Here is a 143,555-nt window from a genome sequence, read left to right as displayed (position 1 = left end):
TCTGCTCGTTCCGTTCGGTAAACACGCATACGTTATTTTTTTTTCCTTTCTTTAAATTGAAGTATTTCGAAAACAACGAATATGACAAGCCCGGAAGTAGCAATGCAGTGTGCCACGCGGGTTGCACGGTAATACTTACCGTGCAACCATAAAAGCATTCGCCAGGTTTCGCTGAAGAAAAATCAAGGAAAAGAGAAAGAAAAGTCCCCGACTGCTTCTTGTGACTCCCGGCAACTGCAGCTTATGTAACCGTAATGTTTACCGGAAAACGCTGGCGGCGAACGCTATACACAAAGGCGAACCCCCTGGTATAAACGCGGCCTTTTGCGAGAACCAACAACCGCGTCAAACACACACACACACACACACGCACATTTTTAGGTTTCTGTTTCGCACTTTTAAGTCTGAGAAGATGTAACATAACAGGCATGCGCTGTCGGTGTTTTGTTTCATGACATTTGTTTGTGGGCTGACATTCTCAAAATTTTGAAGAATAACTGCCAGGAATGTAACTTTAGTGATGAATGGTGTGTAAATATAACCCGCATATACCGCATGTTAGCATATAGATATACTGCCACGATCGTTCGAACATTACGCTCTGAAAAAGAGCGCCGAAGGGCAAGAATATTTAGAGTGGAGCTGTTTGAACCTCGCTGGATTTCTCATTGTGTCCGCAGCTTCGCGCCAAGCTGGGGGAAAGAGGGCTGAGACAGAGAGTGAAAGCAGAGTATAAAAATAGCATCGCTCAGCATAGCGACGCGGCGAGGGCGAGTGGAGCCTACCGGGAGAGAAGGAGCGGCGCGCGGAACGCTGGAACGCGGCCCGGAGCTTTGCCCGGATCCTTTCCTGTGGAAACAACCGCGGCGTCTAATACGGCTTTGGCCACGCGAATCGCGGACACCGTAGTAGACGCCCTTGGCGGACGCCACAGGGACGCGTTGCCGGCGCTCGTGTGTTTCGTGTGCGGTTTGGTTTGTTACTACGTTATTGGCCTTCCACCAGCTCCACTAGTCTGATTTTTGCGATAGCAGAGCCATGCATAATTTTTTGCATTGTGCATCTATAGTCACATATGTGCATTTTGCCTCTGTATCTACCTTTGCCCCTCCCCTCTGCAATGTACAATGAATGTGCCTAATGTGGCCCATCTGAAGAAGGCCAGAGTTGTTCTAATTGTTGTGCAGAAACATTTACAAACCTAGCACTTATCAATCATGTGAAAAATGTGCGAACGCAGTAGTAAGGACCCCAGCAAGCAAGCGGTGAGCTCCGCACGGACGTGCATGAGCTCCGCAACAACCATAACTGCTGATCCCCGAGGCCCTGTGTTGCACCTTTATGACTCCGCTTGCCAGCAATGACTCTGGGCCGCAGCCGGAGTCATTGATGGCTGCAGCCGGAGTCAGATGATCCTACAGCAGACCGGAGTCCGAAGGCTGACTCCGGAATTTGAACATTTGCAGCATGGCGAGAGCATGGCCTTCGAGATTACTTTTCGTTGCTCTGAAGGAGTGCGATGTGAAACTTAACACACAGGGTCTTTCTGGCCTATTGTCTTCGAAAAAGGATTTCGCGCTTACTGCTGCACTGTTCTTGCTGAAATTTTGCAGGAGAATTGCATTTTGTGTCCACAGTGTTCCGTGTAACTCTGGCCACAGTTAACTGCCTGGTTTTTAAGAAAAAAGTGCAAATTTGCCTTTGCTTACGAAAGTGAAAATCTGCTGCAGCAACGTTGCAAGCATGAACATGTTTCACCGCCTGCCGGCAGCTGCAGAAAGCAGCATTTCAAGGTGTTCTAGGAGCAGACAACACGCAGTTACCCTCCATGACAAGCTGCTTTCTGTTGCTGCCAGCAGGTTGCCACATAAGTTTATGCTTGCACCGTTGTGGCAGCAGTTCCCATTCCCATTAGTGAAGGCAAACTTGCACTTGCTTTATAAAAACCAGGCAATTACCTGTGGCAAGTTTTACCCTGAATGCCGTGGACTCCAAAATGCAATCCTTCTACAAAATTTCAGCAAGAACAGTGCAACGGTAAGTGCAAAATCTTTCTTTTTTGAACACGCTAAGCAACATATCTAGGAGCCTCTGTATGTATGTATGTATGCATGTGTGTGTGTCTATATATATATATATATATATATATATATATATATATATATATATATATATATATATATAGTAGGTAAAGAGGAATTCTTCAGGCTGCCTTTCAAACGTGAAGAACTTGAACAGTGTTACAAGGTAAACAGAACAAATATTTAATTTCAAGTTTTGACCCGTGGACCGATCTTCATCAGGGTTTTTAAAAAAATGTATATATATATATATATATATATTGACCCTTTTCACGGCGATCCCATGCTGCCATGCCATGTTCATTGCTTGCCTCGACTGCCTCCGTTGCCTCCAGGTTCACAATGGTGACAATGGATGCATACGACACTGGTGTGGCTTAGCAAACCTCTATTTCTGGAGATATTGTAGACGGTGACTGGGTGGACGACACGAAGCTTTGGCCACAGCTTCTGAGAACATGCAAAAGCAATTTGGAAGCTGATTAAGCCATGGCCAAACGGCTCAAGCAGCATATATAGTGCTTGTTTTAAAAGCTAGGCTAAATATGTATTCCAAGCTATCCAAACTTTCCGCTCATGAATTGAATCAGGATTAGTGTGTTTTGTTCTTCGTTATTTATTTGGCAAATATATTGAAGCAGCGGCTTATCACATTTCCGACTCAGTAAATTTGCTTGGTGTAGTCACTTCTTGATTATATCTATTTGGTTATTTCGATAGATTTGATCCTGCTGTGTGCATGGCTTGAAACAAGCCATTTTGTACATTGTAATACCTTGTAGCAAAGATGCATTATCACTTACAACTTGCTTACTCTTGTGGACCGTCACCAAAAACTCAACATAGACCCTTTATGCACTATCGGCATAGTCCGTCATTTATTGCGCATATATGGTGCGCATATAATCAAGTGTGCACCCATTCACTTATTAACACGTTGGTGATAGAGTGGGTGTAAGATTCTACACCGTTTGGGGTAGCTGTGTGTAGATACTGTGCACGAAACGTACTACGACATGAAGCAACACTACTCCCTTTTTCCATGTCCTCGAAGAAATCTGTACATCTTGAAGTGCCAATAACACGTACGGACAGTTGCAGCAATGGTCCGCGAACTTGGCTCTACAGATTCATCCCGTTCCTTAATATGCCAGTCACTATTTTTGCAGTCAACTACAGTACATGTCTTCAATACACATGATTAAATCAAGCATGATTGGAGCACAGTGCGTTAGCAAAAACTCAGTTCCATTTCCGACAGCTGATCACACAGAAGCAAGGTGGAAACAGTAATGATTTCGTATTTGTGCACTGTCGCTGAAGCGACATGCGCCATGCCACCAAAAGCGCCATCTTGTTTCTCTAGAACAAACTGTTCCGTAAAAAGGGTCAATATATCGCCTTCAACATTTGTTTCCATTACTCTTATGAAATTGTAGTGACAACTTATAATGGTAGAAAAATCAGTGCATCCTGAGGTGGTATTTTTGGTCACCTAGGGGATACAGTCACTTTCGCATTCTTCTCTATGGCTGCACCAATTGGTGTCCCGAAAACCCCCCGATTTACCGACAAAAATACTGCCATACCTACTGGTCAATAAAGCAACAGGTCAACAGGTTTTACTTCTTTAACTGCTCCCATGCCAGGACCACTGAGGTCAAACCATGCATTAGCCTTTTGCGTGATAACAAATTATACATTGTCCTTACTTACGCTATAAATAACAGAAATTATAGCCAAGTCTGGTAGACTTTCACAGAAGTATCAATGCTTTCCCATAATTTAATAAAAATATGACTTAGGTACAAGAGGAAAAGTATGCAAGAGGGTAATAATAATCAGTCTCTAGCAAACTTTCCAGTCTTCATGTTAGCCTTGAAAGATGTCACAAGAGTATATCCTCATCTCTTTCACCAGGCATTACACTTGCACAGCTGCATTTGCAGATATCCTCAACAGTAACAAAGAAACCCCATCAGCATGCCAATATGCATGGAATTCTTTGGATTATGCCAGAACATAGTTCTTACGAGTTGAAATGTGTGCCCGTATGAACATTTTTTGGTTAAACTTGAAAGCGACCACAGAGAGCTTGCTTTCGCATTTATACAACGGAGGCATGACAGCATGCAAGCTAATTCATTCCAGCAGTGTTCACCATCACTGGGCCAGTGTGCCTCAAATAATTCACTATAATTCATAAGATGGGTGAAGTACTGAGGGCTCCTCATCCAAGTACTTCCACACACAGCTGGTCACTCACAAGGCCAGCTTAAAAACAGAAGAAACAAAAGTACTGTTCTCTATTCCGGATTTCAAGTTTTGTCTTCATAGATGCAATCGTATGGATCAAGTGATATAAGGTGATGCTCTCCTGTCTCCACGGAGCCTTTAGAAGCATCTGCGTCTGCCAGACTTCTGTCTGGCGAACCTATATCAAAATTTTCTGAACTCATACCTAGCACTTCAGCGCTGGAATCCACATTTGGCAAACCAAGTAGGGACTCATCGGTGGCAACAGGCTCCTTCTGTGATATGGCACCACCTTTAAGGTCAAGGACTTCCTGAATTTTCTCGGGAATCGTCACGTAGAAGCTGCGGACTAGGTTTGGCATGGCCCTAATCTTGTTCCACTCTTTCTCAATGAGGGCCCACATGTTGTCGGGCGACGGGTCACGCAGGCGTCGGCGCCACAAACGTTCTTTCACAAGTCCCCAGGCACTCCTAATGGCATTGAGGTCTTCACACTTGGGATGCCAGTGAAGCTGCTGAATGTCGTGCGCTTCCAAGTGTTTAAGTACAGGTGACGAGGTGTACGTGGATGTCGCGTCTTGCTGGAGGATGAAGCTGCCATCGCGGAACGGCCCATCAAGTAGGAAAGGAACCATGACGTGATCCATCAGTTTTATGTACTCTTCAGGCGTGAGTGATCCATTTCGAACACGGATAATGGGGCCCAAGCCCTGGTACGTGACCATGGCCCAGACGTTGATAAACGGCCGATTGCTCACAGTCAACTGCCGGACAAAGATGGGGTCATTCCTAGAAAAAAAGAAGGTATGTGGACATAAGTCTGCAATGCACTGCTCACTTGGTCACCATATTCTGACAGGTTGCATGCTAAAATTGCTTTATATGTTTCTACAGTTATGAGATTCCAAAACTGCTCAGCAGAGACAAACCAAACAATGTTCAGAATGATTATGCACATTTCCTACAATGTAAAACTATTCCAATCTGGTGTTATTCCAGTTTGGCCATTTGCCCTCCCTGATGGGTCAGAGTGGCTTTGGTCCAGCACATATGGGCGGGTGCCACACCCATGTGGGCGGAGCCCGAACCATTCTGACCTATCACGGAGGGCTAATGGCCGATTTGGAATAAAAACAGATTGGAATAGATGTATGTTATACCGGCCTTGTCGGCTATTTTTTTACCATGGGTACATTTCAATTGTCATGGCGAGGTGCACTAGCATGGCTATTCAGGAAACTGACTGGTTAGTGCTGCTTTGAAGAGAGAGAAGTGGTTCTTGTGGGGAAGGAGGAAAGGCTAGCACTATTTTTTGCAACCCATGCGGGAGCATGGCTCAGCGCCAGCAGGGTGGCGAGATGGAATTAAAAAGAGAGAGAGGGTAGGAGGGAGAAAGGTAGAAGGTCGTCCTAGCAGCATCAGAGCAGCACGGCAGGGAGGGCCCAGTGGGTTCGCAGGGAGCTGATTAAACTCTTCAGCTCTCACAAGGTAACATCCAAAAACTGCTGGTATTCAGCAAGCCAGATTTTTCATTGCATTAGCTGACCATTCAGTACAAGAGCACAATCAATGGCTATTAATGCTGTTTAGTAACAAATTTCAGGATGAATAATAATGATGATGGTGAATTGAAGGTGACGTATAGAGTCGGAGTACGGAAGAAATGCCAGGAATATTGAATGTAATGCTGTTTAGAGTATTCCTATTAGCATACGGTATGCCTATTTTGCATATTCCTATTGTCATGCATAATTATTTTATAGCAAAGCTGTTAGCGTATGGTGGCCGGCATTATTCATGTCTGCCCGGGAACAAAAATTATCAGCAATGGCTCATACCCTCTAAGCAAGCAAAAATGCAATGGTTCCTCACCCTCGTAATGCAGAAGCTACAAGTACTCAGCAAAGTGAAGTGAACAGTGCATACATTCATTGGAATCAGGCATACAATGTACAGAACAGTGTACGTTTCAATAAAGAACAAGTGCAAAACAAGTATCCAAACCATCAGTAAAGCATTGCCTAGCCCCCTCAGCAGTTGTAGTGGTGGTTTCGCAAGAGCTTCGCTGGGCATCCACTTTTGCAGGGCCTAGATGTTAATATTTTTTTTATTCATTACATGTCTGGTTCTTTGTTTTTCTGGTTACAGTTGTAGTTCTTCATTTTTTTTTTCTTTTTCAGCTATACTCTGTTTGCATTCCTAAAAAAAAATTCCGGGGTTTTTATGTGCCAACCCCATGATTTGATTATGAGGCACTCCGCAGTGAAGGACTACGGATTAATTTTGATCACCTGAGGTTCTTTAATGTGCACCCATTGCACAGTAGAAGGGCATTTTCGCATTTCACCCCCATCGAAATGCAGCTACTGTAGCACTGTAGCCATGTTTCATAATGGTGCAATGCAAAATAAGCGAGAGTTTTTCTCAGCACAGTTGTAGTTTGTCACGTGGCTAACCTAGATACAACAAAAAGCCAAAGAAGGTTGAGAGCAGGATGAAATTCTACCACTCACAATTATTTTCAGTATGGGAGTTATCCTGTTAGGCATATACGAGGTATGTATGATACCAACATCACAAATACTACAAGATTTTTGTATATTTCGCTACCACTTAGATCAAGCTTCTGATAAACTGAACACTTCTTTATTTCCCTTCGACATGCTAGTTAAGCGGTGTCAACTGCATTTAGGACGTTCTCGAATGACAGTCACAAGTTCAAGGGAGGCTACTCCATAGCATTGGAAGCACAACATAAAATGCGTAAAAGCACTGATGATTACCAGTTCTGCAGAACTCTCCATGATTTCTTGCTTTTGTCCCACTTGCAACATATTGTCGATTCATTGGTGAACACAACTCTTTGCCACTGCTCTGCAGTCCAGCCTTTGTGTTCATTGGCGAACTTCAGTCGCATGGCCTTGAACTCTGGAGTGAGGGTCAACCTGGTGTTGCCATTCCAGCATGCCAATCCAGCTTCCTGCAGCCGGAGTCGGATTACATTTTCACTGGCCTTCAGTTTTAGTTCCCGCTTGATGTCAGCAGTGCTGAGGAAGGGCTCGTCCACCAGAGCAGCCACAATCATGAGATCCTCAAAATCTGTGGTCACCCGCTGCCGACCTGAACGGAATGCGTCACCAATGCGCCCTTCTTCGACATAAGCATGGACAATGCGGAGTGTCGAAGACCTAGTGCAACCAACAGTAGCGGCAATGGCACGGTGAGAATAGCCCTGCTCATGTAGGCTGATGATCTGACGTCTCCTTTCTTCACTAATGCGCGGCATGGCTTGTTTCACTCTTGTGCAGCTGTTTCAAAAGCCAAATCAAGGACTAGAGCACACATTCAGGAGTCGGGATATAAATATTCTGCACAGCCATTACACGCAAGTGACTCAAATGATGTCCACGTATTGCAGCTTGTCAGCGCACGGTCATTCCACCGATGCACCTGCATTCCCCACTACAGTTTCTTATTGCAGTCTTGCATGGAGGGCAGCTGTTCATTCATATGTCAAGTTTCCCAATGTGTCCTTCATGCAGGAGGACATTTTTGTGTGACTGGACCACTTATCAGCCAGGTCATGGAATTGAACACCTGCTGTGGAAAGCAAAAAAAGAAAAAGTGAGTACAGCACAATGCACAGAATCATTGTGTGTAGTGCATTCACCATGGTAGGATGTCCAAGAAAGCGGATTAACTTGCGGATAGTACGCGACCTTATGTTTCTATGCAGTCGAATACACGAATCAACCACTTCTGCATGCTCCTTACCTACCTGCATAAGCTATGCCTCCCAAACTAAGTCAAACGCCAGAACTAATCGGAACAGCCAGCACCTGCCAAGAAAAACGAAACCAACAACAGAAAGAGGGCCTCGCGGGTAACGCTATCACCGTAAGATAATCTAGCGACGAAGTATGGCTTGACACACTGTTGATTAATTACTGTTGCCGATTTATGACAGATTTTTGGATACCATGCATATAAGCAGTACGTGATTGTGCAAACACTTGATACCATGCATAAACAGTACGTGATTGTGCGTGTGCTTGATCGCGCGCGCCTTCCACAAAACTTACTTAAACCACAGTTGCAATTTAAGCTCGCTTCACCTCGCATTAACACCAAAAAACTAACGTTCTCCTCTGAGAGTAGCTGTTGACACTCAGGTTGACGCGATGCGTCTCGGCATCGCAGCATGATCGCAACATGAAGCTACGCCGGAACTCGATGTAGTTAAGTATGTATATATTTTTCTAAAGAGACAGGTATCTTACCGAACAGCCTTCCGAGTTGCCACCGATTGCAGGATTAAAAACACCAAACGAAACAAGCGATGCGATAAACAGAAAGCAAGGCACTTCCAAAAGTGTTTCGCTACAAGCGGGATCGAACCGAAGCACTAAAGTCGTGTTAAGTGCAGTCAGAGACACCAAACTTCCGGTCATGTGGACCCTCAATTCCGGCTTTCTTTCTTTTCTTCCTCGCGCGCTCGCGTTTTGCAAGAACTGCAAAAGCGCGGCCTTTTCAACTTTCTGTGCTTGTTATGGGACGTTATCTGCGATTCCAGTTCCGAATTACGCAAACGACTGCAATGCGCGGTATTACAGCTTCGGTAAGTTTCGAGATGCACTGCTGTCGTAGATTCAGACTCGGAACAAGTTTAATACACGTGAGCACTTCCAATCGCGATTGGCTCATTTGCGCAAGAGAAATTCGGTCATACCGGTTCACGACCTCCTCTTGGTTCAGTTCCGGCCGCGATCTAAAGTGACTCCAATGTGTCGTTCCGTTCAGTCACGACGGAGCACGATGTGAATCAACATTCTCGACCGCGATTGCATGGCACCCTCGTGCAGGTTGCGCAAAGGATCAAAAGTGAGCGGTGTGGCGCCCGCATTAATCCAGGCTCCAATACGTACACTTCAAGCGTCATGCTTAGAAATCGCCTACACAGCGATCACACGTCGCATATCTGTGCAATCAGATTACGCCTAACACGCATTCCGATCCTATTATTTCCTGTTCGCGTTTCGGTTTATGCTCGTGGTACGTGGAGCATTATGTCGTGCCATTCCAGAGGTGACCAGATGAAGTGGCAGTTGTACTTAATATACGTCAGCGTCGTTTTTGTGCTGCACCTGAATTCTTACAAGCACTGTACTCATGTTAGAAAGAGTCTGTTTTGTTTTATGGCAACCTTAGAGATATATGCACCCACATTCACCCAAGCACAGTGTTATCGCCTCTTGCAGTTTATACAAGCAAACCTGAATATTTTTTCATGCTTGAGCTGCCACGTGGCATAACTGCTTCTTGTATATTATTATGTTGCCATTGCCAGACTCCATTCAGGATACAACACTCTGAAAGTGTAATGCAATTCGTGAGTTTTCAGATAGCTGACTGGGTTTGCATCATATCCCAACTCAGAGCCTGTAAGGATTGCTGCACATGGAACTCATTTACTGTGACACACATAGGGAGTGCTGTTCACCTCACAGATCCCAACCACAGTATTGTTTCTGTCACCCTGCTTCCACTGAATTTGATGGACGATGACATGGATGTAAACTGCCAAAATGTCAGGCTACGCACATTAGAATCAAGTGGCACTGCTCTTTGCTTTCATATGTTTGAGTCAAAAGGTGAAGCGCAGTGGATGAAGACACTGAAACTGCTTAGAGCTAGAGCTACAACTGCCAAAGAATTACTGTTTCCATTGGCATTGCTTTCTTGTAGGCTCAAAGCAGTATTAGAGCAGTCCTCCTCATATTGCCGGGTTATTCGGATCACTGTGGGCCTTAAGCATCTCAGATACTCTGCAATGAGTTGGCATGAGTGGCCATCCTTGTGCATTTTTATGAACTTCTGCTTTGTTTCAAGTGAGAGGCATGCCTTTGCTCTGATCCATCACTGTTTTTTGGGCTGCGATTCCCGAGGCTCGGATTTAGCTTTCAGTGTGCAGCGGGTCATGGCGCCAGTTCTGTGCTTTTTCTTTGGCTTCAAACCATCAGGCTTCACATTCACTATTCATGCACCATCCTGAAAGAAAACATCATCACTATCATAGTGAGCTCATTTAATACCTGTGCACGTGAGCATAAAGAAGTTACAGTAACTACATATTGCCGCTTGCAGCATAGTGCATTCTCACAACTTGTTTGTCCATCAAATATGGATGCTCCCTTCGTATGTGTCGGGTTTTACAGCTGCCCATGAAAAATACATTTCTGTAGTGAACTCAAATAATTCTACATGAAGTGTGCCTTGTAACGTTTTGATGGAATTACTGCTTGCTGAATATCTATATACAGGGTGGTTTACATAACTTGAGCCAAACATTAAAAATATGCAAATGGCACATAGCTGGACAGAAGCAAGGTAATGTTGTTTGCCATCGCTTGGAGATACCTAGATTATTCTTTTAATTCTGCACAATTAGACTATTATTCTTCATTCATTAATCAAATTCTGAAATATTATAATTAGATGAAAAGTGTCAATGAGAAAATTGTAGAGCGACATGAAAAACTCCTGATACAGCATTCTGTTGCTCAATATGTGCTACATAAAAGTGTTTGAAGAAGCATGAAAGAAGCTTGCAAATGCACACAAAATTGCTGCTCAACTGGCTGCCTGAGGCACTTTGCCTCATTCATGCTTGGGCCTCATTCATGCTTGGGGGTTATGTTTTATTACAGCGTGTTTTATATTTGTGTTTTAGTTTGATGTGCTTCATCTTTTGCTGTTTAGTCATTGCACAGTGCATTTGCCCTCAGCGGACACAGAGTTCAGAGAATAATAATTTTTTAAAAAGTATGCAGATAAGGCACCCTCGAAGCTGCACACTATATGCGTTGAGAAATGTACTCACACTTACAGCAACTCGCTGACTTTCACTTTCACGTCTTCAAGAAAATGTAAAGATGTATATTTCATCTCAGCCAATACATACTGCTCACCTAGCTCATTCATGAATTCAGCCTCAAAGCAGCACAGAAAACGCATGGATGAGAAACAAAACAATGTCTGTCCTGTCTTTCTCATGCACATTCTTTTTTGGCTATTCGTAGGCTTAATTCATCTCAGCCCTTTCTCCAAGCCCTACAGCTGTACCTTGTAAAATGGTGATAAAACCAAAAAGTATACTAACATTTTCATTGCCCTGTGCAAAGATAGCAAATAGATACATCGACAGATGCGTGGATATGCAAATATAGGTGGAGCTTTTTATGAGATATATATTGCATATGGTTTTCCACAGGACACCCAAGATGAGCGGGAGTTGCACATTATTTGAAATGATGTTGCCTCTTTAGGTGAATTTAATTAAGCATTTGCCTACTGTTACAGTACCTATGATTGGAGATTTTGCTACCAGCCACTATGACACAAGAGTAAGTCAGAAAAGGTGACACACAGAGGAAAAGGAGTAAAACAATAGGGGGGGGAGGGATGAAGCACTGCTCCAAGTTTTGGCTCATGTCCAAGGTAACAAACAGAAAGAATGCCTTTCTTCCTTATTTCTTGTGTAACGTGAGATTCAATAACGAATCAGACAGATCATTTTAGGAAGCACCTTCTACTATTAGCAGTTAGTTGTTTTCTGAACAAAGTCACTTTGGCTGGAGCAAATAAGCATGTATTCTAGCATCAGCACAACCACCAGTTCCACGTGCTAAGCTGTATTCAGTGGCTCAACCCTACCCCAAAATGAGGACAAGCAATCTAAAATGAAGGTAATTCAGCTAGATAGATACATATGACATGATTTCCGGCATTTGTACAACTGACAGTTCCTCACATTAAGCCATTTCCAGTGACTTCTATCTGGGTCAACCAAACCTCAACATGAGGCAGTGAGCGAAAGCAAACAAAATTATCTCTTTTGGCTACTGTGTTATGCAAGTCCTGAACACACAATTTTGACTAAAGATATGCTCCACACATTTGTAGCGTGTATATCCAGGGAATGTTTTAAAACTATCATTCGGAACGTCACTGGGGATATTCAGAGCATTAGCTAGGTGTACACATTCATACCTTTAAACAAGAATGCTTGGTTTATTGACATTCTTTTGCACAGATTGCAGAACAAAAACAGAAGGAGTAACCTTTACAAAACAACACAAACTACCAATAAATGTTTATAGACAGTTTAGATTCGGGCTTGTTCAGTACCTCTGGAAGAAACTCACAGCCCAGCCTATCACTGCATCATTTGTCTTACAAACACAGTAAAGATGCTATGCACTTTCATGAGGCTGAAACCCATAACTTGGCCAAAAATGTAAGAAATAAATTGTCTTCATGATTTCAAAACCACATGAAAAAAAAAAAAGAAGCAATTTCGTTTCTTAATGCCTGCAACTTTTCTTCACGGGAACACTATGTCCACAAACAGCGGGCCTCTAGCATACAAATGGTCCTGCTTCATTTGCAGTAGCACCACATTCAACAATCGCACTGTCACTGTCATCACTCTCACCATATAACTCAACGTCCTTCAACAGAAGCCTTTTGTCCGCACTATCACAGTGATTTCGAAGTTCCTGTAGTTGGCCGCTGGCAACCGGCTCTTTCACTGTGATGAGCGCCCCTTTGCTGGTGACAACCTCTCGCATCTTTTCCGGAAGCGAAGCGTAAAACGCACACGCCAGGTTCGGCATGTCTCTCAACTTGTCCCACTCCTTTTTGATGAGAGCCCACAGGTTGTCGGGGGACGGGTCCGCCAGCCTTCGGCGGCAGAGGCGTTCCTTCAGGAGTGCCCAGGCATTTCGGATGGGGTTGAGGTCTTCGCACTTGGGTGGCCAGAGCAACTGGGTGATACCATGGGCCTCGAGATGCCCTCGGACACGGTCCGACAAATAGGTGGGTGTGGGGTCATGCTGCAGCAAAAAGCCGCCGTCGCGAAACGGCCCGTCAAGGAGGAACGGCAGGAGGACACTGTCCACAACATCAAGGTAGTCGTCGGGCGTTAATGAGCCTCTTTCAACCCTGTGGATGGGACCAAGACCCTCGTATGTGACGGCAGTCCAGACGTTGATGAACGGGTGGCTGCTGGCAGCAAGCTGACGCACAAATAATGGGTCATTCCTGTGCAGAGGTTTCAGGATAAGTAACTGGAATGTCTGCCATGTGTATACAATAAAATGATTGAGAAGGCCAAGCTTTCTAAGTTACAATAAAGGCCAGCTAAAAAACAAGTCAGTGAATGATTTTAATAAACATACCCATGCATAAAATATTGGCTTGTTTCCCATATATTCTATTATAAAACCCTTTAAATAGTTGAAAGTATCCTGAAGTATACTTGAGCTGAATGAAACTGAAAACTTTCTTGATTTGAGTGAATGCCACGTGTGAAGAAAACTGCACGATGCCAAATTTCTCTTCACAACACAGTTCTGCAAACGCACGCTACGCGTACTCTGTCAGTAGTAATTTGTTAGATTTCTCTGTTGTCATCATATGGCCAGTTACAGAACTTTGAAATGCATTATCCGATTGACGTTATGTACTGCTGTCAAAACTTCTGTACCACGATGAACCAGCAGTTCACGATGAACCCTTCCTAGCAGCAGTTCACGACGAACACTTCTGCGCTGGCCGATTTTGTGGAATTGCTTTATTAAGGAGAACCTGTAATTCTCTGATGCACTGTGCCTAGCTTAACAATGTAGTGGAAAGTTTCAGCATTCAAATTGTTTGTTCCCATGGAAGTCCTGTGTATGCTAACGTCAGATATAATGCTTAATTTTATAACAATGCTTATGCTTCATGAAATCCACCATGCAATTCTGCAATTTCTAAACTTTTCTGTTTAAGGTTCGCTACTCCATCAGCTTTATCAAACACCCAAAAATTAAGATGGTGCAAAGAGGCAAACGCACCAGACGCACTTTAAACATGTTCTGGACTTGGTGCTTAAAGCTTTTGTGGGAGAAGGTCTGATAGTGGCAGCTATATCGATCATTAAATTCCTGCACCTTATAACCCCACCCCTTTTCTAACCCATCAACCCCAGATGGCTAGAGCTTGGAAGGCGGTCACAATGTCTCACCAGCACCATGAAGGCTCACATCCACAAACAAAAGTAAATGTAGCATGCGTCACTGTAAGTGTGATAATGCTTATCATTGCAGGACCAAAAGGCACGATGAGCTTACTTACACAAGCCAAATGCTCTTCCATATGAGCATATAAGGCATGCAATTTGATTTTGAGAATGCGCCGGCTTAAAAGCACGACAAGGATAACAGAGACAGATGCTCAAGTTTACAGGAAAACATTAGTTATTCAACTTTTTAGCAGAGCACAGACCAGTGGAAGTAGAATACTTGAGTGTGCTCTGTTTGCCCCTGTCAATGAATGCGTAATATTAGAATCAAAAACAAAAGTTAGCTCTCACTTGTAACTGCACTGACATTCAGTGGACTAATTTCACCACATTCTGAGAGCACCAGGCCACATGGTGACAGTAGCCATCGCTCGCTGTACTTAGCTTTAAGGCAACGATGAGAGGAATGCCGAGGAGAATGTCATAGTGAATTTTTCCAGGGGATATTGGGGGGACGTACGTCTCATCAACCCCATTCCAACTATAAATTTTTCTTATTTTCACCCTTTTGTCTCTTGACGTAGAGGGCTCAGCAGGTTTCTTATGGCACATCAAGCTTCTTTTCCTAGTACCTCTTCAGTCCGATAAAAAGAATTCCTATTAACATGCTCTGCAGCAGTGGTAGTGTAGAAAACTCGTAATGAAGTCAGTTTATATAGTGGAAATCATAAGGTACACAGTGTTTTTGATGCAAGTGCAGGACAGACAAATGTATTTAAATAATTTGAGTTCACAAGTCGAAGAACCACACTTGAAAACCTTTCCCACAAACTTACTATATTTAAGCATTTAGAAAGCAAACAAGAAATTATTACCAATTTTGAAGAGGTCTCCAAGACCGTTTGCTCTTGTCCCACTTGCAACAGATTGTGGATTCGTTGGTGAACACCACAGACTGCCACTGGTCAGCAGTCCAGCTGCTGTACTCGCTGGCGAAATTTACCCGGGCATTTCTAAATTCAGGCTTCAGTGATCGCCTTGTGTTGCTGTTGATACAGCTCAGGCCTGCCTCATGTAACCTGCGACAAGAATGATATGCACACATAGGGCAGCGGTTGGTTATAAATGCCAAGTAGACCACTCGAATAATGATCATCATCAGCAACAGCAGCAGCAGCCTAATTTATGTCAACTGCAAGGACGAAGACCTCCTAGAGCGATCTGCGATTACCCCTGTCGTGCGACGGCGGACTCCATGATACGCCTGAACATTTCCTACTCTCATCACGCCACCGAATTTTCCATTGTCGTCGGTTGCACTTCCCTTCCCTCATTATGTCATTGCTCCACCCCATTATTTTATTGCTAATAGCCCACCACAGTGGCCATGTCATTGTGCCGCTGAGAACAAGGTCATGGGTTCGAATCCCGACTGCCGTGGTCACATTTCTGTGGCGACAATACGCAAAAACGCTTCTGCACTTTAACGTATGTGCACATTACAGAGCTGCAAGTAATGACAGTTATTCCAGAGCCCACCACTACGGGATCTCTCATTTCCCCGGTGTTGGACGCGTTAAACCCCATAGATCAATCAATCACTCCGGTAGACGAGCAGTTAACCACTGCTTAACAAGATAGAGCTCCAGCTATGTATACCATGACCAAACGTCTTTAGTGCGTAGAAACCAACTTCCAACTGAGAACATACGGGTCCTCGGGCCCGAAACTAAACCGAAGCGCCGCATACAAACACAATTCCGTCTTGCCTGTGGCGAATGGTCTGCTCGCTGACCGGAATGCCCAGCTCTTGCTTGATATCGCCGGCGCTGAGGAACGGCTCGTCGACTACGGCCGCTATGATCATCAAGTCTTGGAAGTCGTCGGTCACACGCGGTCGGCTCGAACGCGACGCGTCGGCGATGCGGCCTTCGTCGCGGTACGCGTGGACGACGCGAAGCACGGTGGTGACAGCGCAGCCGATTTCGGCGGCGATGGCGCGCACGGGCTTGCCCTGCTTGGACAGCTCGACGATGCGTAGTCTGTTTTCTCTGCTCACGCGCGGTGGCATTTTCGGCCCCCAGTCGACGTCTCGACTGGACGAACGTCGCCTGGCCGCATTGGGCGAGCGGCCGACAGCTGTTGGATCTACCACGCACGAAGCACACAGCGCCGTTGAAACCAGACAGCTGGTTTCGAGAAGTGCGATTGGCATCAAGATCATGTAAACAAAGCCAAGGCGTCTTGTCTTGCGCCGACTTGCGTTTGGCTAAATTATTTGGCATCCCAAAAAAAACTCTATGCCAAAAAGTTTATCACAACATGGCGACGATGACGTAATAGCGCCTAGAGTACTCAAAAGCATGGCCTTCAAGATCAGTTTGTGTTACCTTTGACGTGCAAACCAGCACAAAAAGTTTCTAAAACTTATAACCACCAACTTTATTAACTTAGGCATGCCTAAACTTATAAGTGGGATTATAAAGAGAGAATTCTGACTTCAAATTTTTAAATTAATAACGTGGTCACGTGGTTTTGTAGTAAGAGCGGGTGATTTAAATCCCACTGGCATAGTCTCTACATTGAGACAGAAAGATTTGACGAACACAACGAGGTGAACTGCCCATGAGTGAGTATAGCTCGACATATCACTCATTAGCAAGAATAAGGAGTACGGAGACCCGGGCAGCTCGATTTGTTTTCTGTTAGTTGCAACCATATGGAGCAGTCATAAAGTCATGCGGCTTCATGCGGTTGTATTCAGTCATTAGGTATTTCTTTCTTTCTTTTTTGAAGCAAAACTTCCTTTGCCTATACATGATAAAACGCCTTCGTCCACGTGACATCAATTCGTCGACGTCTCGCACTGCATCCGCTTTACTTAGTGGCTGCATTTCTGCATACCTTGTGGCATTTGGTCCCCTCATCAAAATTACCTAATAAATATGACGGAAATGATACAAAACAGAGCAGCCCGGTTCATATCCCGTAACTACAGTATGAACTCAAGCATTACACAAATTAAACTAGACCTACTGTTGCCGCCATTAGATATCCGACGCAGCATCGCTCTTCTGTGCTTATTCCACAAACATATTTACACTAATAAACGAACCCGGTTACAACTACAAATACCCCACTCTTTTTCACGCAGATTACATAATCAGTTCAGTTTCATGCGCATATACGGTAAAACAAATGCATTTAATTCATCTGCACTACCACGTGCCATTCGTCTCTGGAATGACCTCCCCGATAACATAGCCTCGATATCTAATCCCGACACGTTCCGGTCTCAGTTACTCATGCTTTTCCCATTTAATACCGTTCACGAGTGACCAATCTAGTGTATGTTATCGTGCATTTTTGTCATGTTGTATATCATTTTCATAAGCGGTATTCCTTTGCTCTGTTAACAGTAACAAGTGTTCGTGTGCCTTCAGATATTGCTTTGTATTCCTAGTGCCTTCAATATTGTGTAACAGGGTCATCTTTTTATGCACTGATCCTGTTGGAAATTTGTACTTTTTATACATTTACTGCTTATTATGCCCCCCTTACTTCATGCCCTGCCATAGGGCCTGTAAGGTTCTCTTGAATGAATAAATAAATAAATAAATAAATAAATAAATAAATAAATAAATAAATAAATAAATAAATAAAGGTGTAGTCCGTAAACACTTGCACGACATTACATGTTGCAGAGCACGAAACAATATACAATTATACGCAAGTCGCATTTAGTTGCACAACACTTAATTAAACGCTTCACTAAGGCTCCGCTTCACATAGATTTCAACGTGCGCGTTGCATCTGCGTAATTATCTTCTCGTTCCTAATCACTCTCAGTCCCTCGTCAGTCGCTTTTTTTTTCTTGTTTTCCGTTGTTTTTTATCACTAGAAGACCAATCTTGTGTTCTTACGGTGTGGTCGATGCCGCTCGTGTATGTGTGCCAAATAATCCAGGACGCAACAAGTAACAAAAAAAAAAATAAAGAGAGAGAGAGAGACCAAGGTTTGGGTACAACACAGAACGGAGATTACGATTGAAGTTCCTGTATATATGCTTTTTTTTATTATTATTATTATTTCTTTATTTTTTTTGCAAAACTAACTAGTAGGGGTGCGCGGTTATTCGAAACTTTCGAATAAGAAATCGAATAGTGTTCTATTCGACTCGGCCTCCGAAACGAATAGTCTATCACAGTTCGAAAATGCGAGTATTTTTCGAGTATTTCAAAAATGTCAACTAAGCCGAATTAAACACAAAATTGGAGCAAAAGTACGGTAAATGTTCACGCCCGCAGGCATAGTATAGACATAAAACATGCGAGCTTGAGTAGTGGGGCAGGCTACGCCCCTTAGGTAATGTACAGGCTATACAGTGATCATTCGAATTCTCTAAGGAGTCAGGCGCACGCAAAAAAACTACTTGCTTATTTTTCATGTTCCATTTGAGCTTTTAATAAACAACGCTTCATAACGTACTATGTAATGACAGAAAACTTGCCAACCTTAGGAATACTAGGATGTGAACATCGTTTTATATTAATTGTGATAACGGCTGTTCATTATTCGAAAACAATTAGATTTGATTCGCTTCTGGCACTATTCGATTCGTATTCGATTCGGTCTCAGAAAATCACCATTCGCGCGCCCCTACAAGTAGCGAGAACATTTTAACTGCCTGTCGACGCATCCAGTTCGTCAGCTCTAGAGGAGCTGTTTCCTTTTCTCCCTCCAGGAAATGAACTGTCAAATTAATGTAAACACACGTTTTCATAAGGGTCTGGTCGAAAACTCTTTCCGTCCGCTAAGTTGTTCCTAAAGTGGTCCAACGCTGTTGACACCGAAGTGAGCGGTCATGGCTATAGCAACGTGTTTCAGGTACAGGTCGCCGAAAATGATGCCGAGAGATATCGGACACGAACTGTGTAATTCGCTGACCACCGCTAGCACAAAAGGCAGTTCTCGGTTTTGGCAGCACAATGCTGCGCTTCTCCCGATGTGTTTCGTAGCTTTCTATTTTTCTTTTACAGCGAAGCTGCATATGGCTAGCCGATTCGTCCGTCCGTCTGTCGCCTGTACACGGATAACTCCTTCGAAGCAACCCCATGCGCATGCGCGAAAAAAAAAAGAGAGAGAGAGACGCGCGATTGGCTGCGCCAGTAATGACGTCGTTGCTCTCCGTCGCAGCCGAGCGCGCGCGCAGCAGTTTCTCTCCGGTTCCGAAATGGGCAGGTCACGCGTCATACGTACTCCTTAGGAGCAGGCAGCTGTCGATCAGCAACGCCTAGAGCAGAACTGGGAACGAGCTCCTCTATGTCGTACCGATGCCGTGGCCCGTGCACAAGGACAGGCTCGTGCAGCCGAGCGCAAGCAGCAACTGCGTACCGAGAATCTGGCAGCCTACCAAGCCGTCGTCTAATGAACCGTCGGGATTAACCCAGTAATAAAAACCGGGGCCGCACGTTTCAGCTCCACTGGTTAACCATCTGTATGGAGTGCTTGGGCGGCGATATTTCTTTATTATTATTCTTTTTTTTTGCTCCGCATTGTCTATTGTGATGTAGAAACGGCCGTCAACCACCCAAAGTTGTGTACTCCGCCGCTCTGCGCATGCCAATTAGGAAGAACATGTCGGACGACACTGGCTCCGAGGGGAGGACGAAGACGCCGCTACTCAGCAAAGAAAGGAAACCATATCCGGAGATTATTGTGATGCTCAAACATTTCATGCGCCAACAGCAAAATATGGCGGCCACGATGCGTTTACATCTCCTGCAGTCGCTTCCTGTGCATGCAACAAACGATTGTACAGCATCATGTACATGGGCGTGCTTGTTTGTGAGAAATAAGTGAAATCAAAGGCATAGCCTTCGGAATTCGCTCCTATTACTCAGAGTTAGCCATCGCTGGGGTGTACAGTACTGGAGCGTTGGTTTGAACACCACGTGGATAGGGGAGGAAATTTCGCATAGGGAAGAAGAAGAAGCAGACGTTGCGTTCTCGTAGGATGCGTTGACGGCCGGGAAGCCCCGTCTGGTCTCGGGAAGGGCGGTCTGATCTCGGACAGCGTTTAAAGGCAGCGTCGTCAAGCGTCTTCAGCAGGTGTCTGCAAAGAAAAAGGTTAGCAAGAACGCGAGACAGAAATGCGGGTGGCGACGCCCACTAACCCGATCACTCGCGCTTCTGGCCTTTGGCGTCGTGAACTTTTACGGTGCCTACTCTGCGTGGTCTACTTATTATTATTATTATTATTATTATTATTATTATTATTATTATTATTATTATTATTATTATTATTATAAAGAAACGAATAGAGTGCATTCTAAAGCTAGTCCTAAGCAAACAACTTTCGAGAGCTGCTCCTGCGCCCAAAGGTATCGCAAGTACAAGAAAAATATACTCTGCAATAACCTCGGCTCGAAATTCAAGAAAAGGATGTTTGGCCATTCGCTTTTCTCCAGTAGTAATCATTCCTGTTCCGTCAATTCACTAAAAAGAATGAAGGAATAAAGGGTTTGGAAGGAATATTCTTGACTGCTTTAGTGTTGCGCCTAGTGTCCTATACATATAATTCCACAACCGCCGTGGTGGCTGAGATGGCTGTGCCGTTCTTCTGCCAAGCCCGAGGCCGTGGGTTCGATCCCCTGCCGCGGCAGCCGCGTTTCAATAAAGGCAAAATGCAAAAAAAAAAATGCTCGTCGTGTACTTAGAGTTAGGTTCACGTGAAAAAAGTAGAAAAATAGAGTCAGTGAATAAAAATTCAATTGGTCAAAATAATTCTGGCGTCCTCCTCCACCGTGGTTGTTCCTCACAACCCATAGCGAGCAGTTTCAGGATACCACAGACCTCATAATTTAACTTAAATGACACGCCCTCGCGCTGTGTTCAGCGCTGAAAAAAAAATTGAAACGCGAACAGCAAGAAACGCATTTTACGCGAAATCACACGGAAGTGCGACGCGTAATCGCTCAGTCGCCGGTTTCTAAGCCGGGTTTCTAGGGTAGCCTCAAAGTGTGCGCTTTGGAGTCTGTATTAAGCCCCCGTTACGAACGCAGGTGAATCCGGAAACGGAACGAAGCATTGCAACACAGTTTCCGAGCGTTTGAATTTACGAGAACTGCACAATGCGTGAGCGTCGGGTGGGACTGAACTTTCTGTCGAGGTCAGACTCGTCGACGAAAGCCTTGACCGTCGTCTGTACGCAAACGTATACAGTATCCTGCCACTGATAACGTTGGCATCGCAGCTGTAATCATAATTTACGAACGCTATGCTATTCTCCCTGAACACAGTAGTAGTGTAGTAAAACACGGTGTTGGGCTAGTTGGTGCGTTGGTGCGAAAGAAACCAGCAAAAAAAAAAAAAAAATTCACGCAGGAAACATACACCAAGACAGGAAATAGGCTGGCTTCTTTCCTGCATGTATTCTTGTATGTTTCCTGCGTTCGTCGTTCTTTTTTCTTTTGCTGGATTTTTTTCTTCTTTATATCACAGTAGTGTGTTAGGCGCCCCAATTTTTGTACACTAGACACGCGGCGCGATTCTCGCAGGTATTACATGTCTCGGAAAGAAGAGCTCGCCGCCGACGACAGCGAGTACGAAGACCTCGGCTTGACGGTGGTCTACGTGTTCTGCGGCCTCCTCGTCGTCTGGGCTCTGCGAAAGCTGGTGCTGGCCGTCGTGTCCTACGCAGAGGCGTCCGTGATGTTGCTGGCCGAGTTCCTGCTGGAAGAGCAAGCCAAGAAGACGGCGATGAACCTCGGGCGCCGTCCCTCTCTCGCGTGTCACAAGACCGTCGTCTGCGATGCCGACGAGAAGGACGTCGACGAAATCGACGGTGGTCGCGGCAAGTATTGCGAAGGTATTGCGGTTAATTGCAGCCACGCCCCAGAGACGACTCCCACTGGGTGAAGACGAGCGGATCTCGAAGGCCGTACTTCTGCTGACTGCGCGCACCGAAAGTGATTGCGGAGCCGGAATGACGTCATAGATGCCATATTTTGAGCATTGTGGCGTCATTTTTGAGGCGCGAAGCACTGAAGTGCGGAAAGAAAAGAAAAAACAACGAAGGGTTAACGAGAAAAGGACAGACATCGCGAACCCTTCGTTCTTTTTCTTACCGCACTTAAAGGGTTCGTGCTACAAAGAATCACGCCGTGAACTTGGACCAATGCCGGCCCCCAAATCGCTATTCTTATCCACTACATTATATATCGCTTTCGACGCATGCGGTCGAAAAAAGTGTGGCCTTCGAGACTGAATTGTGTTGCCCAGAGAGAGTCGTTGCAGGCGCGTGTATTTGACCCTCCGCCTCTGACTACAGATCAGACTTGCGGTGCTGATGCGTGTGATGACGCTTGTGCGCTTGTGACTTATCTCAGTTTTGTCCTTCTGGCCTTTTTTCTTTTGCTAGCTGTTGCTTTCACGCTCCTAGCTTGATTACATGCTTTCTTGTTTATAGTTTGTTTTGTTATAGCTCTTTGTACAACTGCATCGGTTGTTGTAGCTTACGTCTCGTTTAAAGTGCACGTTTTCATTGTTCACTCGACTGTGCGCCTACATTTAGGTGCATTTTAAAGAACCCGGGGTGGTCAAAACTAATCCTGGGTCCCACACGTGCCTCACGGTCAGATCGTGGTTTGGGCACATTAAACTACAGAATTTAATTTTTTTTTATCATTATTGATTTATATTGACGTCTGCAATGTGCTAAAAATGGAGGGCGTTGGGAACGAATGAATGAATTATTGTACTGTTGCATCGGGAATTGTTTCTAAGGTGCCTTGAATGACCACGACGCTGGTTGTAGGTCCTATGAATTCCGGCGAGAGGCGACCCATGGCCGAGGAAACGTTCGGCAGGCCCGTGCAAAGTAACGACGATAGTAGCGACGACAACTTGGACGAAGACGCGCTAAGTGACCAGGAAGGATTCACGCTGGTAAGTCCAGCTCGGTTCCGATCAGCTTTCAGCGATTCCTTATGTGCCATATTCGACTGGTCGGCTTTCGAGCGCTCTCACGATGCGTTTTGCATTCGGCGATAGTCGAAATCAGTCGTTAGGAATACTATTCGCCTGGTTAGTTTAGGGCACTTCAGAGCGCGCCGCTCCAGCTGGGAGCTCTCGGAGGCAATCCCATTGCCTCCAACCTGTGAGAGTGTGGGAGACTGGAGAAATCCTACAGAAACTCGATCACGAGGCTTACCTGGTTGCTCTGGGAGCAGCCATAGCGCATTCGGATGGGGCAGGCGTTCTCTGGCTCCGATCTCGAGAGAGCATCGCATTAGGTCCGCATCGCTGCAGACTGGTTAGGAGCGCTGTAGCAATCAGTCGAATGTACCATTAGAGTGTCGCGCTTCTGTGTGTTTGTGATTGTGTACGCTTGTGTGCGCGTAGTTGGCGTTTGTATTATGGTTTTCATTTTCTTTTTTACCCATCTTTCCTGCCCCCGCCTGCATTTTTTCCAATAATAAACCCTTACCAATTGGGTCCTTGTTATGCTGGTGTCGTTCCGGACTCGCACATGTGCGCCAAATACTTTTCAGCGTTGAAGAAAAGTAACACGTAAAGCTGGCTCCTCCCCATAAAGACTAGCGTAGAGGAGAAGCCAGAGTTTAAGAGACGCGGGCGCGCGCTTTTAAAAGCGAGTAGCTTTGGCTCTTTCGCCCGTTTCGGTGGCGGTCGGCGGTGGTCCGGGCTTTCGCCGCCAGCACGAAGGCGCCGATGCAGAGGGCGCATGCGCAAATGACTCGCGAGGGTCATGGCGAGGGTGGTGTCCAAAACCGGACGTCTATGACGTGCAAAGGCGTAGCGTTTAAGATCGCCATTTCAAAATCCAGAGGGCGCCTGAAGACAACACGCATATGACGAGTCGGCCTATATGCATAGCAACCTATACTACAGCTACAGGTGGGCTGGTTAGCGGCTCTCTTTTCTCCCTGTGGAAATACGCGATGAAACAACTAACGATACCTAAAATAGTCTCACTGCGACAAATACTGGCTACGGCTACCTTTCTTTTAAACATCTATTCCCCGTTTGCCCCCCCCCCCCCCCCACCCATTTTTTCTTTCGTCCAAAGGACGGCTTATCCAACATCGTGAAGGTCGTGCTGGAATCGTTCGCCGAGAACCTGCAGGCGTCCCACCAGGCTCTGGACACGCGCCAAACCTCGCGGCTGTTCGGCGAACTGCTCGGAGCCTGCGGCCAGTCGTCGGCAACCACGTTCGCCGACGTCCTAGACCACACGTGAGTTCGTCGTACGTGGGCCACGTGAGTTTAGGTTGTTCGTGTTCTCTGTGTCCCGTAGACAAAGGCTGCAGAGCGTGACGACACGAGGATAGATGCGGCGGTACCTTCGTCACATATTCGGTGCAAAAGAGAAAAAAAGAAGAAAAGCTTCGACAAGCTTCATGCTGGCCTGAACTTTCTCTCTGAGTGCAACATAAGCGCACGATGTTTCAACTATATAAATCCAACTGTTATTAGGCGAATATTGTAGTTCAGCTGTGCAGCGAACACAACGTGATTACGGTCCTGGGGCGAAGATTATTGTTCAAAGCGGGGAACTTCACAGTGAGAACGATCCCGCACCTCGGTAGCTCTGGTATCAGCTAGAGAACCAGCGAATGATACAGTTGGCTGGCCTTAAATGTAAGAGATGCTTTAGTGGAGGACTCTGGATTAAGTTCGACCACTACGGTTTTCCTGCACCGTCCCTACAATCACTTCTTATGAGTTGTGAATGCGAAAGCATTAATGTCCAATTGAACGCCGCCGAGCGGTCCTTCGAGTCTTGCGCTGCGAGTAATGTTTTCGAATTTTGCTGCGGGGTATGTTATCGAATGTTGCGAATAGATTGGTACGGGTTGTTTATTTATTTATGTTTTTTGGTAAAAATTCTATGTTAGCGTGTTTGGACGATATTGCCGAGAAATCAAGGACGCCGCGTGCCACCGACGTCCTACGCGACGAGACCGAGGAAGCAGCAGCGGCCACCAACGGGGCACTGGTGACGTGGCGTCGAGGCGCGCTGATGACGTGGCGTCGCGGCGATGCTACGTCACCAGCGCGCTTCGACGCCACGTCACCATTGCCCCTCGATGGAGCACATACGGCGACGCGTGCCCTCTACCCTCACGCAGCACCTGGCGCGCTAGCGAAGCAGCGGGCTTTCCGCTTCGCCCGCTCTGCTCCGTTGAGGCCCGAGCCAGCGTCACGAGCACGAGCGCCCAGGCGCGCTCGTAACGTGACGTCGCGGCGAATGGGAATTTAGGTGCCGTTTCGCTGCTACAGACGCCGCCGGAGTTTCTCGCTCAATGAGTCATTTGACGCTTTTGCATGGAAAGTGCTATTTGTAACGTTTACATGCAAACATCAACATTTGTGGAGACTACAAGGTCCAGGTAGAGCGTGTACAGTTTATTGAGGGCTTCCGAGGCAGGGCATGGCGTCCGAGGAGTGAAAGAAGACGCTGCCTGTGTTGCGACCCCATCGTACCGGAGCTGGATTCGTTCTCTTTCCCCGTGTGCCTCGCTTTCTGCCTCAAGCTGGTGGCAGTGGGATTACCACGTACATAATTCCGCCGCCCAGCTCGAACGCATAGATGTATAGTAAAACCTGATTGTATGTATATAAAAAAACAAGGCTTAGTGACTATTTGTCGCCGCCCTGTTTCGAAGCTGATGCCAATAAAAATAATAATAATCAACATCATCTAAGGAGAGCTTCCGCACTACTACTTAGTTAATGTGGAGTCATCAAAAAGCACGGGGTTGTAAAAATAGAGATTGTAAATTGGACGCGAAGGTTGGAAAGCAAAAAGAAAAAAAAATTCGTAGAGCTTTACAAAGACGTCAACCAAGAAATCAGGAAATAAAATGTAAGGTCATTCACACTAATGACAGTGCCTTGCTTTTGAGTCCCGAGATGGCTGCTTGAGGAGAGGAACACACAGAAACACGTATTCGTAACAGGGTGAGCACGTGTCTGTTGCATGGAAGAACATTTCTGAGACCACTCCGCACATTGTAATGGAATGCAAAAATGTACACGCAGCACGAACCGTACACTGTAAAATAATTTACGCCCTTAAAAGTGAAAAAAGGTGTAAATGTGTCTATACAGGTAACTCACATCATTAGAGGGTCCGTTATTTGAACACCCTAAGGGTGTGAGTTACTGGCGCAATTACACCCTTTCTCAATTTAAGAGTGTAAATTATTTTACAGTGTAGGGATCGTGCACCTTCCAAGAAGCGCTGGTATTCAAAGTGGATGGGAGCATTAGCTGGCCAGAGGTCAAGATAAGCAGGATAAGTTTAGAGTGTTCTTGGAAGAAAGGCAGCGAAGAGATGGTGGTGGTATTGTTAGAGGCATAGGTATAACTTCACAAGATCAATGTAGAGGTAGTAAAAAAAATGCTAGGCTGAAATAGATATAGTAAAACCTTATTAGCTCAGGCGGGTTAAGTGGCTATTTGTAGTCACGCTGTTTCAAAGGGGGTTTGATTAGAAGTCATCGTGGTCGGAGCACAGCGTAGAGAACGTCCGCATACCAGAAGAGCTGGGCTTAGAAGGTGATGATGGCGTTAACTGGTCGACAATGCATGTCAGCAAGGGACGATTAGAGAGAAGAAGAAAAAACGCAGGGTATAGATGGGGATCTTCACAGGCCTGTGTTACGCAGGCCTGCGTATAGCATTACGAGGGAAGGGAGAGATAAGTAAAAAACTACATTACGACAGGGTGACGCGTAAGTGACTCACACAAGCTATGTGACTGTCGCCACCGCGGTGAAAAGGGGGATGCCATTAGCGAATATCATCATGATCATCATCATGATAATCATCGTCATCATCGTCGTGGAGTCGAGATAGCAGTTGAATTGAGGCTCGCTCGTGAACGCTTAGCTAAGGCTATACCACTGCGCGGCCGCAGGGGTGCGCGCAGCGTCTCCAAGGTGAGCGAGGGAAAACACTCGGACGTGTTTCGGGTCAGAACGCCGGGCGGAATCGCCGTGCTCAAGGTCCTGCACGTCGAGTACATTGACCGTTACGCGAAGCAGCTCTGCAACCACTTGCTGGTCGCCAGGTGAGCACGCAATAACGCACGCGCCCTCTGTGTGGCAAAGAAAAAAAAGCAAACCACATGTGCGCGTGCAGGCTTTGGTCATTGTATAATATACAATGTAGTTCATGTTTACCGTTAAAATAAAACTCGCGGTTTTCCCCGAAAGGCGAAGCATCCAATGCGATAGCAAATTAGTGGACAGCTATACGAAGTATGGATAGTTGTCATCGTATAAAATTGTAAACATAGGCATACTAACTAAATTAACAGGCATGGCGTCACGCGCGCACAAGCAAGCACGAGCACATCTCACTCGATGACCGCACAAACTCGCTGTCCAAACGCTGGAGCGAGTAAGTGCGGCAGCAGCAGCGAGCGAATTTACCTTCGTGCTGCCCGTCAAGGCGAACTAAGCCGCGGAAACACATTGAGCGTTAACGCGAAGTAGCTCTGCAACCACTTGCTGGTCGCCAGGTGAGCACGCAAAAACTCACACGCTCTGGGTCATCTCTGTTTAATTTGTCAGTGTATTGTTCGTTCGCAAGATAAATCAATTCGTTGTTCCGGCCTTTAACGAAACGACCTCGATCGGCTTGTGTGAAAACCCCTCTCTCCCCTCTTCCCTTCCCCCTAACCTGCTGATCCGGTTTCCCTCTCCGTCGTCACTGACATTCAGTAAAACGTGCGCAAACATCACTCGCCCTACAACTCTTGACATAATGACGAATGTCATAATTTTTTGACATAACGACACCACTTTCATTTTTTTTTAAGGGCTCTCGAACGCCTAACCGATGACAGAGGACACAATTTCACCACGGGATTCGTTCTTTTCACGAGGTAAGTGCGTGGCATCTGCTGTTGAATGTGAAGAAAGACTGCGCACGTTCCATCTTCACCGACAATTAGAATTGTTATCGCCAGATTGAACACTCATTTCGTAAGAAAGACACCACGTCGAACTTTGAACGTTAGCACAAAGCCGCGATGGGTAGACGGAGGTACAGGCATCACAGGAGATAGAATGGAATGCACTGTAAGGTGTTGGGTGGTGGTGTGAGGTGGAAGGATGGATGAGGGCAAATACACGCCAATCTCACGGCAGCTTCGGTGGGTGCTCCGTATCAAATCGTACGTGTGACCGCAACACTGTCGCAGAAGGCTCGTCGTATCAAAGCCTTCGAGAATTGTCTGCTGCTTAAAAAAATACTGTCATTTGATTGCAACGTAATAATTCCGTCGTCTCAAGGAGTTACGTCGCTGCACACGTTTGAACGAACTTCGCACGAAACCTTTTCATGCATAAAGAATAAGAACGTACACGTGGACATCGTATAACGCTCGCGCAATGGATGCTCATTTCCAACTCCCCGTTTTTTGGACAAATAGGGCTCTATGCGTTTGGGATGGCTACCCGCGGGAATTGAGCGATGCCTGCCTCAAGTTCGCCGCAGTCCGCCACGACGCCAGACCGAGGAGCGTCGACCACATAATCGGTGAGGGAATGAATTAGCCGAATATTAGGGATGAATATGATCACTACCTCCGAGAGTCCTCTTCCTGCGATCCCTTCGCTCCCGTCACTCCATCCCCAAGCACTTCCGGTCCCTTCCCACTTTTCGTTCATTCTTCCGTTATCATTTCTATCCCGAAATTCCTCCCTCCATTCGCTCTGTTAAGCCGCTCATCTCAAACGTGCAGAATAGACGGTGTGGCGCACTAAAGTATGCAAGCACTTTCTCGACTCTCTTTCTCTCTCTCTCTCTCTGCACTGTAATTGACTGTGCGTGAAACGCTGGAATGCAGGGCTAATTACCAATTGGTCCGTACCATAAATGTGGGAGTGATGAAACCGTCACCAAAGGTTGGGGGGGGGGGGGGTGTGATGACTCCTCGCGCCATTTTGTGAGGTCTAAATGCCTATATGGCAAAGGACCCACAATGGCAAGCGCCTTCCAAGCGGTCTGCGACCTGCGCGGAGAAGGTGCCACGGATTCCCCAAAGGGGAGCAGCCCAGTCGTCGAAAGCCCACAGAGGCCAGCTTGGTGACATCGTATAGAATTCGACAAAACACGCTCCTCTGACGGAGCGCTTGTAAATTGCCGATGCGCGTGTCACTTCTGGTATCCTACGAGAGCGGGCCTGCGGGCGAAATCCCGCCGGAACGTGACGACCGAAATTAGAAAGCCATGCAGCGAAGAATCACTAAGAGTGTGGGAATAGAAGAGAGCCATGATGGGAAAGAGTGCCGAATGCTTGCCAAAAGTCTAACAACTCTGCTAACGAGATTAGGCATAACCCCGTAGGTGGTGGCTTAAATTCAGTTGTAACCTCATTGGCTAGGGGAATGTCGAGGCGGGCCAGCGCTTGCCACCTCCCCTTTTAATTTCTTTACTGAAATGCAATTAAAGGCTGTATGACACCCATTCCTTTCAGCCTAGGCTGTAATCGCTAAACTGATAGATCAGTAAGACTCCGTACGTTGCAATGCTAGTCTGGGCTGTAACCACTTGGTGTTCGAACAGTGAGACTCAGTTGGTCGTGTGTAGGGACAGTTGTCCCACGCTCTAACTTAGGAAAGGCAGAAGAGTATCAGCGTTCATTTGCAAACTCTGTATTTGAATGCGTAAATATTTTCGCTGCAATATATCTCCAAGTTTACCTCCAACCTGCCTCCGGCTTCATCAACGCCGATTAGCACCATGAAGAGACTTGATCAACTTCAAGGAGAAAGAACAAACTTTACTCTCTTTCTCTCTTCTTCGCTTCCCTATTTTATCTTTCCATTATCATTTCTATCGCTAATTTCATACGTACATTCGCTCGAATTTACTCTTCGATAGTTATTCTCTTTCATCCCTAAATGCATTGATTCCCACAGTGCGTAGGATCTGCATATAATTTTCTTGCCTTTCCTATTGTTTCCTGCGACCTCCTTTCCCTGACTCTCTCCTACTGTCTTGCTTCCTCTCCCTTGCGTCCTTCCTAACTTCCCTCACGTGTAAAAGAAGGTACGTTCACATGTCTTAAAGAAACGCGAAATATGGGATGTTCACTGACGTTATCTCCGACGCGATTTCCAAATGATAATTTTTATTGGGAAGAAGGAGTTGGATTGTCACTTACCATTTTTCTCCGCTAATAACCATTTTCTGATTTTCCTTAAAGCAAACGTCAAGATGGTTCCAAAAAAGGCTAACCTAGCATTCCAGCCTCGTTATTTTAACGTTTGCCTTATAATGCACATTGGTTTGGCTGCTTTAATAAGGTATTCAATTGCTGTATACCTACATCTCCTTTCAGCCTATCGTCAAGTGCCTCAGCCTTACCTGGTGCTGCAGATGGACTACGCCGGAAATCCACTATCATCAATTCAGGTACATCGCGCTGACTGTTAAGACGCGCTCGTCACGTGACCCTCTCTGTTTAGCCGATAGGTCATGAAAGGTGCTGACAAGGAACAGTGCGTTCCTTAGCTGAAGCAGACAAAGAAACAAATTTGTTATTGAAACAGAAAATAAACAGCATACCTTCCTTACAGTCAAGTCACGACTACACCTAACGGCGCTCATTATACGTCGTATTTCGAAAATTTAGTAGCTCGAAAAGCAGATTGCTAAGGCAAAAAAATAATAATAATCACGCCTCCAAAGATAGCGAAAAAAATATTAATAACAGGCATTAACATAAATCAGTGTACTGTCACGTGCAATATGAGCTGGAACTAGGCGCACGTGTTCGGCCCAAGACTGCACGGCGATGCCGGCACACGAAAAATTGGTATAAGTACCGGTAATTGTAAAGCATGGCTTCCGAGACAGCGCGCGCTAGCGAATCTCGGAGGCCATGTGTTAAGGTGTTTAGTTCTTCAATTGTTCGTATGTTGGCACCGCCGTGCGGTATTGTTACAGTGAACTTGAGGCCCTTTTAATCACGTGCACCGTGCTGCAGCTCACATTGCACGCGACTGTTCACTGGTGGGCATCATGGCTTTTCTGCATATGTTGTAGTGTACGTTTCAATTGTATAACATTAAAAAAAGATGTTTTTTTTTTTGCTTTCGTATAAAGGCGCTCGTGCCTCCGTAAAAAATCTTTTAAACTTGCTAATTGTTCAGGCTTTGGTTATTGTATAATATACAATATAGTCCTTCTTTACCGTTAAAAGTCGCGGTTTCGCCCGAAAGGCGAAGCACCCATTGCGATAGCAAATTAGTGGACAGCTATACGAAATAAAAATAGTAATTTTCGTATAAACTTGCGAACGTAGGCATACTAACTAAATTAACAAGCATGGCGTCACGCGCACACAAGCAAACATGAACACGCCTCACTCGATGAGCGCGGAAACTCGCTGTCAGAACGCTGGAGCGAGGAAGCGCGGCAGCAGCAGCGAGCGAATTGACCTTCGTGCTGCGCATCAAGGCGAACTAAGTCGCGGAAGCACAGCGCGAAGCGGTCTGTGTCCCCGTCGAAGATGGCTATCGAAATACAACGGCCCATGGCCGCCCGAAGTAGAACGCCCCCTCCCCCCCCCGTACCCTCCCCCGGGAGCCTTGCGCCCGACGAAAGACGGCACGCTTCCTCCCTGCGCTCCTCGCTCGAGCACGCGAGATTGAACCGCGTTCGCCGGCTCACCTTGGCATGCTTTCACTCGCACATATAGCACACGGCGCGCGGCGATGATTTTATCGCACTTGGGCTTTATGCGGAACCTCACGGCGACGCCGACGGCAGAAATGCGCCTGGCGTGTCCATATAATTTTTATCGCAATAATAACTAATAGTTGAGTAGAACTTGTTGCTGGGCGAGTTGGTTGAGATCTAATGAGTACATTGTTGCGCTAACAGGAAAATAAGGACTTAGGAGGGCAAGTAAGAAACGATAGGTCGAGGGCTGACCTATTGTTTCTTACTTGCTCTCCTAAATCCTTATTTTCCTGTTAGCGCAACGATGTGTTCATTCGATAACCAATAGGCCGCAGCGGACGCCGTCAAAATCCGTGTCGACGTTACGGCGAGCTCGTGTGAGAACGTCGAGGCGGCGTCCCCACTACACTAAAATAATTTGCACCCTTAAAATGAAAAAAGGTGTAAATGTCTCTATAACTCACACCATTAGGGTGGGATTTATATAACTGACACTAGGGGTGCGAGTTATAGACACATTTACGCCCTTTTCACCTTTAAGGGTGTAAATTATTTTAGTGCAGTTATTCGCTTATGCGTCTTTTCTGGGCTTGCTAAGCATTTTCTCGCGTTTCTTTCTCTTTATTTTCGGGGCAGGCGGGGGGGGGGGGGGGGGGAGGAGAACAGCGGTAATTTTGAAGTGTAAAATATTAATACAGCTCGGCTTATTTTTCTCAAGAATAATAAAGCTGTATTAGTGCATTGCAGTACCCTTTACAATCCAACTCCCCCTTTCAGAGAAATAAATTAATTAAAATAAAAGCCACACTCACGGTGAGAGAAGGCTTGGTAAAGCAAGAAAAGACGCACAAACAGAAAACGCGGGCGGCTCGATGTTTCCGCACCGGCCACCTCGGCCTGTCGTCATGGATTTTGGCGGCGTCTGCACGGCGGCCTATACTTATAGTTTTCTATTGGTAAAGAACGATTGGACACCTTCGACGTGGGCAAACTTTCATCTATCAGCTACGTCAGTTTGTGTGCTAGAATGACCAAAGGCAGAACTTGGCAAGCTTAGAAAACTTTTTACTGAGCTACAGCGGACCAACTAGGAGAAGATAAAGTGAAATCCGTGACGTCACACTGACGCGTCAGCGCTCAGGTTCCGCCGCGAAATTTAAAAAAAAAATTCATCTTCTCTTCCAATAACCTATTACCGCGAATAACAAAAAACACTTTATCGGTCTAAACTGACTTAGCTTTTTTTTATTTAGTGTCCCTTACGTCTGCCTCGCCAACACATGACTTCGCGTGCCCTGATGTCTGTCTGTCTCTATCTATCTATCTATCTATCTATCTATCTATCTATCTATCTATCTATCTATCTATCTATCTATCTATCTATCTATCTATCTATCTATCTATCTCTCTCTCTCTCTATATATATATATATATATATATATATATATATATATATATAATCTGCCGGGCGCAGGTGTTGAGCACTGGGCAGGCGGTCAGCATCTTCCGGCAAATCATGCTCACTCTGGCGGCGGCCGAAGCCGGACTCAACTTCGAGCACCGACACCTCAGCCTCGACAGCGTTTACGTCGCGACTACGCAGAGGGAGTTCGTACAGTGGAAGGTAGACGGCAAGCGGTTCGACGTCCCAACCCGAGGAGTCGTCGCGTACGTCGCCGATTTCAGCGCCGCCCGCGTGGATATAGGTGAATTTTTCTTCTTTTTAGAATAGCCTCCGAGATCGGGCAATGCGCGATTGGGTATGCCATCCGGTTCCGGAGGCCATGCTATCGATCGGTTTCAGCTTTTTTGCTGAAGAGTTCCTCTCGCTCGAGTGGTGTGCATGCGCAAAAAAAAAAGAAGAAAGAAAAAGAAAAGCCCTCCGACCCATCGCATGACAGAAATACTGACGCCCAACATAGCTGTTTTCAAGAAGCTCCCGCAGTCGCAGTAGCGATCTTGCCACGTCGCCTGACTGATTGGATGATAATCACAATTCACGTGTTTACCATTACGAACACGTTCGCGCATGCGATTTTGACGAAAATGCGTTTACGCTGGGAAATAAATGCGGTCTCTTTGTTTACCGCTGTTAACACATTGCGATCGCACGCTGAGATCGGACACGTGAGATGGCAGAAGCAGAAGCCGTAATAAAATTTGAAGAGATGTGCGTGAGCTCTCGCCGTCTGTGTCTTTGTCGTGCGAGGAATTTGCGAATTTCTTCGTATTCTGTAGGCACGTGTCGAATGAGCCGCGTTTTTTTTTCTTTTTTGTCGTTCTGTTCGCTTAAGTGTAAAAGCAATTCACAGGTGTCACGTTCGGTGGAAGTTAAGCGCTGCCTGTCTCCTAGCTGTTTCTTGTTTCATGACATTTTTTTAAGTATTCTTCGTTCACCTATACCGTGTGGACCTACGGCCAAGAAAACTTCATGGAATATCAACTCGCCCCAGTCGCCGCCATTGTGGACTGCGTGAATCGCACCCTTGCTGGACTGCAAGATTTGGTCGAATTATCCGAAAGGTCGAATTAACAATACGGCGGCAAATTGAACCAATTCAAGTCTATTAAAATAAAGAAATAATCCTGAAGAATTTAGTTCTTGAACTCGATGGGGGGCAGTGCTGTGCGATTGCCACGCTACACCATGCTGAACAGATAAAGCAGTCTGTTGAATATGGGGTCGTAACGCGACATTAAAGGGGCACTAAAGAGAAAGGTGATTCTTCTGCATCATTAAATTACCCTTCTACAACATCAAAAACACCAATCTTACCACGATAAGACGCTTAGTAAGCAAGAAAAAGCGCAAAAACGAAATATATGTGGCGACACTCCTTGAACTTCCCGCACCAGGTCGCTGTGAGGTCATGGATTTTTATAGCGTCTTCTAGGGCCTACTTACTTATTTAGCAGTACAGATTAACTGCGTTGTGTTCCAAAGGAACCAAATATTAAACATGGTAAGTTTGGTGAACCTTAGCCAACGCGGCCGAAATACGAAAACATACCTTGGAATCCCTGACGTCACACTGACGTACCGGCGTCGGGGTTTCGGCGCGAAATTCAAATACTGATACATTGACCATTTTTCTCATCTAATATTCTATCATTTTGGAATGTCCGCCTGCAGAGTTCTCAAACAACGCTTTATCAGTATAAACTGATTTATTGTTTTGATTTGGTGTCCCTTTAAGCAAGCAGCAACGGATGGCTTCACGGTCTGAAGGAGCGCCAGCTTCACGCCTAGGGAAACAACTTAAACGCTAGGGAAGTAGTAGCCCCGTCTGCTGAATTCCTTGGGTTTCAGTAATCGCTGCTCGCGTGAGGGCGGGGGTCGAATTAACCGAAACGGCATGATTTCGCGTTCGAAATAGACGAGTTTTTCTTCAATAGCAATGCATAGTGTCTCGCCAGGACTTTCCACTGCGTTCGAATTAACCGAGGTCGTATTAACCGGCATCGGCTGTAATACTTGTTTTGCTTTTAAAAACCAGTTTCGATTTCGGTGTCGAGGAGATGGATGCGTCATGGCGCCATGATACAGTGACTTGCTCCGGCTGCCACACACGAGCAAAGCTAAAAGAAGCGCGAGCAGCACCCTTGCTATTTAGTTTTTTAATGAGCAACGGCATAAATAGCTAGCCTTATTGCTACACGACGTCAGCAAGTTTTGCTTTGTGCCATGAAGTCACGATAATGTGGATGACGTAAGGTGTGACATTTCGAGACCAACCTTATGGTACCTAATTAAAATATCTTATAACTGTTTCCGAGCCTTCAAAGTTGGTGAGTGTCTTCCTTTCGCGTGTGAGAAGCATTTGTTAGAGTGTCTACAACTTTAATATATGTGTCAGTCCTCCTTAAGAGGAAGCTTTAGCTCGGGCTCAACTCCGATGCGGCCTATGCAAATACATGTAAAACGCAGAAACGTTTTTCTGAGATAGCCCTTGGACCTATTTTAATAAAATTTGTTGCATTTGAGAGAGAAAGTTAAATTCTGGTGACGGTTGGAAGCGGAATTTCGATGTCGGGCCTGAATTTTGTTAAAACGATTTTCAAAAATTCGAAAGTTCGAAAAAAAATAGAAGCACGACGTTTTCACATTAATAGCTCTGCATGAAGAAAAGGTATCGCGGTTATGTAAACGGCCTCCATTAGATCATTCAAAGTGGACAAATTCTATATGTCAATTTATATGTTACGTGAATTTGTTACGTCGTGTACTAGGGTTCTGCAAAATCTGTATTTCTGTATTAGTAAATTCTTTTAAATTCATGTGAAATATATAAATTTTGTCCGCTTTAGATGTACTTTTAGATGCAATTCACAGAATTGTGACATCACCTCTCGTTGCCGAGTTCAAGAGTTGTAAACTTGATAGTTTCGTTTTCTGAAAGTTTGCGATTTTCGCCAGTTTTTAATAAAAAATTGACGACCTAAATCGAAAATTCGAAACCAACAGTCACTAGATTTTAAGTTTTTCTTTCAAATGCAAGAACCGTCATCAAATTTGGTACAGTGGTGGCCGAGAAAAAACTAATTCTCCTTTTGCATGTATTTGGATGGGAGCACCCGAGTTAAAGCTTCCTCTTAAACGTTCGAAACAAGAGCAGAGCTATTATACCGTTTTTCTCTTCGTGTAACGGGCGCCCCCTTCCTGCAGACGGAGAAACCGAGTTTACCGATCCGCAGCCGCTTTGGGAAGACTGCGACAAGGACGGCGCGCTGAAGGACATTCACAGGATGATCGGGGAAGATATGAGGTAGGGCAGTGTCCTGAACGTCGCCGTTGCTTTTGCCGATGCGTTTGCATCTCCAAGCAGCGCATTCCGCTTCCAAGTAAAGAGTTGGTAATATTTTGATCATTCTAGGCTGTCGTCGCGATATCGTGACGTGTGAGGTCCTATAAATCTGAACGCGACGACGCTTGTATGCGGCTGTGAAGGCATTGCCCGTTTCAGTTTTTCATAACGAGCCCGAAGAGGTCACCCTGGGCTTGGCGCTAAAGTGATTTCTGACGTTCTAAGTTCACTAAAAGTATTTCTAAGCGCAAATGAGATGTTTTTCTTCAGCCGCCTATGAATCCAGGCTATGAGAGTTTTAAATGACAATAAATTATTGATGTTTAGTCCCCTTGCGGCGGTGGACCGACCTTCAAGGGATGCAGTGGATTCTCGCGACAGAATCTTTACATCATTTAGGTAGAGAAAGAAAAACACGCAAGAAAAATGAAAAGACAGAAAAAAAGAAAGGAAAAAGAAAAACAAGGGACAAGACAGGGCAAGAAAAAAGACGAAGAAAAAAGAAAATTGACCTGTCCTTGTTTTTTTTTTTCCTCTTCTTTTTTTCTGTCTTTTCGTTCTTTTTTGCGTGTTTCCTGGCTTCAATTTTGTTGCGCAATGCTCCACCCTATTCCTTTCCTTTCTTCTTGCTTCGTAAATAATAAATGATGGTTGCCGCGACGAGCATGCGACGCCCCCTCGACATGATATTCGGTGGCCCGCCAGGCTCGGTGGGCCAACGAAGATTATGGCAAGGGGCCGCCACGTGCTCGTCACAATGGTGACGGCGCGTGTTGACAGTCAGCATTAGCAGAGTGCAAAGGTCGAAGAGCGGGCGATTTGTTTAAGGTTGCGTCTAGAATGCGTTACCAGCACACACATACCTATATAGGAACACGGACAAGAACAGTGAAAGGGCGCTCGCGGCCTGTCTCTTTTCCTACGTACAGTCACCCGCAAAAGTTTACGAGACGCGGCATTTGCGAAAGGGCCAGATTTTCCGCGAAGCCTGTGCACGTAGCCTCTTAAATGAAAAGCTTTGATTCGTTGCAGTCCTTGCGAACTACAATGCGATCCATTAAATTAGAAGCGCTACGCCTTAACAGATCAGAAATCCGCATTTGTCGTGAAACCCATGCCCCGTAAACTTTTGCCGGTGACTGTACTACATGTGTGTTATGTACATATTCAAGATGCAATACTGGAGTGTGTTGGGACGCTGCCCCGGACATACACACACCCCCGTACATCACGCGGGGTGCGAACTGACGTCATGCCCCAGACACACACACACAAACCCCATACAGCAGGGGGGGGGGGGGTGCGACATGACGTCACGCGCACTCACCGCTTGCTGCGACCCTCGCAGCGACGGCTGGGGCTCCCACTGTCCGAGGACAAACGTGCTGTTCGCCTACCACGTGACCCGCGAGCTGGCCGAGCGTGTCGCGGTGGACCGCCACCACAGCGGCGAGGAGGAGGCGGACTGGAACGCGTTCCTGGAGTGGAAGTTCCAGCTCCCGTGGTTCCCCAGCGTCGCCCTCTTCGCGCGCAGCGCGTTCGCAAGCCGGGACGACGCGTCGCGAACGCGGTTTTCTTCTTCGGCAGTCGTCGCGAAGCTGGGCCGCTTCGTGACGAGATCGTTGTCGTCTCTCGTGGGCGAGAACAGATAGATAGACGTACGAGCCTGACCTTGCTGAATGTGTATGCTTAAAAGTGTCCGGCATCATAAAACCAGATTCGTTTCTCTCTCTCTCGTGCACCCATTTAGAATAAGTGCACGTGGTGTCGACCCCTGTAGCCACCCATCTGTCGGCACGGCAGGCCGCGGGTTCGACCACGTGACCGCTGACGACAAAGCTACGACGAGCGAAGAATACTGGCGGCGAGCACGCGATGCGAACAGGCTGACCGTTATTGTGGTCGTTCTGTGGTTTCCTTTTCTTTTTTTTTTTCTCTTTTTTTTTTTCGCCAGTTCCCGCAACCCCCCCCCCCCCCCCCCCCCCCCCCGGGAAAAGATGGCTCCACCATAGAAGCACTACGATTCTGGTTTTCCGGGATTTTACGTGCCAAAAGGACGATTTGATTATGAGGCACGCCGTAGGGGGGGGGGGGGGGGGGGGGGGCTCCGGATAAATTTTGGTCACTAGGGGATCTTTTAACTTGCCCCTACTGGGGCTATTCATGGCTTCCACGTTTAGTTCTCACCGCGGACTATCTAAAGCTTGATAATGGCGCGCCGAGAAAAGGAAGTCCTCCTTATACTGCAAGCCTGCTCGGCATAGGGCTGGGCATCGATTTAAAATTTTACCCTCATTATTAACAGCGGCGTTTCAAGGTATTTTTGCCGAACCAGGCAACGCCAAATGATAGATTCCCCCTTCCCATTCTACCAGATTTACGTGTATATTATCGAACATTCTTAAACGTCGCTTTGCGAGGCGTAATGCAATTGCCAAGGAAAAAAAGAAAGCGAACAGGTTTTTCGAGTATCAGTTCATTGTGCCGTGCGTTACTACGGACCGTAAAAGAGGGAGCGAATAAGAATGCCAAATGGAATCCCGTTTGCATTAAACGAAATGTAACGTTCTCTGTGACCTGCTGTTGAAGCTGGGTAGCCAAGTACACGCCGAGCCCTTCTCGAAGTGCCGCTCCAGGTGGCTGTCTGTTTTGCCTGGAAGAAGAGACAATCCCTCTTTTTATCGGTTGCTATAGGATTTGCGTGCGCGAGCTAAAAGAACTGATTTTTTTTTTTCTTGGTGCAGGTACTTCGAAGAAAGAAACAACCGTGCTTTTCGTATGAACATCTTCCTTAAAAAAAAAAAAAGAACATGCCAGAGCGCCATGCTGGCGCTCTGGCATGATAAGCACGGTCCGTTCATCGGGGCAGGGCCCGTGCACGTATACGTAACGATGAAACTTACAATTATTCGCCTGACCACTTGTCCCGCTAGCTTGAAGCGCAGCCCGCATGGACGTTGTGTTCAGACTCCCAGCGATGCATAGAGGGTGCCTCGATGCGCTGGGAGGTCGCGCGCATCGAGGCACCCTATTGATGCACCTGCACGTAGGTGCCGCCCGATAGTCATTATAATCTGTTGTAACAGACTAGTGCTTAATTATTCTATGATGTCCATTCTGTTAAGTGAAGCAAGAACGTCGGTGCCGTCGTTCGCGTGTGCTTTTGCTCGTTTGTATGAGGATGTGCGAATATTCGAAGCTTCAGAATAAAGAAATTGCCCAATTCGATTCGGCCTTCGAATCGAATAGCCGCTATTCGAAAGTAGGAACGTCTTTTAAATATATTTTTTTCGAATCGCCTACTAACGCTAAATATCGCCACCTGCATGTGCGTGATCAAACATGAAATAGGAACGAAATTTCCACGAATTTTATCCCGGCGACTAGTCGACAGAAAAACGCGGCAAGTTACGTAGTGGATCACGCCACGTCGGTCAGAGCCAGAGAGGGAGCGTAAACTTTTATTTTCAAATCAACCAGATTTGAGTCCGGCGTCTGTTCAGTGGGTCTGGGCACCCGCCGCGAACAAGGTTCCGAGACCTTGTCAGAATTTTTTTTTAGACGAAACCGCTATCATTAGCAATCGCGGCAGTGTCTAGAGTATGCGTACAAGCCGCTTATTTTCTTTTTTCTTCATAATGCTACGTTTGTGCTTTTGAAAGCCCTTTATAACGTGCTGTGTAACGACAACGTTACGAATGTTCTAGGATGCGACGATCGTTTTGTATTAATGATGAAATTGGCGTTTGATAATTCGATATTCCATTCGCTTTGGAAAGTGATACTATGTTCGCACACGAGTGCGTGTGTCCATGCACCTCTTAAGCGGCTTTATTTTATCTTTTGGCTCTGAAATAAAGGTGTAGTACAATTGCACTTCTACTGGGGCTTGTCTTCTGGCCGCAGTGTCTAGGCAACATATTTTGAATGCCCGCAAATAGGTCCGTCTGCAAATGTTGTTTCACCCGGGCCGCACGAGCGATAGCCTTCATGGGTTGTGCACAGGCAGCTGTACCGGAAAAACCTTCGTTCTCGCTTTGTGTCACGCTTCGCTGCGACGAAGAGGCATTAAGTCAGCAGCACCGCACACATGCAAAGAACTATGCGAAAGAAAAAAAAAACAGAGCGAGACAGCGCGGATAAAACATTTTATTTCTGGAAAAAACGAGTAAAACGCCTGCGATAAAGCGCAGGCCCATCTTATATTTAGACGCGTGAAAGTATATTAACCCTCACAATTTTAAGATCAGCGAGTGTATGTGATGAGTGGACGTAAGCTCGCACGCGTGCGGTTGAAGGTGGCACGTGTCCGTCACGTGGTTGACGAAGTAGGCCTAATGCTGGGTTCGAACCGGCACACCGTGCACGCAGCGTCGGGAGCAGCCGACCAGGCAGCAGAGGTGGTTGGCGCTCTCGCAGTCGCCGCTGTGGCGGCACTGGTCCACCTCGTGCTTGTACGGGGGCATGCAGGGGGCGTTGATCCGGGGACAGGTGAGCTCTGCAGGGAGAAAGGATTAAGTTTACAAACCTCCGTCTAAGCCGGCGGCAGTGGTTGAGAGAGAGGCTCGGCATAGTGCAGGAGCGCTGCATCGTACATAACAGTATAGCATAGTAATCGGTCACTATAGGAAAATGGAGGAAGTCGGTAGCCGGTCGGTAGCAACCGGCTGCACAACGAGCCACAGGCACAGCTACCGTGGTCAGTAAAAGGGAAAAAATTCAACTAGCTGTTCAACTAGCTTGGTAACTAGTTCAACTAGCTTGGTAACTAGTTCAACTAGCTTGGTAACGTAGTGACGTGCCATTGATGAACCAGGCTTTCCCGAACGCAGCCTTACCTGGATTCGTCTCTGCCTCGCAGCTGTGATGCGCGAAGCACTTCTGCACGCAGTAGTGGAGCCTGCGCTGGCACTTGCCGCACTGGCTCTGACGCAATTCGTCGTGGTCCTCCACGCGGCCGGACTGGTGGCGGGGGTGGTAGAAGTAATCCTCCACGTCCCGGTGGCGCTGAGGCACGAACTCGTGCACGCCGTGCTGAGTGATCGGTCTGACGTAAGCGTCGGCCGTAACCGGGGGCCTCGCGGTCTTCGGAGGACCGACAGGGGGCGCGGGAGGAAGAGTTTGTTTGAACCCCGCGTTCCTCGCTGGCGTTGCTTGTGCCGGCGGAGCTTCGACTTTAAGTACGGTTGGTAAGTCTCGCGTCGGCTCCGCGGTTGTGGGGCTCGAGGCGGTGGTCGCTTGTCGACGCAGGCCAGCGGTTACCGTTGGGAAAGTTTGGCGGGACGTCGATGACTCGACGGGCCGCGTGAATGCAGTAGAAGTCTCATTGCCGTTTTCTCCCGGGACTCGCGGCAAAGGCGCAGCGGTGCCGTTCTGCAACCGCCTGTCGTGGGCAGTGCTAGTGGTGGCAAGCGAAGTCGTCGTCTCGAGGCGGTCAGACAGGAGTCCGGCGATTTCAGAGACTGCAGACGAATTCGTAGTAGCCTGTGTAGTCGTCAAGTCCGAAGATTCGTTTCTAAAGACGATATGCTGAACCGGGGTCACCGTATCTCGCGGGGACGTCGCAAGCTTGGGCGGTTCGGTGCTTTCAGGAAGTCTGGAAGGTAAAGTCTGCGACGCGTTAGGAGGAGTGTTTTTGGAGGCAGACTGCGTAGCTGGAATCTCCGTTTCGTTTGCGGGGTGGGCAGGACGGCTTGCGGTTGTTGCGTGCGTGAAGGCACGTCCAGTAGTGGTCTCCACGATTTTGTCAGTACCACCGCCTGATTCGGTCGGAGTGGGAAGCTGCGCGAAGCCGCCGGCGGGCTTCGAAGACGAAGCAACCGTCTCTGCGGCAGCCTGGCGCGGGACGAAGTCCTCGGGCGCAGGAGCTGGCACAGTCGAAGACGTGGCTTCAGCGCTAGCACCGGCGGCTGTTGAGGTCGCACCTCGCGTAGTGTGGGCAGCTGTGTTTCCATCGACGAAATTCGGATCAGCATCCGCGAAACCGGGCTCTCCGAAAGCAGCAGTGGTCCTCGAAACGTCCGGGACGGCTGCTGCACCCCGAGTAGAGTCCGCCCCTGTCGGCAAGTCGGGTCGAGTGGGCGGTTCCGAAGAGTCTTTAGCGACGCCCATTGCGGGTGACGTGGTCCGAAGGAAGGCGCCAGTCTCCCGTCGAACGCTGGGGTTCGTTGTAGTCCGAGTCAACTCATTACCGCCAGTCGGCGAGCCTGGGTTAGGAGTAGCTGTGTTACCGTCGCCGTGCTGCACTTGAGACGCACTCGCGAGTGGCGCCCAGTTTCCGGCCGCCTTGCCGGCCACGTGGTGCCCGTACAATTCGCGCGGAACAGACTTCGAAACAGCGTGCGCTTCTCCGGGCGCGGTGCTCGCGTTTCTCGAGTCCTTGTCGGCAGAAGAGCCGATGGCTTCGGTCGGGGAAGCCGCGGGCTGAGAGGACTTGGTACCGTCGCCGGTGTCCGACGAATCCGTGAACATGCTCCAGAAAAACGAGTGGGTGGGGTCGAACTCTGAGAGGTCGACGGTCTCTCTGCCGGCATCTGTCGAGTGCGCGCTCGCGGGTTGCTTCGTCTCCGTCTCCTCGCCGTGCGTCTGCCAGAACGGCGGTGCTGCGTCGACGTCTTGCTCGTGAAAGGAGTGAAGCTGGTGCCATTGGGGGTAGTTCCGATCGTACGGCGCGTAGTCGTACTGGCCGAACGCCGAACCCGGGTGCGGCTCGGGCGGGAAGACGGCGCCCGGATCGCCGCCGTGGTGGTGCGCGTTCGAGGGGGAACCCTCGTCGAACTCGAGGTGCGTCAGGGCCGGAGAACTGTCGAAGTGCGCGAACGTTCTTCCGTGGCTCGAGGAGATTTCCGAAGCGCTGGCGCCTTTGGAGAGTCCGCGTTCGGCGCGACGGCCGCAGACGACGGAATCCGAGAGGAGCGTCGCTAAAAGTAGGGATAAAATCTTCGGCGCGCCCATATCTTCGAGCTCCCCCGGTTACCGGCACCCGCGCGTTCCACGTACGATAACAGCGGTGAGGGGTACCCGCGCGCTGCGGTTATATAAACCGCTTCGCGAGCGGGGAGGAGGAAAGGCAGCAGCTTGACCTTAACTCTACTAATATTTTTATTCTTCCCTGCTGTCTCGATTGGCGCTAGCGACGAGCCAGCGCATGCTGTGTGTTCCGCCAAGTTTGCCAGCCGGACGGGGCGGCGGTGAAGTGGGCAAAATGAAGGAAAAAATAAAGCGCTGTGTGTGTGCGTCAGAACTTTATCTTTATTTATCTTTTCCTTTTTTTAACCTTGCGCTTAACTGTGACATCGCATCATCCAACATATTTTTTTCTGTGTTTATCTGATTTCTTTGGTAAAAAAAAAGTTATGAAATAGCTGGAGTGGCACGAAGGGCGTGGCTTTCAACCTCACCACCTGATGTATCCGCCAGATAAATATATCTGTAGATCGAACAGGTTTGTTCTTCTGGAGACTTGCCGCAAGGCGTATGTAGCAAATAATCTTTAAAACTCTAATAATATCCTGCAGACATCTGTGACGTAGGCGCCACGGCAGTGACTGTGCGAAATTTTTGACCGCTAATCGGTGAGCATACTGCACTAAAACGCTGTAGGCTCGAGCCTCCGAGCGTCTTGTGCCGGATTTGTTTAGTTTCCGTTATCCATGCCTTCTTGATGCGTGTATGATTTATTTTAAGCATGCGATATAACGCGGAGTGGGTTGACAACGCTCTCAACAGAGCGGGGTACTTTCATACAAGGGAGCCGACTACATGGTAGGGTACGTGTTACTCAGGTGCATGCTCTTTATAGGCGGTTCTCTGTTCGCACTTTTTGTGTTTTCAACGTCAAGTGATTAAATCATTTGGTCCACCGTTTCTTTTCAATGCGTTAGCATCAGGAGCGTCAAAGTGCAGAAAAGTGTATGTGTGTGAAATGCGGGAAGCCGGTCACGTGGGTCACGAGCACATACACATACACACACACACACACACACACACACACACACACACACACACACATATATATATATATATATATATATATAAAGCAAGCAATGTAGCCAAGGAAATCATAGGGATAATTAGGTGTGGTTGAAATCCAAATTTAGAAAATAATGAACAAAATTTACAAGTAAATGAAAGTGGACGAAAAGATAAGGTGTCACCGGAGCTCGACCGAACACGCAACCTCCGCATTACGCGAAAGTTCGGTCCCCACCGGCGACAAGTTATGTTTTCGTCCACTTTCATTTTTTTTTACATTTCAATTTCAGCCACAGCTAATTGCCCCTGCGCTTTCCTTGGCTTCATTCATTGCCTGCTGTCTTTATATGGTAGTGATTAACAAAAACCGAGACCTCCTGTTTCCTTTCTCCTCTTTCATACATACATACATACATACATACATACATACATACATACATACATACATACATACATACATACATACATACATACATACATACATACATACATACATACATACATACATACATACATACATACATACATACGTGTGTGTGTGTGTGTGTGGATCCAGATGAAAATCATGGATCCGGGACCTCGAAGAGGTGCCACCTAATGCTAACGCATTTCTCTCGCATTTACTGCGAAATTGCCACTGAACTTCTTTATTCTATACAGCGTGCCTACACCGCTTCTCGTGCACACAATGCCGAAGCATTGCTTGGTGCATCGTACTGAGGCAACGCCAGCTATGTGGCGTTGGCTGAGGCCGCTGGGTGCCATTGCGAGCACGATCCACGCTCTTTGAATGCAGAGGACATTAAGGATACACATGGCGAGAGCAATGTTTAACCGTCGGGGTGACATACGGCGCAATACTTCAAATATTGCAGCGAAATCAATATTTTTTGTAGTGGCGTCGCCACAGACAACGCGCAATTTAAATTTGTTGCGAACGGAACAGGCAATTAATGTATGCACCCTTGTCAATAAACTGTACTCACCAAAAAATATTGCTTCTGTGGGAAGTTTCAGTGCGAATTAGCCGGTAGTTATTTCGAAGAGACGTATGCATTCGTGGCGCTCTTATTTCTGTTACAACCCAGAAGCGTGCTTCTCCACACGTGGACTGTTGCAGCGGAGAAGCCAACTTACAAGCGCGCCACGAACAAAGTTTCATAGGCACAGTAAGTTGCCGCGAAGGAAGCCACCTAATGACGAAGATAAACGGCTCGCATATTTTGCTACTCATCGTTCAGTTTAACCCTCGGCTTCTTATCTCGCCTGACTTGTCCTCCCGCATCCCCCCTCAAAAAAAAAAAAAAAAAAAAAGAAAAGAAAGAAAGAAAAGAAAGAAAGAATGGCTGCCGGTGACGCGTGCACCTTGACCACTGTTGGAGAAGCAAGCTGTTGCAGAGACGTGAACTAACTGAGCTGTCACCGATTGAAAGCCCGAGAGGACCCAGACAAATAACGATGCCAAGCGGGTCTCTCTTTCTTTTTCTTTTCTTTTTTAGCGCAGTTCTGAAAATTTAATCTTGATCGAGCGAAAACAAATTAGCGCATAGTCTTCTGTTATCATAAAGCGCTTGATTATATAATATGTAACACCATACTGTGACTTTTGAAGTGCGCCTTACTGGGAATTTTTTATTCGTGGTTAAATTCGACCACGGGTAAAGTGGTTCGTGCGGCCGGTATATTGATTAAGGGGCGAACGCAGTACAGCGTGTGCAGAATACACTATGCGCTCGTGTCAGTAAACTTATATAGCTGGCTTTTTTTTTCTCATTGAGGTAGGTTGCTGCAGTACTTCCCATAATAATCATTGAGATAAACGGGACCGAAAGTCAGGCGAGTTGGTATTTGTTCGTACTTAACAAATTAAAATAGCTGGACAGATTATAGCTTTGTCACATTGCGGTAGTCGTCCTGTGCCATCGCATATATGACGTCCTTGTATCATTAGTGTCGCGCTAATTAACCTTCAAGGGATTCCAGAATTTTGGTTGATTAAAGACAGCTACCATGTGGGAAACTAAAAACAAAACCGAAACTGAAAGCTTAATAAGTTTTAACAGCTATATTAACGTACTGATAATCTTGATTCAGCACAATTATGCTTGGCTGTAGGCAAATGCTTTTATTGTCTTGACCTCTTACGTTTTATTTTCTTTATTTATTTATTGAGAGAAATAAAATGTTTCGAAGTTGGTTTACGTAGTGCTCACGAGGGGGCCAAATCCGACGTCATGGATACCAAGACGCCGCTTTGAAAACAAGTGTGGGCCCGTGAGCGGTGCCTGCGCGATGAGGCGCTTTTCTCTTAAATTTCTAAGTTGTAGGAAAAGATGACTCGCCCAACAGCCTCTAGATGCATTTCCTCTTGTGTAGAATTCAAATTGCCTCGCTTCGGCGTCCGATAGTTATGGAGGACGGCTAGTGCAACAACCCCTCCTCCGTTTCTCCAACATCCGCCTTTTGAGTTTCGTTTTGCTTGGCTTCCGTCGCTGTGGGGGCTGTCTTCGGCGGCATTTTAGCCCAGCGATAAGTTTTCAGCATGACGTTTAAGTGGGACGACTTCGCCAGGGAGTACTATTGGGTAAGCTGAGCGACTGTGGTGGCATTGAACTGCACCCAACTACGGGCATCAGCGCGCTTGATGCACGCACCCATATCACTAATCATCTTCGAGTTCAAGAGTTTAAGCGTCCGACAGTTTAGTCGCAAAGCTAAAAGAAAAGAAAGTTTGCTGACTTAGCAGACGTCTTTCTGCAAACTGTTCGTCCGACAAGAGATTGCCACACTCGCTTCGCGGAGTCGAAATATCAAAGTGTGGCCGCGGTGGCCACGCGCACCGGCTTACGAGGGCAGCTCGCGGGATGGTTGCACAGTGTTACTGCTAGCTGCGCTTGGTAAAACAACTCCTCTCGCGGAAGATAGTTGTGTGCAACAGAACGTGCCCGTGTTGGCTATCTAGTGTGCTGAAAAGCAGGCTGGTTAACTGAATTCTCGAGAACGCGTTATGTCTCGCTCGATCCTGTTGCGGAACCTGTTGCACGCAATTCGAATCCGCCCGCTACCTGAACGTGCGTGACTACGAAACGAATCTACATATCTAGTAGTATCTCAGATCCAATATGGTATAATAAATGAACGCTGGTAAGCGCAGTTTCAGCACAGGGCAAGAGAAGACACCGACACATAAGACACACAAAGAAGACACCGTTTCCCGTGTGTCGTCTTTGAAACCGCGCTTACCAGTATTCATTTATTAGCGTGAAGCAACAATCCCCGCAACAAATTTTGTTAACCAATATGATAAGTTGCTTCACTTAAACCTCTCGTTGATGCATCTGGTGAACTTCACAAGTATGAAATATGCAACCCCCCCCCCCGTTTTTTCTTCTCTATCTGACGCAGGTCATTCTTCTAGCGATATTTGCCGTAATGGCACTAGCTGCCATAGCGATTTGGGCAATACTTCGGTGCAGGTACGTGAACATTCGCATAATTGCTCTGTTGTAGGCATGCTGCAGTCTGCATTCATGATCAGGATTTTCATGTTTAGTCAATGTAGAGAAAATCAGCTAAGCAGATCAATGACCAACACTCCGGGTTCAATCACGTAATCGTTCTGCAGTATACTGCAGTCTCCGTTGACAAGATTTCCATGCTTATACCAGTTAAAGTGCAGCAAAATTGGCTGAGCAGGTTAATGATCAGCTCTTTGGGAACATTTGTGTAATGTTCCCCAGCACACCATATGCACTCCGTTGGCAGGGGTCCTGCGTTCATATCAAGGTAAATTAACTGAGCAATTATTGACCACACTCTTGGAAATGTGTTGCATTGGTATGCAGATATCCTCGACACGAGTACCTGGCACTCGACAACGAAAGCAGCTTCATCTTGGATCGGCTTGAACTAAGCCGGAAACTACGTGGTGATATCGATCGCAGTAAGTGTTCATCGTAAATCACCGCACGTGGTAGTAACTGTAATGCTGCAGTGAAAGTAAGATCATTTAGTTAGCAGCATGTAGCTGACTGCTTACTTGTCTTAGTAGTAACACATATCATGGCGACAATCAGTGTTATTGATATTGGGTACTTTGCACGGAAACTTAGTCGTTGCCATTATGACAACATTTGTCACAGATGCAGTGGGGATTCCTCTTCTCCGTCAACTTTCAGAAAAATAATTTGACCTAACTTCTAAGCAGAGATTCTCGCGACAGAATGTGATTTAATTTGCTGACCGAGCAGAAATGTTGTTTGTTGTTTGAGTGTTTCAGGTTCTTTACTTAACCTTGTCCAATTATTGTGAACAGAGGTTCATATTTTGACTCACTCACTGGCCCAACTTCACTTTCAAAATTTGTTATAGCTTTCACATGACCAAACACTGTTCTACTGCGCACTTGGAACATGCAATTGAGAAAGTAACTGTCTGAATTTGAAAGTTTGTATTAGGATGATGTGAAATTTTGTAATATGAGGTCAACAATTGAAAGCTGAAGGTATCTTACATGGACCAACCATGACCAGGAGGTTTAACTGCCTTATGCCAAAGTGTCCTGTCAAGACCTAATGGAATCAGCAGAAAAAAGCGGATTTTATCTGAGAATGAATGGATAAAGCTTTATTCCATGCATGCCTCTGTTTAGCCAGGAGTGTCACTAAAAATATGTTTAGCTGGTTCATAAAATTTTCGTTTGAGCAATGCATTCTGTTCAAAGCAAAGCTGTTCTGCATTGTAACATTTAGCAATGTAGTAATGTTAAATAATGTATGAGTTGGTGACAGTAAAGCTGTGTCTCAATATGACCTCTTTCTGCCTTTCCCTTTGCATAATGTACAGTTGGCCATAAGAGTTTGCTGGATACGGTTTCCACAACAAATGGAAACTGTCACTCTGTTAAAGTTGGGTGCATCTAATTTAGCAGATAACTGCGTAGATTGCAAAAGCTACTGCAAATTGAGACTTCAAATTAGGGGCTGCATGCCCAGGGTTATGGTTATTCGTTTCTTTAGAAAATCTCATGTTCCATAAAGTTTTGTGTGTAACTGTGCAGTATAGGCCAAACATAGACAGAACACAGTTTTCAAGCAATATTTACTTTTACCTTTCATCAGTTATACTGAGCAAGCAGAAAGTGCTCAATACACCTTTATATCAATACGCCTTTATATCTTTCCTGAGCTGTAGTCCGCACTTAAATGCTAATGGGTAGGTTTTTGACCGGCAACTCCAGCACTTTTTCTCTGTAGACAGATCTCAACAAAACTTCTACTGCATGTTCTCTTTGGCACTCTGATTGTGTGTGTCAAATGCTATGACTGAAAGCTATGTAGTTTCGCTGAAAATAAACTTAAAGGTTTTCACAGATGCTCCTGACTTGTGCCTGTAAATCTATGGTTTTTTTGCTGACCACCCTGTGCTTGCTGACATTTACCTCTTCGCCAGCGGATGGTGGTGACAAAAGAGAGGGTGCCTGTGAAGTAGCGCAACTAAATGCCCCTCTTTTCTGTTTAGTCAAAGAATAAATTAACACAAAAAGCCTGTACATATAAAAACTGTACATATAATGTCAGTTCATAGTTATCTCTAAAGCACACACACCCCTTAATGGAATAGCACATGATAATGAATGGCTTCGTTGGCTTTCCTGAGTTTCTTGTAATGGGTCTTGATAGAAGCTTTCAGGCTAGGCTCACAAAACCAGGCTATAGTAGGTGCTTGAAGGAGGACACTTTGCCAATGCTCTTTGCATTCGCCTAGGGCAAATGTAAACATTACCACACAAAGTAGCTCTCCAAGCTACTCACTTTACTATCAGTATTGATATTTTGTTTTCTTGATTATTGAAACTATTTCGAAGTTTCTACCTGAATCTACTTTCCCCACATGTGACAGGAGGATCTATGCAATTTGAAAAACCTCTTATTATAACATGGTAAAAACAAAAATGCTGGTGTTGTCCTTTAAGTATGGGCCGTATTTCTTGTTATTAAGCTTATGTATTCTGATTTCCCAGATGAGGCCTTGATCAATTGCCAGTACTACCTTCGGGGCTCGACAAGGTACTTCCTGCGGTACCAGCTCTGCAATATAGGTGAGTTGGGCACATATGAGAAGTTCAGCTCTCGTGGCGAGCTACTACTTTTTCGGTTCCTTGTGTGCCATCCTGTTCAGTCGAAGTGTACCAAAGAATGGGTGCTAAGTTTGCATGTCCACTCTCCCATGAAAAAAATATTTAAGAACAGAACAATATGTGTTCTGCACAAACTGCAGTACATTCAGAATGACAGCTGCAGTCTTAATCACTGAAAATATTTTCCTTACCACTTTGACTTGCATTCACCTGATTTTTTGTATACGGGATGACTTAGGTGATTTACAAGCGGCCAGTCAAGGAGAAATAAAAGTTGAATTTGCTTAAGCAGTGAATCATATCTGCAGATTCATCTTTCACAACGAAGCTGTAATTGCAACCAGAACAAACCCAGCCGAGGACAAGGAAAGTGTGACATTTAAAGATTTTGGTACCTATCTGAGGAAGAAGTAAGAGATGTAGTATGCTGAAAAGAAAGAGAGACAAAAGGGGAGGAAAGACAGGGAGGGGTTAGCCAGTGTAATGTCTGTATTGTGCTGAAAATGTAAGGCATTGGAGTGACAGAGACGACGATTGGGAAGAGTTTGGAAACATTTGAATGAATGGAAAATTAAATCATGGAAAGTTAAAGTTTTGTTAATGCCATTTCCCGGTGTTTAAGAAAGGTTTTGTGGAGGAGTCAAAGTCAGAGTGTAGTAATTGCCACTGCATTTTACATGTGAGGGAGCAGTATGGCCGAGAGGATGCATGCTATGTTGGGATGCATGCTACCAAAACTTGTGCATACACTTTGAGCATGGCACATCTATCTAGGAGGGTGGGATGTTGGGCCTTGCACAATGCGGCAGAGTAAAGCCACAAGAGCACTGCTATGGTTTCTAACGTGAACCGATTGGAGTGCGTGGTTGTCTATGAGGCAGTACAGAACGGGTCTGTTCTGCCCAAGAGAACACTAGTTCATTTAACTTCCAGCATGCCTGAACTCTGTGCTATCTCCTTCTCGTTATCTCCCTCTTTCCGTCTCAACCAGTGCAGGGTAGCCATCTGTAGTTTGTCTTAGTTAACCTTCCCGCTTTCTTGTATCTGTCTGTCTTATCTACTCCAAACGGATGAGCATGGGTCATGCGAGACAGTGCATATCATCGAGCATCTGCAGCACATGAGCAGCATACTTGAAAGGCCACATAGGGCTGTCGTAAAGGAAGTGGTGATGCTTGTGGACCGCAGGCAGCCGCATGGACCGTCACTGGTTTGTGGTGCGCGACAGTGCGACACGCACCGAGCGCCTGCTGACGGTGACAGCGCTTCCAGATGCGTGCCCACTACGCCACTCGCCCTGTCAGGTCCGACCAGGTCTTCAGGAGATCTTCCTCGACCTCCAGCACCCTTACGTCCACCCAGTGCTCGACATCGACATCAAGGTACTTTGTCCACATGCTTCGGCAAGAACTGTGATTGCTTTCTGTTTGAATATTCAATGATGGGTCAAAGGCCATGGTGGCAGTTTTCTGCTGTTGAGCTTAAGGTTGCGAGAAAAATGCTGCTGTACCAAGGTTTGAGCGAACGTTAAAGAATCCAATTCGTCAGAATTCAGCTGGAGCCACTGTGGCATCTCTCATGGCCAGATTGTGTCTTTCAGACGTGAAACCATATCATTTAATTCTAACAATTACCTAGCCACATGTAATCTGTCAAGAGTGTCTCGGGAGTACTGTTCTCTTTTTTTTATGTAGAGCCTGGTATTGCACATTATTTATGCACACTTACAGCTACAAGTGTCTAAAAACAAGAAATAAAAAAAAGAACAAGAAATGCAGATAACCCAGCAGCTAACCACATTCAGTGATTCTGAAATAATCCTGATCTATTTTCATTACAAAGCAAAGCCTTAAAGAATCTTGTTCTTTATATATGGCCAGTCATCACAGCTCTCATTACCGCTCTCTGCTAAAGAGCACTGCTGCTTCATGGCAATGCTTCCCGTATTGATGTGAAGCTGCACTGGAAGATGAACTTACATATGGTTTGCATCCCCACTTTCTACTAGTGCTTCTTGAATTTTAGATGCAAATAATATGCAGTAAAATTCAGTATCTGCCTTGTGCTTGGCCGGGGGCTTCATTTTGTGCATATCACTTTTGGGAATCATCCTTGCTGCACGCAAGAAACTTGTGGCCTAGGGCATTCATTTCCTGTCAGTGTCATTTTTATGTAACACATTTGTTGAGCACATTATATAATCCATAAGATCTTGTTTTTCATTCACAGATAAAAGTTGAGGCCGAGGTCAAAAGCTGCAATGTGTGCCTTGAGAGGTCTTCAGTCCCATGCCATGTGCCTGAGGCATTACTAGAATTGGCCCCATAAGTGTAGGCGAATGCCTATTGCTACATTGATTCATGGTGCCTGATGTTACATTGTGTAAAGAGTAAAAGTATCAGTGAAAGTCATGTATTGGTAATGCAATCCCTGCGCCCTTGCTGGGCTGCACTGCAACACACATTGCGGTTGCGTGGTGAAACCAGAAATTGTAATTGTGAGCCTGAATTCTTTCTAGAATTATTTTGCCAAGACAGTGCATGATGCTACATGGATATGTCAATTTCAAGCTTAAGAATTGCACAATAAAGTTACGGAAGAGGCGGACAGGACAGGTTCTGATTTCGAGCGCAATTTATTACAGGAAATTACAGGATGCCAAAGTAAATTACGGATACATGCACATGCAGACACATAAAAGCAGCAGCCACACAAGCTTCGGTTTTCATATCGTTATTTGGACAGCCACATCTACCGTATAGACTCGTGTAAAAGCTGTGCTTTTTTTCTCCAATTTTGATGTGGTGCGGCCCGTACATGGGACCGAACCTTTTGGTCAAAATGGTGCTGGCGAAGTCTTGGCTTCTGCACACCTCGGATACCTGGATGTGCCATTGCATCAGAGGTCAATGCGCAGCTCTTGCCATCTAGTGGCGGTGCGCGGAAGTATGCAGCGTGCAAAAATTTGTCGATGCATGCTCACGGCATCGGGGCATCAAACGCGGTTGCTTCTGGGCTGGAAATGTTTTTTTTCTCCAAATTTCGGGCTGCCAAGTTGGGGGTGCGGCCCTTACATGGGTCTGTACGGTAAGTTTGATTGTTTGCTGTTTTTGTGTGTGCATGCTTCCGAAGTTTACAATGATGCAAGTTTCCTGTAATAAATTCAGTTGGAAGTTAGTGCCTGCCCATTTCTTGTCATCCATGTTTTAACGGCGCTATTCTTAAGCTTAAATCAGCGATCAACTAGCCCGGCAGCACGTATTAGTCATGTATATCTTAACATGACTTTGAAGACTTCTAACTTGCAGGTCTTGGCTGAACGCCCACACGTGGTGGTCGTGTCTCCACTGAATGATGTTGGGTCACTCAAAGATCTCATATACCATGTGAGTGCAGTTTTGCTTGTTCTTAAGTGTCGGAAGGAGTTATGAAGAAACAGTTGAGGAAAGTGTTAGCTAGTGTAGCTAGTTATGCAGAGCTTTGAGCATTGCATGATGCAAAGGGATCTAGTCGCATTAGAAGGGGCAGCGCCACCTATGTTGCGGACCGTGCACCTCGACCCGACCAGTGCTGCTTCCTGCCCACGCGCAGAGCAAGTACAACGAGGACTGGCAGGAGAAGTATCGTCCGCAAGGGACGGGCCTCCCACAGGACCAGGTGCAGCGTCTGGCCAAGCAGATTGTTGAGGGCCTGCTTTTTCTACACGAGAAGGACTTCCCGGCATTCTACAACCTACACCTGGGCAACGTCATCCTCCAGAATGGTGTGGCCAGGTGCGTGCTGCCACTCCATCTGTTAATTTTTCTTTTCTCTCCAAGTTATCAGAAGTTTGAATTATTCTATGGTGAAATAAATATAATTCACTACAAGATCATGGTGCATTGCAGGTACTCAAGTGTTGCGTAGTAGGAGCGCAAGCTATACATGAACCTTTGAGGTAAACTGTTGACTGACTTCAGCTCAAATTTTGGAAAGCGGTTTTACACTTATACAACATTTGCGGGCATTATTTGCCTGCTTTGTACAGAATAGAACATAAGTGTACATCATTTTTTTGGAAGTGGCACTAAAAAAACATGACAGCTTTTCTGCAGTGGAACAGTGGTGCTGTCTGCAACTGCTACAGTGAAAGGAGTGTTCCACATGGCACTACTGTTGCAGAAAAAGTGGTGATTTCTTGATGGCATTGCCAAAGATAATGTGCACTTTGGCTTTATTATGAATGATACAGGCAGCTAACACTTGCAAATGTGGTATGGAAATGAATCCACTTCAAAGAACAAGTCTCTGTGTGAAATATAAGCAATGAATCGGCACATGGTTTAGCTGGTTTAGCTGGAAAGGTCATGTGTATCTTACCCTCCTGCTACAATATTCTCCTCAAACACAAAGACAGCTCAGAGACGTAATTGCTTTTATAGCCAGTTCTTATTGCCGCCTGGTACATTACAGATGTGAAAACCCAATTTTTTTGTCTAAATACTCTGTTTAGACACTAAAGGTGATATTTCCATGAATGCAGGAAAAGTACATAACCGTCTTCTCATGTTGCTTCTGGCAAAAACCACTTTTCTAAGCCTAAATACAGAGATGAATGTGTGACATCTTGTCATAGGTTGCCATGTTTATGCAACTTCCTGGATTTTTGTGTCATCTTTATACACCAGTCAGATAAGCAAAGTTAGTGACACTTCAAGCGAGTGCACTGGGACGTTAGTGTCACTCGCAGGCTGTCAGACGGGAAGGTCTAGTGACAGTTGCTGCGGAGTGCACTTGCCAGCGAGCATGCTCGACAAACTCGCTTTGCTGCACTGAAGTGTTGTAGCCTCGATAGCAGTGCTTCCAGAAAATATAAATAGATGCTCACAGCAGAGTAGGCACTAATTCTAACACTGCTTCTTCGTGATTTCGCATTGTATAAGCAACTCTACCTCTTCAGTCAAGCCAAAACAAGCTTAACACGTTCATTATTGGTGGATTCTGCCATTTTGACACATGTTCCTTGCTTGTATTGGGTCAAAACAAGTAGACGTGTTAATGGGATTACGGTATCTTAATTTTTGATTGTGAAAGTTCTTGTAAATAAGCGTTCTTTTATTTCGTTAAAAAAAAAAAACATTCCGAAACTCAAAATGCCGAGAATTATATCAACTCCTATGGCTTCAGAGGTCACCATTGTCGTCAATTCCAAATGACACTTCATTTTGCCATCTAGCACCACACCACTGAAGTGACACTCAGTGAGACGAAGTACGCTTGCTTGAAGTGTCACTAAATTTGCTAGTCTGACTTGGGTATTACAGTACTCGAAATGCACTTCACAAGTCCTTTTCATCACTTGCAGCAACACATCAGTCCAGATCAAAATTATTTTACCATTTTCATGAAAGCTGACGGCAGGAATTAAACCACTTCCACACAGTTTCGCATGCATCTGACTTCGTAACCAGTACGAATATGTTAAGTAGTTTATCCTAAGTTAACTTTAAAAAAGACTAGATGTAATGTGTATCTTAATGTACAACGGGTCACACAAAATGTATGGTGGTGTTCAAACCCATATGTCACCTGAACAAGTGCACAAACAGATATATTTACGACTAATCATGGCCTCCGAGATTGCGTGCACCAGCAAGTTATGTCTGGCCGTCCCATTCTCATGGAAACAGCGTAAGTTCAGTGGTGAGCATGGCGAGGCTCCTTTTCTGTACTGCGGCACGTGTAGCTGAGGGCTTTTCGTGTGTTGAGGCTTTTGGGCGGTCCACTACAGTTTCTGCCGCTTGGATGAGGCGAGAAAAACATTACGTTGCGCTGTTAAAGCGGTGAGGTGGGCTAGTTGGTTGCTGGATCTCGCATTCATGATAGCAGCGCGGAATTGAAAAACACACAGAAGGTAAGTGTTTGTTTGTCTACTTGTTTCCTTCTGTGTAAGTGTTCAATTCCACACTTCTAACATGAATGCGAGGTTTTGTGCTGCTAGATATGATCCCTTACGATTTGGAAATGACGGCTAAAGGTCTACGTGAGGAAAAGTGTGTGCTGGTGCCTATTTATTTTCGAGCTCATTTTTTTTTTCTGTGCACATACTCCCACTACATTTGCATGGGAATATAGAAGTGAATGTCTGTGCAAAACTTCATCATGTGCAGGAAACATTGAACTTCCAATTTTATGGGTTACATGTATGTTTATCATTTTGTGAGGTGGTTTCAAAGCTTTGAACGAGTCACCTGCTGGTGTCGGCGCTTGCTTTCGTCTGTGAATTTCAACATGATCATAAGGCATGAATTGAGGAAGGCGTAGCATGATCTGCCTGCATTACACTTTTTTGCCTGGAAGCAGGCCGAATGGGACGACCGGAGCAAAACCCAACGTGCAAAATCTCGGAGGCTGTGGACCAAGTCACTTTCATCTCTGTCATTTGGTTTTGCCAATTTATAACAGCTCCTGCCAACATACACAGCAGTCTGCTTATCAGATTTTACTCTGGGTTTTGCAGGCTCACAGGCCTGGAGAATGTCCTGCTGGGTTATGTGCCCAGGGTCTCGGCATTCATCCGCAAGCGAATTTGCGAAGACAAGGAGGTCGTCGACGCTGTCTGCTTTGGTAAGCGTTGTGACACTAGCTGTCCTCCTGAAATGTTGAAGTGCTGACACATATGTTTGATGCCGTAGAAACATTTTGTCATGCTTCTCACTTGTATACGGGAAAAGCACTTAGCAAGTATGAAGGTTGGGAAACATATGATATATTATTTTGATATTCGAAGTTAGTCTCAAAAGGCCACGCCAGATGTCATCAACTTTATAACGACGTCATGACGCAGAGCAAAATTTCCTGATGTTGTGTAGCAATAATGTTAGACACCTTCCACATTGGCGCATTGGCTTTGGTGTTGCGTTGCCGTGTACTGGATCAAATCCCGGCCTTGGTGGCCCTGTCTTGATAGAGGCAGAGTGCAAAAAATCCCAAGTCGTGCATTGGGTGCACGTTAAAGAACGCCTGCTGATCATAATGTGGGGTCTCCCACTATGGTGTGCCTTATAAAGAGATCATGGTTTTGGCTTGTAAAACTCCAGAGGTTACAAATAAAAATTTTTTTGGTAAGATTAAGTACAATGGTGTATCTCATAAAAGAATATCAACAAGAGGGTCTGCATGCATTTCTTCCATATGCACTTGTGTGCAGCAGCCACACCAATCGCGGGAACGAAGCGAGCGAGCATATCGTGATGTCATGACCTACCCACCTACTGTGTACCGAAACTAAATCTAGTTTGTAGAAATAGGTGTCATAGTAAATCATTTAGGATGCTCTTGTATGTGCCCGTAACCTATTATAGGGTTTAAAGTGCTTAAACATCCATGTAATTCAATAAGAGGTCTAGTCAAAAATGTCGCATCAGCACTCATTTAAGGCTTAGGACGTAGCCAGATATCAGCGTGGAACTTCAGGTTTTGTCGACTTATCTAGCACACAGGGCGACAGGTAATTCACTCTTGTACACTTATGCTGCTGATGTAGGTGCGAACATTCCTTTATGCTAGTTTGCAGTGTAACTGAACCTCGATATAACAAAGTAGCATTTTGAGCAAAATTGTGTTCGTTATATCCGATAGTGATTAAAAAATAATGAATGTCGCCGGCAGATCTGCAACTTGGGCCGTACAACAGAATTAAGCAAACCAAGCCAGAGTGATTCGAGTTTTTGGCCAACACAATCTCTGTGTGCTTTTCATTGACGGTGCAAATGACTAAAGAATGTCTTTTTTGCGTCTAATAGCTTAAACGTACTGAGGAGCACATTTGCAAGGGTTTTAGTTTGTTATGCTGTTGGCTTGCTTAGTAACACTTAGAGCTATGTGCCAACAGAAGCTTTCTTTGCTATGACTGATACCACTTCATATTGTGCATTTTTGGTTTTGTTGTCGTAGTCGAGTAATCATTGAAATAAACCACAGCCAGCCAAATTCTAGATTTACGTGTATGCTTGTGCAAAGACCAGACTTCTTTTTCACAATTTTGGTGGTTTGGCCCCTACACAAAGGCAGGCTATTTTGGTCCTAGTTTCCCGGTCATATGAGATACCTGTGGTCTCTCTGTACGAAAAGATCAAGCACTATTGTTTTCATAACGAATTTGTTTGTTCCTACAAGGTCCTCTTTCTGTATGGGCCGCCGAAGTATGCAGTTTTTCTCAACGCCGAATTCGTGCTCGGCTGAACACTTGCCGCGCTGCTCAGCGTACACCGCGAAGTTTTGCGTGACTGCAGCACCGTACGCTGTCAGACACTTTCTCCTGGCAGCTTCACATAAAAAGACGGCTGGCCGGGCTAGCTCTAATCGAAGTGTGCACTTTTCTTTTTCAATGTTCTTTTCCACTTTTATTTTTTGGAATTTCGGGCTGAGAATTTGTGGATGCGACTCTTACACAAGGGCAGCTGTTACTCAAGTGTATACAATACCCATTATATCTGGCAAATCATTATATTTGTATTCGTTGTGTTGAGGTTCAACTGTCGTATGTATGAAGGGCTCGTGACATGTGATGCAGACATCAAGATCAAGAAACTAAAGGAATTGAACACAGTGCACAGATTACTTAAATTAGGCAAGCACCGCCTTTGAATACACATATGCTGCAGCAAACTAAAATCCTGTATCCTCCAAGAGAAAAATCTGCGCATTGTATGAATGAAACCTCGTCTTGCATCTTGCATATGAAACTCACTCACGTTTTGAGAAGCGAGCAAAAAGAAAAAAGATATTGTGTGCTTTTTCTTAACTGTGTTTTTGTGCACTTTCAAAAACCAGGTCATGCTCTGTTTGAAATGGCTGCCGGCTACGAAATGTCCACAACGAAGCCTACAGACAAAAACTATGCTGATGTTGAACACTGCCCCGAAGTGTATCAGGTTTGTGCAACCTTTCTGTTATTTCACCTTTCTTAAAGGCCTCAGACCTGCTCAGTTTGTTTCCGGTCAAAGCCGTGTTAGTATTCACTTTTGACGAACCTGGCTCATAGAGTATATTAGAACACTGTTGCCAAGGTATCTGATGAACCAAGTGTGTATAAAGTCTCTTATTTACCATTGTATGCAACAGATTGCAGTGCAGATCTGTACTAGAGGTGTGAGAATGTTCGAAACGTAAGTATAACAAATTGAATATTACCCTATTTGATTTAGTCTTCAAATCAAATTGTCATTATATTCATAAATACGAATAGTTCGAGTAGTTCTCAAATATTTCAAATCACATTCGTGTTTTTAATAGACAATGCTTCATAATGTGCAGTGTAATGGCTGAAACTTGCTAGCGCTGTGAATGTACTAGGATGTAAAAATCGTTTTATAATGGTGAGAACAGTTGTTCATTATGTAACAATTATTCAAAAAGCATTCAGTATCTTATTCTAATGCTATTCGGTCTCAAGCAATTAATATATTTGCATGCTACTAGTTTATACCTATTGAACTTGAAATGGTCTGTAGAGGGAGTTTAGGGAGGCATAAATTATATAGCTTGAAATCATAAATACCGATGATCATTTTGGTGCTATTTTTGTTGGCCATTACAAGGTTTGCATTTTAGCTTTAATGCTCTTCAGTCCAAGAGTGAGAGAGGCTGTTTAGCGAAAATTGGAGAGATTTGCCTGCCATCATGCCAAGCATGCTTCTCCAGGTGAATGCACATAAATGAAATGATACACGCAGGACGCACAGCAGACACCCAACAAGCACAAAACACATAACGCACAACATACAGGACGGGGAATCTCGAAGTAATGTGCGTGCTTGCTTTTCATGGGTGATGTTGCCCAGCTGTAACATCATCTGCAATGAAACCATCACAGTGGGCATCAGGGGCAGTCAGCATACCAAATGAGGGAGGGAGAAATGTTTATTAAAAATAAATAAGAAGCAACCTCTGTGGTGCTTCCGTTGAAAGGCCTAGAGGTTAAATAGGTTGTATTGCTCCTCAGTAGGTATAACAGCACGCTAGGGCTAGCAGGTAATGCATCTATGACGGTATGCTTAACACTGTGTGATACGACTGAGCACATGCTTTAGCGATAAACTTAAAGCATAAGCCATTGAGCAGCCAGAACGTACTTGGTGGTGATTCTTAAGTGCATATCAGTGCCACACAATGGAGCTGAAATTATCAAGTGTTTCAGTGTGATACGTCTAATAGATAAAATATTACTCGTTCATGTTCAACTCGTATCAGCCATGTATCATCGCTGTGACATGTAGATTAGCTGTTTTCAATTAGCTTCTTCCATTTTGCCGACTTTCACATTCCTTCCTTAGTTTTGTTAACAGCTTTTTCATGAGCTAATACTGTTGTTAAAGAGAAGAAATGTGGCTTCTTATGTCAAGGTCTTGATAATAAATTACCTGTGCTTCTCAATTAAAGAGTTCAAATTATGTGTATCTAACTTCATGCAATCTGCTCCAATGCATTGTTTTAGCTATGTTTTGCTTGTATGCTGAATCATCTGCTGAGATTGTACTTTAACGTGGCATTCTCCTTGTCTTCTCATTTAACATATAGGTTTTGAGGTTCATCTTTGAGAATGAAAATCACCACTATCCAACTCTAGAAGAGGTAAGTTTCTGAATTTTTCTGTGACAACTGTGTTACTAACTACGAACATTAGTTTGTAATGTTCACAGATTTTATTATCATGTTAACCTCAGGAATATATATGGACAAAGAATCCTGTCATGTGGCGCTTATGCTACATGGAACGGTGAAAACATGAGTAGTACGCAGCTGTAGTGTCAGGGAATAAAAGGCTGTTATGGCTTCATCTATGGGAACATTCCTGTGGAAGACAGTGGATAAGTGGCTTTGTGCGGCCCATTATGTGTTACACTTTTTTTTTAATGAGGACTATGCATGAATGAAATCTGGATGCAACTTCATGTTGTCCGGCTCCTTTGATAACTTTGTATGTGGTCACGAAACTTCTGCGAGATGACTCATTATGCCATCCAAAGTAGCCACAACATGGTAGTACCATATTGTTTAGAGGACAGTAGCCATCAGAAGAGGAGGTTTAGTTGCGCGGTTATTTGGACTAGCTGCGTAAGGTATCTATACAGCAGCGTTAAAGAAGGTGAAAAAAACAGCATTTTGTTCGGTCAGTGATCACAAGTGGCACAATTATTTAAATCCAGGACTGCTAGACCTTAACTAAATATGTAGATTTTACTTCAGTCATAAAGACCGCTGTGTTGGTGCCATGTTGCTAGAGCTTTTCAATTATGGTAACTGTGTCAGTTAAAGGATGGACCACATATGCATATGTTTGATAACTACAAATAGTAACTGAATTGAAACCTTTCATATAGTGCAGTTTTTTATTTCAAGAACGCTAGGCCACTTGTGGCCATAGCTTGAATGCAAAACTTTTTTGTGCTGACTTTTAAAGGGGTACTGAACCATTTTTTATTGAAGTCGAGGAACGCATTTGAAGTTAAATTAAACTATTTCAGAAATACTTTGCCGCTAAAAGTACTTCAATACGTTCAGCAGAAGCAGAGTTATTGGTAATCAAACATGGCTCTCTGCTGTGCTCCCGTTCCTTCTTCAATGCCTTGCACTGCGAAGGCTGCAGCGCAGTGGGGCGTGCCCACAACACTCCACCTTCTAAATACTACCGTAGTGCGCAGTTCAAATTTCATTTTGGACGTTAACATAGATGCCACGACTTTCGCCTTGGGTGCCTACAATGCACTAAACATAAGCCAAATGCAGTTGTCCTCAGCAAGCCGCAGTGCACTTAACCAGTGGACTCGTGGCGGCACCCCACGGTGGTTGTGGTATCTACACCATGTAGCCGACTGCAGCTTTATATCAGCTATCGGCCAATAGCAGTTGTCTAAGGGAATGAAGAAATAAAGCGTCCAGAAGAGAGTGAGGACAGGGCCTTCTGTTGAAGTTAGAGCGTTTGAGAGAAAGGTGACTTCACGATCCGCTTGCGAACTCCACGCACCGCTTACGACAGCAAAACTTGGCCAAGATGTTCACAGCAGCACAGGATACCCGCGAGCTATGTTGTTTCACCAAGCCCGAGGGGTGGTTCAGGGCCCCCTTTAACACAACAGCATTGAAACATTACATAACTTGCACCAGTAGGTGTGCATCTTCACCGCCTCCTGCTGACATCTAGTTCCTTCTGAAAGGCTACTTTCAGAAGGAACATGGCTACTTTCGGCAGCATAGTTAGCTATCCCACAGATGTTTTATGAGCAGCAGAAAAAAAAAATGTTGTCAGAGGACTGTGGTGTTGTATTGGCATGTGAATCAAGCACTCCTGTTCTTTTGCAGGTTGCTACGCTGGATTTTTTTCGCAATATCGACCTGCGCGAGCTCACATCTCACACTGTGCCTGTGAGTAATGGGATAATGTTTTTTATGCTCGACCAGTGTTTCTAGGCACTGTTATTGTACTCCTAGGAAGACTGAGACAGTGCCTTTTCTCTTTCCTGTTTAGCAGGCAGCACCGTGGAAGCTGCGCAAATAGTGCAGTCTTGAAAGTCTTGCTATACACATTTCGCAATGCAGTTACTTTTGATCTGCAATGGTTACAATGGAATACTTCATATATTAAACTAAATCTTGTGGGTGTGAGGATGTTTCAAACTGGTTTGGAACAGATCTTTGAAATCTTTGAATACCCATGAAATTGCAAATTGTGTTTTCAAAACCTTGAAGTACCAGATTTTCTAGAAAATGAGTGACTTCATTTCACACGGGGCCAAAAAGGGTATGCCTTATTCCCGGATCGTCACTTTCGGGGATTCCTTCAATTTTGCATGGTTAGCGCAAGACGCATCGGCATCTTTGAGCAGTATAGTATTCTTGGCACAGTGCGAAGCACGCCATTTTATCACAGTGCAGGGATGCATCCACCTGTCAGCGAATCTGGTACTAGTCATACGGAAAGTGAAAGTATCTTAGGAAGCAATGGTTGGAAAACATGGCCCAAGTTTGTCAGCGCTTGCACGCACATGTGCACTTCTTTTTGACCCAAGTAGTCCGTGATTTCCTAGCGATGCATATTGTGCTATTCTTTTTCACACTTTTCGTGACTCATCAGTGGTCAGAGCAACTGTCCACCCACGTTACCAGCAGGATCAGCCGGCCATGAATGGTGGATGATAAGAGTGGAATGGAGCTTGCACACAAATAGGGCAAATTGCAAATGCAGCTTTTACGACTTCGTGGCTTGACTTTTACTCTGGTTTGAGTGTAGTCAGCGACTACTACATCGACTACACCTTTATTTTTCGCTCCCCCTTGGGCTAGCAACCCACTAAGTCCCTTCGATTTGCCTGCACCAATGTGAAGCAGCTCACGGTGGTGCACGACAACTTCAGAAATTGTGGAACTCGATTTCTGCAGTGCAGGCACAATGGGACACTCAAAACAAATGCCAAGGTGCAGAAAAAGTGCTAGCATTATGTTTTGTCCTACTAATGTTCGCCGTGTGCATAAGTTTGAGAGGCCCCAAACCACAGGTATGGTCAGCTGCTGAAGCACAAGCGGGGTTTGAATGACGCGTGCGCTCGCGTGCTGTGTCACCTGCCACGTTGCTGCTTAGCACACGTGAGTCTGCACCAAGTCGACACCGACAGCAGAGAGGGTGCAGCAAAATCATTAACCAGCCTAGCACGTTTCCTGCACCTTTTGAAACGAACGGCGTGGATCAGAGGGCACCATTGCTGTGCCACTGAAGCGAATGGCAGGGTGTAGCACCTCGCAAACTGGTGCAGGTGGTGCAAGAAAATCGAACAGACCTGTTAAAAAAGATAAAATTTTAACAGCATGAGCATCAGCTGCTGGCCACGTTGTGCAAATCCAATCCGGGTTGTAGGTGCTTTTTTCCTTGCGTCTTGGCTATGGTGTTGCAACGCACATAGTTAGCAAGTGATCTGCGCGGCCTTTTCTTCGACGCATACAGCTGGCAGGCTTCAGAAAAGTAGTAATATAAAAATTTTACGTGTGCACTGCCATGGTATTCACAAAATTTTTTCGAAGGTCCTGGAAAAGTCCTTGTATTTTTGTCTCGGGAACCTGTACGAACCCTGACATTATTTGTGCAGCTATGAGATTCTAGTATGCGAGATGTTATGTTTTGGTCGTAAGCTCTAATGGTGCACTGTACCCACTGGTTGCAGAGACATGTCACTTCAAACATAGAGCAACACATTAATCAATCACACATTAAATGTGAGACCGATTGATTGACTGACTGAAAAGTGGCTTAGTAAGAGGATGTTCTAAGATGTGAATTTGTGAGAACATGACAATATTTAATGCCGCACCTATATCTTATTACCTTTTGCTGATGAATATTTTTCAGCAGATTCTCAATTAGTTTATCACTTGGTGCAACCTACTGCATCTGAAATTTCTTGGATATTGTCGCTGATTCACAAACAAAACAGTCTTGTCTAACCATAGTAAACGTGCAACATAAATAGCATTGCACATTTTCACATGTATGCATGCGAGCACCGGTAATTACTTGAGAATGTTCAGTGCAACTTGTATAAATAGTGTTCATACGTAAGCTGCAAGTTTAATTTCGATAATTGTGCTTGCTGCTATCATTGTACTTTGAGTGTAGGTTGTTTTTGAAATCACAAGTTAATGCAATAAAAAGTTAGAGTCTGAACTAACAGTTTTGGCTCTGTTCACTCCTTCATCGTCCGTATGATGTGACATCTGGTGCAGGTGCCATGCTTAACAAAGTAGCCACAATGTGACACTATCAAAGTCATTGTGTTAGCCAACAGGCACTAGTATGAGTAGGAGCTGCATATTTAGTCATACGCATGCAGCTCTAATGTCCTGGTTGTGAATGTATGAAGTTATTTTTTCCGATTGCTTTTGAATAGGACAGCCAGCCACTCACTTTATTTCATGTCCCTAATTTAAACAAACATCTGCATCCCTTTGCATTTCGAATTAACGCAGTGAAATGTACATACGAGTCCAAATTCCAACTTTATTTTCCTTGATTTGTGTTACCCACGGTATTGCATGTTGTTACTATAAGTCCTCTTCTCCGATGACTACATTTCAGCCCATCCTAAGGACCAACCTGAGCTCAACTGCCAAACACCTCCTACGAGATGTTCAAAAGTTCTATCGCAATAAAGGGTATGTTAATAGCTTTTGTGCATTTGCAAACCCATGCTGAAAATTGCTGTGACATTTATTGAAGAACAAAATTTCCATGAAGGACACCACGCGTCTTGCACACAATGCCATGGCCTGTCACAGAAAGTCTATGACAGCTTGCTGTTCTAGAAGATGCTCCTCTGCTGCTGAGAGTTTTCTGAACTTCAGGGATCATTATATGCGGGGACATTTTGATGACATGAAAAAATTATTGTTATTGTTGTTGTTATAACAAAAACTAAGTTTTATGCAACTGTAACTTGACACCATCATCATTGAAAAGACCTTATAAACAATGGTGTGCCATATGAACAAGGAGCAAAAGAATTGCACATTCGTGTCTGTAAGGTCTTGAGAAAGTTAGTTGGCTTGAGAAATGTGTGGTCACTGGTGTAAACAGTTTCAATTAATTTACTTATGAAGGGAGGAGGTTTTCTCGATGAAAAGAAAATGACACGTAGAAAATTCTTGCCCCCTAGTTCTGCTGCAAATTTTTTGAAGAGATATTGATCTAAGTTGCAGAATCACTTTTCTGAACATACAAGTTTTTCTGTACTTCGAGCAGCAGGTGTATTCACCCGAGGATGTCGAGAGGGTGGCGTTTTTGCTAGTATCAATTGCATAGTGGCAGAGCTTGTCTTATATTAAAGTGAGAAAAGAAGGACACATTATATCTGGAGCCTGGTTTCAAATGTAATGCGATGTGCTTTCCCAAGTTGATAATTATGGTAAATGGTAAGCTCATGTTATATTTGTGAAAGTAAACTGTAATAAATGGCAAGTGGCCACACTTACAAAACATTACTCAAGTTTAAAGGCAGTGGGCTCATTTATTGGGCAGCTATAACAACTGTTATTTATTGAAGTTTCGTTAATAAAATGTGAGATTAGACCAACCTGCATATGTTTTGTGCGTTACGAACAGTCAGCCCACAGCATTTGTGTTTTTATGAATCTCAAGGAAAGCTTGTGTGCTTATCAGAAGCATAAAAACAGATATTTATACCAAATTAGAATGTTCCGAAAACCGAGAAAAAGAGAAAAAGGTTATTGATGATTCACTCTCTTTCAGGCACACTCCTCACACATGGTCGTTTTCTTTTTCAGAAAACTCAAGACGTCACGATCTATATCGGTGTCTTCGTGTGATGGTGGAGAGTCTTCTGACAGCGAAAAAGCGTAAGCCTGCAACATTCCTTTTCTTTTCCCTGTCTCTATCTAGTACCATTCTAAAAGGAAAAAGAAAAGAAAGGAGCCAAGTTCAACTAACTTTAGCTAATTTGCTGCACTTCTAGAGTAGGTTACCGTTTCCATCAACACCTAGGCCATGGAGTAAGACATTTAGGAGGTGAAACTCCCGTCAGCGCAAGCGAGCGCGGGCGACCAGATAAGGTCACAACTGTTGTATGCACCGACGGGGCCGCATACAGTGGCGGCGCCATGCGGTGCGTCGTAGAAGCCGCAGCGAAAAAAAAAAAAAAATGCAGCGCCCGGGCAGGCGGCTCCGGCGCGCTCTCAACGGCGGTAATTTCTTTCCAGGCCGCAAGCACGATAACGGCTCCGCGGGCTTGTGACCTTTTCTGGTCGCCGCAAACAGCGGAGTTTCCACTCCTAAATCTTTCTTGCTCCGGGACCTAGGCTCACATTGTTGCAGTACTTTGTGTTTTGCCTAGCAGGGTCACCATAGAGCAATGTAAATGTGCACGTTACGTGTCTGACTGTGTTTGGCACATCACTGCAGAGGCCTGTTGCCGCGTGGCATTCGGGCCAAGCGGCGACCGCCGATGAGCCCCAGCCAGGCACCACTGGTGCTCAAGAAACCGTGTCCGCCGCCACCGTGTTCTTCAGAGCTGCTGTCTCCGCCTGCCGGCTCCTCTTCTTCTCCGCCTCCCGAGTTTTCCTCGTCCCCTCCGCAAGCAGAGACTCCGCCTCCCGAGGGCACGTCAACGTGCCCGCCCTCGAAAGCCTCGGACACGTCCCCCGTCGACACCGAGGCCACGTCTCCTCTCGGCCCTGTGGCCGCGACCCCTCATGAGCCTGAGGCAATGCCTCCTCAGAACGGCGTCGGCGGTGCCGGTGTCACGGTCACCACCTTCATGACTCCTCTTGTCGACACCCCGCCTCCCAAGGTTCCGCCTCGTCCACCTGTGTGGGTCCAGTCACAGTCAAGCGTGAGCACTTGCGGCTCGCTCGAATTTTGCACGCCACCGTCCAGTCCGCAGATTGACAGTGCCGACTGGTGTAGTTCGGAGTGCATTACGTGATCCTCTGTGCCATAACTACATAGTGAAAGCAATTCAAAGCAGTTTTCTAATTCTACTTGCACACTGAGGTCACATCTGCAAATGATGGCGCTTAGTTACTCTTGCAGGGAAGTATATATATGCAGTGGTCACGTTGGCCTTGCTGTCAGATAGTGGCACGTTGAGTGCAATTAACAATCGGCCTTGGTTTCAATGTAGACGTGAACTGGCATTCGTTCATCCCAGAAGTACATATGGGACGAGCACGGGCCAAAGATGGTGCGCTTATCTGTACAGTGATCACCAGTTCAATGCCACAGCTGAATGACACTCACACACACGCTCACACACACGCTCACACACACGCTCACACACACGCTCACACACACACACTCTATCTCTTGTGCCTCTGCTGTTCGCTATTAATGTGGTCTGAAATTTCTGCATCAATTAGAGGGGCCCTGCAGCATGTTTTATGAAAGGCACAGAAAGTGTGCGGGATCAAAGGGTATCCTCTAGCGAACCGTTTTGAACAAAGGGTTCTTTAGCGTACCTTGAATGAGCGGTGTTGTCGGCAGTCATAATGCTGCCGCTGCCACACACTCACGACCTATTCCTCCTTTTTCCTCGTTCGAACTGTGTTCAAGTTGAGCCACTATGCCATTCTAGAATTATGCCCGCTGTGCTTTGCCCATGAACATTCCAAGCATTTGTATCAACGGGACCTCAAGATTGTGTCGCATAGCCCTACACAGCGTTGCCTTGTCTTGGAGGACAAAGTGTCAGCGTGGCGGTATCGTTCTTCTCCACCAGATGACACCACTGCTATATCGGTGGTGCGATTTTTCTGCTTTTGCCTCTGCCAGAGATAGTACAGATTCGTGATGTAACAAAATCTGGCCAATTAGCATCACTTCTAAATTTGTGTAGGAATACACATGAAGAGTACTAGAGATTTTAGAAAGTTAAAGGAAATAGGTTATTTGTACCAAATGGTAGACTCTCTACTACACTTACAGGAACAATGCAGTTGAATATGATTTAACAAAGTTGCATCCAACAAAAAAATACCTTTGTTATATCTAATATGTGTTATAAGTATATATTTCTTGCGTGCTGATATATGTGATGAACATTGTGGATAATTCATTATACTCATGTTTATTATGTTGAGGTTCTGCTGTACTATACAGGCCCAGATGTTCATGGTAGTATTGTCCAGTGAACAAGATTACTGGGTTCAAAAAGTGTTGCAGACCCTTTCAAACAACCAAAATGCCAACTAAAATCCCTCCACTTGCTCGCTTCAGAGATGCTGGCATTATCCGTTTCTTCTTCAAAGTACATTACATATTGGCAACACAAAGCAAGCACTCCTTGTCACCAAGCTTCCAGCTTTGCCCCTGATCGGTGCGGGCGACTTTTTCAGACAGGAAAGTTTGTATGAGCATTGAATGTCTGTACAGCAGCAGAGTTACATTTAAGGTGAAGGTAAGGCTTCTCTTGCACTCTAGAGGAAGTGTCACACTTTGGATTAACGTTAATGCAAAGTTCAATGTTTTGACTGGAACCTTGTCTGAACGTTGATGCCAGTCACACTTCTGTGCCTGTAATTTTGAGAGAGCCAGCTAGTCTGGTCGGCAGCCCCTGCACAGTCCCCTGATTTCGCTGTTGGCCAGCTCATATGCCTGGCAATTAGCAGGGGGATGTAGCTACGAGACAACTTTATTCAGGTTTCTTATGCACCCTTACACAAAGTAATTAGAAGTTGGCATCTTTCTCAGAGGGTCTGCACTGTTGCTGACATACACAGAGGGTTCAATGGAAGATGACTTGAAGTGGCCAATAGTGAGCGAACAATGGAGGCCTCAGCTTGGAGCCAACATTTCAACAGAGAAATTTGCCTTTGTAGGTCGGCAGGTTAAGCGGATACTTGCACTCACTCAGAAATATTTTTGCAGGCTATGTACTCACTCAAGTTTCTGCTCACACCTGCTCGCCAATGCTCACACTTGCTCAGAGTCACTTCCATTCATATCAACACCCACTCACACTCATGCTAGCATCCACTCCCACTCCCCGACAGTAACTCAGGTTCATAGTTACGTCCACTCAAAGTCACTGTCACTGACTTTTTTTTTCTACTTGTGTTATCCAGCACTCACCCTTCTTCATGCTCATGTTCACTCAATGTCACCGACACTCAGTCCTGTTCATTGCTCACTTTCACCCACACCCTTCATCCCTCACTAATGCTCTATTTTTCGCCTGTAAAATGAGTGTGGAGCAAGTATGAACCACTGTGCTCGTGACTGAGTATGCTGACCTATGCTTGTCTTCGCTGGGACCCTAACCAAAACAGGTGTCCCTTGTAAAAAATGTTGGCTCTGGGCTGAAGCTTCCCTTGTTGTCCTGCTGTTGATCACGACTACACATGTGCCATTGACTCCTTCTTTATTGTCACTTTAGGTGTCAATCTATGGACTTGCACCCGCATTTATTGAGTGCTGAATTGTTCGTCGAAAGTAGTAACTTTCCTGCGCAATGCTAGGTATTACACTTTCGTGTGAGAAGGCCTTCTGTTCTTTCAGTGCATGTAATCTAGCAGACGCAAATTGTGGGAATTTCCTACTTCTCTGGAAAGATGGTCTTGTAATGTTTCTGATGTCATCGGAGTGGATGTTAACAATTGTCATCATGGGTGGCTAATTGAATGACCTGCCTTGATGTCCCCAAGTGCCCGTGAACACTTCAGCTAGGGAATTGAGATTGTTATGGGTGTCAGGGCCAATCTGCTTTTCCATTGGCATCGAAACAACTGTAAAGTGTGCTGTGACCTTCCAGAAAGTTCAAATGAATCGTGGTATCTATACAGTGATCTCTCTCTCTTTTGCTTGTTTGTTTTTTTGGCATTTATATAACTATCACTGAAAGGTGCAAAATTTTTCAGTCCTTACTTGGCCAGTCTTTTGAAAGGAAAGCACACTTAAGTCCAGACCACACATATGTTTACAGAAGCGTGCAAGCTTACATTTATGCACCTGCCGTGCTGTCGACAAGAGGCACACCACAGCACATGCTTACTGGACTCACTCATAGATATCCTGGCAGACACCGCTTCATACTTCGTTATTGACTGCATTCCAAAGCGCTTCAGATATCTTTAAATGTAATTTTTATATTTTTAGAGCTGTTAGATCAGCAAAAAAAAAATTAAAGAAAAAGCCATTTCTCACATGATATAAATCTGCCTCACTGAAAGTTGATTGTATTATGCCGAAGCTGCATAGCCCGGTGCGCCAATGCGAGGCAACCCAAACGTGCAATAACAGAGAGGTGCTGTTCACTGGGATTGTGCCGTGTTTTGGTGCTTCTGATGCTTACGAGCCGTTCCGCACCATCTGTGCATGCGTGGGCGCACGGACGCGAGCTTGTATGCATCCGTAACCGTACATGTGGTCTGGGCTTTATTGAAACTGTAACCCCGGAGGCAGCAGAATGAAGTGCCAAAATAGAGTTATGTGAGCTTTTCCAGCACTCACGTTATGAAAAAAAAAAAAAGAAACAAAAGAAAAACAACATTTCCACAATTTCACAAGCTTTCAGTAGCCCCCAACTTTGAATGATATTTTGAGAGAATAAACCGACTAAAGTGACACACGAAAGCAAATGTGCGCTACTTACTCTTAAAGAGCTGGGCTGCAGGAACCAAGTAGCTAACTAGTTGAGTTGGTGCCTGTTCAAAGATAGGATTCCAGAGTATCAAGGGTGATTATGGACAGTGCTTTGTCTCTGATGCTAACACTTGGGCTGAGTCATGCTAGTCTGATATTCTGTCCTTGGTCGAGGTGAGTCTGAACTGCTGACACTTCTAGAAGCTTTTTTTCTAAGAGCCATTATTAAGCTTAAAGATTTAGAGAAGCTGGGCTGCACCCTTCAGTGGTCCACTTCACAGGAAGTAGCCACTGTATTGAGCAAATAACACGCTTGTAGTAGTGCTGTAAAATCTCAAGGCTCTGCATCGATAGAAGACACTTCGAGACAGATTGTAGCTAGCCAACATGTTATGCCCACTCAATAAGCCTTGCATGTACTCCGATGCTAACAGGATTTACTCATAGAGTCTTCATGTTTGGCCATGCTTCAACAGAACAGGAGCTTCTCAGTGAACTTGCAATTGGTGACAGGTGGACGGGTAAAGCAGTGTGCTTGAGTAGAAGTTGTAGTGTGGCTAGATGGAGCACATCTGCTTCCAACGAGTTTAGTGCAAAGCAGACGACCACACATACAAAGGCACACAAGATGAACACTCGTAGGGCTCATCTCGTGCTTTTGTATATGTGGTCCTTTGCTTCACATGAAATAGCTATTGTAGATAAAGCAGGGGTGAAGCGTGTCTAAAAATCGTTGTAGTTTTTCTGTCCTATCTCGTTATTATGAAGTCATATCTGACATAATAGTGCCTTCGCTATATCCAATATTCATTTTAAGTGTACATGCTGATAAAATTATAGAAGTTCACTACATTGGGTCCATGCGAAGTAGATGCAAAGGTGATCCCTCCCACTGGCCAAGATTTTGACAATTCGTCAGCAACCTGCCAGGCCAGTGTGTGGCACGTGAACAGCATTAAATTACATGTGCGTGCTTCACACCATCATTAATATGCAAACGTGCTATAAGATCTTGTTGGCTTGCCAACTGCAGGCCAGTCAAGCCAAGCTGCTAGCTAAAACATTCACGCATATTTAGAATTTGCCGTTTCAAGTTTCTCTTGCTCATTATTTGACATTTTCACTACCGGAATAAATATATTTAGCTGCAAGAGAACAAATATTTGCTTTGCTGTAACGAGTATTATCTCAGATTTCGCATTTGCACTTTTGTTTTTGGCAGTAGGATACTCATTGAAATAAGGCATGGCCAACCGAATTGTGGATTTACTTCATTATTCGTTACATCAAAGTTCAACCTAAAGGTGAATGGCCGGCATACCAAAAGCAATGCAGAGGCTTTTGTATGTAGTAAGCTAAAGGCAGTAAGAGGTAAGCAGAAGCTCGCCAAATACATTCAAAGAATACATTCTGTGGCCAGGTTACAGAAAGTTTTGAAGTGCTGTTGGCTATTGCCTGTCCATTGTATCACGCAGTGATGATAAGAAGTTGAAAATTTATTTCCCGGAGGTGCACAGAGAAACGCTCCGCTTTCCAAAGTCGAATTATCGGTAGCACACCTTTGCAAGCATGGGTTACATCCGTAAGTGAAGAACAACTCGATCCTCCATAAGCACAGGAAATGTCTTCTTGTTTTTCAACCTCCACGCAGAAGTGTCTGGACTATAACTGCAACGAAGGATAACCTCTTGGGTGTCATTTCATGGCTGTAGAAAACTGATGAGATTCTGTGGTGCTAAACATGTGGCTTTCCTTAACATCAGCCACAGAAGCTGCAGATAAGTATGTGCAGTGTGGTCCAATATTAAAGGGAACACATGAGCTTTAAGCATGTGTGAATTCACCCTTCTGCCAAGTGTGCAATCTCCCGACTTTGCAGAAGATTACTTGCAGCTAGCTTACCTATGCAGTGCAGTGACATAGCTTCAGCTGGCACTCACAGCTAGAGGGCCGGTAAAGTGATAGCTGCACACTAGAATGTTCCTTTTACCAGTGGACTGCACTGTACAGTGTACATTATTTCCGGAGGTAGTGTCGTAGAACCATCTCTATGCATTCGCAGTTTTGTGTGACTTGCCTTGCTTAAACATTTGCACCTGTGCACATTTAAAATGACCTATTCTGATTGCGAAATTTCCCAGACTGTTGCTTTCTTTCTGTCAATTTTTTTCTTCTGCTAAACGTATCGACGTTTGTACGACATATATTCAAGCCACATTTTTGCTTTTTTCCTAAAGAGGTCAAGGTGGCCTGTTAGCGAAGCATCTATGAAAGACTAGTTGGCAGACTTTTGTATCTAGTCCTAGCTATGGTCAGTGCTGGAAGACTATTCAAGGTGCCTCCCCCCACAAGGTACATTGTGTGTTGTTGACTTTCCAGAAGCTTAAGAGCTCAGATTGGAGATTTTGGGAGCTGCTGTCCTCACATTCCATCCTTACTGAGCAAGTGAATCAATCTGGAGCTGTTGTTGGAGGTCACTCCATGTGGGTGTGTTTTATTAATGAGCAGCCGTTTTCTTCTGAATCCAGAAACCCCAAACACTTTTTCATGGTGCAAGATTACTGGTGTGTGATAGTGCTATGTGCTTGCTATCACAAGTGGAACGGTTTCATGTTCTGATGTCTGTAGGTGTAGAGATTGCTACAAAAATTTCTATAGGGAACTCCGGGCGCTGCCATTGTTCGCCTACCATCAGAATGATGGTTAGTACACATATTTGTCTAGTCATCTTACTTTCGGCTTCCGACATTCTTTTGGCATCATCTATTGCAACTGTATCCTTTTTAAATTTCCAGACGGTCATATTTTTCTTTAAATGCACAAAGGTTTCTGCACACAGGTATGATTATTACAAAGTGTTGCCTTTATAGTGCAATATGAAAATGGTCGATTTGCAAAGTCATGAACCATTTTAAGCCAGAAAGATTAAATTTAAGCGAATTCATGTACTACTCGTATTCCCTTGTTGACTGAACCACCGTACTTGCAGCTTCCAGACACACAGTGCCAGATTGCCCTCTAGTAATTTTAGTAGTAAACTCGATGTCTGTATGTTCCACTCAACATGCGTAGTTTGCCATGTACACTTAGCAATTGTGTGCAAGTTTACTTTCTCCCCTACTTCTGCTGGTCATATGTTCAGTGTTAAAGGAGTCCTGATGAGAAATATCATAGTCAAGCTGACCTTAAGATTCAGTTTCCACATTTCAGTCTATGCTGTTGCCTTAAAACATGCTTATTTGATTTTGTAAATTGTGTGAGATGTTGTAGATTGTGTGACTGGTCAGTGTGAGAATTCGTGTGGTGACGTAATGACTTGGGCGGAAGAAAGTCTGTGAAACGGTGAGACATGCACATTTTCATGACATCTTCAATTCTTGGAAGTAGCTGACGAAAAACTATGCACTGATCTTGGGCATTAACGGGCTGTAAGAGTGCAAAAGCACCCTGTGCCTCCAGTATCATAATTGTCAGCAGACATGCGACCCATGAAACATGCCAAGCAAGGTGCCATTACAGTGAAAAAGACAGCTCAACCAAGAATGTGACACCACGTGGCGTCACACTCTCCTGGCAATCAAAACTGAAACCTATTTTTTTGCACACAGTGTCAGAATCGCTATAGTGATGTTTCTTGTGTCGCATTAATTTGGTGGTGAGGATTTTGTGTCACAATGACATCTGACAAATTGAAAGGGCGCCTCAGGAGTAACTATCAGGACTCCTTTAACATAAACCAGTTTGTTGCGCTGACATTGCTGTGCTTGCCATACCACAAGTGATCTTAGAACTATTTTACGCATGGCTGCATATTGCCGGGTCGCAGCTGTAGGCAAATACATGTACTAGTAGCAGCATAAATTCAAATGCAGACAACTCTGAAACTACTCCATTGTGTTGTTTTGTTTCCAGGTTTTGAGGTTTAATTCAGATTTCAAATTGTACATTTGCAGCTACTGTCGGCTTAGAAATCTTCTACAAAGCAATTGGACGTCACATTTCCATATAGTTATGCTTAACAGGCATTCTGATCAGTTATCTTGAGTTTGCATTTCAATATATGCTGATGGTCCAGTACTAGTCCTCTTTAAAGTGAATGTCCAGCAGGTATTGAAACTAATATAACAGATACACTTCTAGTTCATCGAGAGAAAAAAGAAACGCCTATGCACTAAAATATAGTCTGCATACTTTCATGTTATCATTCAACTGTAGTTTGCAGCCAAGTACTAAGTTGTTGTTCCCTTTAACAATGGGCCATACTGTACAGCTGTACTTTGAAACCACAGAGTTCAAGGGAGCCATGAGTTAGGGCCCCCTTGATAACTATCAGTGGATTAATTGCAATCTTCCTTCTTTTTTCGTTTTTTCCAGGCAGTTACAAGTTATTCAGTTAAAAGCTTGGCTGTATCCCCTGTACACATTTGCCTTTTATACAAAGGAGCTCTTTGTGTATTGCTGCAGAACATTGTGCATGGAAGGTTACAAAAGACAGTGTTAGGTTGGGATAAAATGGTAGACTATGCTTGTGAGATTGGATTGGATGGAATTGGATACTTTCACTGTGGTCCTGCTGCATAGCACGAGGTCACGGGTTCTACTCCCAGCCATCACTGCTGTGTTCTAGTGGGTACGAAATGCAGAAACGCTCACGCAATTATGCAGATTTAGAAAAAAAGAAATCCTGACTTTTCTGAATGGATCTAGAGCACTTCACTGCACTGCGTCTCATAGCCCCGTTGCTTCTGGATATTAAATGCCACAAATTAATCAAATACTTTCTGTGAGAGCGGAAACTTGACATGCCAGAATAAGGTGGTATAGTGAAAGACTGACGGCAATATTACTTTCCAACTCCCGAGGGAACTTTCTGAATTGTCATAAATTCTGGAAATGGTTGTCCAAGGTTATTTAATTTGATGCTGAAGCTTGATTAAAGCAACTTGGTTGTTTAATGCTCTAAAACTTTATTAGCATTCTCTAGTTTTACTGAAAAACCAAACAGTTAATCAGCTGAGACGCATGCTGTGGTAAGGAGCCTTAAGATACACTGTAAACACAGAATGGCAGCCAAAATCTTGAGGTTAGCTTGAATTATATTGGAAGTCTGTAGCAGCCCATCAGTTTACCCTCACTTAGCACTTGTCCTTTGTGCCTCTTTAAGATTTGAATGCCTTGCTATGCAACACCCATTGCATTCCTTTACGCTTGAGCATAGACGTGATATTTTTACCACACAAAATCTTCGGGTTTGAGTGGCAGAGAAAGGTGCTGGTTTGAGTGAGAAACTGGATGTGTTAACCTTAAATAGCACAGCCAATTTATCGTGCATTGCTGTATGGAGCTGACCTTCAAAGACATATAGTATGCACCTTTATGGTAAACCACTTGGGCCGAGCCTTTTGTAGTGCAACTATGGTTGTAACCCGAACCACTTGAAAACTGTTTCAAACGACATTGTTTTCTCCGAGGTTTGAAACACGAGTTTACACACTGTTCACAAATGGTGTGGATTCATGAGCGGTGATAGCTTAACTAATGTGAGTCAAATGTGCCTGTTGATGTATGTGTATTCAGAAACCAACAAAGTGCGCAACCTGGAGCTGAATTTTGTAAGAATTCTTTTTCTTCTGTTCTAGCATGCTATTCATTGCACAAAGTGACTGATCCCCATGACAGCAGGAGCAAAACCTTGTATCAGATAATGATAAAGGGCAAATAGAATGGAAAACAGATATAATTTTTGCAGAATGCTGCCCCTGGAGATGTCAGCTTTCCGCAACATCTGAACTGTTGTGAAGTTTCCCCGCAGAAATGTCGTGACACATATTATTGGTCCACCAGCAGCTAGTGCTTAGGTCTGGGTGCCGACAGGACAGTTGCTTCATGGGTGATGCATTTCTGTTGTGTAATAGACCCGCCAAAGCCGGTCATGTACGCTGTGATTGGCCAATGGATTTGTGGGGCTCGGCTGATCAATATGTCAAGCTTCTTGGTGTGGATGTTGCAGGAACTCAATCAAGACTTGCCGCATGCAGTGTTTACTCTACGTGGAGTCGCTGTGATGAGTTTCGATCGCAGACTGTGATGCTCTGTAAGGAACACTGCACTGAAATTATTGTCATGGAACAATACCAGCAGCTGTTGTTTTGTCAATGTTTTTTCCTTTAATTGTGCACACTGCAAGCTCGTTCCTTTTGCATTGGTGGCACAATCCGAATAAGGGTGTGATTGTGATGTAATGAGATTGCTGTTAATAACCACAAAAAGGAAATTTGTCTGGGATCCAACGACGTTTCTAGGCTTGTGATAGAAGTGGACCAACACACTTGCTTTAATGTTGGAAAAAATCTGAGAAAAACGTTCGTGGAGTGAATAGAAATGTCGATCTTTTAGATTGAACCGCAGTTTTATCATGTCATGGCTTGGAGGCTACGACAGCAGAGCATCTTCAGTTGTACAGACACGCTCTGGTTTTAGAGTACTCAACGCCTAAACTAGTTCACTTCGCCCATTGCCCAAAGCACAGCTATTTCTACAGTTCCCTACGAGCTCTCAAGTTCCATGCGTACAGACTTGCTTGCTCCACCTGTAGTGTAGTTGAGTTGAATGCCTCTTCTATGACATGAGCTCTTTACGATGTTTCAATGCGCTCACCTTGCCTTGTCAGACATAGTAGGGAAGTTCTTTCCTTAATGAAGTGACCTCTATAACAAGCTTTCGCTGTTTTTTGCTTGTGTTTTGTTATAGTACAAGCATTTAACTGCGCAATGCAGAAAAGGAAGTTGCTCCAAGATGGGTGTGTTGCTGGCACCAGCCAGTTTGTGCTAAGCCCTTTTTTTTTTTTTTTTCGTCCGATGTAGTTGTGCATTCATACTGTGTAGTACAGTGGGATATAATGCCGCACTATTTCATTTGCAAGTGCCATGCAGTGATCGAGATGCCTCTCTCACATGCTTAGTGTGCCCTGCAGAATGCAATAGTTCATGGAAATTGGCCATTGGCATTGATCAGGGGCAGTGTTCTCAAGCAGTTTCTTTCGGGGATACAACCATCATCGCGAGATTTCACACGACTTGGCATTGAACACGTTGGAATACAAGTCACATAAAATCGTGCAAAAGGTATTGTATCCTCGACAATGACTGCTTGCGACGCAGCTCCTAGAATGGGTGCATTCCAGCAAATTGCATAACAGCATGCCGCTGCTTCAGCCATTGAAAATTGGTGGTGTTTCGTTTTGTTCACCACCAGCTGAGTCTGTGTCTCTTTCTTGCAGTGCATTTTCATTTATTTTTGGCTTGTTTACGTATGCAGTTAAAAATGGAACCTCGTTACAATGAAGTCGCGTCCGACAGGGAAATACCTTCGTTATGTAAAATTTTCATTGTAAGCATACACACTGATAGTAAATTTTAGACTTTGTTATACCTGTAATGAAGAAACCAGAAGCTGTCCCTCCGAATGCCTGGTTTGGTTTTTCTCTCTCACTCTTACATGCTGCCATGTGCATTTTGCTTTTACATAACTGATAATTTGTTGTGTCCATGTTTATTATGTTATCGAGGTGTGAGTGTACTGCAAACCCTTCACAAGTTTTCCCACCCTCACAGCATGTGCCTCTCACAGAAAGATTCACGCAAGTGCTAGTTATGCTCACGAGAAAGTTTTATCATTAAGCAAATAAATTCCATGGAAGTCCATAAGGTAGGAAAAGTTTCACATAGCGGGCGGGGGGTCCACCCAAAGGTAGTGCAATGTTATAAAGGTTAAAAACACAGTGTTTTCCTTCCGAGAAACCTATATGGATTTCTCTGTAGGTTTGTGCTATCCTCGCGTGGATGACTTTATAAGAGATGATGGCATCCTTGGGCTCACTTGCACATCGAGTCAAGCAACCTTTTCCTAGCCAGAATCTGTAATTGGCAATAGACAGATGCAAAGTCTCGAAAGCCCAGGAGTTGGATAAAGGATGCGCATGTCTTGCTACAATCCTGGACTGCCCACAACAGTCCCGTTACACTTGATGCAATACAGCGGAGTGCGTTAACCGTCTTCAACAGAGAGCTGCATCAAGCTTGGCAAGTAGCCTTTTGTGACGGATCTCTACACCTATTTTGGTGTAACAATTCCTTGTAGGATCGTCTACTGATGCCTCTCCTCACTGCCTTTACTTGCACAGCATGGATCATCAATATGGCATGGAAAACCTAATTATTTATTCAAGCAATGATTTTTTTTTACTGCTAACGGCATTTATGCACTAAGAAATGGCTTGACTGTGTTCAACATTTATTCCGTACACATTGGTTGAGTCTTGCCTTCACGTAACATAATAAATTATGTCTGAGCAGGTGTATGTCTGATTGTGAACCAGCGATGATGCTGTGGTTTCGAGCCAAGCGTTGCCAACACTACGATGCAGCTATAGGCAAACAGGTAATACCTGCTTTGTTAAATCACTCTTCGTTGTTGGAAATTACCAGAAACAGTGAAATCAACAGTGTATTGAAATTCGGCTTGGCTATACAGTTAGTGTGAATGAAATTGAGTGGATGGCACAGCCATGAAGAATCCTGCTCGGAAAACGAAAACTTGCACTCGATATCATATAGATTTAAGACATTGCTCAGTAAAAAAGGAATAAAGTGGGTAGAAAGATGTTTGAAAAAGCTTTGTGTGTAACCGTTTGTTGTACTAATCGAGGCATCAAAGAGTCTCTACAGTCTTTGGCTTCTTTTTTCTCCAAAACGATGCAACCATTGCTCGGTTATCCACGTGTGTAGCTTTCCCACGCAAAAAATAACTTGCACGGTCGTCTCTTCAAGTTCAAAGCAGCACCAGGGAGCTTTTGAATTCTAACCTCAGCATTGCCCATCATATTGCACTTCACTGTACAGTGCTTTCAAGGGAGAATGCCCGTCCATGAACCAACGTAACTTGCATTTTATCTAGTCATAATATATATATATATATATGCCACCTTGGAACACCATACTACCGCTAGGCTCTTCTTTTTCTTCGCAGTTTTTCACATTGTACAACAAAACTCTATTGCCTTAGTGGCTCACTTTTTGCCCAGGTCGTGCTAGTCATGTTTTTCCACCTCTTGTACAAGTTTCTTTTTTTGCTAATAAAAATGTTAAAAAAAAAAAAAAAGAAATCTGGTTTCCATTGTTTCATGAACCTTGGCTGCTTGGGTTTGAATATTTTATTGCCAAAAAGATTTTGCCTATGTCATATCATCATCAGCCTATCATACCATATTAGGCCACATGTCAGCATCAAGTCGAGTGCTAAGCTTTATGCTTTTCGGAAATTTGGCAACATATAATTGACACGGACCTTGCCGATGTCGTACCATTTCAGGTTGCATATCAGCACTAAAGTGTGCTCCAAATTTGATGCTTTTCAGAATTATGTCACAAATTATTGACATGTAGTTTGGTCATGTCATACCATGCAAGGTGGTTTCCATTGACTTTTTTTTTACTGTGATGCCCACCTTACCCACTGCCTCATAGGAGGCCTGTAAGGAATTTTAAACAAACAAGTAATAAACAGCATTGAACTGGGTACTAAATTTAATACTATTCAGAAATTAGGTGATGCAATTTGTTTGAAGCTTGCTCTCGTAATTCCATATTGGGTTGCATATCTGCTGCATATCTGCTGCATCCAATAGGGCACTACGTTTGCGGGAACATAAAGAAGGCATGTATGCCAGCTTTATCCAGTACACAGATGTTGAGCAGGCATTAGTCAATTACGACAGCTGCCAGCATGATTGTGCTCTTCAGGATGAGCATTCTCCATCGCCGCAGCATCGGCAGAGTGGCCAAAAGGTAGAATCCTGGATTGCCTGTCCTTGGTCGTTAAGTTTGAATCCTCGCAAATCCTCACAACACAAGTTTTTTTCATTCTCCGTAATTTTCTCGCAAAGGATTTTGGGGATTCCAGTGACAGCACTGATGGACATAAAGATGACCGGAAGCACGAGCCAATAACAGCTACTGCTGTAAAACAAACAAAAGGAAACCCCTGTGATGCTAATGGCAAACTGCCTAGATTAGGCCGATTGCTTCACTCCTCAACAACTACAGCAGCAAGCTATCGTATGCAGCTTTCTAGTGGTCGGGGGTTCCTCTTGTAAAGATCCAGTCATATAATATAATGACTTGGCGCTGTAGCCCAGCAAGGCGTGCTTTTCACAGTGCAAATGGGCCAGCTTGTCCATGGCAGTTGGTGCCCTGTGGTTGGGTTCACCTGTGATGAAAATATGCCAATTTCTACAGTAGGAGCAGAGTTAAAAACATTAATTTCCACTTATTCACTTGAAAACACAATGGCATTGTTATTTATCTTTATTTATCAGTACCTCAGATTCCCCAGAAACAGGGTCCTGCATGAGGGATGGGCCATTATTTAATGATAGAATGATTCAATGGCAACGTTATGGCAGTCTTGAAAGCATGTGGGTCGAAGTGGAGCACGGCGTCTTGGGGAGGAGTGTTCCAGTCAACTGCAGTCTTCAGAAAAAAAAATGGAGTGCAGGCGAGCTGTAGTCTGCGTCCGCAGGGGGTAGACTGCCTTTGCATGGTTCACGCAACAGGAGGGATGGTGAGCTAGTATAATTAAGCTAGTATAATTAAGGAGGGGCTAGATTCATTTTGTTTAGAAATGAGAAGATATTTGGCAATTTATTCTATATTCAAAGTCTAGGTTAGGAAGATCCGCCTCCATTTTGATTTAGCGACGCTGGTGTGATGGGAGTAACCAGAATAAATGTAGGGAGCTGCGGGATTTAGGACCGATTCAAGTGAATTAGGTTAGATTGGTGTGAGCACCAAACAAAGCATGCATATTCCATCTTGAAGGGGAAGCGCAAGACGACAAAGACAAAAGGCAGGAAGCAGAGGACAGCGCTTTCCTGTGGGTTTCCTGCCTTTAACGAGTACCAACTCCTGGATTAACGAGTACGAACTCGCCCAAATGTCGATTCTACATGCATATTCCAATTTGGTCCGGACAGGTTGATAACCTAGTAGTTTTACGGAGGGAGGAGCAAGATGCAAGTACCATCGAAGGTATACAAGGGTGCAGTTGGCTTCGTAAGAGATATTTGCTATACAAGAGGACCAAGACAGATTACTTGAAGGGGCGACACCAAGGTACTTGCATGTGTTGACAGAAGAAATCTGTGTTCCAAATGACATACTTTGGTTGATGGAAATCCTTTCTGAAGGGACAAGAAACTAGAAATGTTTTAGTAGCGCTCAGTGACATTAGCCATTGACTGCACCAAGCAGTTAACTTACTGAGATACTCTCGAGTGATTGGGAGTCATTGTCATTGTTGATGGGACACTAAACCACACAATGGTCTGCGAACAAAGGTATGTTAGAAGAGATGTCAGTAAAATTGTTAATGTAAATTAGAAAAAGGAGGAGTCCCATGCCAGTGCCTTGAGGTACCCTGAAGAGAACAGGACTTCTAACAGAGGAATAATCGTTAGCATAAACAAACTGCTCTCTATTAGTCAGGAAATTATGGATCCAGTCTAAGACAAAAGGGCTAAGGTTTAAATGAGAAAGGTTTAGGTGAAGCCGTTGATGTAGGAATTTGTCAAAAGCTTTTTCGAAATAGGAGAACAGGGCGTAGATTGGAATGCTTAGGTCAAGGTTGGATGGAGCTTATGTTGTTAGTGAACAGCATTGTGGGTCACAACATAAACATTGCAAAAAACACGCAGAGATTAGGAGCGAAAAAGTTAACAATGAAGATTTTATAGTGTGTGAGTAAATTTTATGTTCCACTATTTAGAACACATGCTGCTTAGGGAGAAAGGGCAGTAACTTCAGCACGATGACTGTGCATTCTTCTTTTGTACTGTAATAATCTTGCACACCTTTTGATCGTCTGGCACCACTCCTAATGACAATGACTGCTGAAACTGATGACATAGGATTCCGCTGCACGTGCTTTGTTTCTTAGAATTCCTTAATTAATGCCTCTGATGAAACTGATGATGAACATGATTAGCTTTATGGAATCATTTATATTTGCGATGCTTGCAGGGCTAAAGGTGATGTCGGGCAAAATGTGATGGTCATTAGAAAAGAAAATTAGACAGATGGTCAGGCTCATTAGTAAAAACGTGCAAATGAGCGGTTAAGTGCTTTGTAAGTTTGACAGACTCAAGAATGCGCTGGTTTTGGTCATCATATTGGACCAGTGGTTGCAAGCGACTGAGATCAAAAGCTTCTAAAAACTGTTTTGGGTGAAGAAGCATGTCTGGAAGAGTCAACGAGAAAAATAAAGTGCGTTTAGTTACCCTGGAAAGCCATTCGAATGTTTTTTCCACAGCGTGATATTTCTGTCACGCGCTCTCGGCGTTAAAGCGTTCAGCAGCGCAGAATGGTCTTTTCTTTTTTGTTATTTGACCACTTTGTTCACCTCGGCACTTCCCTCAAGGTTGCCATGAAACCGAAAATATGGCTGGCTTCCACAAGGCAAGTGCGTGCATGCCTGGAACGTAGAGCGATCCTATCCTTGCTCATAGTGTGGAGCTTGTATCAGATGCATAAAAATAAGCGGTGCGCAAATTTTTCACATTTGAATAAGAAGCGAATAGTACCATGAATTCACTGCAGTTCGAATATATAACTTGTAACGAAATCACATAAACATGAAGATACAATTACATCCTATATCTGTTGTGCACATTTTTGTTACGCTGGTTCAACCAGCGAGAAACATTTTAGAATTACTTTGTTATATCAGAGTTATAACTATGTTCGAATTTGTAAGGAATAACATGTACTGGAGACTACCGTGAGAAATCCAGATGCAAATGGGCGACCGTTTCCAACAATTCTGCTGCAGGGAAATAATGGTTCTTGGGAAGAGGCACCAGTTTTTGAGTAAACGAATACAGTAGCTAACCGTCGCTGAATAATTTCTGGTCATTTAGTGGGGTTGCCTTGCCTTTAGGCAAGCCTGAAATTTTTTAAAATTTTATTTAGGCAATGGAATTTATTTCTACATCTTGCCATGTTTGCACCACATTAAGGCAACGTGCAGTGCTGTAGTGCTGCTGGTTATCTGCTGTTCCTGCGTTTTATTACTGTCATCATCATGGTGCACTAGGCTTCATCATGTTTTTAGTTTCTCATTCACAAGTTCCTCCGTTGACCCAAGGTTTTGGTGTGAACGTCATTACATGCATCAAATGACGTAAATAAAAGCTTACAGATACTTTTTTCCCCGGATGTACTTCGTGCAACCTTAAATTCACCTTGTTTAGAAATGAGAAGATATTTGGTAATTGATTCCATTTTCAAATGTTGTTTTTCTCTTATAATCATGTTTGATTTGATTTGAAATTTTCACTACAATCAAACCCACTTATAACACTGCCAGTTTTAACTATATATCAGTTACAACAATGAGAAGCTGCTGCACCGTCCCCAACTAAAGATAACCCGCTTACTACAATGCCCTGGTGCCGCATTATCGGTTATAACTATGAATTCTGGCTCCTGGATGTCCATGCCGAAGGGTAGTGAAATGTGGAATCCTTGAAAAGAAAGGAAATTAGAAATTCGAGCCGCTGAATGATGGCCCGCTGCCCGAACAACCGCCGCGCGCTCGTTTTCCAGCCTTCTCGACGCGCCCCTCTCCCATCGCCTTTCCACCTCCCTGAACACGAATGTGCTGCGCCCATAGCTTTACGCCACACCACCCTGTGAAACGCGAATGGACAACGCCAACTGCGCTGCTCCAAAGATTGTTCGCTGGCTCCTTACTCAGCGCAGTTCAGCAAACAGCTTAATCGCTCGCGTTCATCCTTGTTAGTTGCATCAAGATCATTTCTGGCCATGTGGTCTCTAAGCCTCGTTTGACTTGCCGCTGAAGTGGAAAACGGCTGATCCGCCCACCGATCATCAGCAATGCACAATGTTGCCGGTGAAAAGAAAGTGCACGGCTATAGATTTGGAAACTAGGTGCTTCTAACCGACAAGGCGATCGCCGCGAATGTGCCTGCATCGGATAGCAATGGCAAAGATGACATGGTAGGGCAGGCTGCCTCAACGTTGTCCTCACAGGAGGCCCGGCAGATGATTCAGTCCCTCCAGTGCTTTGTTTCTGTGAGGAACCTCCCGCTGCACTACGTGGAACGCCTGGATGCCTTGCAGAAGGTTGTCGGCAAGCTTCGCCTAAAGCCTGCAAGGCCGACGGACATAGGGTTTTCTGCAAGCCAGTGAGAAGTATGTGGCGAGATGCTTGTGCCGATCTCGCCTCAGCATTTCTTCTGGATTTTCAAGCTTACAGGCTTTCTCACATTTTACAACTTTCTCACATTTTTTAAAAGGCCCCTTTTAGGGCTACCAAAGCGATGCCTTGGCAGAGCTCGCATAGCGCTTGCCGCCCGTGACCCCTCTTTGCAGTTGTTATAGCAGTGCCATTTTTTAAAGGGCCCCTCACCAGGTCTGGCCATCTTGAGCTGACAAGAGCAAAGCACACATTGCGCGATAACGGTCGTGTCTGCAAAGTATTACATCGCTACGGACCATGGAAAGATCTGAAATTTCAAACCGAATGTCATTTTTCCTTCTCCTCGCAGCCGCCGCGCTCCAAGCCGGAGGATGACGTACTCGTGTACCTGCGCCTATGTAGTCATGTCCGCAGTGTGACGTTGCTCGTGGCGACACGAGACTTCGAGAATTATTCAAGGCAACATCTCCTATCTGTGTGATCTGTTGCTTGAATTGACGAATTGAAATTTAGAGAAATAATAAAACACACAAACGGAATGTCTGCGTGTTTTTTGCTTTACTTCGCACCGAAGCAAGAGAGATCTACTTCCGTTTCGTCGGCTTGTTCCCACGGTCACGTGGTCATGTACGCAGGTACCAAAACTGTGCCGTTTTCTACCATGTTCAAGCGCACGTGATCATGCTCTGCAATCCACTTGTTCTGCCTAAGTATTCGCGTAGCACTGATTTATACCACTAGTCATGTGTCCTTGTGCACAGTGCGCAAAATCGTGCGCTGTGCGAAACGATAACAGCTCGCACACAACGGCGCCAGCAGAAGTGTGTATCGCCGAAAAACAAAAAAAGCGAGGAGAAAAGAGGTGAAGGTGGGGCCCGTGACGTATATGTCACGCGATCCTCGAGGTCCAGCATGGGAGAACACAGGGAAGGAATTTCGCTTGCGGAGGCTAGACGGGGCGAGGGGAGAGAGACTCACTACGCAGTGGAGCTCGCCTACTGAAATATCTATATCTAGGCTATTAAAGAGCCGGTTTGACGAATTTTTTGCGGCAGAACACTTCCTAGATGACACGTAACAACTTCCAGCATATAACCAAAATTTGCAATGGGGACTAGTGAGGGGCCCTGTAACGCCGACAGCCGCAGCTTGTTACAAGCAATCGGAGCACCCAAGTAGCAGTTAAATGAATTAACAGTCAGCAGCCAGATGGAGGAAGGTGGTGGGGAGGGGCACTGGCCTCCCCACCATTATAGTTTTCTTACAACAGCTCTGCCATCCCCCTATTCAGATTTTTTTTCATGCAACCCAGCAATAACAATTATTGGTTATGACAATTGCAATTTTCATGGCACTTGAATATTGTTATAAGTGGGTTCGACTGTATTTGAACACCCCTGACCAAATTGAAGAAACTTCGGCTGTTGTGAACTTCACAGTGCGTATCTGCGTACCATTTCACACATGAACGGACAAGAATTTCAAAGCGTGCAAGTTCCAAAAGGAGCGAGACATCTTTCCTTGCAGCTAACTCTCTTGCAGCACACAAATTCCTATTTACATTGCGGAGTTGCATGGGATTTTCAGACTACTGTGAGCAACTGCCAAGACCACATTTCTTTTCCAAGTTATTTTGTTTTAGCAGCTGTTCTTGCACACATTCCAACACAACGTATGCTATCATCTAAGAGCTCCAGTTGCATAAGTTCACACCATATCGCTGCTATTGTCCCAAATGTAGCCATGCCCAGGCTTTGCATACACATGCCACGAATGTACAGCATACCTTGGCGTTTCCATTTGCATCAATCGTCAAGTCACAACAATAGATACTTTTGTTTGTGTTCACAAGGTGGTCTTTTGTCCGTCATCAGTCTATGGGCACTATGTACAAGCCACCCAAACAGCAAATGCTTTACAACAAAACTTTGTGCGTCTTTTTGTCCATCTCATCAGTCTATGGATGCTATGTACAACTCACCCAAACAGTGAATGCTTGACAACAATGAAACTTTGTGCATGGAAAAATAAAACACACTGTCACCATTTTAAAAATAAAACCGTGATGACAAATACAACCTTCAACAGTTCCAACTATGTCATACACAAGATGGCAATGAGGTAAAGGATGAAGACAAATTAACAGATTTGAATTGCCTTGTCTTTGTTTGCAACAGGTCATCTTTTCTAGTCACACATTCGTTCTTGTGCATGTGTGTGCAGGATGCAACAGCCACTGTTCCGTCTCACTGGAGCTTCAATGTGTCGGAATGCTCCCACCGGCTTTCATATCTCTATTAATACAGCTACCATGCACTGCAATTTCATGCCCTAAGCCTCGCACAAGTCAGAATTCACTTGAAAGAAAAGCACGCTCTTCCAAGAGAAAGTCACATTCTTTGGCAAAGTCTGCAATTGGTCTACTAGAAGCATAAAACAGAAGTCTTTTGAAAGAAGTTACTCAAGTTCGCAAAGCCCCTTACAATGGTCATTTCCAGCATGTCCTTCCAAGTGTAGGGCGGCATTTGAGGTCCTTCACGAAATAACTACGATGCGTTTTAAGAGGAAGGTTCTTGCATGTGTAATAGAGAAAATGTACTGCAAAGCGCTGCTTTCACCAAGACAATGGCACCAATGAGCAACATGCACCATAGAATGATACAGCTCTTTTAATGCGCACTCACTGGCTCCAGCAGGGAAGCTGTGGCTCCCCTTCACATATGCAGTGGCGTCATGAATCAATGAAAACCTCTGACATACAGCTCTTGGTGTGTGCTCACTGGCTGTAGTAAGGAAATTGTGGCTCCGCACATGTCCGCTGCTGCATCATGGCTCCCGGAGGTGTTGACGGGGGTGGTGGCCCGGTGATGGGCCGGGGCGGCATGACCGACGAGGGCCTTGGAGGTGGCATGCTGGTCGTGTTGCTCCAGTGAAATGTGGGCGGGTGGCTCTGCTCCTCGTAAGGCATGGCCGTTGTGAATCGTGGTGGCTGCGGGGGTGGCGGGTGCGCAAATTGGGGTGGTGGCTGGTGCACAAACTGTGGCGGAAGCGGACGAGCTGGAGGCGGCGGAGGTGGCGGAGCCGAGGCATTGTACGTGGCAGGCGGGGGCAGGCCTTGGGTGTACGGAGGCTGCGAAGGATTGTAGGCCATGGGTGGAGCCGCGGGAGCCTGCGGTGGCGGGTACGACTGCTGAGGCGGGGGTGGTTGGCTCATGTGCGGTGGCTGTGGGGCGTACTGCGGTGGCGGGGGAGGCATCTGCGGAGGCGGCATGCTTGTCGTCGCAGCACTTGCCGCTGCAGCCACTGCGGCTGCTGCAGCAGCCCTCTTGTGGCTGTCGTCCTGAATCTGGACGGTGATGAGGTTTGGTCGGCTGACGGTGGGGTTCTGCTGGTTCTGGTATGCCCGGGGTGGCGGTGCCACCATCTGCTGCGGCGGCGGCTGCTGGCTCGCCATCACGGGTGGCGGCATGTCTCGGTACTCGGGTGGCAGGGCCTTCTGGGGGGGTGGGGGTGGTGCCTGCTGCTGAGGCTGTTGCTGTGGCTGCTGCAGGACGCTGGTGCGGGACACTTCGAGGGGCGGAGGCGGGTGCTGTGACACCGGTGGCGGGTGCTGCCGGGGGTCGCGAACCATGAGATGCTGCGGTGGCGGCGGGTGGCTCGCCACCATTGCTGCCATCTGCTGCTGCTGCTGCTGAGAGGGCAGGCCGTGCGACAACGCAGACGACTGTGAGGCCGCTGCAGCGACAGCTGCTGCCGAGGCTGCGCCCTTGAGGTGGCGATGGGTGATGTGGGCCTGCAGTTACACCATAACGGCACTGCAGCTGACCGACCGGAGTTGCACTAATGCAATTCACACTGCCTTACAGCCAATCTGAGAGTGAACGGCCCTCCTTATCTACGACAGTGTAAGAGCCACATAATCTAGCTTGTGGCTATAGGTAGAGCTTACCGTAGTGCAACCTGCAGTTTAGCAGTGTCACTCATTATCCGTTACACATCACTGCAAGATAGCTGCAATTCATCTAAGCAGGCTGTTCACGCAGAACATGATAAAGGTTATTTCCTGACAGCTCAAGCAGATGTTAACAACCACTTCAGTTGCTCGGCATTTGTGCCAGGGCGTCATTTCGAAACAAGTAAGTATAATTTAACATTAGCTACTGTATGTAACCATACAGAACTGATGAAATCCAATAATGACAAGATTAAATACAACCCTGCTTTCATGCATGAAAGTAAGGCAACACGTAACCATAAATTGTTGAGGTCTGGCCCAAAAAAGTGAACTGTGCACGTCATGTCCTAGTGAATTTTTCCAATGAAGCATTTGTCAGAATGGAGTAAACACGGTACACATTATGAAGCAGTGAAAAGGAAGATCAGGCAACAAACTTTATGCCGACTCGGCAAACAAGCAGTCACCTGCAGGTCCCGCTGGCTCAGGTATGTCCGTCGACAAGAATCCTTGCCCTGGCGACTCCCACCATAGGTACACATGAACACTGTCCCAAGGTTGCTCTGCTCGAGGCGCTGAACTTTGTCGTTGCACCTGTAGATGAACAATAGCCAATGGGCTTTGAAGGGCAGCTCACCGTGTTTTGGCATGGCAAACAGACAAACACGGTGTGTAGAAGCCACATTACCTGCTGCGTGACCTGGTAATGTGGGCAGTCACGCACGCTAGCTTGGAAACTGACGTACCTGTAACACGTCTTGTCAGCCTTTTTAGCACAGTCATAGCAAAACACATGTTTACACGGTATCTGAAAGAGAAGGGAAGTGCTGTAAGTTCATCTGGTATTGGCTGCAGGTTTGCATTGCACTGGCACCAAAGATTTTTTTGCTTCAATTACACAAGGAAATGTTAAACAATCGCTAACTGTAAGACTAACTGAATTTGCATAATTTGCTACCAAGCACAGCGCAGATGTCTTTTCATGGTACGCTTGTGTAACTGTCCTTCTGGTGACAAGGTATGCTCATTTTTGTCATCAAAACATGCAGGTGCGGCATTGCACTCACATTAATTGCCATTCGTCACATGGTGAACATTAAACAATCACATGGTGAGCCGACATTGGCTGCCTCCAATTTTGACATGTTACGCGACTTTCACATGACTGGTTGCATTCAATGTTGTCACATGATGTGTCATCTGCTTTATTTCCTTCCTCTATAATACAAATGCTCCTGCCATTTCGCACTCACGGAAGAGTTACTGCTCTGAAATCACTTACCATCCGACCGTAAGTCAAGATGGGCAGGGTGCATTTGTCACAGCAGTGGATCATTGGGTTGATGAGCTTCTCACCAATCAGATTCACCTGCAACAGAACCAAGGCAATGAGCGCAAAAGGTACAGTGATCCCTTACACAAGGTACAAAGAGATGCTATCAACTACATGTGGTGGACAGGGCGTGAACATGCAACCTCATACTAAAGAATAAATTGCAACATTATATACAAGAAAGTTCACTCCAACAAGAACATTAACCTTAGCACTTCATGACAGGCTACATAAACTGTGACCTGATACCGTTTAACAAAGCGATCAGCTGCGGTGGTTCAGGGCTTTGGCATGCCGCCTGCAAGCAGAAGGGTCGAAGGCACGATTCTTTGCTATGGAACCTGGATGCAAAAACGCTGTTGTAATTATATTTAGGTATACGTTAAAGAACCCCAGCTAGTTGAAATTACGCTGAGCACACCACAATGGCATCTCTCATAACCTGTGCTCTGCTGATGGATGATAAACCCCATAATTATGGGTGTGCATTTTGTGTTCCACCAGTTCGAGCAGGCAGGCACACAACCTTTCCCTGGGTTCACTCCCCCACGCGTTTAGGCTAGCACACACTTGGTGCCAGAAGCTTCATGCAAGAACTCTTTGCATCCACAAAAAAATAAGGCCGATTTAGGACCTTCAGCACATTACAAGTTCACCAACGCAGGCATCATCATTTCACTCCTTACGGCTTTCCTTAAGAATTCATTTCCCGCACCTTGTGGTCCCATCTGAGCTTCTTGTTCTGGTGCAATGGCTCCGGTGGCCCCGTTCGACCCAACGGTGAGAATGTTGGGGGCTCGATCGTGTCGGCCAACAGGCTTCGCTCATCATCATCATCCTCAAACTCTGCAAGAGTGTTCAGGGAAGACTCATGTCTCATGCAACAAACAGCACAATGACACATTTTTTTTTTCAAGCACAACGTACAAAATGGGCATGCTATGACTGATGCCCAACCCAACCTCACTCACCCCTGCGATGCGGTCGGTTTATGATCACACCAAAGCAGTTTCGCAATCGCTTGAAAGGATCGGGAGCACTCGCGGCGCTCGTACCGTGGTGGTAACGGGCAAGTATCGAACTCGTTCTAGTCGCGTCGCTGTTCGGCAGCCCGCTAATGAGGTGCCTGTTCGGGCTCGCGGTGGCGAACTGGTAAACATCGCGAGTTTGACCTCTGGACGCCGAATTCTCGCGAAACAAGAACCTGCGCGGCGGCGGCGTGCGGTACAAGTACATTGTAGGCCGTCAATACCTGCTGCGGTCCCTGGAGCCAACGCGGCACGCGTTTACAGCACAACACTTCATAGCGCGGGCCGGCCCGTTCAAAGCGAGCAAGATCGCCGTAACTACGCGGCGTTCGACATTCACGCGTGATGCACTGAAGAAGAAAAGGGGGGCAGAACTGAAAGCGCGTGCACATTTAAAACACCAATGCGCTTGCTCGTACCGAAGAGGCTCCGTGGCGCGCGCAAGAGCGGCACGAGCAGCACGCGCCAGACCACGAACACGACGCGCACAACGCTCGAAAAGTGAGCAACACTCGGGCGCGGCACATTTCATGCGCGGAGTACGCGAATGATCGGTGATGAGACAGCGATGAACATACTGGTGCACCGGGAGGGCTCGCCTTTTGGGTTGTTCTCGACGTCGTCTTCGGCGGCCGACAGATTGTGCTCGAGTTCTTCCTCCTCTTCGATGGCGGCGGTGGTCTTTTTGCCAGCAGTGGACGAGGCTTTGCGGCCGCGCGCGCTCTTGCGACCGCGCCCGCGGCCCTTGGATTTGCCCGTTTTCTTCGCCGTTGTTGCTGGAAATCGTGGCAAGCGCTGGTTACTAGGCGAGCAGCGATCGCTGGATTTTCGAGCAGCTGTTGCCAGCTTTTACGTCTACAAGAAAGAACGCGCCGCACGGCGCGGCGACGTGGAAGGCAAAAAAAAAAGTGCGCCGTTGTTTGACAGCTGCGGTTCACGTAAGGGAACAGCAGCTTCGCAATGAGTCTGGGAAAATATGAAATCGTTGCTACTACGTACGAACTGGCGAGCGCGCTCGAAAGTGACTTCGCAATTAGTAGACAAAAAATATTTATGTGTAAGAGAGAGGAAAAGCTGGCAGGCTCTTTGGGAGGCCCTACAATACCGTCGTCTGTAAATAGATTATGTAAATAAAGCAAAGAAACAAGCGATTTCGGCACATGTTAGCTGTTTGGGTACCTGCGTCCGCCATCTTGTGCCGGTCAGAGACGTAATGAAAGAGGCGGTTTCATTGGACGTGCATTAAACCCTCCCCACCATTGGCTCACAATCGATCACGTGAACACATTGCTTTTGTCTTGAGGGTCTTGAGTGAGTGAAACCGATCGTATTTGTATTCATTTATTTTGACTTGCAAGTCGCGGGAACGTATTTTGCGCGCAGAAGTTCTTTGCCCTGAGGCCCTGATAACCAATCAGCTATAAGTACAATAATAAATTTGGCCCGAGGTGACCCTGATATTCTCTGCAGAGCGTGGAGTGTGCGCTGTGGTCACATGGTCAGTTCCGATTCTCATTGAAGTCGATCGATGCCCCCGAACATGCGTGAGCGAGCTTGGAAGTGATCGTGAGGCTTGATCTGCATTGAGTTAGATCTGCACTGACAAAAGCACGCTTTCGAATGCCCCTGTAAATCAAACACATAGACACACACGCTCCAGGAACCTCATGTGCTTTTGGGTATTCATCGTAGAATTCCGCATGCTCTTTAGAAATGAATAAATCAGTTTCTTGTGGAGTAAACATAAAAGTGGCAGTCCATGCATCTCGGCTTGTGGTCGCTTTTCTGCGATCGGTACTGGTAACGTCACACGAGTTGAAGCGAGGTCTTTTCGAAGATGCCCAAGTCAATGCTAAACAGTCAACTACAAGCACGTGGGGCACACTTTGTGCTTCCGATGTGGACTAGACCTCTCTCCTGTAGTTCTCACCAAAGGTTATCACAGCAGTTCGTGCACCCGTAGAAACTACGCGCGGGTGGATGTGGGACGCGAACGATGCTCACATCTTCCTGCGTCCGGGTGCTCGTTCCATCGAGAGCCACGTTAAATCGCAACGAACCGATAGTGTTCCTGCCTTCTAAAGCTGAAATACGATCGCCAGCCTCTCTTCGTCCTGTGTTAGAACAACTCGAGCTGGTTTGCTAGATCGTGAACGTTATTTTGGACCCACGGCCATGCCCACGACTGCTTAGACAATAGTCAGGCTCTCGGAGGCCGTCTCTGCTTATGCTTTCACCATCATCATCACCACCTGCCGCCAAGTTTCGCTCACTCTACGATAGACTAGTACAGAATCATATGGTCGTTCGTCGGCGTTGTGCGTGGTGTTGTCTTGTAAGGTTTGACCGAAAGCAAGCTAAAAAAAAAAAAAAATTGCCTGCTTGTGATTTATTCGAGAATCTTCTGGACCTCCGATCATTCGTCGAACAAATGAGCCAGCCTCTGGCCGACTCCGTCGATTTACGGGTCACATATTTGCACATAGATTAAATTTTATTTCCCCTTAAAGTTTGGCCGAGAGACAATAACTGCAGCAGTCGGTGCGTTCGAACAACGTCGCGCAGGCGTCTCAAGCGGATTCGATGCAACATGGAAGCGAAGCGACTTGAGAACAAGCGGCGAAAGGAAAAAGAAAACTCCGGCAAGGAAGTCGACAGTCGAGCCGAGAAGAAGCGTGAGTTTTCTATCTGGTTGAGCCGTAGTACAACCTCTCCGGGAGTCTAAAAGTGCACCTTTCTTTGTGCCGAGTCCGCCGTGACGTAAACGTGCTTTTTGTTGACATACGGCTTCTACTAGCTCAACAGCTGTATCTTGCAACTACCCTTCGTATCGAGTGCAGCAGGCGGCGTTTCAACGTGGGCGCATGCGTTACTTCTCGCGAATGAATGGCCAGAGTCCGCGGTTGCACTGAAAACAAACAGGCCATGTGTTGACGTTATCTACAGTTACAGGAGCGCGTTTTCAAGTGCAGGCGTCTAAATGTGTGCATGTTTGGGTTGTTCAAGGTCTCCTGAAACACGACTGGAGTCAGACGCATGCTGAAGTGAGCGCTACGTTGGATGTGGGCTTTCCCGTGGATTCCAACCAAGTGACCCTCGAATGCACGGACTGCCAATGTTCCGTCACACTGCCTGGTGAGTCAGCGTTTTACTTCACGCATACTCGAGCCCCGGACGGCGGGTCGTGTTGAATAATTTTTTTTTTCCTTTTTCCCTCTCTCTCTCACACAGACTTTTGTGCGATGTCGCGTGGTGTGGCCTTTTGGAGCGAATTAATAAACGAGGCAGGCGCATTTTTTGGTGTTTCTTCCGCGGGTATCGCACTTCGTGCTTGCACGTTTTTACGAGGACCATCTCTAATTTCGCCATTCACATACATTTGAAACTCCGAAATGCTCTGCTCAGACAACCACTGAACATGGTTTTATTAACTTGATTGCATTTGAGAGAGGAGGATAATTTCACAGGCTGTAAAGAGCAGAACCTTGACTTGAATCGACAAGCTTTGCTTTTTAAACATTGCCGAAGATGGTAAATTCCAAAGAAATCGAAGCACAAAAGCAGGTATCACAAGTATGTAAAATGTGGCAGTTGGCATGTCTGAAGTGGACAAAGATAATGTGTTAGTTGTGAGCTTATGTGAAATTATTACATTATTCATGTGTTATTTCAGAGCGGTGTGCACCACATCATTTTGTTTCGGACGAATGAAGTGTTTTGCACAAAAGCAAGAATGACTTCAAAATAAGACGGGACACAATGCACAAAGTGTGAAGCATGCGTCCTGTCCCATTTTCGAACCCGTTCTTAGTTTTGTGTAATACAGGTGCTACACAGCGCACTGTCAATCGTAACCAAGTGTGATTGCAATCGAATTTCTTACATGCGATTGGCTCCTTTGTGCAAGCTGTGGGAAAGAACCAATCATGATCGAGAATTTTAAACCAGGTCAGGCATGATTGTAATTGAGAGTAACTGTGTGACACTGGTATAAAATGGTGCATTTATCCGAAACAATGCAAAGCTAACTGGCCCCAATTGCAGCTTTACTATGCCATTTCATTTCTGTGTGCTTGCAGAATTGTGATATCTTTTATTGCTGAGTTAGTAACGTAAACTTGAGGACCATTAGTACCCTTGAATTTTAAGATTTTCAGCGATTTCTTGCTTTAGCAGTTGATGGCGTAAGTAATTATGAACATTGCTGAAATGATAGTGCTAATGATGATGTAGGCTTCGGCGCATGATTCGTTGGGATGCTAACGTATTTGTTCAGAATAAGCGTTTTAGCTCTCAGAACTGTTCATGGCAAATCAGTTCTTCGGGAGCCCGCAGGGTGGAGGAAAGTACATGAAAGGAAAAAATTGGCATCCGCCCGAATTGTAGCACGAAGCTACTAAGGAAACCCATGCAGGTTTCTCAGAAAGAAAGCCTCGCAGTTGAAGAAAAATCCATCCGGGTCCGAGACTCATACTCGGGACCAACATCTTTCCGAGGTGGACACACTACCATCTGTAAATGTGACCATATGTCTGCAACTAACCCGGAGGCTAGTTGATCGCAGACCGAGGGCGAATTAATCGACCAGTCGAGCCACTGGGAGACTCAATATGGCAAATCAGTGCTGCAGAAGCCCGCAAATTGGAAGAACGTGCATGAAAGGGAAAAATTGACGTTCACTCGAATTGTAGCACGAGGCTACAAAGGAAATCCATATATGTCTGTCAGAAAGAAAGCCTCGCAGTCGAAGAAAGAACTATTCTTGTACTCCATATAATCTAAAATAAATTTCAGAAGAATAGTATCACTCTACATCTTCTCGATTGCACAACCTTCTTTCATTCATAAATATACATGTGCCCATTGCTTCACCACTCCAGAAGTTTAGTTTACAACCTTCTTCGTTTGATAGCAGCAGCCTTAAAGGAGCACTGGAATGGATTCTTCAACTTGTCTTTGTTATATTAATTATATGAAGGTCCAAACCTTAGAAAGATTACTGGCAAGCATCACAGCGTTTAGAATACTTTGCCGTAGTCCTTCTTTCTACAAACCAGTTATGGGTTCAGCACCCTGGGGGTAGATGCAGCATTGGCTAGTTCAATGCCTCTGTGATTGCTGCGGCTGTCACACATCAGCGCAGCCTTGAAAAACACACGCATTTTTGTTTCTTTTTATCAGTAACACTGTCATGCCTGGCCTTATTGCAACACAGCACCAGCAAATTTGGTTCGCATGCCATCATAATTATAGAGTTTACTACAATAATTACTAGAGGGAACTCTGGCGCTGTGAGCATTCAACCACCATGGGAATGATGGTTAGCACATTGATTTGACTAGTCTTCGTGCTTGTGGCTTTAGACGTTCTTGTGGCTTCATTTATTATGTTTCATCTGTCTTCAGTGGCCTAATTTCTAAGTATTCGATCCTTTCTTTAAATACGAAAGTCAATAATATTCGGCGAACACGCATAATCGCTGCTAATTGCAGTGTTTCTGCTTGTCCGTGCGTACGTGGCGTAATGGTTTCACTATCGGGCTTCTGTGCTAAAAATCGTGTGTTCCATTTCTGCCATCAGACAATTTTAATAATGTTTACTTAATTATTAATGCAGTAGTTTCTTGAAGTTAAGTTTCCAAAGTCACGAAGCTGTTTAAAGCCAGAAGGATGAAGTTTAGATAAATTCGTGTACTAACCATGATTCCCATGCCAGCTGAACCCCCAACTTCCGTAGACACTAGCGCCACAGCTACCTCTAGCTAATTGCATGAAACTATGGTCATAACGTCGGTGACACCAGGCTGGTATTTCATGACCAGACTTTAATACCAAATTAAAATTCCTATAAGCATTTCTCAACCTTCACATTTGCTAAGCATCAATCCTTTATGCATAAGAAACATGTGGTGGAGATCCCGCAACTATGAAAAAAAATGTGTCTGTAGTCTTCCTAAGCGCGCATTCTCGTGCAGATGGCCGTCAGTGGCAGTGTGAGCTGTATGCGCCTGTGGTAGCTGAGTGCACCAGTCTGGTTCAGAAAGCCAAAAGAGTGGTGGTGAAAATGGTCAAGCAGGATCCCAACATCGACTGGCAGCAACTTGAGGTAAGCACGGAGCTCTCCACAGAGGAGTTCCCAAGAGCTTCTTCAACTTCACTCCATTATCTGTTCACTTGTTGTCATGCCTCCACTTCTGGGCATTCAAGCCTTTCTCAACAGCATAATCATGCCTGCGCTTGATGTATACATCTCAAAGCGTACTCGACCACATGTCTGCGTTGCTGCCCCGGAAGGACAGCATGTTCAAAAACCAGGAAATGCTAAGTGATTGTAAAGTGAATGGCAGAGGATGTTACTGTCGGCCGACACACCTGACATAGTATTGAATCCAAGTTCAAACTGGCCAGGAGTCTCAACTGAATGGCCCAAGCAGTAGGCAGAGTCTTGCATTCTGTGTTGTGTAATTGTGCTGAATTGGTGCCACTGTGCACAGCAGCCAAGCATTCTTGATTATACTAATTATTTAATTATTTATTGTGTACATATTGTCTATCCCATATTACATAACAGCATACCTGCCAATGCTCCCGGATTTTTAATAGAGTGTACGAATTTGGGCTTACTCTACAATATTACTAACGTTTCATAAATTTTTATGAGAATAAGTTATGTTGCAAAAAGGTTTTGCTTGTTTGTCTTTGAACCGTCTGATGGAAGTCTTCTGATGGTGAAAGCACGATGAAGTACTCGCTTTTGTTTATTTGGACTCAAGTTCGTGAAGCAGCCAAAATTGGCAACAGCAAAGTTGCCAAGAAAGTAACTGTAATCTAAAAACAGTGTCACGGTCGCTTGCCAGCTTTTTGCTGTCCCTAGTTTGCTGTTGCTGCTCACGCACTGCACCGAAAGGTAAATCAGTGTGCTAATAAAGCGTGTATGTATTCCACAAAAGGCAGCATATGCTCATGCCAAGCTATAAAGAAAAATTAAATCTACTCCCCTCACCCTTATCGCCGTCGATATTGTGTCCTCAGGATTGTTGCAGATTCTAAAGTTCGCATGTTGACAAATATGTAATAGGAGAAACGAAAAGTAAAAGAAAAGTATAATTACAAAGTCAACAAAGGCATTGCATAATTGAAGTAATGCAGTTTTCATGTAGGCATGAAGGAAAGGATTCCGGCTAACACCTAAAGTAACACATTGATCAATGCCGTAACACACTCGTGTGAAAAAATTTACTTGTAAGCTTGGGGAGACACTACAAGACACAGGCATTCAATTCCCTCCCGGCTGCAAGTGCAAGGCATCCATGTCATTTTCAGTTTACAAAAAAAAGTAGCCACTCAAGACACCAAGCCACTGCTAATAGAAAATATAGAGCATCAAAGACAATAATGAAATTTCAACAAAAGGATAACTTTCTGTTCGTGTTTGCAAGGCGAGTGAATCGATCTTACCTATACCCCTTATCATACTTAGCAGGCAGCACTACGAAGGCTTAAGAAACGTTTTTCACAGCTTGAATTCATGACCGCAAATAGTGTCTTAAAGATATAGGTATGTACCAAGTAACTTGATATAAAATAAAGTCTCAAACTTTTAGGAGACAAAATGTGATGTGTCTTATTGATTCTATTATACAGCAGTCGCGATTCTAAGACAAGGGTGCAAGTTGAGTGGACCCAAGAAAAAAACTTAAGTATGCACACTAATATAAGGTGATTTAGAGTAGCCGATGGATTAATCAGACTCGACAGGGATTGCCTGAAATAGTGAAATGACACAGCCAATGGCAAAATGTCAACCATGAAATAGGGGGTAAGGGAGCTTCAACACATGGAATGCGGGTTATATGTGAATTTTGCATTACAGTGTGGCTTCACGCCATTGCGGCGCGTGCTGCTGCAAAGTGACACAATAAAGCGAAATTTGCGCTGCCGTCAAGGCACACCTAAAGGCAAAATTAGCATATAACCCGCACTCTGCCTTTATACTGTTCTTGGCATATAAGGCGGGGAGTAACTTCGAGACTAAGGATGCTGGGAAAGAACCTCAGCTTATATTCAAATATATTCAATAAATAGATGTCGTGGAGCTGAACTTAACTACCACTGAACGAGCAGGTGAGCGTGCTTCTGCAACCAGTTGCCACAATATAAACATAGTGTGTGTTATATTGTAAGTGCAAAAGTGCACAAATAATACACCATTTGATGCAACTTTAATTTGTAACGTTGAGTTGTTGCAATATATGAAGCAGTTATTCCCTAGAAAGCGTTGCAGATAAGAAAACAAGTGCACTGTGAGACATGTGGTGCGAAACTTCTATGACTGCATTACTCGCATGGCATCCACCGCAATGCCTGATAATGATAGGCAATGATAAATAAATTGTAAAGGTGTGCATTCAACAGTTCAGCAGGTAGTGTCAGGCATAACCGAGAAGTCGAGCAACGCAGAGCAGGGGCAGCTGGATGCCCGAGTGGCTTACACTCGTGCCAAACACTGGCGTTCTGGCTGTTTCAGTGGCTGCACTTAACACATCAAATATGATCTGACTGGCCTTGTCCTTGTGCCCTTCTTCAGTACAAAAGAAATAAATAATCTAAATGGATAATGAAAACCGGTCTACAAGTGCACTACGGGTAATGCATAGAGCCAGGGTATCCTGTTCTCCTATAGTGAAACTAAAGAAGAAAAAAAGAGAGAGAGAGAGAGAGAGAGAGAGAGAGAGAGAGAGAGGAAAAAAACTACTGTTTGAACGCAGCTGTGTTAAATGACTGAAAAATGAGTATGGGAGCATGTCACTGGCCCTTTTGTTCACAAGTGGAAATGTACGTTAGCACTCATTCTCACCTTTGCTTTTGTTTCCGCCTTGCAGAAAGTGGAAGGGGTGCCGCTGTCGCTGCCGTCTTCTGATGAAGAGTCGAAAGATGAGAATCCACCTGTGGAACTTGTCAGTCCCAAGTACGACTACTACGAGAGTGGGGTGAGCCCTGTGCTATGTTTTCTCGCTGTGCGCTTTGTGGCGAAGGGCAAATCGATTACGACGGAAAGTCGGGTTATTTGTCTTGGACAAATGCAGGTAAATCACGGGGCACATTGTAGACAAGGGACGACAGCAGAAACCGAGAAGCACTGTGCCCTGCTTGTCTCGTTTCTGCCGTCGTCCCTTGTCTGCAATGCACTGCGATTTGCCTGTATTTGAGTAAGTTGAGAGGCTGTGAAGTACGTTGGGGTCGTGGCTTGCTATGTTTAGCAGTACTGTTTTGACAACATGGACTGTGCCAAAATGTAACGTGAGTGAACATCATAAAAACAAACAAAAAGAAAACAAAGGCTTTGGTTTCAATGAAAAACATGGCACTGAACAGCAGGAAGCTTGGTAGCGAATGTCAAAGCAGCATGGCTTAGCAATGCCATGGTGGTGGCTACAGCTGCCAGCAGATCGGCGGGTGAGAGTGGTGGTTCGAGGCTGTGAGATAATAGAAATGGTGGCGATGGTGGCTTCAGTTAATGCTGTTTCAGACCTGCAGTCCCGGCAAAAAGTCAGGAAAATTGGATGGCAAAGGGTTATGCGTCCAAAATTTCAGACATACATTAGCTCTATGGGGTAGGTGGCGGGTGTCTGTAAAATTGGGCATCCGAAAAATTGGTTGTTAACTGTACTGAGGAAATGTTGACTGATCTTGTTGCCTTTTAATGACACTTAGGCAGATGACACATGCAAATGGTGGTTGGCATGTGATTCCCAGATTTTCAATACACCAACGGGAAATTCCTGATCTCAGTCATGTCCGGGTGCAGTGCTGTTTCGCAGTGTGTTCTGGGTCATTTCTGGTGCAAGGTATGTTTCTGGTAACTTCTGGAAAGAGATGCGTGGAGCAAGACATTTATGACGGCGCAATTTGAATAGCTTCCGCAGCGTCGCCTGCTGTGTATAGAACGGTGTACAGGGGTGTGACATTGTCCAACATTTTCTTTGTAGCTGGCTTTAAGGGGGTTATATAATGCTACCTTTGACAGCAATTTACTGAGCTTACTGATAAAATTGAGAGTGCAAGTATTGATGGTGGCATGCACTGTTGCCGTGCTGGTCAATTTCTTTCACAGGCAAATGGCGACACGGTCACAGTCACACTGTTTGTCAAGAGCATCTCCAAGGAGGCATTGGCTGTGGACTTTGATGAAAAGGGCTTCCTGGTGAAGTTTCACACCAAGTATGTGTAGTTTGGTTTACTGTGCACTTAGTAATGCTGTACTGATATACAGGGTATAATGAGGACAACATTTGCGAAAAACTTTTGTGTTGCGAGGAAATTATTAGCACAGAACTTTTTCAAGGAATTTTGTGTGAAAATGATTTTCTTATTTGTAATTGGCAAAATTGAAATCGTCTTGACACCTTTAGTCAATCCCTAATGTCGAGCTTTTAATTTTCTGTTATGGAATTACCAATGTACGAAAAATTCACTGTGCTAATTAACCCTGCAATGTTCAAACACATTTCAACATCAAGAAAAAATTAGAGGAACTTGTTTACCTTCATTTCTGGCCATGAAGAGTACACTTGTGGAAAAGAACAGTGAAATGTTATTTGAGTGTAAGGTTTTTAATTAGTATAGTAACTAATTATTCATTGTTTGCTGAGCTATATAAACTGAAAACGCGCTCCAATGTTTCAAAAACACTAGCTATGCTACTATAAGCTGTGCATGAAGTTACCTGCTCTTTGCTCAGAATTTTGAGGTATCAAACTCAGCGTAACAGAAATATGTTGGGCATTACAGAGTTGAGATAGTAATAAGGCTTAAAGCAGTGAGTAGAGCTAATTATCTAAAACAAAACATAAAGTGAGTTTTTTTTCAGGCCGTATCAACAAAACCTTGTGTTGTATTTGGATAGCTGGCTTGCAATTTCTCTCTGTGTTGCCTAAATTTTTCCTTGAGAAATCAAGATGTGCACAGTGGTAGCACATTCGCTCATTTCTTAATAAAAACCTTACAAAATCATAGTGCAGTTTCTAGTGATACCAAGTTAGTTGCTAGTTCAGTGTTGTCCTGTGTTTCCTGCCTTCTGTCTTTCTCGTCTTGCACTGCCCATAATATTTTATACCCCACCAAAATGGATAATTTCCCACAATGCACCTAATTAAGTTCTGTACGTTTAGTTTTGCCCCCATATTAGCAATGCCACCCCCCCTACATACGCTCTATTTTTAGCAAGCTACGAATTTCAGGTCCTTGGATAGGCGGAGTTTTCAAATGTTGGACTTTTGGCATTGACATTTTCGGCATTTATGTGAAATTTCTGGACAGTTATAGTGCAATAACGTCTTCACTGTTAGAGGTGCTCGCACTGCTCAGTGCTTGCCTTGCATCAATTCACCTGTTTCAGGAACACTAACACTGAGTTTTTGGAGCAGCATGGCGCATCAGAGGAGACAACGTTCACGTGGCGCGTCAACGTTAAGTAAGTGCACGTTTTTGGTATGCTCTCGGTAAATTTGTGGCACGAGTTATGCTTTTGCGGACAGAATACGAGACTCGTTGCAGTGACATTACAATAACCAATTATAGTTGTGCTGTAAATGATGCGTCATTGTGACATAATAATGATATAAATAAGGACATGTTGACGACAATTAATGGTCACTGTGATGCTGTAATTTAATTAATAAAATGTCTATAAAGAGGTTGGATTGAAAGAGTATATATCAGCTGGTATTACACCTGTAATCTTGACTTCTGCAAAGTGACTCCCCCTGACCAGCTGTGCCACTGGGACATTGATTGAAATGACAAAGGCAGGCAAATTGCTATATTGAGTAGCCCATGTTGCTGGGCTAGTCGGTTTCTACTGCACAATTTATGCACTCGCCTTGTCCCCTCCCCTTTTTATTTCCATTTTGTGCCAAGTCTTAAGGGCTGCAATTGATATTTGCCCACTTGTATTGCAGGGAAGCCATACGACCAGAGGATTGCCGGTATCGGCTAAGCCCATGCAAGCTGGAGCTGGTTCTCAAGAAGAAGGTGGCATCGCGGTGGTCATCACTCGAGCCGACCCCTCCTCCCAAGAAAATTGGTGAGTCCATGAGCTAGTACAGCGAGGTCCTCCTTCTGGGACAGTATTCTAGAATAATTGTCTGAATTTCCCAACACACAGTTGATAATTGCTGTACCAGAGGTGTAAATGAGAGAACTAGGTTTTGCATGACTGTCCTGGCTGCGTTCTGTTGTTTGGCAAACAGTGTGTCGTGGCAAAAGCGAAGAACGTACAGAGGAAATGATCAATGTAGCTCTGACAGACTCACTTGGTAAGGAATCTAACCAGCCCTTTAATCCTTGACAAGAAAAAGGCCTTTTTGCAGAAGCAACAAAAAATAGACGATAGGACAACATGGTCTTACTTGTGTCTGTCTTGTTTGTGCTTCAATGGCTCTCCCAAGTATCAATCACCTTGCCTGACCACCACTACTTCTGTTTGTGTGTCCTGTGGCTTTCCGTCGTCTGCTAGCAGAGCCAGTGGCGGCTCCCAGCAACACATGGGTACCTGTGTCGAGGAACGTGCAAGGCAGGACGCCACTGACCAACGTGGCCCCCGTGCACCAGCTGTCGCAGAGCGCGCAGCCCAGTGTCCAGCCCGCTGTGCTGGACTCTTGCGCTGGAGATGCATCAACTGCCTCAGCCGCTCATGTTGACCCACTCTCAAAGGTATGGAGGGAAAGGGAGCTTTTTTCGGCATTGTTGGCTTAGCCAAGGAATAAAGGAGGCAGGTCACAAATAACATATTCACTTGATTCTAATGCACCTTTGATTGTGATGCACATCCGTGTTCCGTGAAAAAAAAAGGGGGGAGGGAAATCTCCCTAGATCGTAACGCGCACCTGTTCTTTGGCAGGACCTAAAAAAGGGAAAATCCTTTACCGTACCACACACCTCATTCTTTCATACAGAAATACAACTTTCTCACATTTAGAAAAACAAATATTTAGTACTCCCAATACACTAAAGTTGCAGTTTCGCCCAAAAGGTGAAGCATCGATTGCGGTAGCAAATTAGTAGACTGCTATATGAAAAGCAAGAATAGTAGTTTTATCGGCCGTGTATACTTTTAAACACTCGCTTACTAACTAAATTAACAATCATGGCGTCATGCGCGCACTAGCAAACATGAACACGTCTCACTCAGTGACTGCAGAAACTCTTTTATTAAAACGCTGGAGTCAGAAAGTGCTGTAATAGGAGCGAGCTAGTTGACCTTTGTGCGACTTCTCGCTTCAAAGCGAACTAAGCGACAAGGACACAGTTCGGTGCGCCTAGATGCATAGACCCTGTCTCCTTCGCAGATCTATTTCAAGATCGCGGCCGTGCGGCTGCGTCATACGCAGCAGCTACAGGAGTAGAACGCCTCTTCTGTTTGCGCCACTCCTGCACGCAAGTTTCGAGAACTCTGAACGCCCGTGGTGCGACGCGATTTTCGTCCGTCTCCGCACTCATGATCACTTTCCTTTTAATCGTGGCATCGCGTGTCTTCGCAGTCGGCACTCCTATGCTCACAGAGCAAACGCAGAAAATGGGAAGACAGACGGTGGACTAACCTAAGCACACATACTACAGCACATGGAGGAAGCTACGGCAGCTAGGCTCGAAACGTATACAAAGCGGCCATCTTGAAATGTCGATGATGATGTGGTAACACAGATGTAGGGTCGTACTCGATTCTATCGCACACACAATTTTCAGACCCATCTTATCAGAAAAAAAGTGTGTGTTAGCTTCAAGTAAATACGGTAAAGCCAGTTATAACCTTCATTGTCATCTTTGTTGTTGCTTGTCGTCTCTGCAGAAGGTCATCAACAAGCTGGAGGTGCGGCCGCCCCCGGCTCCTGCAGCTGTGGTTGCCCACGGCTACACGGGCCTGGACAACTTGGGCAACACCTGCTTCATGAACGCTGTGCTGCAGTGCCTGGCCAACACCCGGGAGTTCCGCGACTACTTCCTCAGTGCGTGCAGCTCTACTGTTCACCAGTAAATTTAACTAATGCTTGATCACTCGCAGTGAGCCACCAGTCTGAGTACCAGGCTGTGATTGTTGAAGTGTTGCTTTTAGAATCATTGGTTTCCATTTTTAGTAGTGCATTTTACGGCACTAGCTGTTACAGGATGACTCTCCTGTACGGCGCTTCAAACTTAGCGGGCAATGTTGCGGAAGTTGCGTTAGGATATATGCCAACTAGCACGAATGTTTCATAACGCTTAGAATTTCGTAAGGCTTACGAATTTTGGCTCGTTTAACAGTTTCACGAATTGCATAAAGTTCTTTGAAAAATACATTCAGATCATGAATAAGTTTTGCTTGTCGTTCTCCGTGCCTTCCATTGAGTCCTCTGATTGTGAAAGCACGGCAGAGTGGTACTTGCTTTGAGCAACTTTATAGAGACGAGTTCCTTGCGAAACTGGCAACAGCAAGTTGCCGAATAAGTTTTTGTGATCTAAAAAACAGTGTGGCCTGCTGTGGTGGTGCACTGGCTCACACGTGTTGTGTGTTTGCAGCTGCTTGTGTGAAGTGCCTAAGGTATATTATTTAATCGTCGTCAATAAAGAATTTGTTAAAAAATGCATGGCATCCTCCTCCCCCCTCGTCTCTTTTCGTCATCGTCTGTATAATTTTTAATAAATTTTAATGTTCACAGGTTGGAAGGTATGCACAAGTAGTGCAGTCCCATAGGAGTCCCACTCTGCACATTTTGAAGTGAAAGTTGTTTTTGAACTGCAGCGCTTTTTGCAGGATAACTATTAGTTCGTATATTACAAATACACTTGTGGGTGTAAGGTTGCATCAAATCAGGCTTTATTTGTGCACCTCTGCGCCAGTCGCAGAAACAGGTCGCTCTGCTTGTACGTTGGAAAAAAAGAAAGGGTTAAGATCTGCGATGCCTTGTGTGTGATGATTTTGTCATATTTTGCAACATAAAAGGATGAGTTGTTATGCCACATCCAGTTACATGGCACATGCATGGAATGACAGAAGGTTGAGCTACTGGTAGGGATTCACGGTGGGCAAAAAGTTTGGCGTAAAGAAACAGAAGATGTGAGCACAGTCCATTTCGCTCGTGTTGTGTCCATGTCTGTATGTCTTTTTTTCTGGTATGGACACACGCTTGCATCTTTTCTTCGCATGTGATGCACTAATTTTTGGTCCTGAAAGCAACCAGTGAGATGCCTCTCTAGCCTTCGTAGTGTAACGTGTTACGCATGAGGCAGAGTGTAGTGGAAGGAATGTGTAATGGGTCGATGCGGCGCTGTTGCAGGCGCCACCTTCCAGGGCGAGCTGAACCGGGACAACCCCCTTGGCATGCACGGAGAGCTGGCCGTGGCATTTGCCGTACTCGCCTCGTGGCTGTGGTCGGGCAAGCAGCGCTCGTTTGCGCCTGCCCGCCTCAAGAGCCTCATCAGCATCAAGGCGCCCCAGTTCACGGGCTTTGCACAGCACGACGCCCAGGAGTTCATGGCGTTCCTCCTGGACGGACTGCACGAGGTTAGCCTTCCTCTCCCGACAGTCTCTTTTAAGAGGAAGCCTTGCCTCATGGCCAACCTGTTGCAGTAACCCAGTGGCTATAGCGTTGTGCTGCTGAGCTCAATGTTGTGGCTTCGGCCCCAGCCTTGGTGGCCACATTTCAAATAGGGCAAAATGCAAGAACACTCACATGCGCGTTAAAGAACCCCAGGTGGTCAAAATTAAATCTGGAGTCCACCCACTACAGTGTGCCTTGTAATCAGATTGTGGTCTTGGCACATAAGACACCAGAATTTATTTTTGCCTCGGAGGCCAATTGTGCTCTTACTCTCAAATGTGTGAACTGCAGAATACCTTCTCATTGGTCAACCACTGAATCAATTTGAATGAAATTTGCTGCATTTAAAGGAAAGAAAACTGAATCCGTAACTCAGCACCAAAACCAGATATCCCAGTTCTGTAAGCTCACATTTGTTAATGCACTTGAAACATTACAAATGTGGTATATGGGCTTACAGCTTGCATGAAATTGTTACGTTCACGAGAGTTTTGCAAAAGTCCTATGCACAAATTTGTGGTACAATGCAGAGCAGTGTACTTAATCAATTCTGTCCACTTTAGATGTCTTTGTATTGCAGTTTACAAATTTGTGATATCATTTTTGGCTACTGAGTAGTAGAGTTGTAAACTTCACCCTTCAGTTAATATTGGTGACCTGACTAGAAAAACCTGCTTCCTACAGTCAGTGGATATTGAGCTTTTCTTTCAAAAGCAACAAACCTCACGAATCCAGTTCAGTGAATGTAGAGAAAATCGTTCTTCATTCTCATGTGTTTTTATGCGGGCTCCTATCTGTGAAAAAAAGAAAGTGAATGGATATGCCTGAAGTGGCAATGAGAGCTTGTCAATGAGTTTCTCTATGCGCATGCATATGACCTGGTCAGTCTATGTCAACTATTGCCATGCTTTCACTATAACTGGTCAAAACTACAATCAGTGCTTGCACTAAATCTTCATCCTATAGAAGCTTGCAACGAAGGTTGACCACGTTTTACTAGCCAAACAATCGGGGATTTTTTTCACAACTGTCATTGTCCTCCACCAGTCCCCTCATTAATGCCGACATCAAGGATGGAGTTGGCACCATTCGAAGCAGCTTGCTGGTTCTAAGTATCAAGAATTTGTAACAGCAGACAGCAAAGTTGCTTGAGACTGTTAATATTTAACACGTAGAGGTGCAAATGCTGGACATGCAAAATGCAAGACAGACGTACAAATTTGCAAATGCAGTCTTGACAACTTGACGGCTTAGCTTGGCTTGTCCCATGGTTTGAGCATGGTCTACGAATACTGAAATGACTACACTATTTTCATTTTCGAGGAAGTGTGCTGATGACATAAAAAAGTAGCACTTATCTTGGTTGCTGAAACAGCAAGTGATTGTGCTGGCAAAGTCAGAAGTATGTAATGGCACACTGTAAGCTGCTCGAAATTTCTGTTGTCCTTACGCATTACGTCATGGAATGGCACACTGTAAGGTGTCCGAAATTTATGTTGTCCTTACACATTACTACGTCTGTGGGAAGAGTGGCAGTCGGACAAAACTGTCCACATATAAGTAAGCATGGCCAAATCGTTGATAAGCAACTGGATATAGACTAAAAATGTCTTCGAATTAGAAACAAGTTGAGCTAGCCTGTGCTCAATCAGTTTACCGTTTGATTTAAAATTTATGGGACATACAAATTGCGAAAGAAGAAAAAGAAAGAATGAGAAAAACTAAATAGGCTCGAATTTGATAATCTTTAGTTCGTTTTTCTTGACCTGCATGATTATCCGATAAATTAGAAACCTCATGCCTGGAAAGTTTACCAAACAGCATCAGTTCAGTAACATCGTTTTACACATTCAAACTAACTTTTTACATTTGAACATCAATTACAATAATGCTAGAAAAATTTGTGTCCATGTATATTTTCTGTTGAAACTAACTTCTGATTTAAGTTTTCTTGATTGCTTTGCACATTTTTCTTGCAGCTTACTAGTGATTTAGAGCTGTAGTATTTATTACTTTTTCTCCATTTTCTATGACATGTACGTCTTATTATGTTCTGTTTTAAATAACCATTTCATTTGTGCACCTTCTCTGTGTGGTCGTTCGCAATATTCTGATGCCTGTTTCTTAATATCTATGGACTCATTGGACAACTCTGACAGGAGTTCTGGGTTCCTGCTTGTATATAATCTTTTTGTAATAACTTATGATTAATAAAGATTTTATTTGACTTGACAGAGCAGGAAGTCGCACATCGTTGAGCCCACTTCTCGTAAACCTTCATGGCTGACTGCATGTGCTGTTGAAAAAAATTGATAACGGGACTTTCTGTTTCTGCATCTAGGACCTCAACCGCATTCACAACAAGCCTTACGTGGAGAGGGTGGAGTCAAATGGCCGACCAGACAGCGTGAGTAACTTTTCCTGCTCTACCAGCGCCGAGCTGCTTCACAGTAGGAGCTGCAACTAAGCCTTTATTTAAAATATATATTTATAGGCTCTTGCTGTTTCAATTCATATAAAGCACTGTAAGCCCTTGGGTGTTATGAAAGAGAGCACCCTACCCTTGAAGTTCTCCTAAGCACCCTCGAAAAGACTCTGTAACTACAAAACCTACAACCACCGCACAATCTCATTTGTTGTCCGGATCCTGTTTTTTTTTTTTCTCCAGGTGGTTGCTGACGAATCTTGGAGCAACTACAAACTCCGCAACGACTCCATTGTGGTGGATCTCTTTCAGGGCCAGTACAAGTCCACCGTCATCTGTCCGAAATGTAACAAGGTATGCGGGGTGCAACTCTCTTGGACAACTTTCAGGAATCTCGCAATTCGTTTATTAGCAATCATATGTAACACATGTATGTGTGCGTGCTGATTTGCAGCACTTTTGTACGATGGACAGGCTTTTAAAAACATGTATTCTTTCTCACCATATTGCTTTTATGTGATTGTGACTCGCGCAAAACTTCCAGACTGGTCATATTGCTTATGTTTGAGTCCACTGCTGTCACCTGCTTAGCTCCTAAGGGCTATGCTTTAATTTTTTTTACTATTATAGCTTATACATTTTGTTCCTTTGTATTGGATTAGCACAAATGGATACCTTCAGGAAACCCACATACCTTCAAGAAACTGTGGTAAATCACAAGGCTTAGATTACGTATGTTTGACAAAGAATTATTCTTCACAGACACAGGGATAGCATTTTGAACACTTTCTGCAATTTCTTCTTGTGCATCATGCTAAATTTCGCACAGGATGCACAACATGCGGGAGTGGGAATTCTGCGCCGATTGCGCTGTTTCGACACTGGGTATTCCCAGTTTCGGTGGCTGCACGTCGATGGGGGTAAAGTGTAAAACCGTTTGGATGCTTAGATTTAGGTATCCATTAAATAAAACCCGGATATTTTTAAATTTGTTGGGAACCCTCCACTCTGACATCCCTTATGACCTTCTGTGCAGTTTTGGGATGTTGAACATCGTGATTTGATCTCGGCAAAAATGCTCCGCTTTGTTCGCAGGTGTCCATTAGCTTCGATCCTTTCCTTTACCTGACGGTGCCGCTGCCAAAGAGACAGCGGGTATTTGTGGTGCACTTTTTTGCCCTCGACCCGCAGTCCGTTCCGGTCAAGGTTGGTGGTCACCTTGTAGCCTGCAGAGTGCACTTCCCTGCTCGACAGGCCTAACTGCTTCCTTATTTACAGCTTCGGGTAAGGCTCAACCAGGACGCCAAAATCCAAGACCTCAAAGAGGAGATCTTCAAGAAGACAAAAGTTTCCCCAAAAAATGTATGTCCATGACAAGCTTTGCTGCCTATTGTTGTACTGTCCTGGACAGATAAAGTACCAATAACTTGGAGCTAACTAGAATGCATTCTTCTTTCTCTGCTCTTGCCAGTTTGTGTAATGTTGGCATGATTTTGGTTTGTGCACTTAGTGTGAGGCCAATGCTATCTTTGGCCTTCAGATAAGTAGCAGTGCAAGATTGTGTTCTCCGGTTAATATTTGCAAGGATGTTCTACATTATTTTTTTTAATGTTCTCATTCATCCTTTATTCGTCTATGCTTGTATAGCTAACAAATGTTCCCTTGTGCCGGTGATGGTTGTTGGACATAGTAGGCCTACATTGACCAGTGTTGCTCCTGTGCGAGCCTTTGGGTCAGTGGCTGCTGCAGTGTCGTTCTGTTTCAAAGGTCTCGGCTGCTGGCAGATCATTTGTTTCATTTCGCTGATGGCATTGTAAGATAGCCGTTTGAAGCTTGAACGTAGCCTGAGCCCCACATGATTGGAGTGAAACTTTGCTGAAATTGAGAGCATATAGCACCACCCAGTAGAAATGAAAGCTAAAGTAAATGCTTCAATTTGCTTGAATTGAAACATTTCTGAAAATTTTGTGAAGCCAATGGACAATGCAGCCAAGGAAAGCATAGGGTGAAATAACTGTTTCTTAATTGACATGTAAAAGTAATTGGGAAATAGAAGGTCTGTTGCCGTTGTCGTGCAGGTTAACACTATCATGGCTAGATAGGTGGGTGGCATTAGAAGTGGCTGTAGGCTAGAACGAAGACATGCAAAGGTGAAATACTTTTTTTTTTCCTTCTTTATTGTGAACGCAAATCCATTACGTGCAACTGGAACTCGACTGCATTATTTCAATGGTGGTTTCAGCTACGCTTACTGGAGGTCTACAACCGGAGAATTTACAAAGTGTACGGCAGGGAAGAAAGCCTCATTGGTGTGACCCCGAAAGACCAAATCTTTGCGTAAGTGTCTGAAAGTCTTGCTTGTAAGTGAAATGAAGTGCACACCCATCTTGATTTTCAACTGTTGGGCGAGTATAATGAATACCGGGATAAATAAGTTATTATGTTGTTTCCCATTTGCAATGCAACTTACACAAAATTTCGCTGCAGTATCACTCAGTGCCGCACGAACGCTGAGGCAGACGCAAGCGGATTGCAGAGCATGATCACGCACTGGAACACGCTAGAAAATGGCATAGTTTCACCCTTTTTGTGCAGAACTGCACGACATGGGAACAAGCAGACGAAACTGAAGTACATCTCTCTTGATATGGTACAAAAAAAAAAAAAAAAAAAAAAACAGACGCGCGACATTCGGTTTGCAAGTTTTATTATTTCTCTCAACTTTAATTCATCTATTGAAGCAACAGATCAAACAAATAACTGCTGTTGCCAGAGACAGAGTGGTTCTACTCTGGCGGTTGCTGCTTACGGCGCGGCCGCTGTATCTTGAAAGTGATCTGCGATGTGGACAAAGTGCGCCCAGTGCCTGTAGCTTCATATGCGCTGTGCTTTCGATGTTTAGTTTGCGTTGAAGCGAGAGACAGCGCGAAGGTCAATTCGCTCGCTGCTGCTCCCGCGCTTATCTTCATTTCCTATCGCAATCGATGCTTCGCCTTTCCGGCGAAACTGCGACTTGCTGTTCTCTTTTTTTTTTTCTTGTCTTTTTTTTTTTAACTTTGGACGTTTGTCACTCACTCTTTGCAACATATTTGTTATACATCGCGACGAAAGTTTTGGAAATGAGGCGTTTCAGATATTACAGACCACGAATAAAACGGACGTTTTTTCCCGGATTATCAGGGCCCGCTGTAACAAGAGCCAACTATCTCCGCACTTGTGAATTGCCACTGACTCCGACTACAAACATTTCTTACCTAAATTAAACACGTGCTGGTTATATGGTTAACGTGTCACAAAAGCTGTAGCTCCATCCATGTAACTGTAGCACACGTTGGAGTCATTTGTGGTACATCAGTGACACAGACTGACATGGAACTTGAGTGCTGGACACTTTTCTCCAAGCACTTGGTTAGGTTTGGCGAGGGCCGATTGTGGCATCTGTGCTGTTTAGAAATCTTGGCGTGCCATGTAACATACAAAACACTGCAGAGTGTTCTTAGATTGTTCTGTTGTTGCACCTCTTCACCAGGTTCGAGGTTCTGGACAAGGAAGCTGTGCGGGAGCGAGTGGTGGAGGTGGCTGTTGTGCAGGCAAGTATTATTTTTTCTTAGGGCAGCAAGTGAGGCTTCCCACATCAAAAAGATTTGGTTTTGCTTATTCTTTCCCATTCATTTTGATGGGAGTGGAATGCAAAAACATTTAGTGGACTTAAATTTAGGTGCTCATCTGGAGCTTCGCCACTTCGGTGTCTCTTGTAGCCTAAGTGTTGCTTTATGCTGTTAAACCCCATTGGCCAATGATTAACCCTTTCGCTGTCACTGACGTACCGGTACGTCATCGCGCTTCCCCCCCACGGTGTCACTGACGTACCGGTACGTTCTCTATCGTGCGTTCAAAATTTCGCGCCTGAGCGCAAAAACAGGCGCTCCTGGATTGGCCACGCCATCTGTTGACTCTTTCTACAAGTTCGTATATTCGCTCCGACCTGTGTTAACCCATGTATTGAAGAGTACGGTGCGACTGCCACTCCCCACTTTCTCTTTGCTGAGTGGCGCGGTGGCTCCGCGTTCGCTGGATCATGCGTCGCGCGCGTGCGGTTATGGGTTCAAGGGTTGTTCTGTAATCTCCGCTGGTTTGAAGGTTTTTATTTTTCTTCTGTTGGTGTGCCTGCTACGGCGCGTCAAGTTCAGGCGCACGTGCCGTTGCCTCTCCAAAAAGGGTGACTCGATTGCTGCTTTCGCTCTCTCGCCGCACCCTCGCTTCCGACTTGCAGCAGTAAACGTAAAGCCCTTCGAACTTTGTTTAGCCTTTTTTCATCTCCCTCTGTCTTCTTGATCACGCAACGTCCCATTTCTCTCCGTTGCGCGGGCGACTGAAAGCGCATCCTCCCTGCGCGCGGTTACTTTCGGATGGCTCGGTGCGCGGGACCTTCGTCTGCTCATGGGAGCGGTGGCTGAATTCCGATTCAGAATACGAGCCGAGCTCGGATTCGGACTCGGACAAAGTCGCTTGAGACGAAGAGGGTTCCGCATCGTCAGATTCGGATGTTGAACAGATTTTATAGTCAGGCTGAAGATGATGATGATGTTTACTAACAACAGCTGCAGAACACTGAAATGTGCATATTGCATTGACTATGTTATTTGTATACCAATCATAATCAAAAATAAATTGCTATGTTCATTCCCTGTTATGCTCGTTCCCTGAAACCAAGCCGACACTGGGGGTGCGTCACGGCCAGAAACGTCCGACAGCGAAAGGGTTAATTAATCAGCACTGTTTACTAATTTTTGTAGTACTAGTACTACAGTCAGAGCTAGATATAATGAACTCGGATGTAATGAATTATCATACATATAACAAAGTAAAGTTAGAATGTTTCTCGCCGATGTCTGTGCGTTACAAATATATGCTTAAAACAAAGCTTTACTGTATTGTTATGTTCTAGCCCAATCACGGTGTTGCTTTGTTGTTTCTATATGCTTCTAAGGCTTCTGCATGTACTTGCACACTGTAGGCCCCTCATGCAATACTCCAGTACTCAAACAACTGGTGCCCAGTAAGGTACTTGTAGTAACAATAAAAAAAGATGCTTCTAGAAGCTTGCAAAGTATGTCTGGTTCCCGCTCCTGACCAGTGTCTTGACTTGGGAGAAACAAGAAGCATTTGCTAATATTTTACCTTAGATGCACGCTGCCGTTATGTCCTGGTTGTCAGCATGCCTTGCTAGCTTGGACAAGCTGCAACAATGCCTTTGTCTTCTCTGTGCAGAGGGCGCTGATGCCTCCCCTGGCGAACACCTGCTCATCCTGTGGCAAGGAGTGCGTGGCCGAAGAGGACAAACTGAAGCGTTGCACCCGGTGCTTCCGTGTGGGCTACTGTAATCGGTGAGGAGTAGGGCACGTAGTTGTCTAACTTTTCTCCGCAGAAACTTCGGAGGGGGTCTGACTAGGAGGAGCAGACATTGAGATGAAATGTTCATCTTAACGTATTTACTTGATTCTAAAGCGCACACTTCTTCTGAGTAAACCAATGTATGGCATGCTAGTTAGAATCGAGTATGAAACCAAAATTGCAATAAGTGATTTCCAAATCTCATCCCCCAGACTTGGGTACCACCTTCCAATCTTGAAGGCCATTATTTGCCGTACTGTGAGTGCCGGAAGCTTTTCTGCGAGCACTGGAAGCTTGTCATCATTGGACACTACACATATAGCTAGTGCCCAAATCACATCTCCAGCATAGTTGACATTGGGTACCAAGGAGAAGGAGCGAGAGCGGTACTCAAAAGCAGCGAATTTGTGTATTTTTGTGCCAAATTAGTTGCCATCATTAAAAAATATTATAACTCTAAAATCAAGAAAGACAATGCACATGATTTATGGTTCATAAATTCCGCCACGTCATGAGTACTCATGAGAAGGATTTTTTTCTTTATCTAGAGCTTGGAGGGCAAGTCGAAGCTTGACTTGTTACAAAGTAATAGTTGTATCACTCCTTACAGCCACAGTCTTGTGTAAGAATCGCCGTAAGCATGTCCAGCGCCACCTTGTTCAGAAGCTACGTCTTAGTTGAAGACATTTGTGGAAAAGCGCACCCGGACTCGGTGCTTCAAATGAGGAGACAGTTTTCAAAACACATTCCACGAGGTGGGCTAAAGAGCATGCGCTGGTAATATTTCTGTAAGTTGCCACCCCGTGCCTGAAGCCTACACTTTCCCGATCAAATGTACTGGCAGCCATTTGTAAATGCCGAATTTCAGACTCGTGCACAAGACGGGAGCATTCAAAGAAATGAAGTGGCATTGCCATTATATCAGCCTGTCTCTTTGTACTTCCTTGAACTTCTCGGTTGACAACATTCAGCCCCTGAAGTGCCGACAAAGCATTTGGCGTCTACATTCGCAGCTGTACTCCCATTTGCTTCAGGAACTAGGAGCAGCACTTTTGGACGCTCCTTTGATCTTCATCATGAAGGTTGATGAGCTTCTCACTGACATCTCCCAGATCTAGAGCTGAAGAAGCCTGATGTCGTGTTCGTTTGCCTGTACACAGCCGATCGCCCTGTTTCTCATGGTAAACTGTGTTATTTCAACCTTAGCAATACAGTGATAGTGATGAAGTGGTGCTTCTACTTTTAATTTATTGTGCTGCCTTTTCATATCGGCTCTGTTTTAAAGGGTTACTATAGAAACGTAGTCGGCCTTTAGAACAAACATTTGTCAATCGTGTTGCCTCCCTGTGCCTTCGTTTTAGAGCGAGGCTTTCCTAGCATCAGTCTCGCACATTGTTGTCCGTTTCTCCTTCTAGCCCTTATAGACTGCACAGCTGCACACTGAGGTCTGACATGCTGATCTTGTATTGGCTTACACGCTGCTTAATTCCGACCACACATCCTGCACCCTATCCGCACCCTTAACATTCATGAATACGTAACCAGTGGCGGTCGACTGCGGTTTTCGATTAAAGGTTGTGTGCTACGTGTTGTCTTAGTTCACTCATGTGATTTATGATACATGCACAAAGTAGCAAGTAATTTAAATGCGCGGAAATCGTCGGCATGTCTTCTTTTTGCAGTAGCAAGACCAGCTGACTTTGCAAATGACTGGTTGAAGGTACTCTGAACTACTGACCAATCCGAAAGAGGCAGTCGACTTCATCAGACTGCAGAATACCTTTTCTCTTTGTTGTGAATGGCGCCCCCTCGTAAGATCCAGACGGTTGCGGAACCAGAAGGAATGACCTTAAACCATGAGCAGGCTCTAATCTGTAAATACGTACTGAGGAGACTTGTACATTGTACACACCAGGCGTTTTCTTTCAATGCCCCGTTCTGCAAAACTAAGGAAGCTTTACTTACATGGACGGACAACAGGGACATTTTCCGCCTAATTTTGTTTTCTGCTAAACAACCTCTCGGCAATTTAGGAGAAGTGCAGCGAACGTCTTAATCTACCGGTGTGCAGGACGTGCCAGACCAACCACTGGCAACAGCACAAGAGTGCCTGCAAGTTCTACCCAGAGCTGGTAGGCCTGCCTTTCGTGCTGAGCATGCCTGCATCCCAGGCAACATACCAAAACCTCTGCCGGCTCATGGAGGCTCATTCGAGGTACGTTTTTACCAAATTTTCGTGTGTTTTCACAACCAGCGTGTTTGTGAACGAAGAGCACTGAGATACATAGTGCTAGAAAAAGAGTTACGGGCAACACGTTTTACTTTCCTGTTTGGCCGCATTTGTCAATGGTCATTGCCCAGCAACATTTGAAAACTTGGCCACGTGTCTTAATCTTGCCTTCCGAGGTGATTCGTGTCAGCGGGGTTTGGTGAAGTTTTCTTTTTCACTTGCACTGAATGTGATAGGAGCCACGCCACACCCCCATAACATCATGCTATGCAGCTAATCTGCAAATTTTATTTCTCGAATTTGTCAGAGTAGCTGTGCAATGCGCTGACCTTTACTCTTTTTTCTTTTTTTTGTTCTAGCAGTTTTAAGGCGGATTTCCAGCATACTGCTATTTTGGTTTCTTTCATTACAGAGAATTTTTTTTTAACATCTTCATTCAGTAGAACGCTTGGCATCCTTGTTTCCTTGACCTGTCATAGTGGCTCAGTGACTGTGGCATTCTTCTGCTAAACATGAGGTCGTATGTTCAGTCCCAGCCACTTGGGCGGCATTTTGAAGGGGGCAGAATGCAAGAACACCTATGCACCCAGACTTACGTACACGTTAAAGAACCCCGGGTGGTTGAAATTAATCTGGCTCCCCCGCCCACTATGGCATCGCTCAAGCCTCAGTGTTGCTTTCGGACATTAAACCCCACTATAAAAATAAAATTTGTTTCTTGCTTGGTTTTTTTTTTTTTTTAGAAGTAATAAAAGCTAACCATCATAAGTGCAGCTAGTCAACAAAGCAGTGAGCTTCTGTACAGTCTTGAGCTGGTTTCAGTGGCTGTCGTCGACAAGAAGTCTGGACTAACCAGCAGACAACCTTGCTCAGTGTAAACAATGTGGATCCAAAGATGCGACATTGCTGTGAAACTTGAATTAAGAAAGAGTGGCTGCAACCGTAAAATCATTTTGTGAAGTTAGAACAACAATGCAAGTACTATGCTCGTGGAATGAAACATCTTAGATTAGGCCTAACCATTATGCATCCTTTTGTTTCCCTCATCTCCAATTTGTGTTACATCGGAGTAGTTTTCGCTCTTGTGCTTGGATCAGTAGTCCATGCCACCCTTGTAGACCAAATGCATAGCAATATGACGCTGCAGTTTCAAGTAACTGCATTGGATGCTGTACTTCAAAATTTCTCTGTCACATTTCATTCCGTGAGCACTGTTACATGCATACTGCAGTTTTGCTACTCTGTGCAGCCTATATTGACCAATTATTATTTTCTTTTGTTTGTTTTACTCTTTTTGTTCAGGCATTCTGTGAATGTCTTCCAACCACCCGTGGAGTCTAGCAAGCGCACATTGGATGCAGCCACGGCTGCAGCTGCTTGCAACAATGAGGTGGCTGACACTAACCAGGAAGTTGAGATTCACGTGAGTGCTCGGCTTGAATATCACTTGCCTGTATTCTACCCTTGCCGAGCAACCAAGATGTGTCATTAGGCATGCAGACATTTGTGAAACTTCAGGGAGAACCAGTGATGATCTGCGGCACTATATACATAAGTAGAGTTTTTGTGTAGTGTACACAAAGTCCTCATGTATGCTATATAAAATATCGGGTCCAAAATGCATGTGCGCAGAATGCCATGATCAGCTTTGCAGTCTATGCACGAACTGTCTTTTGGATTTAGGATTACGTGTTTTGCCTGGCTAGTATAACAGCATAGTGGGCCAAGATTGCCTGCTTTGACCCAAACAGCCTAGTTACTTGCTTTTTGTCACGACAGCAAAACATGGGTGGTAAAATTAGCCTTCACTTTGTTTAGTCTCTCATTGAGGACAAAGTATTGGCACCATTTTGTCATCATTATTGAGTTGAGCCATCTGTTCTGATGCTCTCAGACCTAACAAAAGATGCCACCATTGCTGCAAAAGTGCTTTGATTTCTATATATCAGCCGTTGTCAAGGCATTTGGCATTGGCCATACATTTACCATGCGGAATGCTCTACTAAATGGCTCTTCACCCACCGTAGTTTCTTAGTGGCTTTGGTGTTGCGCTTCTAAGCACGAGATTGCGGGATCTAATCCCAGCTGCGGCGGCTGCACTTTGATAGGGGTGAAATGCAAAAAGACGCGTGTACTATACTTTGGATGCACATTAAGAAACCCCAGGTGGTCAAAATTAATCCGGAGTCCCCCACTACGGTGTGCCTCATAATTATATCGTGGTTTTGGCACACGAATCCCTAGAATTAAATTTTTAATTAGGTCTCCTTGAGGACATGCATATAGCGCAGCCATAGCCTTTTCGATTGCTTCTACTTAAAAACCCGGAACGCTATACTAAAGCTGTCTAATTATGTAACTAGAAATGCTGGAACTGTGGCTGGTTACATTAGTTCTCGCTTGTGGTTTTATGTGTGCCTGATGTTCCTTGTGAAGCATGGCAATTCCTATGGGGATCATTGAACCAGAAAGTGCTAAATGCTCATTTTTCCTCTAAACACCGACTAACCCTAAACACCAGCTTGGCCAAGGATAAGTTCTTCTGGTAGTCTTCATTGTTTCGTGTATTGTTTATTTCTTCTGGCTTGTGGCAAAAGCTGGCTTTTTGTGTTGTCAAACCTTGGAGGCATTTTGTGTGATATTTCGAAGTTTGCTAGCATAGTCTTGTGACCTGAGCTATATTAAAAGTAGCCGTAACTTGGACAACCCAGGCCGACGCCGTGAGCCAAGGTGCCGGAGACAGCAGTGGAGCCATGTTCACGGTGACCAGTGTGAACACCGAAAACATCGCCAGTAAGACTGACTTTGTCCTTGAAGATGAAGGTGAGCATTGCGAGGTTTCCAGTGCCTTTACTGTAACTGAAACAAACGGAGGTGACCCTAACTTCCTTTTGCCTGAGATACTTTTTTTTTTACTTGTGGTAGCAAGTTGGCACGTGATGTTCGCACTGGTTCCTAAAGCCTCTTGTGTCATTTATGCCTCCAGCATGTATAATCACGCAAAATTTTACTCGTAAAGGCAAGTTATACTTTGGCACTTCATTCTTTGGTTCGGGAAAGGCAGCAAGGTGAAGAAAAGATTACAAAAACTGCCGTGACGAAAGAGCAAAAGGGAGGGTTTGTGGAGGCGATTTATTGGTGCCGGCCAGCCATGGTGCCAAAGGTTCTTCTGAGCAGTGGTTAGATGCAGTCGCTCGTTCCAGGCATGCTAGCATGTTATTTATCTCTCAATACATGCTTGTGAGCTGTTGTCGTCATCACTAGCGCAGGAGGTTGTGGTCACGCTGCCACATGTTAAAGGGACACTGCAGAGAAACACCCAAGTCAGTGTAGACTGGTAAAGTAAAATTTAAAAGCTCTATTTTTTTTGTAGATTTGGTGGCAATAGGCTTGTTATTAGAAGAGAAATTGAATGAAAGTCTTAAATTTCTATTTCTTGAATTTGGCGCCAAAATCCCGGAATTGGCATATGTCAGTCTGATGTCACAAATTTCAAAGTATGTTTTTTTTTTGTAGTTTGGCAACTGTGGTGCAGCAAAACATCATGAAACTTGTCAAGTTTAGCCTTCAACTCTTTTTGAATTCAGTGTAGTCCATATTTACCAATAAGAATGTAACTAGGCCCGTACAGACGCCATCAAAATTACTGATGTCATGGCAAGCTGGTGCAAGAAGTGCAAGGCTGCATTACCACCAGTCTTTTGTTTTGATGCGTTAGCATCAGGCCTGTCAAAGTAGACAAAAGTTTACTGTGTGTGAAGCCGGTCACAAGGTAGCGGTAGAGAGGAGATGAAAGCTTGCAACTCTCCTGCTAGCTTAGAAGAGCGTGGGCAGTTTAGAAGCCAGTTGGAGCTGGGAAGAAGGGAGAGAAAGCAGCGCAGCTGCGAATGGGCCTACCAGAGAGGGAAAGGGTGGTGGAACTGAAGCATCGTCACCTCAGTCTGCTCCAGACCAGTGTCAGTTGCACTCAGCTCCTCGAAGAGGCAGGACATGTGTCAAGTGAGCTAAAATGATCTGCGAAGCTAAAGGGGTACGGTGTAATGCAAACATTTACCGCCAAATCGCCACTGGATGGATTTCTTTGTCTTTTCTGACTTATTAAGTCTGTTCTGAAAGTAGGAGTGGTGTATTTTGTATCATAGAGGGTAGTTTACTACCACAGCTCAAATAATGTTTCTCTCTAGGGTTTCTTTACAGTTTTAAACGGAGGAGTAACATGCTGTGAATTAGTGCTGCATAGGCAATTTTCTCTTGTGAAACTGTTGCAAAGGCTTAGAGCTAATGCAAAGTTTCTGTTCTGCCGCTGTTTTGCCGCAGTTTTCGGGCCATGCCAATGAACTTTCTATATTTTTTTTTCCTACCTGATCTCTGGTTAGGGAATGAGCCTTTGGACTTCAGTGGAGTGATCCGTTTGGCGATGGACTGGAAGAACGACCAGCGTCAAGGGAACTATGTCCTTGTCGAGTCTAAGGAAGTGGTAAGCAATTGTCTGGAAGACCTGGAGCTGCATTTTTTACCAATCAATGGACCACTCTGAGTATGCTTTGATTATAAGCCAATTATTTTCTTGTCAGATACTTTTGAATACATTGAAAGCTTACTGACAGTTCTAGTGCAGCAATGTGAAATGTACGTACAGAATGGAATCTATGCCTGAAGGTTATTGACTGGTACTGTAGCCTCTGCGAGTGAAGTCTCATGACTGATGTGCTTTGGAAATTTCTTTACACTTGATTTAGCTTTCAGCTTGTTTGTTCAGAGGACAAACGAAGTAGTGAAAACTTAGTGAGGTGGTAGCTGTGAGTGGATGAGTTTCCAGCCATTTCAGACTGCACTTTGCTCTGCTTTCAAGGCTATTGGCTGCACCATTAAATCTTGATATAACGAAGTCCGTAAAAACTGCGGTTTTCTTCGTTATATAGAAATTTCATTTCATTGAAATTTGATCTTTCATGCAAATAAGTTCACTTGCCGTTGCCGATCGAGTTTTTTTTTCTTACACGGAAGTGGCTGCAAAATTTTCTGAACTAATTCGGCAGTCGAAAGAAGCTAATCGGAATGAGAAAAACAATCGTTGTTGAATTTGAGAGTGGCCCCATGCGCACACTTGATCACGTTACTGCGAGCTTGCTCCCCCCGACCCCTCCCTTTTCCCCTTGCTTGCGCGGGAAGATGGCGCTCCTCAAGCTGCCATCGTTCTCAGCTCGCCCTCGCACGCTTTCACTCACACCTAAAGCATTCACTTCAAGGGTTGCCATAAGATATTATCGCACTTGAACTGTGTGCGGTACATGACGCCACTTCGCCTTGGTGGTGCAGTGTGCTAATTGAGAGCTGCTTTCTCAAGCAGCCGCATGTAATTAAATCATTTGACGATCTGTGGCTGTGGAACTTTCCATTTATTGCCTCAGTATTTCTTTGTGGCGGCAATGAAATTTTGTTGTATCGAAATAGTGCATAAACACTTTGCTATATTGAGGTTCAATATGCACTGGTGTTCTATGGACAAGGGGTTATAGAGAGATAAATACTTCATTATATTGAGGCTTAACTGTGTGTATATTTTGGGGACCTTTGTATAACATACATCTGCAAGTGCTGAAGCCAACAACTTTTGGAAGCTAATCCTGCTGCAACAATGTGCTCAATCTTTTAACTTTTGCAATTTTACAGGAGTACTCAATGTCCAACGACGACCGCGACATGTCCGTTTATGGTGAGCCTGCGTTCGTTTTCCTACATTACATGTATAACTGTTCAGTTAAACACCATACCAATCACTCTGCACTGCACAGTTTGTCAGATGTTAAAGCAGTGCCAGTGGGCTGCTACATGTGAAAGACAGAGGTCTTTGTTTAATGTGAACTGGTTTCATTCGTATGTTTGTGGTATAAGGGCTAAGTTTAGGGCTAATAACTAATTTGTTATGTGCAGTGGAGCACAAGGACAGCATGTTGAATGGATAGAAGTGATGTAAACACAGCGCTTCGTCACTTCTCTCCTGTTGTTGTACTATTGTTGTGCTCTAGCTGTAGACAATATGAGGAAGCTTTCACTCAAGCTGATCTCTGATTTCCCTGTCCACATACCTGTAAAATGTAGAAATACTCTCATGAGACAACTGCTTGAACAATTTGAATTAAATTTGTTGCATTTGAGAGAAAAAGATAGAATCTCAGCCACTGTGGGAAGTAACATCTTTATTTAGGACCTCGTACTTTTTAAAACAAGGACTGCTGGAAGTTGCTACGTTTCAAAGAAATTATTCAGGCATGAAGTTTGGAATATCCGTTACACTGCACCAAGAACATATATCTCAATTCTGTTAACTGCATCTATTAGCGCATCTTAAGTAGGCAGAAGTGAAGGACAATAAGCGTCATCATAACGATGTCATATCAGACACAAAAATATGTTCGTTATAAATTATATTCGTTATATATATTCATTAGAGGCATATATTTGTTACTGGCTGATGTCGGCAAGAAAAATGGTTGTATTTACTTCGTTATATTGTATAATTCATTAGGCCCACGTTCGCTATACCGAGGTTCGACTGTACGGGTTTACGAATTATCGAAAATTGTTACAAGGGTTTTACAAAAGTCCTACTTGCAATGTAGTGGTATATTGTGAGCAGTGTATGATACATCCATTTTGTTTGCTTTAGGTGTCTCGAATATGTGCAGTTTATAGAAATTGGTTTCTTTCTTTTTTTATTTCCGAGTTGTAAACTTGATGCTGCAGCTTTTGAAAAAAATATTTGGCTTTTAACACCCTTTATAATTTGATGGCTTTAACCCCTTAACTGCCATGACAAATTTTCAAAATATTTTAAAAGTGCAGAATTTTTCATAGACCTGCATATTTTGTGCCAGTTTTTTCAAAAATATTGCGCTACCGGAAACGTCTACTGCATATTTACTGGTCTTGTTGAAAAAAATATAGCAAAGGTCATTGTCTGATATTTATTTATCAAAACTACAAGAAACAGCACAATCACACATGTGCAAAAAGTGCAGAAAGTCCATGGGGAGTTAACGCGTCATCGGCATCAGAGGACGCTCGTTGTGATGACAAGTTACCTGTTTGTCGGCAGTTAAGGGGTTAAATAAAAAACCTGCTCCCATCTGCTGGCAGGTGTTACTATTTTTCTTTTTTTAATTTCAACAAACCTCGTCAAATTTGGTTTTGTGGATACCGAGCAGAACTATTTATGCTACCACGCATTTAGCTAGCTGCTCCTGCAATAGTGTTTGGTCTTAAAGGCCAATTGAAACAAAATTTGAAACTGTGCAAAAAGGCTAGATTCAGACAGTAAATACAAAACTGCCATGTGCAAAACTTTTTGTTTGAAATACGAGTGGATGCATCGCGAAAGGCTAGAAAAATGTCAACGATTTTCATGTTGAAATTGCAAAGAAAAAAAAGAAGACTACATAAAATTTGCGGCCACTTTGCATGACCTCTGAGATTAGGTTCTGCCTCTGGTGCACCGGTAAATCTCGGAGGCGACGTGATGGAAGTTGGGTTAGGTACATTCGAGTTGCCTGCACCACCTGAACCAGTTCACAAGGTGCTGCGCTCTGCCATTCGTTTCAGAGGTGCAGCAATGGCACCCTCTGAACCTCGCTGTTTGTTTTAAAAGGTGCAGGGCTGGTTCACGATTTTGCTGCACCCTCTCTACTGTCAGTACTGACTTGGTACAGACGTACAGGTGCAAAACAGCAATGCAGCAGACGACACAGCACACATGCGCAAGTGCCGTTAAAACCCCACTTATGTGTGTCTGCTGTGTACGCAAGCGTATGTGTATTTACGCCTCTGAAGTCGATCATACCAGCACTTGAGGACTTCTCAAACTTATGCACTGCGTGCACATTAGACGGAAAGAAACAAAACGCCTGCACCCTTGACATTCGTTTTGAGTGTCGCAGTATTCCTGCCCCGAAGAAATCGAGCTGCACAATTTCTGAACTTCTCGTGAATCGCCGTGAACTGGTTCACAGTGGTGCAGGTGAATCAAACAAACCTGTTGTATCCGCTAATCGCCACGTCCACATGTCGTCTGCATAGGTGCTGTTTGTAAGTCTGCTAAGAAAATTAGACAGTCACCAGCCCTGCAGCTTCGCCGACATTGCTTCAGTAGTAAACACGAGTCACTTATGCTCAAATTAGACAATGTAAAATTTCTTACAGTTGGCCTTTAAGTTTCCTTTTTTAATAAGCGATTTAAGAAGTCATTTAGCAGCTGCCTACAGTCGAACCTCATTATAACAAAGTCTTATCAGACACAAACATAGCTTTCATATATCCAATATTCATGATAAGCGTATATTTCTTGCACACTGGCACGAGTGAGACTATGTTAGATTTACTTCGTTGTATCTGATAATTTGTTACATCCATGTTCGTTATATTAAGGTTCTGTTGTATAATCGGGACTGCCGTGGATGCTGAGTGACACCTGTTGCTGGAATGTTTCCATGTCCTGCTCGCAGAGGAGGACGGCATCACACTAGACCAGTGCCTGCGGCTGTTCACGGAGCCCGAGGTGCTGGACCCGCAGGAGGCGTGGTACTGCCCGGGCTGCCGTGAGCATCGCCAGGCTACCAAGGAGTTCTCCCTGTGGCGGTTGCCCGTTGTGCTCGTCATCCAGCTGAAGCGCTTCTCCTTTACCCGTTCCATCTTCCGCGACAAGATTGACAAGATGGTCGAGTTCCCTGTCTAGTGAGTGCTCTCTTGCTCTTGTCTCGCATCGTCGAGGGCATGCCGAGACTAGCCAACCTTGGAATTTCGAAAAATACAGTCGTCAAACGATAATTCGGAGTCGACAGGGACTGCCAGAACCTCTGAATTAATTGGGAGTCCGGAATAACGAATTCGCCCGAAAATAAGTGGCATTATTTCACAAGTGACCGAAAAGGCTGTGCCATATTCTCAGTTGTTACTTTCAGAGATACCTTCAATTTTTCGTGACTGTAGTGTATTACACATGGACGTATAGAAGTGACAGCATTCTTGGCCCAGTGCGAAGCATGCTATCTTATCACTGTGCATTAGCGCTGCCGCCTGTCGATGCATCTAGTGTTAGTCACGCGAAATGTAGCAAAAATGAAAGTATATTTCAAAAGTGATTGTTCAAGAATACGGCCCAAGTTTGTCAATGTGTATTTCTGCGGGCACACACACTTGCCTTTGGCCTAGGCATTCCGTGTCCGTCATTTTCTAGCCATACTTTTTATGCAATTTTTTTTTCACGTGTTTCGCGCTTCCTTAGTGGTCAAAGCGATGCTCCACCCAAGTTATCGACAGGATCAGCCATCCATGAACAGTAGGTGATGAGAGTGGCACAGAATCGAGCAGAACACGTTGCTGCGAAATCACGGCACGTATCTCGACCGTTGTCATCCTATCTCTTGCAGGTAGATGAAAGGACAGTGTATGCATGCACCAAATCGTTATCGGCGACTACTATATCGACTAAGCTTCACCACTTTCAGCTCAGCAGAGCACCGGCAGCATGGCCGACGACCATGCTGATGACCGTGCCAGCAACGTCTCAAAACAAAAATATCACTGTAGCTTGACTCGATAGCAAAATTAGTCCATGGAAGAGCTGTCAGAGTCCAAATTACTCCACCACGTGCTGTAAGGTGTCCGAAATACCGGTTGTTCTTGCCCATCAAACAGACAGATAACCGCTCAGGACATGAATCGAGATAATCCTGCTGATGGAAAGATTGCCTATCATATAGGTTAAAACAGGCCAGATTTTTCTCGTCAAACCTGAATTTATATGTTTAATTCTTCACTAAAAGGCGCAGCAAATGACCTCTGGTGCCCCACGCGGCAAGAACCTGAAGATGCATAAGAGGTCTATCACGTGTCCTTGTATTAGTGTATGTGGTTCCTAGTCTCTTTTATTATAATTTTGAAACGCAGTACACTTTTTCCTGTTACTTTTTATAACTTACAATGTGCAGATAAGCTTTCGTTTTCAATGAGCAGGAAAGTGGCACTGCCTTCACCTTTTTTTAAAATGAGTTGGCTTGGCTCGTCTATCGACAGAATAACGACAGGCGGCTAGCCAGCCACGACATATGCAAGCATTTGGTGGACAATGCGGTACAAATATAAGAAACATTTGTATAACCACGCAAACTTATTGTGCCAGCTTTTTATTTTCAAAAGTGATTGAAAATGTCAAAATGTAGGTTGTCAACAACAGTTGCGCTCACTCCTGCGAAAGCATGACAACGGACGGCTTTCACAATTTGCGAGGCAGGCTATCGGCATCGCTCTCACTTCCCAGCGTTGCTGGAGGAGGGACTCTACTTTTTCAGAGACTGCTCAGATAGAAAAATTGAGCTTGCAAAATATCCACACGCTTTTGGAAGTAACTGCTGCAGGGGTAAACACTGCCGAGGGTGAGCTTTGTGTTGTGCCATAAAAAACTAGGTCCTTAAGAAGTCGGTTGTGAGTCCCTTTAAGTTTATGGGGCTAGTGGCAGTATGGCGAGGCTGTCCGAATAGTCAAGCATGGCCGAGTTATCGGTGTCTGAATAATCGGTCATTGACTGTACTATAGACGACGCCAAAAGGTACTCACATTTGGTAAAAGTATTCTAAAAATGGTTTTATTACTCATCATGTTCACCGTTGTAAGTTTCACAGCAGCAGTGATCTGTGTTGTAGTTTAATAGAGATGTTTATAAAATTTATTTTAAATATATGCATAAGGCAGTTGAAATTTCAATTGCCCAGATACATTGGTTCGATAATAAGCCAGTGTCACTGCTGCAGGTAGGTCTGATTAACTAAAAACTCAGAATCGGGAAAATGGATCAGCAAAAATACTTCGATTTTTTTTTTAATCAGTTTTGCTCTTATTAGATGGAAGTACAAAAGAAAACTTCAAATTGTTGTTGTCAATACGGCAATCGTAAACAATGTATAAAGCAGGCATTTTGCGATTATCTTAAAAGTTGGCAGGTATGTAGGGGGTATAAATTTAGACAGGCATGAAAAAAGAAAAAAAGAGATCTGGGAGGCTTTAGTGATTTCTCCAGCTAGCTATGAACACCCATACTGCCTTAGTGGCAGGCTCCCACACGATATACTACTATCTCGCTTTATAGCTTGTCAAATAATGGGCACAGTCTTCCCAGGAACATTATATTGTGCTGTGCGGAATTTATTTATTTATATGAAATACTCTCAAGGGCAAAATACATTACAGAGTGGAGTGATTACACAATATAGCTATAACAAAATCTGTTATAACTGTAAAACAAGATTCTCTACACGTCAATGAGAATTACTCTAAAGAAGATCACAAGCTTCACTAGAAAGGCATAGACAAGCTAAGTAACTATACAATGTACATTTAACTATACAATAACTATACATTTTAAAAAATACACAGTAGTAGATGTTACAAAAAAGTAGTTTCCTTATACAATCTTATGTCTGTTTTTATCCCTCTACGTGCCATGGATGAGTACATTATTATTATTATTATTATTATTATTATTGTTATTATTATTATTATTATATTTTTGCAATTTGCACCAAGGACGAGTCTGGCTCATCCACGTGTTTAGGCCCTCTTGCTAACAGCTGGTCAAATCCATTTTGACATTCTGGCGAGTTCCCCCTAAACTTTTCTTTACTTTTCCCCACACCTGCCCTCTTTTTCTTGCTAGTGGCCTCAACATGAGCCCTTACTACTGTGGTCCCGGGAGCAGCGAGGGTCCCCCTCCCATATATGACCTGTTTGCTGTCACCAACCATCATGGCGGCATGCTCGGTGGCCACTACACTGCATTCGCACGCTGTGTCGACCCTGTGGACACACGCCTGAGCGAGATTGGTGAGCACTGTTTCCCATCTTTCAGTGCAGCATATTTAGGGTGAACGTAAAGAGACCTTAAACATTTGTCAGCTTTGGTGGAACTTCAAAACTTGATCTCCACTGCCATGTCTGGCTTGTTATATTGTTTTTTTCCATTAAATGAAGATTTAAGCCCTTTAAGCCTAGGAAAAATATTGCGAAGCGCCAGGGCCTACCTAAATAATTTATGTACTGTAATACTTGCCTTTGCGAAGCGGTTTCTGTTCCGGTACACTGGAGGTGTGTACATTGTGAATGAATGAATGAATCCTTTATTTGTCCCAGTCACTTAGGAAATGGATTGGAACAAGTAGAATCTCGTTAACTTGAACTAAAAGGGCGGACCGCAAATTTACTAAAACAAAAAAAACTGATTTCGAGCTAAGGAGAGCCTCTTTGCTTAGTCAATTGTGCGATACAGCGTAAAACCAAAACTACCACTGGGCTTGCATTTAAAAAGTTTTTATCTTTTATCCATGAGCAGGTGAATACATGTGCTGGACAAAGCCTAGGTTCCGTATAGAGTCCAAGTACGATGAGAACGTGCCTTGTGTGGCATTTGTTGTGGACGTGAGTGAAAAACGTGCGAGTGAGCTGAGAAAGATGGTGGCTTGATGAGCGTCGCCCTCCCACGTGCCCAATCTTGGAGATGACATGATCGATCATGTCCTAGGAGAGGGGCATAGCTGAAGGTGCAGTAATGTGATCAAGCATATGCTAGGAAGGAGAGAGGGATGGGGGGGGGGGGGGGGGGCAAGTGAGTGCGTGTGCATTAACTTAACATGCGCGCTAGGAGCTCTTTGCGTTTAAACTGGATGGGAAAAGAGATCATGTGCCACTCTTCTTGCTCCAGTTCGGTCTCAACTTCCTGTGCCTCTTTCCTCAACGGCAGCTAGCAACAAATCAAGCCTTCGCCTTTGTTTGAAGTGACCATTAAACGTTTTTTGGAGTTTGAACTCGCTGGAATTTTTCACTATTCAAATACATAGGACTTTGCCGGGACGAACAGAGCAGTTCGAACTAATTGTCAATTTAAATTTAAAGAGATCTTGAATTTTGCGTTTTTCACTGTACAAGCACACATCGCACAGGGGTGGCACGCAGTCACTATTGACGTCATGATACAATAGCAAACCTGCTAACTCTCCTGAATTTCCCATAAATATTTTGAATTCAGGCTCATTCTACAACTTTACAAATCTTTCGTCAAGCTTTACGAAAAATAAGTTTCGTTTGCGAAGAAGTTTTACTTCTTGACCTCCGATCTCCCATCATGCTATTGGAAGTCTTGATTCTCGAAGCACACTAAAGGACATTTACATTGGGCAAGTTTATTCAGGCATGTTCCTGAAGCCTGCGAAGTCGGCAACAGTAAGGTCGCTAAAGAAAAAAAGTCGTTATCTAAAAACATTGTGTTGCTTGTCAGTTAGTGCTTTTCCTCATTTGTTGCAGCTTGGGTTCTGCGTCTAAAATTAAACCATAGTTAATAAAGTGCCTGTGTGTTCCACAAAAATGCACATGCTCAACACAAGCTTCAAAAAGCTTCAACCATTGGCCAATAGCAGCCGCATATGGGAATCCGCTTTATTACGAAGTAAAGCATCCAGAAGAGAATGAGGAGCAGGCTTCTGCTGTATAGAGAGCGCTTGAGGGAAAGCTTACTTCGTGTTCCACTTGCGAGTTCCACGCACCACGTACAACAGCAAAATTTGGCTGAGATGTTCACAGTAGCGTATGCTATCCGCAGACTGTTTTTTCACCAAGCCCGAGCAGTGGTTCAAGACCTCTTTAAGAGTCCCAATTGATCAAAAGTAATATGAAGCTCATCACTATAGCACCTCTCGTAGCCTATGTACCGTTTCAAGACAATAAACCCCACAGCTTGAATTGAAACTTCAGATTGCAGGCGCGTGTCTTACAGTGAGCAGCTAGAGGACAAAGGTAGACCAACCAAGTCTCACCACAATTTCCTCGCTGCAAAATGATACCTGTTCCACAATACAGCGTTGGTTTTAGCATCGCATTTGCAGTTAGCTCGCATGCTCTTTCAGGTTGGAGGCTGTTTGACGACAGCCGCGTCGTCGACGTGTCAGACCCTCGCGTTGTGACTGCGTCGGCGTACATGCTGTTCTACCGGCGCCGGGGCGTGCCGTTCGAGCTGCCGGCCATGGTGCCTCGTGCCTCGCCCTCCTCCTCAAGGCTCGTGCCCGTGCAGTCGCAGAAGCTCGTCAAAGACCAGGAGAACTTGCTGGGCCAGGAGCTGGCCTGCCTCAACGACAGCAACAACAACAGGCACACCTCTGAGGCATCCGACGACTCGGCGATGGACGAGGAGGAAGACATGAACTGCCCGGACTGATCGCTGGGGCTTGGGACGTTAGTGACCCCCTCCACTCTAGGTGGTTTTGAAATTGTTACTTTTCTTCTCCTTTATGGGGTGTGTTTTGTTTAAATTTTTTTTTTTCTAAAGCAGCTGCTTTCTGCATGCAACATTTTCTTACTGGAAATGTAAGGCCAAAACAAGCCCCGTTGGTGCTGCAAATTCAGCATGGTGTGAATTATGTACAACCAGTCAGTGCAGTGAGGCAGGGTAGTTGGTTGCTGGAACTTGCTCTCGTGTGCAGCCCAGACTTGATACGTACCCACACGGAAAGGAACTAGTAGACTGGACGAGCTCTAGTCAAAGCTGGAGGAGCACTCTTCCAGTGTTGTTTCTTTTTGCATGTGTGTAATCAAGTCCACGCTGCAAACATGAGTGCAAGCTATCTTCTACAACCGGCACTCTCTTCTTGGGCTCGTTTTAGACGACAGGCAATTCACAGTATGTGAAAGGGGGCTATTTGAAGGTCTCCCAGCAAGCTTTTCTGAGCACAGCATGGCGTCAAAAAGATGGTGGATCCCTGCCTTGTGAAAGAGACTTCAAGAGATTGTTGGTACAATTTTATTGGCAATGTAGCACCTCCCGTTATGTTGTAGTAAATGTTAAACTTTGCAGTTAATTCATGACGGTTAGTTGTACTGGCTTTGTTGAGTGTACTCGTGAGGTAGAAAAAGCCCTCATACCTGTTCAGAGCAACAACATACATTTTTGCTGGCAAAATCTTGTGGGCGAGATATTTTTTTATTATTGTTATTATTCCGATGCAAGGCACCACCACGCCACGACTGTGATAAAGATTTGCTTGCAGAATTTTGCATATTCTTTCATTTGTATGCAGTTAAAATTGCTTCCTTCTTTCTTTTTTTCTTTTTTTTTTTCAAAGCATTTATGGTTAGGTGAGCAGCTTCGTGTACGCTTTCCATTTATGCAACCACCTCATTGCTTGCCACAAAAGTCTTGGAAGGCCAGAACAAGTCCGGGTCCTATGTATTTATTTATAAAGAAGTTCAGGCTGTCATATGTGGCTTCATGCTCCAGAGATATCTCTTGTGAGCTGTATGGCATTCAAGAAGAAAACGCACAGCTTTGAAAATGCTGCATAGTTTTTTACTAACTATTAAAGAATGCTGTGCCATCATTTTTAATATAGTCATCACTTGCTGATTTAGCAGTGCATTGCATTGAGACATTTTTTCAGCTCATCAGCTGAAAAAAGAATCATCATCATTGTATCATTGGTGTTCCTTCTTCTGCACAAAGCAGCCCTTGCTGCTAAGCATAGAAGGAGTTGATGAATTTATTTTCATTACATGTAAAGATTGAAGTAACACTCTCGACTTGTGATGAACGCAGCGTGACACTTGTGGAAAATGTGCTCATGCAGTTTCATGTCAATTGGCATTGTTTGCTGGAAGGGTAGGAGCTGGTTTGGAAGCTTACTAACTGCATGCTTTCATAACAGAAGGGGGGGGGGGAAGAGAAAATTAAAAAAAAATAAAGACGAAAGATCAGTCTTTTAACTGTTACACTAGTGCCACATGGGGCACTTTAGATCGCATTCGAGCCCAATAGGTATCGAATTTCACAATCACGATTGGCTCCTTTGTATAAACGGCAGAAGGGAGCTAATCACAATCAAGAAAATCGATCCTGATCTTAAGTGCCCCATGTGAGTGGAGTATTACAGTGCTACCTTGTTGCTTGGTTGTGGAAAGTAATAAAGAAACAATAATGTTTCTTTATTATTCTTTTTTTTTTTCAACAAATTATCGTTTCTTTTGATACTTGTTTCAGTATTGATGAGGGAAATGATGACAATGAGTCTTCCTTAGCCAGAAAATAACTGCTCCTGTTTTATGTGAATTGGTTTTTTGTATGTCTGTAGTGTTAAGGTAGGAAGCATCTCTGCATTCATGTATACCTTTCAATGTCAGTGACATGATAGCCCTGCAGCAGTATTCTTGCCTGAACACTTTTGATGATGTCACTCTTGGCATTTATGCAAATTAGTTTCTTAACCCACTGGTGCTGGGGCAGGGAATATCCCTCAGTCACGCTGGACTTGCGTTAATTCGACTCTGGTTAACTTGATTTTTTCGGTTATTTCGATCCCAATCAAAGGTCCCGACCTGTGCCCATGTATTTCTATGGGCCCAAACTTAATATATTTCTTTTCTAAAATTGGCCTTCCCTGAACAATTCGAACTTGACCAGTAAGCACACACGCGCTTAACCCCCTATGGTAACACCAGTGGCAACTTCTTTAGTGGCAGCATCCATCTCGGCATAGCATAGCAGACTGAATGTGTTGAGCACATGTCATCTACTGTCAAAAGCAATTATTTTCAGCCTGCCCTATGAAAATTCTCAAGCAATAACCGTAACTCCCAACGTATAGTTATGGTATTTAGCCGATTCTTACGTGCGCGTTTTGTTTTCAAGACAATTAGGCCGAAAATTGCCTGTGCAGTGCAGTCGGATGCAATATCAAAACCACCTTCGCAGCGTTCGTATGCTTTACTGCATAGCAACTATGTTGTGCGGCGAAGCTGACTTTTATTTGTACAGTGAAGCTGACTTTAGGAAACCAGCTGCCATTGCGCAACACTTATGAGACCTTCTGCCATTTTTCTCGCTAAAAAGTCGGGTGTGCAGTAGATTTCTACTTCGTTTAGGAGCGTTAATGTCATCTATGTGTTAGTTATCTCCATTGGACACATGAAAAGTGGGCAAGCATTTTATTCGGGAGCATGTTACAATTGGGAGAATACTCCCAAATGAATCAGTGGTGTGTTTTTGTGTGTTTTTTTTCTCCATCTTGTTTAATTCGACCAGCCAGTTTAGCCAATCAAGTTCGTTGGTCCTGCCAGGTTTTAATTAATGGAAGTCGACTGATGCAAGTTCTCCAAAATTATTGAGGTGATGACACTGGCACTGTATTAAGATAAACACATTCGCCGATGTTTCTCTTTGCAATGTCACTTTAGGCAGTGTTATGTTCCTGTGCTTGTTGACGTAACTTTGTTTTGCACACCTCTGGTGTTTAAAGCAGGGATTGTCTCCCGCCTCCAACACCAATGAGTTATAGCACTGGGGGCTGTATTCTGTAAACACTTTTTGTAATGTCACTGTTGGTGATGTCATTTATGGTGGTATATAACTGCTACTTTTAGTCAACATTTCTTTTTATATGGCTTTGGATTTTAGGCCAGAGAGCATCTCCCACTCTCACATATTCTCCAACACCAATGCTCACATCACTGGTGCTGTATTCTCTACTGCACACATCTGTTGTTATCAATCTCGGCGATGCCACTTTTGGTTTTGTCAGCTTTTGGAGGTGTCAGCTATGTCACCCTTTGCAATGTCACTCTCGGTATGGTTTAGTTCGTTAGCTCATCAAAGGCCTTGTTCTTGAAGATATTTCACGAATGCGCACATCTCCTGCTTCCTTGTTATTTTTCATGTCACCTGCTTCTTGGTTTCGTCATGCAGGACTTCCTGTCACTACTGTGAGGCTTTGTGCTTCTTGTTGTATCAGGTAAAAGTTCAAGTTATCTATGGAAGAGTTCCACGCAAAGCACGGTGATTGGCTGTAACCTGAGACTGCCGGGATGCATGCTGACATGTATTGGTGGGTTGTGAGAGGTAAGGTAAGCTTTTGGCTTCCGTCAGCGACCTGTAAGTCACAAATTCACGGTTTTTAATTAAAGTGCATGTGGGCTGCATGCTAGGTACATTATTGAAGCCTTCGTGGATCTGATTGTTACTCATTTCAAGCAGTATTCTTTTTCTTGGGGAATTCCTTTAATGCACATGGTTGGTAGCTTAACATTTGGCGTCCTGGTAATTCGATAACCTCATGTTCTTGCATTGCATTTCAGTGCTTCCTAATATGAGCTCACTAGCGAAGCATCACTTGTGGCTGAAAATTTTCGGCGGCACATGCTTGGCACTTTTGGTAGACAGACTCGGATAGATTTCAAAACAGTACTGTGTTAAGAGCCCCCAGTAAATTGTGGGCACTTAACAGGTGGTGAACAGTTTTCTCATTTTTAGAAAGTGTTTTCTTGATTTGGTATAACAGGAGTTGCATAGTTTATAAGAGACAAAGGCAATTTCTGGCGTTGTTGCCATCGTAGGTTGGGAGCGGCACCGAGTCGTTGAGGAATGATGCTTAGTCTGTGATGGAGGGCTGCATGCTCAAGCAAAGTTTCAGGTGTCAGGTTGTCATATTCTGTATTAGAGTAGATGTGATCATGGCTGAGGTAGAAGATAAGCTTAAGACCCTCTCGGTTCTCCATGCATATTTCTTTGTTAATCAGCTTTGTTGAAATTATTTTGAGGTGTGTGTGCTAGCAGGTCGGGAGGCCACAAATTGCAGGCAGTCGCACTGCATTTGACGTACCGAAGTATTGTATCGATAAGGAAGAGTCCTTGAGTGCTTTCTTTTTCAAATCTACTGACTGAATACTTCTAGTTAGCAAAATGAAATGCCATACTACACTGCCTCTTATCTAACCTAGTGTATGATAACCAGGAGAGTTGCCGACTTCGGCCTTTTTCTGTCTTGGCTTGCAGTGCTGGTCTTGCTCGCTTTGACTGACAGCCACGCAATGCATTTTACGCTAAGACATTTCTCATGAAACGTGTTCTGCAAGGTTTGCTTTGTGCCTGAATGCGTGTCTAACTTGTGTAACTGCAGCTGGCTAGTTAGGTCTGACATTTGTTAATTTTTAGTTGTCTCCTTTCTTTGAAGTTGGTGTAATTTTTAAGCCATATGTTAAAAGCTGCTAATTACAGTGAAACCTCATTATAAGAAAGTCATATTCCACACAAAAAGACCTCCGTTACTCCGATATTTCTTACAAGTATACACACTGATGTCAGCAGAAAAAAAATTCACGAATTTTAGTTTTACCTCATTGTATCAGATAAATTGTTATATTTGTTTTTGTTATTTTGAAGTTCTAGTATATAAGGCTAAGTGAAGACATCTAAAGTGGCAATAAGCTCTGTACTTGTCTCGATGGCCATTTCCTATGCGTGAAGAAGCAAGACATCACTTAATAAACGAAAAGAATATTGCTTACAGTATAGAGTTATTTAAAAGTTTGTTTCTCCTCAGTGTTCCCCTAGGCTGTACCGACAAATGTATTTAAGCTTTGGAATAAATATAATTAAAGTTCAGACACATTGTTCAGAAATTTATATTGATCAGTAATGTGTAGAATATCTATCAAAAGGGTGTCATCAAAAAGCTTAAGAAACCTGGAAGCTGATGACGCTGTCAATGAATTTTGAGATTATTGATGGCCATTTTGTCATTAGTAAGGCAGAGTTTGCGTACATGTGCATTTGTGCCAAGTTCTTTATAGTTTTGATCACACTTGCAGACATTTCTTGAGGCACATAAATGCTTTGTCCTCTCAAAATCCTAAGTGAACGACCCTGCAACAGGCTAGTGTAGTATTAGGGCCATCCCACTTTTATTGACGTAGTCTCTGTTCTAGCCACTTTAGGTGCTTCCCAAGCCAGTGAAGTATGGATTTTAATTGTTATGCTCCTTGCCACTTAACCTGCCTTAGTTAAATGCTAGGTAGTAGTGAACATGTTCATTGCCCTCTGTGAATTGTACTTCTGTTTCACTCTTTGTGATGGTTTCGATGTCTTGCTTTCTCTTTCTCCTTTCTTGATATTCATTTTTGACAACAGTGTTGTCTTTTTACAACAACAGTGTTGCTTCTTTGCTTTGTTAGTGTTAACTAGCATTCAAGTCGTAAGCTCGACGTACATCATTGTTTGCACAGGCCTGCCTTGTACCAAAGCTGTATATATTTTTACCCCAGCGGTGAAACTTGTTGTTTTGTCAATAAAATCCAGTGCATGAACATTGGATTTGGTTGTATGCAGTGGATCATTTGGATAAATTGAACTGCTTATGCAACTCCAGTTGGCTTCCTATATTTGGAAGGGCTCTCTACCTCGGACAAGTGGGAAAAAGACCCTACGAAGCCCGCTACTCCAAGACCAGCAATGGGTCGTCCAGCAAGCTCGCGCAGCGGCCGCCAGGTACTCCCTGTTAGTCCCTGCGTGGGAGACGCCCACTGCGTGCCGACGTGCATCCTGCAGGACCTTCAATAGAGTTTATCCAATCAAAATCTTCAGTGCTTCAATTAGAGTAACACTAAATCCTGCTAAACTGATAGAATATTTCATGTTTTCGATTGTGTGTGTGGGGGGGAGGGGGGGCAGGAAGAAGCTATTACTAACTCATTGCTTGAACTAGGAAGGCCGCATCATATGTCAATGTCACATGATACTGGCGCGACACACGGCACAGTGTCATCAACCTCCCTGCCAGAGGCCAGAAACAAAAAACAGGTGCAAAGGTCGCTGGAAAAGGCAGTGCTTTGCATCAAAGTTAGTCTGGCACCATCTATGAGGCCCTACACATAGAGGCAAGAAACTCGGCCAAGTACAAAGTCGAGGAAACTAGGCAGATATAAACTGGAATGGCTCAAACCCCCATAAGCAAGTGAAGCTGGAATGGCTGAATATGAATGAAGACACGAAAGAAAAAAAAAACGAAGGAATGAAGGAACAAAAGAAGGAACCAACCAATGAAAGAAAAATAGACGGAAAGAAAGAACATACGAAAGAACCTTTAGCTAGTGCATTAGGTGCTCGCATGTGTCGTTGAGGAAATCGACCTACAGCGCAATACATTTAGTAGAACTTGTTGCTGGGCGAGTTGGTTGGGATCTAATGAATACGTTGTTGCGCCAAAAAAGGAAAATAAGGACTTGGGAAGGAAGAGTACGAAACGAGAGATTGAGTGCTGAACTTCAACTGATTTTATTCTTACAGCAGGGCAGGGAGAATGAACAAATGCGCATGTCTGCATCAGTGCTCGCCCCTCGAGGCTTCGCGAGCGAAATTCCTACCTGCGTTCTCCCATACCGGACGTCGAGGATCGCGTGACGCATACGTCACAGGCCCCGCCTTCATTTCCTTTTTTTTTTTTTTGCTCCTTGCTTTTTGTTTTTCGGCGCTACGCACTTCCGCCTACGGCGTCGCGCGCGAGCTGCTGTCTCGTTCGCGCAGCGCACGATTTTGCGCTCTGTGCACAAGGAAACATGACTAGCGCTATAATTCAGTGCTACACGAATACTGAGGCAGAACAAGCGGATCGCAGGGCGTGATCATGCGCTGGAACACTGTAGAAAATGGCGTAGTTTCGGTACCTGCGCACGTGACCGCACGACCGTGGCAACAAGCAGACAAAGCGGAAGTACCATAGAGTTTCCTGCAGATAGATAGAATAAACTTTAATGTCCGACGGATAAGGTGATCTACCCACCCCCCGACACGCAGGTCATGGGGCGAGTGCCGCCGCCTCAGATGCAGGCTGGGAGGTCTCAGCAGCCTCTTCAGCCAGGTGGACAAGCCGGAGCTGGAGCTCAGAGTCCGAGCTGCTCAGCAGGGTCTCCCAGGTGTCTCTACTACCAATTTTGTGCGTTCCCCCGGGAGAGTACGGACAAAAATTTCTAGAGGGAACTCTGGCGCTGCAGTTGTCCTACCATGGGAATGATGGGAAGTACATGGATTTGTCTGATCTTCGTGCTTGTGGATCCAGACGTTCTTGTGGCTTTGTATATTACGATATATAAATCTTATTGTCGTATATTTCAGCGCAATCTATATTCTTCGAAGTGCAGAAGACGCCGTGAACGCGTACAATTGCTATGAATTGCAACGATTGAGCTTGTCCAGGCGGCCAAATCGAAACGTGCCAAGCGTCTCAAGGCACTGGCATGCCCGCAATAAATTCATAAGGGCGTTTCATTCGCTTGTTGATACACGCGTCCGTGGCTTAATGGTTTCAATATCAGGCTTCCGTGCTAGAGTCCCTGTGTTCGAATCCTGCCGTATGGCAATTTTAATGATGTTTATTTAATTATTTATTACGCAATACACTGTTGATTAATGACTAGTTTACAAAGTCACAAAGCCGTTTGAAGCCAAAAGGACGAAGTTTAGGCAAATCCATGTACTTCCCATAATTCCCATGCTGGGACAACCGCTCCCATTGCAGCTCCCGTAGACACTAGCGCCAGAGTTCCCTCTAGTAATTTTTGTAGGAAACTCTGTGGGAAGTACATCTCACTTGCTTCGGTGCGAAGTAAAATAAAGAACACGCAGAAATTCCGTCTGTTTGTTTTATTATTTCGGTAAACTTCAATTCGTCAATTCAAGCAACAGATCGCACAGATAACAAGTCTTGAATAATTCTCGAAGTCACGTGTCACCACGAGCGACGTCACACTGCGGACACGATTACGTAGGCGCAGGGGCACGATTGTGTCACCGTCCGGCTTGGAGCGCGGCGGCCGCGAGTGAAGAGGGAAACGGCGATCGGATTGAAATTTCACATCTTACCGCGGCGCGTAGCGATGTAATACTTCGCAGACACGATTGTTATCGTGCAATGTACGCTCTGCGCTTGTCAGCTCAAAATGGCCAGACCTGGTGAGCGGCCCTTTAAAGATCAACAGGATCAACCGGGGTGAGTCAGGCGCGTGTTCGTGGCCGGTGTCGATCTCAGCACGCGCATCGAGATGCCCTATGCGGAGTGCGGGCGTTCTCCAGACCAGTCTTGGTGTGATCGCCCGCGTCATCACCGTCAAATGAAGCTCAGTAGCCTGTGTCGCATCTGTGCACGTACATACGTTTCACGTCCAGGCGACGGTGCCTAGCCCTAGGCCGTGGCTCGGAAATATCTGCTCATGTCAGGCAAGGCGCGCCGGACAAGATGTTATCCATCCATGCAAGGTGAAAATGTAATCCATCTCTGGTGCGGCTTGTGGTGCAAGAATGAATTAAGCTTCATTTTCCACTTTGTTCATGTTGTAGCGCGAGCCTAGATACGCTTTACTCACAAGTTGGGTGGGCTGAGCAGTTTAACTTGCAGGACCTAGATGCAAAATATATGTATTTTTGTTCACTACTGTATACGTCGGCCGAACATGAAGCGAGCGAGATCGGGTCGTGATGAAGGCGCTCGTCTAATGGAAGGCAGTCACTCACGGGCGTAATTTAATTACGTCGGGCGTGACATTTTTTGCGCTTTTTTGCACTTCTGTTTGGGTTTTCAGTAGGTGAAATTGGCCGCAATTCATCCCGCCGTGGAAATTACAAAAGTGGCTTGGAGCAGTTGGTTACAGTGTACAATTGGTGAACGCCTGTCTGACGGCCGGCTTCAAGTCTTGCGTTATATTGAAAGTTCATTAGCTTAATTTTCACAATTGTCTAATTGTTATTGCTAGAGTATTCTTAAAAAACAGTTACAGATGAATACTTAGCATTTGTGCGCCTGATGTCCCGCGTTTGTGTTCACGTGCTTCCGCATACTCCTTTTGTAGATCGAGCACAAATTTAAGAGCGTTTCATTAGGGACACCGTGAGAACTGCATATTGGATTGCCCCGATTATTTGAGTGTGAACAACGATTACGTGATTATACGTCAGATTGTTTAACGTTACCCAAACAATGTCGTTGTCTATGTCTAATTACGCCAGGTACCATTCATAGGAACGACAGAGGGGCTGTACCAAGTTGGTTCTGTACATTCAGGACAAGACCAACCATGGACTGCTTACAGCGGTTAGTTTGCGGAGCGCGAATGAGATGGCGCTACCGATTCTGACGCCATACGATGCGTTCGGAGTGCAGCAATGCATATGATTCATAGGTGTTCTGTGATTATTCCTCGCAAAAGGGGAATGGGCTTCTGTTGACTGTTCTGGATATGGTAACAGCTATTGCACATAATAAGCAAAATGTGTCTCGGTGCACCCGAAAAAGTATCGTTGGACACTATGCGATATCAGCGCATTCGGATGTCGCGCGGACAGTGCCTTTTAGCAAATAAATGATTGTCGGTCATAAATGAATGAGTCCCGCGCCGCCGGATGCGCTTTCCTTCCTTCTTGTTTTTTTTTTCTCTCTTTTTTTTTTAGAGTGAGGAGGAACCTACTCGGCGAGAAAGGGACCAGCGATTGACCGACAGACAGGCAGACCGACCTAAGGTCCCTCTATAATTTCCAAGGTAGCGCCATCTGCCGCGCGCGCCACCTAGGAAGTTCCTGTAGCAGACGGCGCCCACGCTAAACTGCGGCGCCGTGGCATTCGTGAGGTGAAAAAATATCTGCATACGCGCGGAAATAAAACCTTCTGGTGCCTGACTGTGGCGAGAAACGAAAGAAGGACCCGAACTGCTAAATTTAGTCCTTTAATTTCAAATAAGTGCTCCAAGAAAATAGCTCAAGAGAGCGTAATGAGGGCTTGATGGCCTCGATTCCGCGTGTTTACATTTCGTTCGTTTGCGCTCAATCGCCGCGCGAGCCTTGGTGATTGCTTACGCTTAATCCCGTATGCTCTGTGAAATCTTTTGCATGTAAGTGTGCTGCGTACACATAGCGCTTGCATTGAAGGAAGAAGTCGTGTAAAAATGAAGGCTGACAGTCGCTTGGACCGGAAAACTTTCGACATAACGTCGCTCAAACGTGCGATTCTCAAAGCGCGCGACCCTCACGGCAACTAAACAACATCCTGTGTGTTTGTGGAAACGAGTGCGCCAACAGTCTTCTTGCCGCTGAGTGTGTCTGTCGTGTAGCGATTACACGACGACTGCTGTGTCTTGTGGTTCAATGCTACGAGCCAGTGCAACTGTCGTGACATGATGAAGAGGCCGTATGGATCGTGTCAGCGTGTCTCCTCGATCGTGTTCGGGCTGCCAGCGCGATCTGATCTCGCGGCACACAAACATCGAGCGTAGTGTGTGCGCGTGTGTGAATGTGGTTGACTGTTCTCGTGAACCGTGCGACGT

At 44.8% G+C, this 143,555-nt stretch overlaps 5 protein-coding genes across 8 annotated transcripts; 3 read left to right on the top strand and 2 right to left on the bottom strand.

Moving 5' to 3' along the window:
• The first annotated feature begins 25,779 nt into the window (after positions 1-25,779).
• LOC126527304 (serine/threonine-protein kinase haspin-like) lies at positions 25,780-38,900 on the top strand. Its single transcript, XM_072284362.1, has 7 exons — positions 25,780-25,817; positions 27,350-27,502; positions 28,871-28,977; positions 30,785-30,858; positions 33,605-33,836; positions 36,797-36,896; positions 38,284-38,900. The coding sequence occupies exons 1-7, from the start codon at positions 25,780-25,782 to the stop codon at positions 38,585-38,587; spliced, it is 1,008 nt and encodes a 335-aa protein (XP_072140463.1). The 3' UTR covers positions 38,588-38,900.
• A 2,168-nt stretch (positions 38,901-41,068) lies between these two features.
• Positions 41,069-43,939, bottom strand: LOC129383712 (uncharacterized). The gene is made up of 2 exons (XM_055068384.2): positions 41,774-43,939; positions 41,069-41,433 (listed from the first exon to the last, which is right to left on the bottom strand). The coding sequence occupies exons 1-2, from the start codon at positions 43,887-43,889 to the stop codon at positions 41,270-41,272; spliced, it is 2,280 nt and encodes a 759-aa protein (XP_054924359.2). The 5' UTR covers positions 43,890-43,939; the 3' UTR covers positions 41,069-41,269.
• Positions 43,940-47,096: 3,157 nt separating this feature from the next.
• On the top strand, positions 47,097-80,522 carry Slob (Slowpoke binding protein). Its single transcript, XM_050175089.3, has 14 exons — positions 47,097-47,493; positions 48,315-48,385; positions 48,755-48,852; positions 50,932-51,009; positions 52,237-52,430; positions 54,357-54,434; positions 54,640-54,821; positions 57,548-57,654; positions 59,863-59,963; positions 61,609-61,662; positions 63,391-63,453; positions 66,155-66,231; positions 67,360-67,431; positions 67,994-80,522. Exons 1-14 carry the CDS (start codon positions 47,452-47,454, stop codon positions 68,514-68,516), a joined length of 1,740 nt encoding a protein of 579 aa, XP_050031046.2. The 5' UTR covers positions 47,097-47,451; the 3' UTR covers positions 68,517-80,522.
• Positions 80,523-82,515: 1,993 nt separating this feature from the next.
• LOC126527301 (uncharacterized) lies at positions 82,516-94,008 on the bottom strand. Of its 3 annotated transcripts, none has more exons than XM_050175087.3 (7): positions 93,942-94,008; positions 93,341-93,538; positions 92,450-92,580; positions 91,684-91,770; positions 91,148-91,209; positions 90,869-90,995; positions 82,516-90,239 (listed from the first exon to the last, which is right to left on the bottom strand). In XM_050175087.3, the coding sequence occupies exons 1-7, from the start codon at positions 93,952-93,954 to the stop codon at positions 89,223-89,225; spliced, it is 1,635 nt and encodes a 544-aa protein (XP_050031044.2). In that variant the 5' UTR covers positions 93,955-94,008; the 3' UTR covers positions 82,516-89,222. The 3 variants fall into 3 exon arrangements, with proteins under 3 accessions (XP_050031044.2, XP_054924626.2, XP_050031043.2); XM_055068651.2 differs by having other exon boundaries at positions 93,362-93,538; XM_050175086.3 differs by lacking the exons at positions 93,341-93,538; positions 93,942-94,008 and adding an exon at positions 92,706-93,157.
• Positions 94,009-94,087: 79 nt separating this feature from the next.
• LOC126527302 (ubiquitin carboxyl-terminal hydrolase 19-like) lies at positions 94,088-138,561 on the top strand. 2 transcript variants are annotated; one of them, XM_050175088.3, is made up of 25 exons: positions 94,088-95,437; positions 95,769-95,897; positions 98,737-98,867; positions 101,644-101,751; positions 102,876-102,982; positions 104,160-104,234; positions 104,722-104,846; positions 105,282-105,475; positions 106,611-106,767; positions 108,076-108,302; positions 110,681-110,746; positions 111,008-111,118; positions 111,860-111,970; positions 112,043-112,126; positions 113,007-113,101; positions 114,294-114,354; positions 116,036-116,151; positions 118,230-118,373; positions 119,691-119,811; positions 121,100-121,211; positions 122,765-122,865; positions 124,062-124,104; positions 126,890-127,118; positions 130,096-130,262; positions 132,335-138,561. In XM_050175088.3, exons 1-25 carry the CDS (start codon positions 95,353-95,355, stop codon positions 132,640-132,642), a joined length of 3,207 nt encoding a protein of 1,068 aa, XP_050031045.2. In that variant the 5' UTR covers positions 94,088-95,352; the 3' UTR covers positions 132,643-138,561. The 2 variants fall into 2 exon arrangements, with proteins under 2 accessions (XP_050031045.2, XP_072140549.1); XM_072284448.1 differs by having other exon boundaries at positions 105,279-105,475.
• Positions 138,562-143,555: the final 4,994 nt, after the last annotated feature.

This window comes from Dermacentor andersoni, chromosome 9 (assembly GCF_023375885.2).
Source record: "Dermacentor andersoni chromosome 9, qqDerAnde1_hic_scaffold, whole genome shotgun sequence".
NCBI lineage: Eukaryota > Metazoa > Arthropoda > Arachnida > Ixodida > Ixodidae > Dermacentor > Dermacentor andersoni.
Note: the sequence above shows the minus strand (reverse complement) of the source record. Positions and strands in the feature narration are given on the sequence as shown.

Coding starts and splice junctions, on each gene's coding strand:
- LOC126527304 (XM_072284362.1), top strand. CDS start 25,780: ATGCAAACATCAACATTTGTGGAGACTACAAGGTCCAG. Junction 30,859..33,604: donor ATCCACTATCATCAATTCAG/GTACATCGCGCT, acceptor TGCCGGGCGCAG/GTGTTGAGCACTGGGCAGGC. Junction 36,897..38,283: donor ATGATCGGGGAAGATATGAG/GTAGGGCAGTGT, acceptor CGACCCTCGCAG/CGACGGCTGGGGCTCCCACT.
- LOC129383712 (XM_055068384.2), bottom strand. CDS start 43,889: ATGGGCGCGCCGAAGATTTTATCCCTACTTTTAGCGACGCTCCTCTCG. Junction 41,434..41,773: donor CGAGGCAGAGACGAATCCAG/GTAAGGCTGCGT, acceptor TTCTCCCTGCAG/AGCTCACCTGTCCCCGGATC.
- Slob (XM_050175089.3), top strand. CDS start 47,452: ATGACGTTTAAGTGGGACGACTTCGCCAGGGAGTACTATTGG. Junction 51,010..52,236: donor GTACCAGCTCTGCAATATAG/GTGAGTTGGGCA, acceptor TGTGGACCGCAG/GCAGCCGCATGGACCGTCAC. Junction 54,822..57,547: donor CTCCAGAATGGTGTGGCCAG/GTGCGTGCTGCC, acceptor TGGGTTTTGCAG/GCTCACAGGCCTGGAGAATG.
- LOC126527301 (XM_050175086.3), bottom strand. CDS start 92,970: ATGTACTTGTACCGCACGCCGCCGCCGCGCAGGTTCTTGTTTCGCGAG. Junction 92,581..92,705: donor AAACCGACCGCATCGCAGGG/GTGAGTGAGGTT, acceptor ACACTCTTGCAG/AGTTTGAGGATGATGATGAT. Junction 90,996..91,147: donor GCTGACAAGACGTGTTACAG/GTACGTCAGTTT, acceptor GTTCATCTACAG/GTGCAACGACAAAGTTCAGC.
- LOC126527302 (XM_072284448.1), top strand. CDS start 95,353: ATGGAAGCGAAGCGACTTGAGAACAAGCGGCGAAAGGAAAAAGAAAAC. Junction 104,847..105,278: donor CCCTCCTCCCAAGAAAATTG/GTGAGTCCATGA, acceptor GTCGTCTGCTAG/CAGAGCCAGTGGCGGCTCCC. Junction 114,355..116,035: donor TGGAGGTGGCTGTTGTGCAG/GCAAGTATTATT, acceptor TTCTCTGTGCAG/AGGGCGCTGATGCCTCCCCT.